Source organism: Chanos chanos, chromosome 3 (genome assembly GCF_902362185.1).
Source record: "Chanos chanos chromosome 3, fChaCha1.1, whole genome shotgun sequence".
NCBI classification, from domain to species: Eukaryota; Metazoa; Chordata; class Actinopteri; order Gonorynchiformes; family Chanidae; genus Chanos; species Chanos chanos.
Window position 1 is genome coordinate 29,306,789 of NC_044497.1, and position 141,414 is coordinate 29,448,202.

Consider the following 141,414-nt stretch of genomic DNA (forward strand, 5'->3'; position numbering starts at 1 on the left):
GGGACATACTAACTGACCGGGCCACACTCAATGGAAGTTTCAGACAGATGTTCCCTTCTAGAATTCTCTGCTGTTCACTTTGGGTATCTCATTTTCATCAAATAAAAGTTGTTCATTTTTCTTATGTCAAAATTGGAGCCATTCAACTATACGTTTAAAGATTCCTTTTAAAAGTTAATTGAATGTCTGAATGGGCACCAAAAAAGCACTTCACAAAATGATTGCGCAGTTATGACTAAAACTCAGCGTCTAAAAAGTAGCGGTGCTTCTAAGCTTTTCAAGTGAGATTTGAATGCGTAAACCAAAGCAATAAACATCTGTTATGTAGTCTTGTAATGCCACCTTGCCTGATTTTTATTAGACCTTTCAACCCCTTTACAATGGGTTAAGTGATAAACTGACATTTACAGCCGGCTTGCCAAGTTACACTGGGGCAGCACATTGAGAAACAGACCATGAAGCAATAACGGGGGAGTGGGAGAGGAGGGATTTTCTATTAACACTGACTTGGGACAGAAGAGGAGGGTTTGTTTTAAAGGACCATATCTCTCACCAAACACCCCCCCCACACACACACACATACAGACACAGACACATACACACACACACACAGTTATATCCCATGCACACACTTGTTCTGTTCCCATCCTCCACTTAAAAGGCAAAGACCAGTGGATCATGAGCGCCACCTGGTGGTAACATTGCACCCCATCGTGCCTAGGCCCCTAAACACATTAATCATGACCAAGGGAGTGTAAAATTCAATCGCCTCCTTCCATCCATTCCAAGTGTTGCAGTCTGAAGGCCGGCCTTGCACCCGCCAGAGAAAAAAAATAAAAAAAGAAAGAAAGAAAGAAGACTCTCCCTCCACTTCATCAGGACCCCTACTTCATAACAAATGGTGTGTCTCTCCAGTGGAGTTGTGCCATCAGAAACTCGCGTTCTCTCTATCCATTTAATTCCAGCGGCAGAGGAAGGGTCAGGGTGGGAGCAACCAGGCTGCATTGAAGCTCTCTGCCGTGGCTTCCCTCAGTCACGCTGTAAACTACCTTTTAGGAATTGTTTCTCAATAAGAAATGATCAGTCCATTTATCTGCGGCAGACGGGACTGTCTCCTCGCCCAGACCTCCAATATTTTTCGTTTGACCTGATCAGGGCAATAAACTAGACTGAGACACTTTCAATTTGTCACTGGCAGTGCAGGAGAGCTTCAACGACTGATTGCATCCTGGGTGCTACATCCCCACACACAAATGTAAAAATTCCTCCCTCTCTCCTCTCATCTCTCCACCACTCACATGATCAGTTTTTATTTCATTTTCACGACTGTTTAATCTTCCAAATAAACCCAGAATCTCTCACCTGAACGCGTTACAGAGCACTGGGGATGAACTATGTCAGAGGAGGGAAGGAATACCAGTTGTTAATGCTACTTTTGCAATATAAAAGTTTATTTTTCATTGTTTTTGACTGACTTAAAAAATTATTGAATACTTTTTTGAAAAAGGTACATAGGGTTAAAAGTATGAGAGCTTTCCTGGAAATACTCAAATTGCATTAGTCAGAGCTCTGGTGACAACTTCTAATGATTAACTTTACACATTTCCCTGCTGTTTTCCACCCACTTTATTAAAGAACATCAACATCTTTCTTTGGGTCTCTCTGCTTCACATCACAAAAGTACTTTTTCTGCACTACAATCAAATAGTTACATTCAGACAGCTAGAGAAAATTCATATTAAATGTATGTTTCACATTATTGATTGAATTGTGTTAAAATGTTGAAGGCAGATAAAAATAAAGATTCCAGCAGGCAACATCCTCTGTTAAACCCTTGAGTGCTTTTGGGGAGAGAAAAATTAACAAGATTGTTTTCTTTTAAAACATATATAAACTTTGAGCAGGACTAATTACACATCATGCATGACTTAACTCCTGTTCTAGAACCTTGTAAAAAGGAGTGTTAAACATTCTCTAGGCAAGAAAAACACGTAAAACATTTTTTAAAAGGCCTTGAAACATTGAACTCCACTCAAAACCGCTGTCTATATTGCAGTGTCATCAAAAAGACAACTATTAATCACTAATTGCTATGGTCGCCTGGCCTTGTCTTACATGAATGGTTAAAAAAAGAAAAAAGAAAAAAAAGCATGACCGGTGAAGTGAAACCACAAACAGGATTAGCAGATACAGCTTGTGACACCCACAAAGTGAAAACATCACCAATTATTCTTCTATCACTGCCTTTTGAGGTACAATGAGGCAGAAGTGGCTACTTTCTTATGCAACATTATACATAACACGTTACTGCATATTACTGATGTGTAGATGACACTCCAGAGGGTCAGAATTAAAAATGAATGCACTGCTTATTCTAAATGACTATTAACATTACAAAAGAATGATCGGCATTATGAGTAACTGCTACCCAGACTTGTAAGAGGACAGTGGGATCTAATCTGTAGACTTCACATGAGTGTCAAAAATGGTATGTGAGCCGCATGATACTGGGGCTCACTGGGGGTAATTGAAACTCAGACACGCTCTGCGCTGCAGAATCCTTTTTCTTTGTCCCGCGTCCCCCTCCCTGGGGAGTCATGAGGACATGCTTTTCCACCTCCACAGACCGATTGGGCGACTAAGCCAAGAAGTCAGCCATAGTTTTTCATGCTGCCAGCCTAGAGGAGTGTATTTACATTTCCTCATCATCATACTGAATGCAACACTTGGCATGTCCACCCCCAAAGAAGAGGACTCTGATCATGATGACAACCAAGACTTTTCAAAAAACATTTTGAGCATGTATTTTTAAGCATTTTGAGGATGTGGAGGGGGGGGAAAGGCGGTTGATGAAAAAATTAAGGAAAACGGCCCAAATTTGATGCTGAACAAATGGCTAATTACATAAAGTAATACACATTTTCACATGCAATGACATTAATACATAGGACAAATCAAGGCTGAAAATATCAGAAGCTCTCAACTGATATGTATTAACGTTGGTAAACACACCAACATTTTTGCTTTACTCATAATTATATCATTTATTCACCATTAAAAAAGTTTGAAGCTTACTAAAACAAACACCCTGTTGTGACTATTTCAGTGTCTGTGTAAGCACCAATGCTAACCCATTAGCTCCACACCTCATGATCCAGGACATGACAGTCATTCTGTTGAAAAACTCCAGGGCTTTGTGGTAGGTTGTAGCTCTTAGATAAAGTAAGTACGTTTAAGTCAGTGTCCTTGTTTTGTTACTTCTGTAATATTTTCAACATATATCATTTCCTCTAAAGTGTAAAAGTCCAAAGAGCTTGGACTTAATGAATTTTATGAAGATTTCTTGTTCTTGGGATACTAAATGACAAGATCAAAGTGTCCATCAGACTGTACAGTATTTTCACATAACAGCAAATTCTGAAGTGTGACACAGCTATGTAGCAACACTGACCTCTTATGGTGAGATTCTATTCCAATGAAACAATAATGTAATACTATATACGGATGCTTGCAAAAAAAGAAGGACACATCACAGTTGTCTTTGCACGGATGTTCAGCTTTATTTGTGGATACACCTGTGAGACTTAAGATAGTATGAGACTGATACCCCTAGTGCGTCACTGGGAGTATTCATAACTTTCCTGATTACATTTTTTTGGTGTGTACATATGTGTACGTATAGATGGCTATGTGTGTCTCCTGATTCATATGTAAACATACTACTGATTTTCAGTGTTTAAGAGTTTTATTCAACATGCAAGAATATTGCAATTTACTGTGTTTTCAACTAGTTTAACTGCACTAAAACTTTGTAATTTCGCTATGTCTACGCTACTGAAGGTTATGAAACTGGTACATAGGGAGAGTACAGTATAGTATACCATGCAGACATTTACCAATTAATTTAAAGAGTATCCTTACTGACATGAGAGATGGTTTGGTTCTAATGACCATGATTTTGTTGTTGTTTTTGCTTTTTTGCTTTTTTTGCCCCTCCTTTCAAAAGCTTGACTTCCAGAGTTTAGCTCTACCAGGGCCATGATGAAACACAGAACAAAGGAACAAAAACAAGCAAATGAATGGAATGCTATCATTTGAATACAGTTCATTTAAAGCAAAATACACATCTGCCACTTTTCCATGAGAAATGAGGTCAGTTTACTTAAACCACATGCCACTAACAAAGAAGACAAATAGCCGCTGGTTTCCCAATCAATCCCATAAAATGTCAGTGACTAATGGACAGAAGCAGAACTTTGAATTTTGAGGTTTCATGTGTGTTTAAATGCTCGTTTCAGGCACCAATACGAAAATGGCACTTCTTTATTTACCCAACTAACAGTATAACAATGTTTCTATTTGCACATTTCATACACTATGAAATGTCAAATATGTTTCAGGAATATTTGGCACAAAATGGTTAAAAAGGCCACTAATTTTGAACTACACAGTATCAGAGGAGTGAGGAAGTCCAAGAGGTCTTTAAAAAGAGATCAGTAACATCTAGGGACACACGTGACACGGTAAACTAGACCAGTACATTCTCTGTCAATCAACATCCCTGTCAATCACACTTCTCTTTCTCACAGATACATAAAAAAAAAAAATAATAATAATTATACAATTAAGTGATTCCTCAAGATTGTGCCATATTATCATATCTACCCTCTCCGAATACTGAGCCATGCAAAAACATAAAAAAGTGATTATTAAAAACAAAATCATAAAAAGAATGGAGCTTCCGACCACTGGGGATGACTTCTGACCATCCATTCCAGGACCAAAGCCTACTCTGTCTATTTACATGTGTATTTGTGTGTGTGTGTGTGTGTGTGTGTGTGTATCCTAAGATGAACATGAGGAAATAAATACATAATACATCTCTATATACAAAAGGATGAGGGTACACAGTGCTTACTTTAAGAGGAATTCAATCCTCTTTCAGGATTGCTGCTTACATTCATTCCACAGACTCTCTCTTTCGTGTGTGTGTGTGTGTGTGTGTGTGTGTGTGTGTGTGTGTGTGTGTGTGTTCCAAAGCTGCTTTAGAGTACAGGCACCACCAGTTTATTATCTGTTTCATGATGGTTAACACCGCAAGGGGCCAACATTCAGCAGCAGTTCAGAGCAAGCAGCTCAGAAGACCTTGGTTCTCTTGCTGCCCAGTGACCCATGCTAAGGGAAAAAGAGGTAGAAAACAGAGAGGTGAGGAAAAATAAAGAAAAAAAAATCATGCACAGTGATACTTACTAAGACACATAATGCCAAAAGAATCATTTGTGAACACAGACCCATCATTTGGTGGTGGTGTTTTTTGTTTTTTTGAAATAGAGATTTGCTCCTTTTCGCTCCATTCCTACCTTAGCCTGTTTGTAGAAATGTGGAGCAAGCTCCACAAGCCAGGCTGATTCCACTGCCGTCACATCACGCATGTAGTACTTTGAGGTCTGTACCACTTCATTAAAAACCACCCTACAAAGAAGGTCACAGAGCAACTGAGAGATTGTCCCTGCATTTCATGGTTAACCAGGTACAGTTTGTTGACATGTGACCAATGCAGTGAAGAAAAAAAGTTTGACCTTTGAGGAGAAGTTCACATACCATTTTGGGGGCTTCTCTCCATACAACACAGAGTTTGGATGAATGTGAAGCTCTCGATCATCCCTCAGAGTCCTACGACCACAAGACGGAAGAAAAATAAAGACATTTTCGCCGATATCTCGAAGGAAAAACTGCGCAAAAACATTGCAGCTTAAGTCTTAAATCTACACCCAGGTCTCGGAATATGCTGGAAAAAAAGAAAGCCAGCTCACCTGTAGGACCCAGAGTGGTGCAAGCGTGCAGCATTTGCAAAGAATCCAGACACGATACACTTGAGGATCACGTCTGGGTCACCTGAAAGGACAAAATGAGGTTTTAAGCTCCAACAGCACTCTCAATCTACCATACAGAGGTAGCCTAACCCAAACAGATTTTGGCCTACCCTCACTGGAGGTGCGGGGCACCTTGAACTTGTTCATGAGACGTCGTAGCTGCTCTCTGACAGTCACGGCACGCGTGAGACCTTTGTAGTTCAGGAAATGGTCCTGACACCACTGAGAACTTTTCTGGTGCTGGAAAAACAAACAAAATCCTTGAGCTAACAATCACTTTAAAAGACCAAGTCACGAATAAAAATCTGCTAAAAACAGCTATTACCTTGACGAAGGCTTCGTATACATTCAGCATGGTGAGATGGTCACCTTCAGCTACCGCAAACTTTCTGTGTTCTCTGGCCTGAGGTAGAAAAACGCAGACAGACATGGAGAATGAGTGAGAGAGTGAGAGGAAGAGCGAGAAAACTCAACCACATTGCCAAAGGGAAATAAGACAACAGTACCAGCTCTCAGGTTCTCTGCACAGAGTTGAGTGCACTAAACATTAAGGTAAGAAGCAGCAGGGTGAGAAGATTTCACGACCGCACAGTTACCGACATTGGTTTAACAATCATCCCTCTTCGCTCCTCAGTCTCACACATCAGTAAAAGAATTAGAGCATCATTCCCAGAACTCACAGCTGACTTCTTCTGACTGGGTGGCACCACAAAAATATTCTGGATCTGCATCATGGCTGCTATGGTGACAATCTCCTTCGAGCAGCCAAAGTTGCCCGACTCCAGAAGCATCTTAGAAAACATTGGGCTGAGGGGAAACTCAGCCATTCGCACACCCATAGGGTCAGTCAGACGTCCATATTGGTCCAAACCTAATCAAAGAAGATTAACAGATCAGCTCTGGAACAATCAGAGGAAGAGACTAATACCTCGATTCTGTCAAACCACAATAAAAAACACGGATGTTGATTCAACACTGTAATAATCTCACCTCCAAGAGCATAGAGAAGTTCCAAAGCCTGAACCATAGACTGGGCAGGTGGCGGCTACAAAACAAATGAGAAATACCTCTGTCAATAAACACACTGTTTCTCTCAAACAGGTTAAGACTTATTACTCAATTAATCAACTTTCTCGCTATGATACACTATTATCCAGCCATGGTTCCTACACTCACAGACAGAAAGCTGAATCGCAGCACGTTGTCGATACCCAGAGCTTTCAGCTGCAGGATGACAGGGGCCAGGCTGGTGCGCTGCATCTCAGGAATCGTGGAGGGAGGTAACTCCTCATAATCCTCCTCTGACGGGGGACAGAAAGAACCACAACAGTGGAGTTAACAGCAGCCTCCATCGTAGAATTAAGCAGACTGTGAAGTCACAATAGGAATCTATAGGAATGCGTCCCGTCTTTCACAGCAGTACCTGTGTAGAGACGGAAGCACTTTCCCGGGCGATTACGGCCAGCCCTGCCTGCTCTTTGAGAGGCCGACGCTTTGGATATTGGGGTGACAATCAGGGATTCGATCGCAGTGCGCGGGTTGTAAGCCCTCAGCTTGACAAACGCACAGTCGATGACAAACACAATACCATTTATGGTGATGGACGTCTCTGCAATATTAGTGGCAACCACCACCTGGGAAGGGGGGGGTATGAAAACATAACTTCAAAGACACAATACACACAAATCTCGCATGTGTAGTACTGGGAATTAAAATGAAAACAAAATGTTTGTAAAATATGGGATATACGCAAGAAGTATTATAGACAGACAAAAATGATACTACACAGTCCAGAAAAGTTCACCTTGCGAACAGTAGGGGGCATTCTTTCAAACACCTTCATTTGTTCAGTGTACGGCAGGCCGGAATACATGGGAAGGACTCGGAGGTGTTTCTTCATGCCGTAACGGGACAGCGTCCGCGCTTGTTCCTGCAGCATAGATACCACCTTCTCCACCTCTTCCTGTCCAAACAACATAGACACTTCAATAAAGTACATACGTGGCAGGTGAAAAATCGCTTCGAAAAATGGACGCACATGCACAAACACACACACCTGTCCAGTGAGAAATGCAAGCACATCTCCATCATCCTCTGTCTCATGAATCTTTAGCACAGTCTCCACAGTGGCTTTCACGTAGTCAGGGACTGGGCTACAAGCAAGAAAAAAGAACAGTGGTCTGGTTTCACTGGTTCAGCCTCAACAGCAGAACAGAACATATCAACATAACATTATGGACATGATTCACACAATTCTCTACACATAAAACCATATGAGACTGTATTGTGCAAAATACCGCTATTATAAGTTCAAAGTTCAAAGTTCAAGTTTATTTAGAGCCAAATATCGCTATTTAAAGTCTCAGCGGGCTATACATGCCCACAACAGACAAAACAGGACATTACCCCCTGACTTAATGCTCATAGCGGGCAAGAAAATACTCCCCAAAAACCCATTATGATGAATATTCACATTCTGTCATCAATATAAAATGTATCATCCATAACAGTATTAAATATAGTGTTTATTACCTGACTGTGTAAAAAATATCCACAGGGAAGGTGCGACCCTCCACTGTCAGAATTCCACATGTGTCCTTACTAGGATCTCCAGATTCATTCAGGTTGAAGAATTCTTGAAATTTCTAAGATAAAAATATTATATCAGAATTACTTATTACAACACCTTTCATTCCAAATACCGAGCTACAATTAAAGAAAATCTTGTTTCTGAGAACTATAATTAAGTTCATGTATTCAAGGCGGGAAAAAAAAGTTTTAAGCAATGATTAGATTTGAAATGAAAGTGCTGACTGTGCAATTTACTTGCTGAATGGAATACAACGGATACCAGTCCATTCAAAACACCATTCAGCTACAGTCCCTGAATGTACTGCCCTATCTTCCCTCATTAATCTCTTCTCATTTATCCCATTGTCTCGCTCTGACGCAGCACTTCTCCACATTTGTTTAAAGATTAGAATAACCTTAGCATCCAGAGTTGCAGAGGCCACAATCAGGCGAAGGTCTCTCCGCTTTTTCTGAATCTGGGAAAAGTAAAGGAGAAGAGTCAGAAAAGGATATAAGAGCAGAGGATGAGAAAAAACTTATCAAAACATCCATTACTGCTTTTGCTGAACCAAAACTTAGTCAATGACTTGTGAGGATAAACAAGACACTCTGAAGCAACAGTCACAGCTTTTCTTTTCCCACATACAGATAATGATGACAAAAGAAGGTCTAATAATGTCTACAAAGGTCTGATTTACAGCTATTTCAAAAGACATATTTCACCTTTTTCAGGAGGCCAATGGCAATATCCGTGTAGAGGGTTCTCTCATGCGCTTCATCCAACATCAGAACACTATAGAGGGAAAATAATGTAAAACACCTTCAGTCCTGTCCTCTTTACAAGCTTATCGCATGTTTAATGAACACCTGTGGTGCTTTCTATACTATTCTCTATTGCAATTGTCATGTGCTGTTTTATCGTGCTGTTGAGTCCTTTTAAAGGGACAGTTCCAGTGGAATGACAGTAGGACACATTACTGAATGAACTTTACCTGTACTTCTTCAAAAGTGGATCAGCCATCATCTCCCTCACCAGCATTCCATCTGTAAGGAACTGAAAAGGGGAAGGCAGAACAGATATGTATCAGTCACAGGAGAAACAGACAACTAAGATGTCAAATGTCAGATGAACATGACAAAACTGTGAGGACTAGCGTTTTTGTAGAGAAAAGACTGGCACAGGCATTGTTTGTTCACATGATGTGACAAAAGATAAATACTCGACCAGGGACAAGGCAACACAGAGGAGCGTAATGATTCACAGCGTACACAGCGTTTGAACCACCCCCGAAAAAGGAGGAGGAGGGCAGCTGTCTCCATTACCTTAATACGGGTGGCATGGGGGTCAGAGCAGTCGTCGAATCTGATTGTGTAGCCCACCTCATGCCCTAGCACTGCTCCCCGCTCCTCTGCTACACGATTGGCAACCTATGAACAAACATCCATACAGATCCATGTTTGATTCCTAGTCAGCTATAGGCAGTCCCACTATTGCTTTAAAATGAGAGACTGACAAAGAAAAAATGGGCTTTATTACCGAAATAGCTGCCACCCTTCGAGGCTGAGTCACCCCAATAACCTTTCCCTCTGCTGCCCATCCTGCCTCCAGCAAATACTGAGAGGGGAAAAAAAAACAGATGACACCTAAAGAAAAAAAGACCTTGAAAAATGCAAATATTTCCTCACAAATCCTCTTCCCCTCTCAGCTTCATATTGCAGGGCAAGCTTTCCAGAAATAAGCAAAAAATACTGGCTGACAGATCAGTCAAATTCAACCTGACTCAGGATTACTTGACTGAGGAGATCTGAAAAACTTTGAAGTGCAGCACTGACCTGAGGTATCTGTGTGCTTTTCCCACATCCCGTCTCTCCAACAATCACTACAGTCTGGTAGCTCTCCACCAAGTAAAGGATGTTGTTTCTGTGCTAAAACAACAACAGAATTGTCCACATAATGAATAAACATACTATTACTTAATTCAAGAGCACTACTGCAGAAAAGAACTCTCAACATTCAACTCTATAAAAGATGTAGGCGTGTTATTAAGAGAGTTAATATTAGCTCAATACGTCAAAAATACGCTAGGTCTTATGAATATTTTATGATCTGTACTTCGATAAGGAGAACCTTACTGAGAAGACAAATGTCCTAATCATCAAATATTCATAATTAATGTATTGGTTGAAGTGTTAGCTTGATAAAGGGGAAACGTTGTAAGATACCCTAAACACTGGCAGTTTCTGACGTTGCTTCTCAATGGACAGAGCCGTGTGCGGGTTATAAATGACCGGAGAGCCAGTAGTCTCTGTTGTCAGCTCTCGCTCCTCGGTAACCCCGGGAGCCTCCGACCCTGCATAAGCATAAATTATTGACAATTATTAAATTATACATTAGTTTCAGAGCGCGGATATAACGCGGCAAAATTAGCAAACACGAGTGCTTAAAATCTCAAAGTTGTAATACCATGTTTTCTGTGACTGCACTTCAGCTAGTAACAAATGACCGCCATGGTCGCTGAGGTCGTTTGCCTAACGTTAATTGAAACTGACCAGCCACCTCACGTCCACTGCCTTTGATTCATGACAAGGGCTGCAGCTTAATACACAGAATTTCCCATGACAGAAACTGCAAAATGATTCAAAGACTGTTTAATTAGTTTTACTAAAAGCAGGTGATCTAGCATGGGTTGCCAATACGCAAAGCGAGATGCTCAGGAGGCGAAAAGTCAATGACCACTGCAGAGGCGAAAACACAACGCAAGTTAAAATGAAATCGGAGAGGATATGTATAGCCCCTAGATTCTGCAGATATGTTCTACAGAACTGTTCACCACACCAAGTGAACAAGATGTGTACATATAAGGAATTCTGTTAATTATTCTGCCATTCATTCTTACCGGGTTTCCAAAATTTCATCGTGGAGTGGGGCGCCGCCATCTTGTACCATACGTCATAATATTTTCCAAAACTTTGTGAATGGACTACTATTTGTCCACAAGGGGGCACTGAGATTACATTTGACCTTCCACACCTCAAAGGGGGACCTCCTGAAGCGTTGGTCACGCCTAAATTCGCTTCCATCGCCAAACAAGAACTCTACACAGGTGCAAACAACTTTACTGAGATCTTAGTCCCCAGTCATCACTTGTCCCGTTCTCGCCGATTTCTGAGGTTGTGGTGCCATGCGAAACTTCAGGTGGCAACAAGAGCACAACAGAGCACATGCAACTTCCGGCCTCAATATTTCTCTTATTGTCCGCGGTCGTTAAAAGGTCAATACATTCTTGGTCAAAAGCTACTTGATTATAATCCGACGAATAATCTCTGAAATTACTGAAAACAAAAATGAATAGGTGATCTTGCTCATTTGGTCAACTCGCCTCGCTTAAGTAAAGCCAATTAATCCCTTCTTGAAAGCAGCCTGCCGAAAAGTCTAAAGACATTTTTCACATGAGCACCAGAACTGGCCTAAATAGACTACGTATTTGCATGTGCTATGTGCAGTGTAACTATTCTTTGGAAAATGGAGACAAAAATACTTTGTGGTGAAATAATTGTTTCTGACTATTTTTAATTTCGTTTAAATTAACAAATAAACAACACTGAAAATATTTGTAACCAGACTGTTACAACCCTTTATAACCAGAAAGGCTTCTTGTTGCAATTCTATGAAAAGTCACTTTGTTGTTAATGTTATCAGTCTGAACATCCAGCTCAGGATTACATAATACTGAAAAATACAAATATTTTAATATTTGGTGTCATTTAGACTAATAAAATTATTTATAAAAGGCGAGGTGAAAATAGACAGCTGAAGATAATTTGCTAAGAGTACTGCTTGAATGTTTTGAGTAAAGAGAAATCATATTGGCTGTTTCCCATTTATCGTCTGTATGTGTGAGAATAACCTTTTTCCTGATTTGAATCCAGATTAACAGGGAGCAAATCTATGAAAACAGTTTCTCTCTGGAACCACGTTTCAAGAACATACTCAAGGAAAAAACCCTCCACACTCTTGTACTTTTATGGTTGAATGACTACATTCAAACTGGCACAGTAATGTTTGTACTTGCCCTTATGTATCTTGAAAAACAAGTTGTTCTTTAAGATGTTTACCAAATATTTCTTGCAATTATTCTTAGAATAAACGATTTGACATTGAATTATTGTGTGCCTCCTTGAACACTGTTTTGTTTACTTATTTTTTTGTCAAAGGATATTTAAAGTTAGCACTCACAGTAATTTTATTTTAAATTACTGAAGCTCTTTAAAAAAAAAAAAAGTGTAAGTATATATGTAAGGGACACATCTGATATTTTTGATGTGGTAGATATGAAACCTAAATATTTTGGTGAAAACACTTGTGGCGTTCTTCTCACACAGAATTACTGAAGATTATGTGTCCATTTCCCACGCACAATTTGTAGATTATGCTTGGATAAGATCAGCAAATCTGTGCAGAACAGTGCAGAGTTCTATATGCCAAAAACAGGCCTAACAGCTAATGGAACACGTACGCAAAAGAACAATTTGTTCAGCTAGCAGAAAAAAAAAATTATTCATATAATAGATTACAGCATGTTTGCCTCTTCCATTGACCTATACTGTAAAGCCTTCAATGTCAGGGTACAAACACTTCCAAAAAACTCAGGTGAAAACATTCTGCTGATGTAGTGCTATATAAACCTCTTTATAACAAAGTCTGTATATACCATGAGACTGAATAACCAACTTTGGGCTTCTAACCAGCACCAATGTTATTTAGACCTGAGATGACAGTAGAGCAAACAGACAGGACATACTGTTTACTAGTAAGTGAACACAATACATGTTTTGGAAAATCTGGGGCAGACAAAGCCCATGTTTAATACGATTCCCAAAAGACTTCGACCCGAAAATACAGTCTCTCAAAAGCCTTATGTATACTTGGTACAGTAGGATCATAACAAGCTCTCCCACAAGTACATTTGCCTTCCATTGATACATTATAAAATACTGAGACGTACGTTACATCATAGGAGACAAAAGAGAAATACAAATAAATCATTGATACGTGGATGTGATAAAATGGAAATTGTACAGAATTTACAGTCCTTTTAAATTAACTAGTCATAACATGAAGTAAGACTATTTGATTTGAAAGCTAATTCTCAAAACAAAAACATGGTAAAATTAAAATAAGTTACATTTTCCTGATGGACATACTGTTATTTGTAAGAAAACAAAAAAAGACAGCAAAAGAGGAACACATTTACCATGGCAGTGCATTGAAAGAACTAGCTTAAAACTGACAAGGTTGTATTCGAAGCATCATACTCTTATCCTGCCAAGTGGGAACTTATCCTTGACATCTCAAGACCAGGCAGGACGCGGTATGTAGTTTCGAGCACAACCCGTGACCCAGAGATCTACACAGGTCAGTAAACCAAATGTACCCACGTACATGTATCATGTACTCTCTTTCAAGGATGCTTTGTGCTGCTGGTAACATCTCAAGTGCCTTGAAGTCCAAAGTTCCTTCCAGCCATTAGATTTTATGTCATTCGTATGTTCATCTTGCTCTTGCTCTTAAAATGGTAATTCCATCAGTCATAATGTAGTGCTGTGTAAAATATTATCCATACCACCTGCATTAAAAGGACAACACAACAATATTTAGTCATGTCTCTGTTTTTCTATGCAAATAAAGACTCAATGAGCACAAATCAAAACAATGACAGATAATCATCTTTGGTTAAATCCATTAAGCGCTGCCTTAAAACTCATGTTCCAAAAAAATTCAAAGCATTCAGATCATTAAAGTGCAGTGTCCAGAACCAAATAAGTTCAATTTTTAAAATGTGGAGACATTTACAAATGCACTATCACCACTTATTTTGTAGGTTTAATACCCTTTTTTCATGAAAGTTGCTTTCATGATTATCATTTTTACCATTATTAGTGCTAAACTACATGGGGTTTTTTTCTTTAACCTTAATCCAGGTTACATTTTTTTCTAGACAGCAAAGGTAGCACATTTCTGCTTTTGCATAAAAATCTGGTCACTACCACTTGGAGTACTTAATGGTTCCGTGTATGATACAGTTCATCCATCCATATAGTGACTCTATATGGATGGATAGATACACAGAGAGATGGCACTAGGGGTGGAAGGAAGAACATAAGTATTTTGTACCAGGAACAGTGTAAGGAAAAAGACAGTGTGAATATAAGTACCAAAAATAATGCAAAGGAAGTCATGAAGCCTTCTTTGGTGAGCTCCCATGTACCCCCATATTCTTCCTCATCCACCTGTTGGAAACTGCTGAAGTAGACATACAGGACACCTGCATTGATAATGCAGAATCTGGAGGAAAGAAATGCAATAGAAGCATTCTCAGAACAGACTGTAAAGGATGTTTGTGTCACGTATGCTTTTGTTTATGCCCATTGTCTCAAACCTTCAAAAAAAAAGTGGTTTCTTACATTGCTATTCCCAGGAATCCTTTCAATGGTGCTATGCCCCATATCACTCCAAGAACGACAGCAATGACTTGTCGAAACCAGTAGATAACATCTAAAAATTCATCCTGTGGAGAAATGAGAGTGAGCGTAACTACAATGGTGCAACGAAACACCTACTCGGATGTGTGACAGTATTTAACTGGCTTTTAAGCTGTTTACACAGATGCTTTGAAGCCGAGCTAAAGAATTAAATAGATTCATGAAGTCATTAAGCCGTGGTTCCCAACGTGGGGTAAACATTTATGATACATCATTGTAATTTAGTATTGAGTGTGGTTTGGAGAAAATCTGCGTGTGAGCTAGTTAAGTAAGGAATAAAGCACCTCAATTGTCCGGTGTGAAGATTAGATTTCATAGACTATTTCACGGTCTGTGGTTAACCTGTACTGAAGGACGCCTAAGATAACAAATCAGCGCATGTTTCATGAATCAGAATGGTGTCGCGGCAAGACAAAACGAATCATTATGTCTTACGTTAATCCTCACTCAAGACCATGTTTAAATCCTTCGACAGACCCAAAATCACATGATGCAAGTCTTCAAGCTAACCTAGCTAGCCACCATTATCCTGCTAACTTGGCATTGCAACTTAACTATGTAGCTAACCACTTAAACCCGGCAAAGATATCGAAGTGTTAGCAAGTCGAGAAAAGGCTGAACGTCAATATACTGACCACATAAATACAGATACATCTTTGATAATCTAGCATTAGCGTTATACTGCGTAGTTGTAACCAACCTTGTCTTCCCAGACAGATTTACTTTTGAACGCTTTGCTCCATGTGGATTGCTTCACACCACCATTGGAAAGATGATGAACTTCTTCCTTTCTTTTAGAGCTGTTAGTCATTATCTGTAACTACTACGGAGTACGGTTCGTCAGTCCAGATTATTTACCAGAAAAGCACTCGGCTATTCTAAGTGATTTTTATCCCGATCCTTGTGTTGGGCCGACACCACCAGATCTTAGAAAGATTTCTTTAAAAAATAAAGACACTGCTGACTCCTCAAATTGGTGTTAAACGGACTAGGACATGCGCATGCGTACATACAGTTTGACCCTGTCCTAGTGGCCAATTACCGAATGCGACGTCGCCACCGTAAAATGTGTTGAGCTCTCAAGAGTTGTTCAAAATTAGACAGCGCCATCTAAAGTTGGAGTAAATGCCCCGAAAGAAATAATGAAATCGAATGAATGAATGAATGAATGAATGAATGAATGAATCCATTCGTCCATTCCCCTGTTTCTTTTTTGCATGGTGTGATGCAAAACGATTTAGATTTACGGTATGTATTAATATCTCTAGAAACGTAACTTCTCTTGTCATAAAAGGTCTCTGAAGATTAAAACAGCAATTAAACAAATTCTTATATACAGCCATTATGGTTCATTTTTATGCTCTGGTGACTATGATTTACAGTGTAAAACCTGACCGCTGCCATAAACTGCACCTGAAATAGATTAAATTCCATGTTAATACTACAGTTGGTTTTATTCACTTTCTAATAGGTACGATGGTTTTATTCACTTTCTTGAAATTTTACTTACCATTTCAATTGTGTACAAACAAATAAAACCATGCCACAAACCTTTCTATGTAAATTCTGGCAAATGAAACAAAAGTTACTGACTCACAGCTCTTTTGCATAACTTAATATGTTGTCTATTATTACATTTTAAAACAGCATTTGTACCCACAGCATCACCTGTCCCTGCACCCTAAACTGTATAAAATGCTTCATATTCTTTCAAACGATGTATCTCTTAAGATATATCTTACGCCTATAGCACATCGCATACCACCTCACGTTGGTTATATGAGGAGTTGCTTTGAGCCATAAAGCATGGCCAAACGTGTGCTCTTCAAATTAACTTTTCCCCTCTGGCCGGTTCATGAGCTCATTCCGATCACTGGTTTGGTAGTCAGTGACGCTTTGGATCACGTGTCCCTGGCCTGGGTACGTACGTCGTAGTTTCTTTTCCCTTCTCTTACAGCCGAGATCGATTCGAAATAAACAAGAACTAGGGGCCTTTGTCGGTCCATGCCCTGGTGGCCGATATCACGTTTACTATGAACACCTAAGAGAGAGGTTCCACCCCCACTTCAGTTAGCTCTTTCAGAATCCTACATCTCTCGTTATTTATTTATTTTGTTTCACTGGTGCTAAGCGTACAGTTTCCTAACGTATTTTCTTTCTCATATATTTCTTGGACCAAGTGCTGGGTAAGTTCAGTTTCATGGTTTTACATATGAAACATTGTTTCCATGTAGTTACGACACAAAGTTGTAGTTACAAGCCAGCCTACGTTACCTTTTCTTTGCTACGCAGGGTAATATAGTTTACTGGCTACACGAAGTCGCTTGTGTAAAATGGCGACAGTAGGTGGGGGGCGCCGAGTCTAGTTTTGGGGTATAGTGTTTTCTTCTGTACCGAATAGGTAACTATTTTGCCAAGATGTTGGTAGCCATTGCCGTTGCTATCACTGGCTTTGGGCATGAAACTTGAGCGGTCGGACAGCACGCGCCAGGTTTGCCTCAAGCAATAATGTCGGGAATTCTCTATGTTTGTTAATGTCATAGTGAAGAGGTATCTTTAATTTCATCCGTATGTATTGTTTCAGTCTTATTACATACTCTAACGGTAGCTTCATTTATGAGGCTACAAATTTAAATGTTTATCGACAATGTTTGCTCCAGTCGTCTCCTCATGACGAATGGTTAAGTTACCAGTGATCATTGTTCTGGTGGAGTTTTTAAAATTGGATTCACTCATAAACTGGGCTCGTTTGCGTGATCAGAGCCCACCAGCCATGATAACCATGAGCGTAACGTTAAGCTACCATTAGTATAACATTATATAGAATATAATAGACTCTCCAGATATATGATAGTATGAATAAACAGTCAACAAATTAAGGAATGTCCAAATGTGCCAGTTGAGATTGTGTAACTGCTAAACTGTGACGAATGAGTTAATGAAGAGTCATTCTGTTTAGTCTGTTATTGTTGTACCTGTTTAAAAAAAAACCCCGGACAGTTCAAGACCCCTCAGATGACTTATCAATATGTTTTTTGTGTTAGATTGGGAGCATGTCACTGGGTGGAATCATCCCCATGTCTACCTCATAGTAGCTCCCTCTTAATTTAGTCCATCACTTGACACACCCCTCAGTATGGTATATGCAACACGCTAATGTTTTGTTTTGGTTTTTTTCCTGTACCGCCTACTTTAGTGATCATGATATATTAGAGTGTTGCCAGAAAGCATGCCTAAGTGCTGTGAAGTCATGCTGTAATGTAAATGTAAATGTGACCCATGGCATACCAGAGGTAGAAGACATTTAGAAAACTAGAGCTGAAGACTGTGAGTGCGCCTCTCCACAGCCAAAGCTACAAAGGTCACGGTCATCGCAGCAGAGGCTTGTTTGTATGAAAATAAAGAGATTAACATTGTTGAATGGTCAACCAGCCATACAATGTTTGTAAACCCACGGGTTGAGGTTGACCTGCCTTTTTAATATATGTGCTCTTGATAGTTTTATGTGCCAAAAGTTGTATTCTCAGGTACTGGTTGTTTTCTTGTCCTTGAAACATTACCTATTATTGAACTGGTTAGCAGAACAATGTACAACTATATTTTAAGTTATGAATTACTCACTTATTTCACCATTTGGCAAATCCATGTAGACGTCAGTCTAGTTATTTTCAGAACAAACCGTTATCAGTTAGGGAGTAATAATTCAGTTCATCAGTTAGAATTCCTAGTTAAGACATACAATATCATAAAGAGTCAGTTTTGAGTTATGTTGAAATGTGTATACCTTTTAATGTGGTCTTTGTCTTTTTATTCTTTTTTCTCCTGCCAGTAATGTTTTTCTCCACATCCTAGGTGCACTAGATGCAAAACTAAAGCAATGCCCAAACAAGACAGTGAAAGTTCCCTTGATGGCAGAATGAGCCAGCAGTCCTATGAAATGAGCAGGATGGGAGAAAGCTCCTTCATCCTGAACTAGCGTTTTTGGTCAGCAGGCGCTGGCATTGCAGTGCCTCGCTGGTTAAGAGGCTGTGATGTCAGCCATTTTAGGTTGGACAGCAGAGCGCGTGGTCTGCCGCCATTTTTTTTCCCTTTCCTTTTTTAACTGAGCCTTAACGCCTGAGGTGCTGGTCACAGAGAAATCGTAGCCTTTGCTCCTCTGCTGGAGACCAAATGCAACGCTTTACATGTTATTCCAAGTCTTAACGTAGGCCTATGTTCTGATATGGGAAGCTTTCATAAAGCAATGTTAAGAAACAAATTATGCAACCAAAATGAATCAGCACCCCTGGCACAAAGGCACGTAGGCCGCTCTTTCCCGTATTAACAACAACAACAACGAAAAAAAAAATAGAGGCTTTCGTTTTAGAGATGTGGTGCTCATAAAGTAAAATACTCTTAGAATTTTGGTAGATTAACTTTTATAAGTACCCAGACTTGGAACACTGTGTATCCTCGTTTCAGGTGAAGTAAAAACAGGCCTTTGCCTCAATTTAGGCAAACCAGATTGGTTCACCATTTGAAAATGGGGCAAGACAGTTGAGCTGTAGAAAGTAAATGAGACAGCGCGACTGTCATGTGCAATTCTTGTGTTGATGTATGTTGATGCCGATGACCACACCTAAGAGACACGGACACCGAATGAGGCACTGAAATAGGAGCAGGGCCAAGACTCTCCAGTCACATTTGTGTGTGGAAAAAACAAGCCTGCAAGAGCCAGAAACCTGACAGTGTGTGAGGTGACTACTGTGTGCGTATTTGTGTGTGTGTGTGTGTGTGTGTATGTGAGAAAGAGAGTCTGGGGGGTTGAGGGGGGCTGGTTGCCATGGGGATAGTAACACATCAGTGGCGTTGCCGACCTGTCTCCCAACAGACCGGGCCGAACTTGTTGAGAGGGAGAAAGAGAGAGTGGGGGAGGGGAGAGGCAGGCAGACTGTTGGAGGAATGAACAGACAGACTTTATAATGGTGAGACCAACTGGAGCAATTCAGTGTAAATCTTCTCAGGTGTAGGTTGGTAACATAAGAACTATGCTGAGAGAATGGCCCTTTTAATGTTTAGTCTCTAAATCTGGCCCATTCGTGGAGGGTATAGAAGCCGATAGGCACACTAGTGATATGGCTGAGAGACATACAAGACATGTGGCGTGGCTTATGTGTTCTCTGGCATGACAAAAATCACTCTATCTACCACTATCACTGCACCTCCATTGACAATGCCAAGTTTGCCAATGAAGCAATAAAAAAATGTTCTTTTTTTTGTAACTGTGTCTCCAGAGGATTGCTTTGCATGAACTATGTAAGCTGTCTAAAATGACTTAGAAACACAAGGGGTTCAAGGGGTTTTGCTGCAAGCTCTCTCTGTTTACTGCTGTAACTTGTTTGTTTTCTGACGTTGCAGTGAGGGGAACACTTAAGTTAATAATGATAGTTTATTTTAAATAAATTTTGCAGTCATCCAGTAATGCTTTGAAACTTGTTTTTGAGTCAGTAAAATGTGTGCATGTGACTCAAAATGGATGTAGATAAATACACAAGTCGATTTTTTTGCTGAGGACATATTTGGTTGCTTGTTTGAAGGACACATGTGTCTTTGGTTGTGTGGCGATTCACATGAGGTTAAAATGGCTGTAGTTCCAGCAACCCAGCCACAGTGCTTCTCAGGGAATTGGCTGATGTGTCAGAGCTTTGTGTAAAGGGGGGGGGGGGGGATTTATATGGAACACTCAGTGCATATGCCTGAGGCTAGTGTAATGTTATGATTGAAGATTTACATTGATTCATGTTTGCTTGAAGCTCATTCAAACCAGCTAAACACGAGCAACTGCAGTATGGCTCTCAGGTTGTCCATTGGCCGAACAGCTCACTTTGGAACATTCCAGAGGCTTCGAAGTGCGCCAGGGAGGAGGAGGGAGGGGGCTTGGATGGGGAGGGAAGGGAGGAGAAGGAGGGAGAGAATGACAGAGTGAAGGACTGTGCGATTGTTTGGGGGAGGTAGTGGGGTGGCAGAATAGGGATGTGTGGGTGTGTTTGGGTGGGGGGGTGGGGCATCTGGGCAGAAATTGCCATGCTGAAACACCTTATTGCAGTCTCTTCTCCACAACAGTTAACAGCACCCCCCCCCCCCTTACACACATATACACATGCACAATCTCACCCTCTCCCCAACCTACTCACCCATCCCCCACTTGCCTTCCTCTCACTCCCTCATTCCTCCTCCCTCAGGGTCTGACCCACGTGATGATGGTTGGCCCTGCCCACTCTGCAACTCCTTTGTGTTGGTCATGTGACACTCAAATCTTGGCAGGGTTGTGCCCCTTTATGCAGAACTGTGTGGCAGTAAGGCCCAACTTAAGGACTTTCCCATCCTCTGGGTATTGTAGTGGAAGGTATAGGGGAATAGTGGTGTGGTGTTTCCTATATTATGGCAAACTCTATCTTCTGTTAATATACCCTCCCACAGTCCTTCTGTTTGTTGAAGGGAAACAAACTGTGTTGCAAACAAATGTACTCGAGTGTAGACAACAATTTGGACTGGTCAGTGAATTCAAATAGACACGAATGTGGATGTGGCACTTGGTTGAGTTTTAAGATTCTGGTAGCATCTGCGCTGCTTGGATAAGGCTTTTCATCAGCGAAGCCTTAAGTAGGATACGGTTACAGCTGCAGTGGCTGTGCAGAATTAACTCTCCTCGGTGGTCATGGGAAATGCACCAAGGCGCTTTCTCCAGTGAGGATACCGTACACTGCCGAGATGTCTCCCACAGACTACACCGATTTATTGAATCACATCAGACCAGTTACATTGCAGTGCTTATTTTTGGAGGGAACTGTGCCGCCTGCAATGTAAGGAAGCTTGAAAAATTATCATTACTCAGAATGTCCAGTGGCACCATTGTCTTTTCTCCATTAGAATTAAGCTATACCAGAAAGAAAGGAAAAGCACCCATCCATGAAACTACTTGTTTGTACTATAAACAGGCATTACAAACTATCTGTAGGGGCCACCAAGGACATGAAGAGTGTAGCTAACTAATATTTAGAATAACTATAATTTATAGTGTGACAGATATATGCTTGTATGATTCGTGGTCTTCCATATGTAGTGTTTTATCACGTTCAAGGTTTTGTAGTCCTGCTAGGGCCATGTCCTCTCTAGAGAAAGGAGTCCTTTGGTTTAGTGTACTATGCACCTTTTTTGGTGGCAGAATAAGTGCATGTACATGGATTCTAGGATTACAGAATGAGATGGAGGTGACCTATATTTTCAACAGGACTGGCAGATGTGAGGGAGACATTTGGGGTGGTGAGGTGTGCTGCAATGACCTCTGTTGCTATTCAGTTAGGCTATTATTTAGGCTAGCTGTTGTTATGAAATTGTGAGCTCCTGTTTTCCTTGGTGTGTTGCTGCTGTGTGTTTGCTTTTTGTAGGGTCATTGCCGTGGAACAGCAGTGAAATGTCATGACACAGAGGAACAACAAGTAAAGAAGCTTTGGGGGATGTAGATCCTTTCACCTCCTCTTGTACCTTGAAGTATAAAGAGAAATACAAAAGACAAGAATGAGTGATTTTAGAATAGTATGATTATTCTTGATGGAGTTACTGTCTTTTTGAAAGGCAGTCACTAGTCTGTTTTGTAATTGCACAAGAAATGTGTGGAGGGAGAGTTTTAGAGAGTAAACAATGCCCGAAAACAGAGAATGAAAGGCTGTAAAGTGTCTTTGGGTACAAACATATGTGAAGGTAGGGTTTGTATTTTTTGCAATGAACTCAGTTTTAGTTTTGATGGTGAGTTCAGAAAAATTGATGGTCAAAACCCTAAAATTCACAATCAGCATGCCTTCCTTAAATTAGATCTTTAAGTGTCTATTTAGTATTTTTCAGTGTACTTTAGATATGTTATTAGAATATCTGCATGAAAAAGAAATTATTCCCAGGGAGTAGCTCAGAAGTTTACCATGCAGCTTTAATTTAAATGCTGGAAAAACAAACAGGGGTTACCTATATTTTCACCACTGTTAAAGTTAAAAAAAAATCATTGGCCTTTTTAAAATGTTTATTTCATTTCTCTCACAGGTTCAAAATCTGATGCCCTTAAAACACCTCCGATTTGGAAGAGGATCACTCTCGGCTGACTGATGGTTGTGTTCCTCTTTTCCATGGCCAGCCCCTAAGGTGAAGAACGCAGAACTTCAACCTGACTGCAAGTGTTTCAGGGAGCAGACGCTCATCAACAGCCATGGCTAGTAAGAGGAAGTCGACCATTCCTTGCATGATTCCTGTCAAGACCATGCATCTGCGGGATGATCTTGAACAGGACAGCCTGTCCTCCTCCTCTACCAAGGAGAGTGGATCTGGAAAGGGCGTTGTAGGTTTAGGGGAGTGTTCTAGGCATGATGCAAGTGATTCTCATAAAGATGGAGGCACTTATACTTGCAGGCCTTGTAATTTTGAAACTCAAGATCTGAACCTGTTCCTAGACCATGTCTACAGTGGGCATCCGGAATTTCGCTCAGATCCTAGCTTTCATTGTGTTGACTGTGGCGTAAGTGCGGCCAAGTTCGAGGGGCTTGCCCTGCACAATGCCCGTGTCCACCCCAGCACTGTTACAACCACATTGCAACTGAAGAAGAGGGACAGAAAGGTCACGGTGGAGCAAAGCCTGATTATGGGTCCTGGGGAAAGCTCCAGCTCCAAGGAGTCAGAGATTTCCATCACCAAGACTCCTATCATGAAAATGCTCAAGGGCAAGTCAGAACCCAAAAGGATTGTAGTTTCCCATCCTCCCACTGAGGAGGCAAGACTGGACCCTGCCCCTGGCAGCAAGCAAGTGGAGAAAAAAGACCCTCCTGCAGTGACAGTTACGCATGTGCCTACTATTGTACATAATGGGGCAGCAAGCAAAGTCACTCTTCCATCTGCTATACAGATAGTCAATGGTTCTGGAGCTTTGCCCATGCTGAAGACAGCCATCACTCAAGTGGTCTCTGTTGTTCAAAACAGGAGTATCCACCAGCAGACTGCCCCAATCCCAGTCTCCTCTTCCCCTTCCTCTTCATCCTCATCCTGCTCGTCATCCAGCTCTAAGAACCTACCCAAGGTTATGATTCCTCTTAGCAGCATCCCCACCTACAATGCATCCATGGACAACAGCAGCTTCCTGAAAACCTCCTTCAGTAAGTTTCCATACCCTACCAAAGCTGAGCTCTGCTATCTGACAGTGGTCACCAAGTATCCAGAGGAGCAGATTAAAATTTGGTTCACAGCACAGAGGCTTAAGCAGGGCATCAGCTGGTCGCCAGAGGAAATTGAGGATGCTCGTAGAAAGATGTTCAACACAATTATTCAAACAGCGCCACCTGCTGGTCAGCAGCAACAGCAACGTCCGACCCACCACAGCACCCCTCAGCAAACCATCACAGTTCTGCCAGCCTCCCTTGGCCACACTGGCATCCCCCACATCCTGCAAGGAAGCCTAGTTGGACAAGGAGGGGTTATTGTCACCCAGCCCATGATGGCTAATGGAATACAGGTCAGCAGTGCTCCTGTGGCCCTAGCTGTGACACCCAAGCCACAAGCAGTAGCTAAACCCATGATGCAGGCCAGGCCAGCTGCTGCCTTAGTTGCAGATAAAGGGATCAGCATGGTCGTGGGCACAGTGGGGAGCAGCAGCAGTGGAAACTACACCATCAGCAATAGCAGCAGTGGAAGCAGTAACAGCAGCAGTAGCAGCAGTACAAACAGTATTATTAGTAGTCATAGCACAAACAGCAATAGCAGTGTGAGTAGCATCAGCAGTCATACTAGTGTGATTAGCATGAGTGGAAGCAACAATGGCAAAATCAACAGCAGCAGCACCACCAACACCACCAACAACAGTAGTAAAATCAGTAATTCTAGCACTGCTAAAAGCAGTGCACCAAGCAACAGTAATGCTAAAACAACTTCTGACAGCAGGAGCAGCAACAACACTATCAAAAATAACAGTGAAAATAAAGGCACAACTGATATCAAGGAGGACAGTGATATTAACATGATTGACGAAACCAAGAGCAGCAAAAATGAATCCAGCACTACAACCAGCACCACCACTGCTACCACTACGTCTACTACTACAACTACCACAGATTGCACCAGCACTCGTAAAACTGATTCCTCATCACCAGCCCCAGCCGGTACATCCCACAGCTCTCGCACCCTCCCCAGCAACAGCTTCTTGGATCCCAGCTTTTATAAGAACAAGAAATCTCAAGAGCAGCTGGCTGCCTTGAAGCAGAGCTTTCTCACTTGTCAGTTTCCCAACCAAGAGGAGGTCAACCGCTTGACAAGTCTTACCGGTCTGTCTGTGCGTGAAGTACGCAAGTGGTTTAGTGACCGTCGTTACCATTTCCGCAACCTTAAGGGCTCACGGTCTAGCTCTGGAGGTCAGTGTTCAGCAGCCACTGCAACCACCTCCACCACTACCACATCAGCTGCTCCCATTGACCTCTCAGATAGCATGGTATCCGCAGAGAGCCCGAAAACTTCTCAGAAGGTGCCGCTCAGTCCCTCGCCACATCAGCAGACAACATCACCTACCACCCCTTCGCGACGCACATCTCATCCACCGTCCCCAACATCGCCCACCACCCCTGCACGACGTCCACCACGGCCACCTTCCCCTGATTTCACAGCTATACGGTACAAAGAGCGGGAGCCCCATCAAGTCCGGGCTCTTGAAGCTAGCTTTGCCCAGGACCCAGTCCCCTCTAGTGAGGAGGTGGACAGATTACGGGCCGAGACAAAGATGACAAGACGCGAAATACATGGTTGGTTCTCTGAGCGGCGAAAGAGGGTGGCAGCAGAAAAGAAGAAGGAGGAGGCAGAAAGGGCAGAGAAGGAGGAGGAAGAAGAGGATGAGAATGAAAGGGACAAGAGCAACATCGCAGTTAAGGAGGAGGTAGATGTGAAAAATGATACAGAAGATCCTGTACCTGAATCGTCATCACTGCAGGTCAAAGATGAGAAACAAAAGGAGGACATTTCAGGTGCAGAGCCAAAGGTAAACCCTATTAAGATCAATCTAAAGATGCTCAAAGTAACTGAATCGAATGGCAAGCCTGAAATGGAAGGCAGTCCACCACCTCAGACTGAGCCTCTAAAAGTGCCTCCCTCAGTCTCCCAAAAAACCACACCCGTTCCATCTCCGTCCCAAAAAGGAAAAAAGACAGCTGATCAGCTCCATCTGCTGAAGCAGGTCTTTGCACGAACACAGTGGCCCAGCAGCCCCCAGTACGATGAACTGAGTGCCAAAACTGGACTTCCTCGACCAGAAGTGGTGCGCTGGTTTGGAGACTGTCGCTATGTCCTCAAAAATGGCCTGCTCAAGTGGCTGGAGAGTTACCAGTCCATGGCAGATGAGGAGGACTTCCAGAAAGGGAATACCAGTGTGCTGAAGGAACATCTGGATGCTCATGGAAAAATGGATGAGAACCAAGTGACTGAGCTGGCACAGTCAAGTGGTTTAACCGAAGACCTGGTGAGGCGATGGTTCACTACCAAGGCTCCCGTGCTGTCAGGGGATGGAAAGATGGAGAATGAGGAGGCAATGGAAATCAAAGGATCACCAACAGCAGCCCCATCCAAAGGAGTGGATGCCATGGCATTAGTGCAGGAGGACCAAGGAGAAGTTAAGGAGGAGCAGATGGAACATTTGGTGGACAGTAACGTGTCAAAAGATCAGCCTTTAAAGAAGACCGCTGAAGTAATATCAACAAATGCTTATCAAGGTTAGTGTTTTCTTTTGTAGTAGTTCAAGATAAGCTAATAATGATGGCATATCAACATAAATCAAAACTACACTGATTGTTATCAGTAGTTTCGATTGATTGTAACTTTTGCAGCAACTTACCGTTCAGGCTCTTCAAGCCCTTGCTTTTTATGCAGCAGAAATATCATTCAAAAATTAAAAATGTAAACATTTAGAAAGAGGGGTAGAATTCTTTTGATGAGGGATATCACATTAGATATGTAAAATATCTACAATACAATAAAATGTCCCATTAATATGAAAAAGGTTTTGTGTTAGATTTAAGGGTGTCATATTCTAAAGTCACTATTGACCTATATTGATCTAAATATTTTTAATCAGTATTTTTAAGTTCTCAGCAAGCAACAGAACTTTATCCTGATTTTACAAATGAATGTCACGTGACTGAGTAGTATAGTGTAGATCAGTCATATCTAACAAAATAGGCATTTGTGCCATTCCTTCAAATCATCGATGTTCTTAACAAGCTGGAGGTTGGCTAGACATTCTTTATATTAATTTGAAATCTGGTCTATCTCTGTGACCACTGGTGTTTGCATTTTGTATTAAAACTTTTATGTTTGTATTAAATTACTTTTGTTTCTGGGAAATGCTTTGACACGCCTATTTGCCTTTTTTTTCTTAGATTTATACCCATGATATATGTGCACAGTTTTGTCTAAGACTTCCAAAATATTATATTCGGTAAATAAAATGACACGCTAGTGATTAACCACAAGTTACATCAAATTCAATGTGATTGTGCCATAGGATCTGATAGTGGAGGAGGAAGAAGGAAGCATGAGTGAACGAGTGTGTGATGGAGAGATGAAGCCTTGTGGGATGTACAATACAGGAGGCCTTTTATGGGAGTTTTTTTGTAATGACTGAATCTGATTGTAAGAGGAGCGCTGAAGATGGTCTCTATAACAACCAGGACTCCCATTTTTTTATACGTCAGTTATGAGAACCAACATCTCTTCCTTGGGAGGTCACTTTGTTTACTCCCCCCGCCTCCTTTGCACCCCTCTACCAGCCTGCTGTTTGGAGAGGAGGAGATGGCATTGTGGAGAGAAACAAGTTTTCGCTGGAGGAAACACCCCAGTGAGAATGGTGGGAGGCAAATTAGTTTTTAGGAAAACACTTGGACTGAACAGTTATTGACAGTTATGGATCCTCTGGCGGGAACTGTCGCTGTGTTGAAGCAGAGACTGTTTTTAGGAGACGTAGATTTGGGGTATGCAGCTCACAGAGGGCCCCCCCCCCCCTTTTTTTTTTCCATGTGACTGACAAAATGGCACCTAGGAGACATTTGTGTAATTCATAGTTTATGCATCAGTACTGCAGCACATTCATCATGGTTGTTTACTTGGATTTTTTTCCTAAGAAAAAGAAAATAAAATCATGACTGTAAAAGTGTAAAAAAAAAAAAAAAAAAAAAAAAATTCAACAAAAACAACTTTCACCAGTTCAAACATACCTAGGTCTGTTGTATAATTTTTACAGATGTTATTTGCAGAATAAAAAGAATTTTAATGTAAAATATGTATGTGATTCACTGCATTTTGGAAAAAAAAAAAAAAACAATCTGACAGTAGTTGAATAAGTACTTTATTTAATTCTCAGGCTTGAGTATGTTTCATATGAAAGGCAAAATTAAAATGTATACTTTCCCCCCATATAGCATAGGCACATTACAGAAAAGGCTTTGATTGTAAATAAGAGCATGGTAACAAAACTGATGTGTGAAACAAAGCATAAAAAAGCATACATGACCAACAGGGAATCTTTCATTTATGTGTATATATAAATAAATATGTATATAAACACAGAGGCACATGAAAGCAGATGCAGGATGACAGAGACAGATTTGCACAGCAGGATAGGCCTTCATTAACACTAGAGAGGGATCTGACACTATGGGGGGAAAAAAAAAGGATCAATGACATTAAGAGAAAATATTGTGTGGCTGAGGGGGACTGGCGATAGAAATTAACTCCCTTAGGAGAATGGCTGGCATTGCCTTTTTTTCCTCTCTCTCTCTCTCCTCTCCCCTGACTTTGCTCTTAATTTGTCTGCAGATTTCCTGTTCCTGTATCGTACTTGAGTAAATTTGAAGCACAATTCATTTAAATATATTATGAGGCATACAGTGCACAAAAGGAATGCTTCTCAATTCAACACAAGCCCAAGGCTGAAAGAAATGGTGGTCAATGCACGTACTGTATGAAGACGCACTGCTTTTTCGGTCTGTTCGATTCTTCCCTCACACATCTTGTACCAGTTCCAAACTATATGGCTTTAACAGTACATCTTTCCCTGCTAAAAATATTCTAACATGATGAGTTAGGCTTTTCTAATGTATAAGATTCACCCAGACAGGGAAGTGTAGTACACTGTACATTTAAAAATATCGCTGTTGAGTTAGCCTGTAAACATCTGGTGTTTCCTCCACACCCCTTCCTACAGTTCAGTCCCTGACCGTCTGTCACACGGAACCAAATGTTCTAACAGAGTGGGTCACCCCTGGAGAACTCTCTCTCCTAGCAACATGGAAAAAAAAAAAAAAAAAAGATTCCAAAAAGAACTGTGAAGCAACAACAGCACTGCAGAGTCACTTCCTGACTCCTCCCATAATCCCTTACCCGTCGCTTCCTGTGAAAACACACCTGGGTTTCAGTGTAAGAAGAGCCAGGTCATAAAGGGGGTCACAAAGCAGGATTTTTTTGTCAGTTAGCAGGATAACATTAAAACAAAAGGATAAAACTGCCCAATGGGACTTGAGGTAGGAATGCTCCTATTGGGCAGTCTGCTTTTGGCGTAATCTTGTCCAGATAACTAAGTAATCCTGCTTCCGTCAGGTGTCACTGGATATAAATGAGCCATCAATGAGAAACAGGTGCATCGTGCTGGCTTACAAGCACTCATACACAAAGCTTTTTCACCCATTTTAGATGTTCGGATCTAAGGCTGTTTGTTTTTTTAAAAAAATAATTCTACAGGAATTCCTGGATGACCTCTATGGGCCAAAATTTGGAACTGCACATCTGTTTCATTTGTCCACTAAAGAGTCCTTGGTTAAATACTGCACAAGCTGAGCAGAAATGTAGGTATTACAAAACTGCAGATGAGTATGACCCCCTGATCTACCTCTTCTCTACGTGTAAAATGTGAGGATGGCATCAAACAATGTAAGGAAGCTGAATAGACGAAAAAAGGTCCGAAATGGAACTGAAATTTCAAGAGAGAACGCTGAATAAAAACACCCTGGATCTGTCCAAACTTTGTCAATGCTTTAAGCTTAACCCACAAATAATAATTATAACTGGTCCTCTTTAACAATAAAACCCAGATGACAAGAACACTTGAAAATGAATGAAGGTATCATCTCTCTTGAGGTTCAACGCATCACATTCCTATTTTTTGGTCCCTCGTAGAGCAACACTGCCCATCTTTTCATTTAAAATTAGCTCAATACAAACCCCACCAAAGGTAATTTCATTGAGTAGATTCCCTAACCTATTCTTGGCTTATACAGACATCCAGCACAATCCATGGATTAAAAATGTTTAACTTAAAAAGGCCTGTGAAGCATTAAGAAAGAAAAAAAAATTCAGAAACAGAAAGAAAAGCAGAAACATCTGAAGAGCCACGTGTGAACAAAGTATCACTTCACAGGACCTATGGCTATTTAAAAAAAACAACAAAAAAACCTCCCAGTAGCCACAGACTTAAAAGAAAAATACTGATATTAATGATCATCATTACAATAATAGTGCTTTAAGGAGGTGCTTAACACATCAAAGAACGGTGAGATGAGATGATCGTGGTTCTGTTCCCTTGACAAAACCAGAAGGCAGTAAACAATATTTCAGAATGTTCATCACTTCTGCAGCTCTAAGACATTTCTGAAGAAACATCCTTCCTTGTTTTGCTCTTCCCACTAACCAAGTAAATTATTCAGTACAGTAAAATGCAACTATAATCATAGACTAGATTGCTTCTAGACTGAGCTGCGAGGGAAATGAAATACTGCGAACTGGTCCGAACCAGTTTGTTTCACAACCTGCGAGACTGAATCTCTAGCTTTTTTTCTGACCCACACTAATGAAACAGATGCACAACGAACACTATGCCAACTATTGCCCGACATCCAGGTCACTTGCCTAATGCGCAACACAAAACGGAATGACTTTTTTTTTTTTTCTTTTCCTTTCTTTACCTTGACAAAGTCAAAGGCGGTAAAAAGCCTCTACAATACAGCCTGCTTTTGCTTCTTCCTGAAGCCACAGTGTCCAACACAAACAGGCAGCGGCTTCTTCCTGAGGTCTTTCTTTCGGCTGTTCTGGTTTTCCCCTGACTAAAAAATACACAAGCGAGCACTGTAACAAACCAGACACTTAAAGTCCATCAACTTGGAATAAAAGACAGTGAGAAAGCGCAATAAAGAAAAAAAAAAAAAAAACACTAAAAAGGCAAGCCAAGCCCTCGTGTTAAACACATACATGAAAAAGAAATGGGGGAAAAAATCACATTATGAAAGTTTAAAATTGTGGTTTAAATAATAAAAATAATGATTTAAAAAAAAAAAAAGAAAGAAAGAAGCTCTTTGAGAGCACACCAGCTGGCACTGTTCTCTGGTAAACAGCTGAGCTGGAATAAATATATATTTATAAACTCCAGAGAGAAAGAAAAATAAAAACAAAACAAAACAAAATGAACCCTTAATCTGGAAACAGTTTCAAACTGATGCCAATAACACAGCCCTCTCCCCATCTTTAGCCACTGCCTTTTTTTTTTTTGTTTTCCTTACAAACTGCCGCACTTGTGTCTTGCACAACAAAATGCTCCCTCTCAGGCCATTCTTACTGATGGCAGTTGAGCTGTTTGTTTCTCTTTACTTTCCATGTACGATGGCTTCCCCTCCACCCACTCCCTCTTCCACTCACACAGTCTCTGGGGAGAGAGAGAGAGTGGAGGGAGAGCTGCCTGAAATGTAGGCCAAAGCGCTGGCGACGTTTCCATAGAAACTGGTTTCACAGCAGTCCATGACATCATCAGCACTGGCGGACCTTGGAACTGGCCTCGCGCCTGTCCGTCTACACTCTGTTCTCTCCACCCACCTTAGTCCTGCGCATCAGCCTGAAGGAGAAGGGCAAAACTCATCATTGCAATCAGTAAAATGAGAACAGATAACATTCATTACTCTTAAAGCTTATAGTCACTGGTCTATCTGGACTAAAATATCTTTTTGCAATCTCACTTTCAAACAAAAATCCTACTAGACCTCAGGGTCAGATCTTCAAAACACTATGGACAAGTGAAAACTTTGAATGAAGCCCAAACCGTAAATACACACAAACACACACACACACCCACACCCACCTTCTGTTCTGCGGGTCCACATGTTCCAGCAGGGCCTCCTGGGACACCCGGAAGTCATCGATGGGGGACTGGTAGCGTGACTCAAAGGAGCCCTCACGGCCTCTGTAGCCCATGGCTTGGCCGGGGGAGGACGGCAAGGGAGACATGGAGGAGGTAGAGGACACGGAGCCCGAGTCCCCTAAACGATCCCGTCCGACCTGCCCCGCCATTCCTACTGCACCGCTTGCATGAAACGGACCCAACATCTCCCCATTCTCAAGGTGCTGCTGAAGAGGAGGTGAGAGGGAAAGAAGTCAAAGAGAAATTATTGAAAGATGAATAATTACATCATGCCTCCAGGAGATTCAGTGCGATGTCAAAACCGCTCATGGTCACTGCACAAGAGGAGATAACTTACCCTGCCTCTTACAATGTCCATGTGCACGAGAAGAGAAGCAAGCTCCAGATCCTCATTGTAACTGTTCTTCAGAGGGACAGACCTGTAGCCTATGCAGAGCAAGAGAGATATCCATTCAGGAGAGAATGTACTGAACTTCCCTTCCGTTCACACAGTCATACACAAGGTGAACTACAATGATGTAGCTCTCCCCTCACAGATTTGATAAGCGGGCTACTCCTGGATTATTCAAACAAATAATAAGCTTTAAGAAGGAGCACTCCCCCTAAACATGCAGCGGTCAAAGCTAGGAGCCGTACCCGTTTTCAGACCAATGATGGGGAAAGTGGCTTGAGCGAGGAAATTCTGGTCACTGAACATGTCAATCTCATACACCACAAAGCGCAGGAAGGCGAACGCTGGATTACACACAGTGAAGCGGAAAGGTTTACGCGGCCACGTGGGGTTCAGACCATTATCCGCTGATGAAAGAGACGAAACAAAAAGAGAACAGAGTGAGGCAATGCTGATATCCTTAAGTGTCTGTTGTTTTTGAAAGTCTTTCCCTTTCCCTGAAAGCAGTCTGTACATCACAAAACATTTAAAATCAAATGCTGAGTCTAAATTGCCCTAATTTAGTGAGTTTTTTTTCCATCCTGAAGAATACATACACACACACTTCTCTTGTTTGTAAATCACTGACTGCAGCACAAACAAGCCTGCAAGGCTTCCTGTTTTGTTGGGCTGACCAGGAAAAAGACGATAAGGCTGATTAGTGGTGAACTTCAATTAATCTTGAATTCTCTTCACGTGGTGTACCTTTAACATCTTCAAACTCAAATGTTCTCTCATTTCTACAAAAACCCAACAGAATTTTTAACAGACTCTATGATCACATCTTATCAGCAAAGTCGATTCACACCAAAGTCTTTACTGAGTGACAAAGCAAACTAGCCCCAAATACAGCCTTGCCCCTTAAAAAGAAATATAAGAACTACTGAATCTTGTTGCCGGAGAAGATCTAGTCCATGACAGATAACCAAACTCACCTTCAGAGTCAGTTTTCTGCTTGCTGTTGTCATACTCTGCCCCACATACTTCGATCTCGATAAGCGGGCACACTATACCACGGCCGTGCTTGGGCAAGTGTCGAGCACCCAAAACCTTAAAACACAAAGGAAAAAGACATCATTTCTTTGAGACATGATTTCTTTTGAAATGATTTTATGGGAGGGATTCTCTTTCTGTACACCAATATACAAAGACTAACGGTGAAAGATAACTGTAAAAGAAAGACACAGGTCAAAGTCAGAGAGGAAACGTACCTCTATGTGGAGGGTGACTGGTTCGACCCCTCTCAGAGAATGCCGATCGAACGGATCAAAGTTGTCGTCTCTCATAATGGCTGGTTGTAGCACATAACCACTCCTCCCGTTTAGCATAAAGAGAGCCTGGTTCATCTGCATGGGTTTGTCTGGAGACAACAGAGAAGGATGGCGAGATTTTTAAGACTGAACCAAAGAGATGAACATAACGGACATGGGGTTCAAAGCAATTTAGGGGTGAACTTCAGAAAAGGAAGATTAAAGAGGGCTTCATTTGCCTCAACTCATCTAACTCATACCTGCCGTCTGGAAGTTGAGGGCCACTAACTGGCTGCCGCAAAGCCACATGGGTAAAGGGTCATAGTTGGAGGAGTCGAGACGTTGTCCTTTGGGATAAATACGAGACAGCTGGAGGCGGTTGTACTGAAGGAATTTCTTCCCTTTGATCCGGTTGACATATTTCTCAGCTTTGGTCTCAGGGAAGGAGGACATGTCCCGGAAACAGGCCCGATCCGTGCCGATCTCTACATGAACGATGAGCACACAGATAAGGATCATTCTCTGCATTAATCACATGCTCTTCCTTATGAGAACCTTAACACATTGCTGCCATACTGAAAGAAAGCACATGAAAAAGCAGTTGGAAGAGCTAGACGAGCTGATGTTCTTACTGTCTTCATCAAAAGGAACAGGCCGGCAGTAGACGACAAGGTCAGAAAGTTCCAAAGCGATCTTCTTCCTCCTCTCCATCATCTTCCCTTCTTCCAGCTAAAAGACCACCAGTAACTCAGTTAATGCAGTCATAAAGACTCAAACACAGAAAGAGACACAAACACAGAAAGAGAGTCGGGACGGACTGATTTGGATTTTTTGGGGCCAAAACCGACAGCTAATTTTTTGCCACTGGACATGGCGACCAAAAAAGACTGCCGACTTGCTTTCTGACTCCCTTTGTTTTCTGGTTGCCGCTGCTATATTTTTGGGCTCTTCTAAATGCTGTCTGTACTGATGGCTGGGAACGTGTAGGCTTTACGACTCCCTGCTTCAGATGTTCAGTATGTTCTGTCAAGTGCCTTGCTGATCTGGGAGCTTCCAGGTCATCTCCCCAGTGAGAGACAACAAAACTGGAACCTGAACCTGACTGTGAATTATTTTCATCTAGAAACACTGACAAATGGATGACATGTTGGCAGTGCTATCAGCGACAGTAAACGTACTTTGGAAATGAGTGGACAGGTAAGCTTTTCAGCAAGAAATCTTACCTGTCTGAAATCTAAACTCAGAGTCAACTTTTTCTCTTAGCTGAAAACAAATTCACTCTAATTTTTGGCATCACATCCATTCTAACTCTGACCAAATTAACTGTGCATAGGCCAATGTCCCACCTCGTATTTAAAATTAAAAATTAGCCAAATCTGATTGGTTCACCACTAAAAGAAAGCGGTCAAAACAGAAACAAACAACCAGTGGTGCACTCATACATTTAAATGTTTGTTTATAGTACACAAGATGTTTTGAGAATGTTATCCATCACTGGAGACAGGAGTGAACACTAACAGGTGCTCCATTCCAGCCCAACAATAACAAACCTTTGGTGCTGTGTGCACACAGTCATCCAGAACTCACCTTGGCCTCCGAGGTCATGGCTACCTCACGGATCTTGACAACCCAGTCTTTCAGCTCCTCCTGAGAGCTGGCAGCTATGTCCAGAACCTGGCCTGCACGGGCTGCAGGCAACAGGGAGAATACGTGCATTCTACTGCCTTTCCCGTCAGGTCTGACCACTGTAAAGGGAGACAAAAGTCAGAGGTCACTGGACAACAGGTCAATAATATGTAGTGGTAATGTCTTTGGGGGGGGGGGGGGGGGATTAAACGTCTTACGCTTTTCACAAAGCATCTGGATGTCTAAACTATGTTTTGCTAACAAGTAAAAATGGGATAATGTTGGAAAGCATTAATTTACTTTTTTTTTTTTCTTTTTTTTTTTTTTTTAGGGAGCGTGTTGACAGATGAAGATTATCATCTGTTCAGATGTAAGTCCAGGGTAACAGTAGGATATAGACTGAAAGAGAGAGAGAGAGAGAGAGAGAGAGAGAGAGAGAGAACTGTATGTGTATTGTGTACTAATATGTATCTAACAGATCAGAGAAAGAGAAAACTACCGTGTGAGCGAACACAGAAACATGACAGAGGGTCTCTAGAGGCAGCCTGAGGCAAGGTGACATTGTAAACCCAGAGGAGGGGGAGGGAATATGGCTAGGGGGCACTCACTAATCTGACAGGAAGACACGTCCACACTTCCTCTCAGGAGATCTCCCAGAGGGCTGTTCTCTGTCAGCTGCTGTGTGTGAGAGCAGAGGGCAAAGCACAGAGTGGTCAGCAAAGTGTCAACACAGAAAGAACAACAAACAGCTCAAATACGAGATGCACATCTATACACGTGAATACGCACTGACTTGATGATCGATACACTAACACGTGTTTAATGAAGCAGTAAGACTTTTATTTGCAGATACTCTTTATAAATCACTTCTAAACAACAGTGAGAGAAAGAGGAGAGAACTGGGTATGGGGAGGGTGCATGAGGGGAGACATGTCAGAGAGAGAGAGAGAGACAAAGAGAGAGAAACAGAGAAAGCGAAAGAGAGAGAATATGTGGTAGAGGTGTGGTCTCACAGATCTGTCTGGCTCCGCAGCAGTGGGGCTGACCTCCTCCACATAATTTGCAGGGAACCAGAGCTGCTTCTTTCCGCCATAGTCACCTTTCCACCTGAGAAAATATTCAGCATTCAAATTAAATTAGGTTTCAGAGTTTTCCTCTGAACACATACAAACACACACACACACACACACTGCTGGTCTCATCTCTTAAACATGGGAATCTGCTCTCACTGCCAAGTCCAAGCTCACGTCGTGAACTAAAAAAAGCTTGATTTAGTGGGATTCTTCCGATAAATGCACAATCAAAGCCTGGAAGACCTTCCCAGGCTAATCAGATCAGAAGAAAAAAAAAAAAAACTATTTTGATCAGGAGACCATAACCTCTTTAAACCGACATTCTAAAATGTTGAGGTCATCTGGAGGCCATTCAAAAGTTCTCAGTAATTTACACATCAGTTTCAGTACGTGCTAAAGGGTGGGGATTTTTTTCAGAGCAATGTCAGGAAGACCTTGCCAGGTACTGTTACACAGAAGAACAACTCTCCACCCTCACTACCTGTTTACTGCACACAAACTCACCAGCCTCCTTCCTGCTTATCCACGTTCTGAATGATCACGTTCTTAGCGAAGGACAGTTCATCGTCTCGCTGGGCTTTATACTCGTACATGGTTTTCACTGTGCACTGTTAAAGAAGACAAACAAATAAACTGTTACACACAGACAGGAAAACCAAGTCTTTTGGTCAAATACAGAGATGGATATATGCGACGGTACCTTAAATGTGGGCATCTGATTGGCTTCAACGTAGAAGCCTGGATTACGCCCCTCATACAGAGAACCATAATCTGGCTCCTGGGGGTAAGAGGAAGAGAGAACTTACACTCAGAACAAACATATTTACTCTATCATCTAATCAATGCCAACTCTGATGTTTCAATGGCGTTCTGCGTTTAACAGATGTGTAGAAAGAGGAGCGAGGAAGTTAATGGGGAACATTGGTGAATTTGTGCATTCTGAGAACTGGTTCACTCACAGCAGTGCCGATTTTCTCCAGTGTCTCTTCATTGATGGGATATCGCAGCCTCATCTTACGATACAGCGGGTGCTTTTCATAATAACTGATGAGGTCCACCAAGCTATCAAACTCTGAAGTGCCCAGAACTACCGTCTGCCCTTCCTGCTGCACACGACAGTGTTTGATTTTCCCTTCCGCCCTGAGAAAGGAAGAGAAAGGAAGAAGGAGAGGGAGACAGAGAGGAGGAAGAAAAGAAGGGGTGTATGTGTGTGTGTGTGCAAGGATGGTGTTGAGAGAGAAACACAAAAACACTAGACTCAGAGGTCAGAGTGCAACGATGACCAAAGTGTCAATGCTTAGATGTGAGGGCTTACCGGAAGGAGATAGCATAGGAGCTGAACTCTGCTCTCTTCCTTACAAGGAAAGCACCATCACGTGGTACCCTCATCAACATGTTCTCAGCTTGGCTACGGGACAGGTTGGCATGGTACCACCTAAAAATATATAACAAGACACAGCAACGTGCATGAAGGACGTGAAAACACCAGGTCTTGATGTGACATATTTGTATTCAGCATGAGGTCCATTTCATTCTTAAAACCAGTGGTCCTGTTTTAGCCCGCTCCATCCTGCAAGAGGGCTGTTTGCATTTTCATGCCAAGCTCATTGATTTTCAGAGGAGCGTGTTTAAAACTCACTCTTTGCTCTCGTGGGCGTTGGTTTGCGGCACAGGCTCAGTCAGCTTCATCTCGAACTCATTGCAACGGAGCGCCACCTGCTGGTAGTGGGTGATGAGGGCAAACAGCGTGTCGAACACCAAGTTGTCCGTCAGGTAGAACTTTGGACTACCGGCTTCTTGACGAGAGTGAATACGACAGTGTTGAACCCGCCCAGAACGCCTAGAAGACAGACGGGGTCAAAGAGACATCACATACAACATTAATAACACAGAGTTGCATAAACTCACTTTTATTTAAGGAATTTCACCAGTCAATTCAGACAGGTCTCTAGCACCACATCACTGATCCGCAATATGATATGACGCATACATGCAAATCCATAATCACCACTGCATCCATCGGTGCCAAATCCATAACATAACCACCAGTGGCCACATTATTGAATCAATATCAAATTCACTGCTACTATTGATTAAACGTGACAAAGGTCTCCAAAAAGCCATATCAAACTACAGAAAGCCCCAACAGCCCCAAATTTACTAAAAAAACAAACAAACAAATAAATAGCTGTTTCTTCATCTCCAAAAATACAGGGAAACTATAATTAACATTAAGTGGCTCCAGACATCCACGTATGGCTCAAGCTAAATGGTAACAATGTGTCTGTTTACCACTGTTCTTCTCAATGAGCAAGTGCAAGTAAAGCATGCCCTATCCCATTATTACTGGGCTCTTATACTGACAGGCCTCAACTATCAGTCATTTCTCTGTCAACACAGACAATCTCCAACAGATGCACCATCTTAGTGAGCAAGTACTTTTTGGCCTCTAATTTTGATCTAATACAATACATTTTACGCCTGAAAAAATGTATTGAAAACAGAGAACCTGAAAATCCATTTACACTAGTGACAGACAGTAGGTTTTGCAGTACACGGAAGGTTTTAGTCTGACCCTGATCTACTACACATGTACGAACAGTAATCAAGACCCTGACCAGTAAATCAGTTGTATTTAAGGACTACTGGAACTCACAGCAACCCCATAACAGTGGGCTAGGATTCCTTTAACTTGGACAACAGAACCCATTGGGAGATGATAACTTATCATGAAGAGATGAGTGAAGCAGGACTGTATTACCAGAAAGACAGTGTGTAATCTCCCACAAAAGTCTCGCTCTCACGGACAAGGAAAGAGCCATCTGGAGCCCCAGTCTCTAGGCAATACTCTGAGAGCAGCCTTTCAGCAATCTGACGCCCATCACGCCCGGCTCCCAGTTTTCCATGGAACCATTTCTCGGTCACGTGCTGGTCCATGCCATTACACACCTACAGGACGATGACAGGAAAAACATCAGCTCACATTTCACTGACTTTTTTTTTCTATTATTGAATGGATTGTATATGGACTACTGATTAATTACTGAGCAGATAAGCTCAGAATCACGGATACAAAAGCAACAAACTTTGAAATGCTGTTCATGCTAATGCCGTAACTTGTAAAAGAATCAAGCAGAAAAAGGTAAAAGACAGACACAAGAAAACACACCCATGTTCACCTTCACTGTAAGCTGCAATTACCATTATAGTGCTCAACTATATCAGGCCAGAGCATCCTCACCTCCCTGTGCTCCTCCTCATCTTCGTTGCCCTGGTTACTAGAAGTTTCCTCAGAGTAATAGATCTTGCTGCTGGTCAGGACAAAAAAGTGAGGGTACCACTCCTGTGGAGGGACAGTGTGGATGAAACAGAAGTTGATGTTCGTACAACATTTAAAAAAAAAAAAAAAGGATGTTGACTAAAATGTAGGGAGCATTAAAATATTAGTTAGTAAGATTCAAGATACTGGACAGCTAATTTAGACTAGAACTGCTTGCTAGCAGGCTGGTCCTCACATGATTAATGGGGTCTTCCAAAAAGAGAATGCCATTCTTGATGGAGTTGCTGATGTCATTCTCAGAATACGGGGTAGAGGTTGAAACCTCTTCATATGCACTTCCTTCTGCTAACTTCTTGTGCTGTTGAAGAAATCATTTTTGTAAGTCACACTACATTCAAAGTGTTCACTTCAAGGTACAATTCAACAACTTCACAATTGTTAATTCAACTGAATGTGTTCGTTTAGGTGAACAGAATTACATTACCAGTCAAAGTCAATGGGATGTGTCTGTAGTTTTAGACAAGAGAACTACATTACCCATCAGCCGCAAAATGTGAACTCTTTGACCTCTTACCTTGATGAGTATTTTCCTTTTGAGCTGATTGGGCGAGGGAAGACCATCAGCTGAAATGTCCACGGCTTTGGTCAGTAGCATCTCTCCGAAAACTTTCTTGAAGAAAGTGGCCATGTTTCTCTGCTGGACAATACTGCAGTGGTCTTCAATGGACAGTATGATGGGGTAACTGAGGTACACCACAACATGCATGAAAAGATCAAGAGCTATATCAGTCTCATATTACATTAACCAAAAAAATGAATTTATTACAAAGTTATTATAATCAGTTTAGTAGTTACTTATAGTAGTAGTTACTCACTGTAGTTACTTATTACAACACGGTCAAATACTATACAAGTGACCTGAAACTAGTAATATCATATGCTACAGTAATGAGGGCAGGACAGCGACACTCCATATGAATTAGGAGATCGAATTCTTTTTGTTTTAGTTTTGTTCTATGAACATTGTAATTTCTATCTTAAAATAGAACATACAATAGAGAGACAGCTACTTAAGACAACCTTCCTATTTTTAGGTAATAGAAATTAGAGTTAGCTTTTGTTTCGTTGCAAAGGAATGCACAAGAACAGGTGTGTTCAGGCATACATCAGTGTTTCCACTGTTCAGATTATTACTTATCTTTGTTCCTGATGGGTATGCACTTAATACGTGTTGACGGCGACAAAGAGACTCACTCAGATGTGACAAAAGCGTGCTCCTTGATGGTGTTTAACACGTCAGAGAACTTTATTTTGGTGGTGAGGGTGTGTCCATGGTAGATGACAGGCATTCCATCTGGCCCATCCCAGCAATCCACTGTAAAACAAACACACACAAGACTTGGGTGTGGGGAATACTGAAATGTGAGTTTCAAGACCAGTACGGGGTTGGAGGTTGAGATGGTAATGAAGTAGTGACATAGTGAGTAAGCAGAGCGGGAGGTTGTAGGTGTGTATTCCATGTGATCGTTCACTACAACTGATGCACCCCACAAGCACAAAACACGACCTCAAGGTTGCAAGCATAAACTTATAAATGTAACTGTAATCACTCTGGAGAAGAACATGAGCTAAATGAGCACATGAAGCGTAAATGTGAAATAATAAACTGGATGAAGAAAGTACAAACACACACACAAATACACACACACACACACACACAAAAGACACAACTGTTAAGAAGAAAACTAGGTCTAAAGCACATGTGGTATGCATGTTTACTCTGTGGTGAACCAAGTGGGTGTGTATGACGGTTCATGACAAAAAGGTATGACAGTTGCAGTTTTCCGCTCTGATAAGGTGCATATTTCAGAGTAAAAAGGACAGGAATAGTGACTGGAAATGACAGAGATGAAAGGCTGTGCCGGTTCACTCACCAGGTCTGGGGTATTGAAAAAAAAAAAAGACCAGGTAAGCACGTTTACTTTGTTTACCTCCAGACAGGACGGACAAGCTGAAGTGAAAAGGGCGAGAAACTCACGTTCAATACACCTGCAACCCATTCTCAGACAGCGGGCGTACGCCTCCAGTGATGACTCGCTGGAAAACTGGTCTCCCGTCAGGTAGCTAAAAATAGAGGCAGACGTCAGGGCTTCTGGCTTAGTGTGTTATACTACACCTATTCTATTTCTCTGTCTAACAGACAGACACACACACACAAACACAAACATACACAAGCGCACACACGTACATACACACACACACACACACACACACTCAGGCGAACACAGACAGACATGCCTTAAGGCTGAATTTGAAAAGAAAGGAACACAGGCTCTCATAAAACCACACACTAGAGAGCATAATAGTGACTACTTTTTTTTTTTTTTTTTTTAAACCTCTCTCATTGAAGGACTGGGGCAAACATTCATTGCATTCTTAACCCGGCCATTCAAACTTTATTACAGAAACAAACATTCTTAGTTTGAGGAGAAAAGAATGTAGCAAGCTAATAGCAGTTAACAGCTGCACACATATTGTATGATCGTGGAGCAATGGCCCCTAGCTCCAATGAGACAAAAGTTGTGATGAACAATCAGCATATGACTGTTCAAACCCAACAGTGCGTATCACAGGCTGACATGTACTAGCATATGCAAAAAAAAAAGGTTTCTCCTTGCCCAATAAAACTAAAGCTAGATCTAAATCACGTAATCTGTCAAACAAATTGCCTTCACAACCCAGTATTAACATACATATGTTTAAGTACTAGGGACTAGGAGAAGAGGAAACCTGATTGTGACGTTATGATGTAAGGTAAGTGTATTTAACACTTGTAAACCCAATCATGCCATATGTCACCGTGACAAATAAGTTCTCATTGGGTGTGTCTTTTCCTGTCACCCAAACATCTCCTGGGCATTGTACCATTCACTCCCTTTTTTCAACAATTATTTGGTCACCCCTCATTTGGACCACAAGTTTCTCCAGTCTCACAGATATGTGATTTGTGATTTCCCAGTGATGAGCAAATACACTACACACTTCCCTCCCTACCCAGGAGTAAAGAGTGATTCTAAACTTTAAAAAATAAATAATAATAAAAAAAATAAAACCACCAGTGCTTGTACGATTAAGTTGTGTGGCTTCTCGATGAGCCTCATTAACATCCCCAGTCTAGCTGGCTGTGCTTACGTATTGTGGGAGGAGGAGATCCAGTAATGGGACAACGGGTTGTTCATGTCCTCAGGTCGCACCTGATCAAACTGAGAGTCCCAAATGGTGTTCTCCTTAGAGAACAAGTAGGTAAGGAACTGCAGAGAGAAAGAGAGACAGAGAGAGAGAAGAGAGAAGATGAGGAAGGCCATCAGCTTCTCTCTTCCTGATGCATTCTTACAAGTCAACAACAGCAACTGAACATACATCAATTGTTTAAGCACTGAACACTCTAGATCTGATGCTCTAGGTGTTTGTGGGCACTCTTAAATATGCAACAAGTGTTTCCTAGACAAAAGACCTTCTGTGTTCCTGTGGCTGAAACTGAGAGTGAAGCTACAGAGAGCAAATATGGAGAGCTTGTCTTCAAAAGGACAAAAACCACTCTGAATTAAACCACACACAATCACTAACAACTAATTCTATGCCCCTATGTGAAAAATGTCGACTGTCATGGCACAAATAAAGTAGAGGTTTATCTAGAAGAAGAGGAAGGTCAGAATATGTTGACTCAAACCCAAGCTTTTTGAAAACAGAGCAGTTCATACATTACATATATGTAGTGACAGAAGGCAGAGGTGATGAGTGTCTGTAAACCTGAGAAATTCCCAATGAATTTAGGCCATTCACTTCAAAAGGATGTAGGAGGTTGGTAGATTTGTAATGCAAACACAAACGCACAACAGAACATTACAGGAGGATGGAGGATATGTTTCTTTGCTTGTTTGTTTGTTTTTGGTGTTTGACAAAAATGTGGGCAGGTTTAGGAAATGAAGTAGAGACAGCAGGCATCTTAAGAACCCCAACAAGAAATGCAGGAGTGACATTCACTAAGGAAAGAGTAAGAGGAGGCACCATTACTTCTGGACAAATCTGATCCATTCTATGACACAAATATTAACTCTGCATAGAGATACCTTTAACCTAGATTCACAGTTCCACTCAAAGTCGTTACTCATCTGGATACTTTTCCCTCAATCTGCCATGTCATTTTTTCTCAAGAAAGAGCTAAACAAGGACTGTATCTTTTGCTGTGAGACTGGCTAAAAACCCACACATCGTGCGGGAAATATACTCTGACTACTTTACTTGGGTAAATTTCCCCGTTTTGCATGTGACTGTGCGTGTGCGCATGTGTGCGTGTGCGCCTGCGCATGTGAGAGGTGTGAAGTGTGAACAGATAAAGATCTCACTTCATCTTGATGGAAATAAGGTTGTTCAATCTCTCTCAGTGGGTCCTTCAGGTAATGGAACATGAATTCTTGCACTTTGTTGTTGTCCGCTGCCCAGAGCTCCTAAGGACAAACACATAGGAAAAAAAAGGAAACATTTGTTGCTTGATCTTTGTACTGTTAATAAGCTAGTCCATATGCTCAACTATATCAGTACTGACAGAATGGTATGTCAATCAGCTACTCAAATGAGATGTTTAATGACGTAACGCTGAGCGCAAACAGTTTGCTTAAGATACGACTGTTCATATATTATTAATAATAAGTGCCTGAAATTTTCATCTGTGTTCTAATCATATCTTTGCCTTGTAATGCTGATGATATAAGGAAGAGCACAGTGCTTACTTTCTGACAGTCAAGAAGAAAGTTCTGGAAATCCTCCAGTGTAATCTTCTGCTCCGGTCTTTCGATGAACCTAACGATTACACAGAGCACTGTGTCACAATATGATTAAGACAATACGGTAAAGAAAAAGAGTTTCTGACATAACTTAACTGGAGACATGTTGTGACAGTCTGTGTAAACACATCTATAATGTACATAGATACAGGCTGCATATGAACATAGATGTGTGTCTATATATACTGTGGGTAGAGGGTTGGAGAGAGATAGAGAGACGTACCGCTGCAGGAATGGAATCTCCATCTACAGGGAAACAAACAAAAGAAAGGAAAAAAAAACAAAAAAAACAATATACTGTCAGGTAGGGAAAGATCCATGCCAACACATCCTTCCAAACATAGACACAGCAACTGGGATAATCCCGTACACAAACAATGGTTGCTAAAATAGCCAAGCTAACATCCATGAATCAACAAATCTTTAGAGCAACAATACAGCGCTTAGCTTTTAAACTAATATGCGTACACGCACGCACATTACGCACGCACACAGGTCAATACAGAGCACCAACAACTGTGACATAAATCTAGATAATTTATTTTCATTTGTAACAACCCCCCCCCCCCCCGACAAACGAGTGAATATCAACAAAGACAAACACACTCTGCGCTCACAGGATTGAGTTTAAGTGTTTAGTCACAGGGCACAGAGGTCATTCTTCCAGAGACTGGGCGTCAGCAGGGCCTAATGGCTTTTAGCTGAGAGATCCTGTGGCTTTTTAAACTGGTGAGTATTGATTTGGAGGCCATTTGAGAAGAAGACAGTCAGAGGGGGATTGGCTGGGCCTGAGTGGCTCTCATATAAAGAAATTCAGCTAAAGAAGGTTTCAGGGTTGTGGAAAAGGGGTTGAGATCCAGATCAAAAAAAAAGCACACTCACACACACAGACATACACCTATATTTTCTCAAAATTAAAGAGAGAGAGAGAGAGAGCGACAAGAACTCACTGATTTCTGAGCGTCAAACATGAGGCTGCGATACAGTTGTGCAAACTGGCTATATGAGACATCTCCATTTCTCAGCTCTCCATCCTATCGGGGAGACAGGAGACGTTAAAAACACGTCAGCAACATGAAAGAACCTTACTCATTCAAAGAATGAAATCATGTGATCCAAAGGAACTTCTCTTCTGAAAGAACCAGATAAGATATAACATGCGATAAACCGCAGTGGAATAATCTGCCAGAATGACATCTCAGTCCCATTCAACACAGTGAAGATTATCATTACTGTGTTCATTACTGAGAGTAATGCTAGAACTGTATTGATTACAAATTTTTCAGTTGTGTCAAGTAGGTGCAGGATAGAGGAGATGAGTAGTGTAAGTTTGAGTGTGTGTGTGTGTGTGTGTGTAGGGAGGGGGGTCTTATCAGACCGAGTGTGTTACCGGAAGCTTCTCTCGCAGGAACCGCATGTTGGGGACTCTGTAGTTAACCTGAACAAGCATGCTTTTCAAATCCTTGCAGGAAATCCTGAAATAAAATTAAAAAAAAAAAAAAAAAAAAAAGAAAACGTTTTTCAATGTGTTACAAAAACAAAATCATTGCAGTGCCTCTGGAAGGGGTCCATGCAGTGACATCAGCCTTAAAGCATGCTGAGGAAGTTGCTTTTGTGTTGATGAAAGACAATACAATTCAAACTCTCCCCTCGGCAACAATCTCAACGTTATGAAAGAGGGTGGTTTTTGTTTTTTTTCATATATTAAACTGGATTCTCCCCATGAGTTTCATTTGCAGCACAAATCAAATTCTTGGGGCAATTTTTTTTATTATGTAAAATAACCGAGACCATGGATCATACATGAGCGAACTACAGTATTAATAATAAGTCTTGTAAAAAAGCAGTTGAACTCAACTGCTTTGATGCTCACTGCAGCATGTACCGTACCAAAGCGTCACAGGCTTCCTGGTCTACTTAGATGCTACAGAGTAGTGGCAAAAATCGAACAGAGGCGATTTTTCACCAAACTAACGGCAGCATGAATCTCTAGCAAATGTTTCCATGCACTACTAGACTTTTCTCTACCTCTTTCTATTTGCTTGCCCCAATCACTTCTTCTCTTTCTTTCTTTCTCTTTTTTTTTTTTTTTGGTCTGTTTGCCCACTCCTTATATCTGCGCTCTGCAGAAACAAGGAGACCTCATTTTTTAAAGTCTGTTTCCTGTTGCAGGATGTATTTTTGCTCTCAGCTCCCTTGCTTAGCTTCACCAAGCAAAGCTTTACCATTCCTCTGTACTTATTGGCGTGACTCTGTTTCCAAATCACAGTTAGGCCTGAAATATGTGCACAGCACAGAGATAAAACAACTATTTTGCAATCATATAAGTGCTACTGCAAAACCACAAAGACATCCAGAGTGGAAATGCATGTAGAAGACCAATTAGATCAAATCACCAGGAAACACTGCTTTAGCTAACACTAGGTAGCTTGGTTAGCTTGCCAGCTCTTTCCTCTTTCCTCTCGTCTCTCTTTGTCTTTCACAGACAGTGGGAGAAGAGTTGGGTTTCTCCATGGTCCTCGTCCTAAGCACACCCTCAGGCTTAAGCCAAATACTTTTTAAACCTGTGCCAACTAACATGTGGTCCAAATATGCACATACTCCAAATACGCGGAGCGTGGACACAGACACCAGCTGAGATCTCTGCAATATTCCACATCAAGACACACAGCAATACCCTCCACAAGTATGAAAAACCCAGAGACTTTTCATTGCTCATTAAAGCTTTTCAGTGGCAGTGGTTGAACCACAAAGAAAGACAGCAACTGACTCATCTTTTTAGAGCTTTGAAAAGTACAATGTAATTCACATTCAAGTGACTTTTTTTTTTTTTTTGAGTCCATCTGCGTTGCTAGAGAACACATATCCTTTCTCATGACAACGTTAAGCCTGTATGAAGTATGCAATATAAACAGTCTGGAAGCAAAAATCAAATCTTCCATAAACAAGAATATAAACAAAGAAACTTTAAAAACAATATTCATGATGCAAAGCCCCCCCCCCCCGCCCCACCCCCCCAAAAGCATTCAACTTACTTGTCCTCTCTGTTACGATCCACTGCATAAAACTGTTTCCGTAGCCACCTGAAAGAAACAGAAACAGAAACAGCAATATCATATGAATTTCAAAAATTATAGTCCTCAATGTCAACAGAGTTTGTCTTCATATAGATCATAAGTGGGCACGGAGGTTACCAATTGTTAAACAAAGTCTATGAAAAATTAAAACAAAGTCACTCCTTGTCATCCCTCCACACGGTACAAAAACAATTCAAAACACATGCAATTGCCTTCGACAGCAGAAAAAAAGGAAGTCAAGGAATGTACCCTCACTGCTTTGCAAATATTAATCATTGAGGGCGGGAAACAAAAAAATATATATAATTCTTTGAATCTCAGACAGTTTACATAAACTAAATGAAAGTAAGAGGGCTGTCAGGAATGGAAAAGATTAAAAAAAAAAAAAGAAAGAAAGAAAGAAAGAAAGGTGGAGTGCGCCTAACCCTGACCTTCAGGGTCAGAGTCCTGACTGACCTCTCTATCTGCAGAGGAGTGGGAGACCTCAGCGTGTCCGTCACCAACCAGGTCAGTCCCTTCACCCACATGGTCATCTCTTCGTCCGACGTTGCTGAGATATAGGGTCAGAGGTCAAGCACTGAGCTTTTTTTTGTATATTTGGCAAATGCATAGACAGTGAATTTAAGTGATTCAAGTGAGTGTGAAGTTTGAAAGTGGTCACTTGGTCGTGCAGCGTAGAACCTACCTGCCAGGCTAAGCGATTTGAGGCGGAATTCGGTTCCATATAGAATGACAAAACAGTGGCTCTGTTCAGGTCGGGTCGCTGAATCCTCCACATAGCGCTCAAAGTCCCGAGACTTCTGGCCCGTACGGATCTCCTTTATCTCTCGGATATCAACTGCAGGAAAAAGAAATATGAACAAACACCCATGAGCAAGGATCTAGACCTTTGTGCTACAGAGACGAATTTTCAAACAAAAGTCTTTGGAGGAAAAAAAAGAAGATGAACTATGATTTCATTGTGCCAGCTGTGGAACCTTACGTTATAGCCACACAGAGGCTAATGTTTTTTCAAAATCATATATGACTTAGGCTCTCTGTGCCACGTAACTTTCTAGAGAAATCCACAATGTCCTGTGTTACAGTACTCTCTCTCTAAAAAAAAAAAAAAAAATGTTCCTTAACTTATCTACACAACCAAACAAAATGACAATCCACATTTAGAGCAAACACCACCTCAATGAAGCATCATATCTCATAACCTAATGTATACAACCACCATGTCCTTTTAAAAGTGAAATGAAATGAGATCTGCCCACATTAGTAGTTGGCTAATTTAAGAGAGATCGTCCGATAATCTGCACTGACACAGCACTAACACACACTCTACAGACCTCAATCCGTATTGATATTTTCAAGACTTTTTAAAGATTTAACATTTTGTTCCATTTTGAGTACACGTTGCGGGCACACTGACAGCAGAGATACAAAAGTGTATTTGAACATTATAGCACTGCCGTGCTGTGTCTGTGCTTATGCGTGTTTATGGTGTACCTTAGCATTATGCTAGCTTAGCTAGCCAGTTTAAGAGGCTACTCGGAGCAAGAGCACGCCGAACCGGGGTGTGGGTGTGTGTATGTGTGTGTTCCTGTCGAGGAAAGATAGGGAGGGATCTGGAGGTGTTAACAGCTCTCTGGCAGTCAGAGAAAAAGACTCACACTAGTTCTCATAGAAAGTATATCTCAGCATCCCTGGACGCAAGTTGTTCAGGGGAGTTTGTGTATGCAGCAGGACAAAGGGGTCCTGTGTAAGACGGGTTGGGTGAATCTCACACAAAGGAGCAGTTCAACACGTCTTGCACTCACTCACGCACACGCGCGCACACACACACACACACACACACACACACACACACACAGACCTGTCCAACTTTGTGATTGTGTGTGTATGCGTGTGGGTGTTTATTTGGTCCAAGTCTGGTCTCGCATGGCAAAAATGCTGCACTGTTGCATTGACTCCTCCTATCTGTTTTTGATACCACAAACTTTGTTGCTATGGGAGGCATAAAAACAGGGAGTTTTCTTTAGCGTGTGCAAAAATAAGAGGCAAATCTTTTCAACTTGACTTTGCTTCAGATGTAGTAATTAGCAGGTCATGAGCTTCACAAGCCATCAAAATAAAAAAAGGTGTGTATGTTTGTACACACCCTCGCATCAAGGCTAATTTGAAGTCATAGTTTCAGAGATTTAATTCAGAGTTGAGGGAAACATACAGTTTAGCAGTAGAAAGAGCTGTAACTGTACGAGTTTGTCTGAATGTGATGACACTGCAGGGGTGGTAAAAATGAAGATGTTAACACACATTCTCTCCCAAGTATGGTACCCCTCCCACTCCTGTTCCAAAGCACATTTCCTGCTCCACTCAGTCACCTACACTACAAAAGTGTCTTCAGTGCCGTGTCCGTGTCTGTGAGGTAACGGTGAGAAACAAGCACATCTATTTTCACAACACAACTAGTGACCGTTACAGAAAGTGTGCATAGTTGGGTCCATGCTGATACACCTTTTTTTGTTTGTTTGTTTTTACAAAAGAAAAAAAAATTAAGAGAGAAAGTTCTACCAGTAGCAGGATGCTACCCCCATCTGACAATGTGGTTAACGTTGACAGGAAATAAGAGTTTTTTCATCAGATAACTGAAGTCACCTGTGTGTGACTGTTTGTGAAAGAAATTAATTAAGTTGAAAAAAGGTAATTCCAAGTAAAGCTGTCCAACCATTACACTAGAATTGCAGAATTACACTAGAGCTACAGTATCGTAATGAAGACTGGGCATCTTTAATTTATTTAAGATATAGTTTGTTTGTTTGTTTGTTTTTTATGCTTTTTCTAGAGTCAGTAGGGGGAAAAAAAAACAGCAAAATCAGTGACATTTTGAGGTTACATGCATTAAAAGTCCATCAGAGTTTCCACAGGGGCGAGCATGTGTAGTCACCTAAAATCCGCCCCCCTTCACCACTTCTCCGATTCCACCCAACCCAGCTTGCCCGTAAATTTCACAAGTGTCAGCAATCGCATCAAAAACACAAAGACAAGATTAACCAATACAACTAACACAACCATGCCCAGTACCCTTTTTACCCCATTTCTCTCTCATACAAGCAGAGACCACTGCCTTTACTCTGGTCAGATCATTTCTATATATGGCCTCAGTAGAAATTTTAAACTCACTCTAAAACAGGCAGACATCTCCCAGTGAACACTGCCCCTTTCAAAACAGACACACAAATCCACTCTCAGCTTCAAGATTTAATCATTGGGATCATGCAAAAAGACACTGTTTTTTATTAGAACTTATTCTTAACAATCATATCTGTCATGTTCACAAATAGTTCTGAGGTAAAGTTGTGGTCCATCAGTAAGATGGTGGAGTACAGGACAGTGGTTTCTAAATTGCATGCTATAACAGGTAATTCTGACCAAAGACAATGGGTCATTGTTAGGGCCAAGTTCCTACTCACAAATAAGTGATGATACTGTGTTTAGAAAAGTATTAAATGATAGAAAGGACAACAGAAACATGGTCACATGTCAGCTAAAATAAAAGACTGAGGATGAAGAGTTCGCTGAGAGTTTAAAAACTTCATTAGTACCCTCTCCATGATCCTTAAGACTGGGCTGTTAGTTCACTCATTTCTCAATAGAAACAAACATTTCACTGGGTGTTAAAGGATGTGAAAGCCACTGTTTAGGAGGGGGAAAAAAAAACAAGTTTACTTTATGGGATATTGCCGCCAACTGTTTCCTCATTTGGATCGTTGTACACTTAGTCATTTTCAAGGTGGTAGGTGAATTTCTGTCCCTGTCTACTCCTCTAAAGGAAATTGTTTCATAGAGTGAAAAAAAAAATTGTAAGTGTGCTGTGCCAAGCAGTTATAATCAGAACTGCAGAAAGTTCCAGATATCAAACTCAGTTGTTCTGCAAAACGGTGCATTTACTGTGTTGATTCAGGACACTTTGTTTCTGCTTTAATATCCATTTTTCTGTGCCATTATCTATACTGCGTCGGATGTGATGAAGAGGTGCTTTTGGATATTGAAGCTTGGAGTTCAGTTAAAGAACAGTGATGTAAGGTGCCGCCCCATTTTAAAATGCTGTTTGTTTACTTTTGCATTTAATTCATCAACGTTGGGCAAAGTAATAATCTAAAAAAGGATTTCAGCTGCTGACGCAACGGTGCTCTCTTACACATCACTACACAGCAAGAACAAACATATTTGTTTATGGGTTTTTCCAAATGTGACGCCAAATGAAGTTGAACAAGTCTGCCTTTTAAGAGAAAATCTGAGTGAGACACAATGTCGATTCTAATGTGCCATATATTAGAGACCAAGACAAAAAAAAAAGATCATTTTCATATCCGTGCAAACTTTGCATCCGTGCATATGTTTTGTTTTGGGGTTTTTTTCTCAAAGGGAAATAAAACGAGAAAAGTAAACCAAAAACCCGCAGTCTGCAGGATGTAGACACAACAGCACAGCTGAAATGTTAGTGAGGTTCTGTCTGTCTTTCTGTTATACTTTCATTTTAACTGCCTTTAGAAGGAAAAAAACAGTTGGTCAATCAGCACCTATAGAAAATTAATTCACCCATGCTGGATTTTTTTGTTTGTTTGTTTGATTGTTGTTGTTTTTTTGTTTTTTTTACTGAAGCCCTTTAAAAAGGGCACATAATGACACCAGAGCAATGTCTGACTGGCTCAAACAAAATCCCTGTAAATCTTTAAGGAAAAAAATTAATTCAGATTTCCAGCAAAGTTTTGCTATCAAACTTGCTCCTTGGGACCAAGCTTATGAGGGCGCTATCATGACCTAATGTAATAACTGCATCATGGATTATCAAATATGGTAATGTGGATTATGTATGTGTATCGGGAGAATGTTGGGGGTTTCCGGAGATTACCGTGAGAAAAAAAAACAAACCTATCTTACACTGTATGCAGTTGCCTCCTTTAGAACAGAACTTTCAAGAAAATCTTTTTCTTGGAGCTTATTCATTCATCACATGATAAAGTGAAACTATTCTGAAAAGTGCAGAGCATAACATGATGATAGAAGAATTGAGAAGACAGAAGAATTGTTCCTTGCTTAGCAGCATTCTTTTAACAATGCTGCAAACTTACCTAAGGCAATCACAACACAAATACAGTAGGAGCAATACTGTTTCATAATCGCCACAGAATCTTTCATTACAAAAAAAAAAAAAAAAAGAACTTCTTATTTCTGTGCCTGACATACAGACAGGTGTCAATCAGTGTGAGAAGAAAGTTTATATGTGAACAGCAATCAGAGGTCTTCACTTGGGACTTTGTTTGTGCTTTATCACCTCATCGTTCCAAAAAATATGGCTTTATGTATCTGAAATGCACAGAGGGACACCCTAGAAAACTGCTTCAGTAAAGAGTGAGAGTTCTCTTCAGACTTTGAGAGAGTAGCCTCCACTAGGTGCTCCTAAACTGAGACTGCAGCAGAAGAGTGATCAATACATCCCTAAAGTAACATATGGTCCCATCCATAAGGCATCCCCTCTAATTCTGCGCTGATATGTTCCAACACAGAGAGCTCCTTAACAAATATATATTATTTTAAAAAAATCCTTCCACAGGTCTGACTATAACCTTTAATCAGGGCACAAACTGGTCCCAAATGGGTATCACTTGAAGATTAAGAAAGAGAAGTGAAAAGGGCACGTTTCTCTGACAGAATAATCCTTCTCTGGTTCATTACTATGGGATAATTACACTTTACAATTCTTCGGACTTCACCAAACGTCCTGAGCAAAGACTGTAGGCAGAGTGTAAGACAACTGCCCGACCACTCTGACCAGAGCAGCAGGAAACACAAGCCTGCAGAGTGTGGCCTGAAGTCTTCCTGCCACACAAACACACAACAGAAATTTGACCCAGTAAGACAGTGATAACACACAACCACACACGCAACTTCAACTAAGATCTAAGCCCAATACACTGATAAGTTTAACACCTTGAGGACATCTCAAAACAGAGAGGGATTGTACCAGAGCAAAACATTACCAAGATAACCTACAAACTCAGATTACAGCTTAATCTAAACCTAAAATATACAGCTCTTCTGGAAACACCTGATTAATGCCCGTAAATTTCATCTGTTCATTTCAAGGGCTCCCTCCTCTGGGAACTCAAGTGTGGTTTATAAATCACTGCTCTACGTATACAGACTGATCCTTTCTGACATTAGAAAGAGGAACAACATGATAACACTCACAGTTCAGTTTTCTGCCATGTTCTGAGGAAAAAATGTGTGTGTGTGGGTATATGTATGTATACATACATCATACACACACATATAGATACATACACACATACATATATGACTGAGAGAGTGTGGGAACTGAGTGTGAGGCCAAATCATATCTACCCCTTCCACCATGCCCCTGAACAATGTCAACTCAAATACCAGATTGTTCATTTGTAGAGGTCACTTGACATGAGATAAGCTCAAAATGAGTTTAAAATTACAGAGCGTATCTGTGTAAAGCAAATTTTAGTGCAGTTTTGAGGAGTATTATTCTGTGGCAACTCAGTAAGTTCTGCTGCTATTTCTGCATAACAAATAGTGAGATGGTAAAATCACAGGTGTGAGTGTAACATTTGACAAGCGTTGCTAACTAAGTACAAATCAAAACCAACCCTTCTTTGTACTCACGCAGACGTCGGTGACACAAATTAAGGAGGGGATAGAACAAGCGGCTTTCAAAACACACTCAAAACATTGGGTGGAGGTTTGCATCGTTATATTTGTTCTCAAAAAAAAAGAAAAAAAGAAATTACAAGAAAAACGTAAATGCTTGTTGACAAGTGGTACAAACCAGTGTCTGATGAATGATAAGTAGTAACATCATTACTACAACCAAGACAGCGTGACACAGCAGAAATACTGAACTATCAGTACAGTCAAGGACTTACTGAATGCCCTGCATCATTGTGGTAAATGTTGGCCAAATATTTTAACTTGACTCTAAAATATTCCGTTCACAATGAAATGTATCATCTACACTGCCTCGAGCTCAATCAACCACCGGGACTTCTGTAAAGTCAACAATCAACGCAACCCATTACGACACTTTGATAGAATCAGTTAAGACAGCCCATTATGATACCTATAAAATTGTGCATCAAAATCACTTTTAGTCCCTTTGAGAACTCTGGAATATCTGTCTCTGGTCTCAGCCATAACTCGGTCTTTCAAAACCAACAGGACAGAGTACATGTCCATTTGTCTGGCATTTATTTTTATAACGTGGAAGGCTATATCACGTATCCACGAACTTTACATTATTAATGATGTCACAATTTATGTCAAAGCAGTTTAATACCGATGTGGCAGTTGTCTCTCACTCCTGCCAGTCGGAGATATGAACAAGCACAATTGCAAAATGGCCCGATATTCACAATCACTCCTAGATTTCCCGTAAAATGTGTTGTCATTCCCGAGAATTATCGAATCACCATTCGCCGACATCACCTAACTCGCGCGTCTAACGTCTTCTATTAGATAACATACATGATAAACATATCGAAACCCGCTATAGGTTATGAAGCTACCTAGAAAAAAAAAACACCATTCTGGCGCTTTCCCTGCACCTCTGCTGCATCCGGAGCAGAGTGCAGCTGTGTGCATGGCATCCTCCCGCGCGGCCGTGAGGTTGAGGCTCAGTGTTTGATATAACCCAGCAGTATAGTAAGGCCTCACACTGCTGACACAGGCTTCGTAGTCGCGCAAATGCAACTTTTTTACCAAAAAAAAAGAAAAGAAAGGGGAAAAAAGGAAAACTACTTATGGTCTATTCAGATGAGACAGTATAAAATTAAACCACAGGTCTGTTTTCATCCTATCTCGGTCGATTTCAAGGTTTCTGAGTTTGTGTGAATCCCTTTTTTACTCCCCCCAAAAGGGCCAAATTAGTAAATCAAAAGGATGCTACTACTATGGCCATGCACGATCACAAGGCCAACTTCTTATCAATGTGACACTCCATTTAGGCTGTAACAGTAAAAGCCTTTCTTCATATGAAAAAAATGCGTATATTGTTTCATGCTTCTACGAGTAAACAATCCAGTTCACACTCCTTGGTGAGATGTTCAGTTTGAAATTCTCAGTCTGGACACCGGTTTACCATGATGTTAACGCAAATTACAAGCATGTAAAGCCATTAGAAACACTCTTCACAGTGAACAAGACTACTGAACCAACTACCTCGTCTTTCAAACGAGCACTGTGATAGACGGATTCTAAGGTGTTTAAATTAAATTAAATTACACTACAGAATTTCCTCCAGTTAAATCCATACATCGGTAGCCAACTGTTTATCTACTTGGGTCATTCTGCTTATGTGGTTTTGATAAAGTGAGTTCATACTTACTTTCTCCCTCTATTTTATCCGTTCCTCTAGTCCAGATGATCTGCCTTGTCTCAAGCTTCACTTGAAATGTCCTTCTCTCTGGCCGTTGCGACTTTTTGGAATAAAACAGTGTCAATACAGTCCCTAGCTCCAGATCACGGTTAAGATTGTTCATCTCTGTGTCGGTAAGTGTCCATGGAACTGGTCCATTGGAAAAGAAGCCAGGAGTTGCAGCCATGGTCACTTCCCTTGTTTGTTGTCCTTTTCCTTTTAGAACAATTTACAGCCTCCTGGGCCTGACGAGAACACCTAAGAAAATAGTAGGACTTTGAAACAACCTCACGCGTACGACAAAATAACAACAATAACCAACCATAATATTGTTGATACCTTCTCGGGACCCAAAATGAAGAAGCTATTAAGTCATTTGTTTAAAAACAATGCATTTCTTTATCCATCGACCGTTTAAGAAAACACTAAACACTAAAACAGAACACCTTAACCGAGTCTATGTTTAAGAACATTTGTAACACGGTTAAAGTTTAACGCCTTATTACTACAGCTTATGATAAGTTATGACAAATGCTAAGGTAGCTTCGGCTGTCAGAGAGCACAGAGTGACATAAGGTGACATTTCACACGAAGATATTACTGAGCAATCCGATGGTTTTATCTGCGATCTGTTGTAGTCTGCATTTAAGCAGATTACACTGATATGAGCTCTCTCTCTAGCTAGGCCAACAGCTAATAGGAATTTGTTTCCTATCCAAGTAAGCTGCCTAATAAACTTTCTTTCCTCGACTTGCTTTTGTGCCTTTTGTCGGAACGACCATTACATGCCAAAAATAAGAAAGAAAACGTTTTAAGCACAAAAAATTCACAGGGTTGAATCAAACAGTTACGTGCAACATTTTTCAACAGGCGAAGGCACAATGAGCTGAGGGAAGAAGTATGGCTGATCAGGTATCCCATAGTATTTTCTCGTCTTTCTTATTCCATTTGCCTTACCGTCTCAAAATATAATTGGCACGTTTGGACACAACAAAAGCAGAACACGTAATATCGCCGCAATCTCGGCCCCGCACATCTCTGGACCAACTTCGGATGTCCTCGTGTTTCCCCTTTTCGGTAATTATATCATCTTGCTGCGGAGATTATGCGTTTCAGTCCGAGGAGAAGTCTTGTGGTTTTTCACTTGGCGTCCTGCTGTAGCAATCCTCCATCGAGTTAGCCATATGCAAGTTAGTACCTCTCAGACGGCAGCCGCGGCCCTTCCCCCATCCGACCCCTTCTGTACAACAAAGCATAGACGAGAGCGGCCTCTTAAAGCCACAGCTCTGACTTTCCAACCGTTACCAGCTTTGTATTATTTTATTACTGCAACCGGGAAGATAGTACTTCTTTTATGCAAGACTATTAAGACGCGTGTGGGTGATATTCACGTTGCCCGGCCCACTTGAAATGGAGGGTTGGGTGTCTCTCAATAATAAGACCAAATATGCGATTCTTTCTGGCAATTCATGTCAAGAATACTATATACCAGTTTACATGTGTAATTTAACAGGACTATACTTAGCCAAAGAAGGGTCTGGATTGGTGCCTGACCTAGTGGGGCCTACATTCCGGATCTCTGAGAACATGTTGTAGTCCATTATATTGAACAGTATGGTTTTCATTACAGAACAAATAGTGTGTCGCAGATCAGAGATAACGTGACAGTAAGGCCGGATTTACACTTGGGTTCTAAAAAAACAAATACTGTAATATTACTTCTAAGTAATAAGCATCAGACACTGATCTCAATCATAAGTCACCGTCACCGATAAAATGTCAGTCGTTCTTATTCAAGACACTGACACAATGCCATCTTTCAAAGACATCGTTTCCTTTGCAATCATGTTACGAGCCGCACCAATTTCTCATGACAGGTCAAACCACAGCCACGGGTAACTGTCACCACTTGTGTATGATTTAAGACACAGGATCGCGTAACAGAGACACTGTGGTACTGAGACTCTTAAAGCATTTTGCACAACACTACTGGGTTCCATTCAAACTATTTCGGAGTCATGGGTGCTATATTTAGATCAGCTCGCCAACAGGTAAATGCATATAAATGTTTGTCATGCTGCTGCAGAGACAGGAAAATTAATTTCAGTCTACTGTCTATGTTTCTTTACATAACTCCAACAATTAATGCATTCATTGTAATACACATTTATAAAATTGCGATCAGTTGTCATTGATAATTCAGCTCTCTTGTAGCTGAATTATGCAAAGAGAAGCACAAACACAAAACAGAACTGCTCTCAGGTTTGAAATGTAAAAGCGCTCTGTATTGTTAGACAAGAGCCCTCCTCTGGACCAAAGAGGTACATGATATTTTCACACCTGAAAAGCATGTACCTTACCGCTAAATTCACAATACACTATCTAGATAAAGGACTGTCCTCTGGGTTGGGTCCTTTCACACTGCTCTGAATTATAATAATGTATGTGTACTATGGACATAATGTAGCCAACTCTTCACAAAAACTGTATTACTCTTATTTAAGCAAGTCTGGCACTGTCACTAGTGAGTGGGTGCTGAGGTAACTGTTGGGCAGTGAAAAATAGCCCACCACAACTCATATGTGTGAATTTGACTAGGTAGAAAATTGTTATAACTTAGTGCTATGTCAATATTTCACAACGAACGGCAAAATGCAAAGTCAAACAAATAAATGAGACAAATAAATTACTTTGAAACAATTAAATCAAGTCTAACCTCCTCATCTAGCATTATATACTACTCTGAAACCAAATGAAACAACCAAAAGAACAATGCTAAGTATATACATCTATATCTATCCATCTATCTATTTATGTATGTGTATATATATATATATATATATATATATATATATATAAACAGGGTTGATTTTTTATCACAATTCTATGTCCTAAAAGTAGCAGCAATAGATCCATATACCCTACCTAATGCATAGACTCTCCTGTTTCATCACTGAGTAGTATAAAGTTTCTTTGCAGCCACTTGGAACAGCTGCTGCATCTCCCTGCCACAGCCAGCCATTCATTTAGCCTTGTTTACCAACTGCCCCATTTCACTACTGCACACTGGACACAATATTACCCTTCATGATTTAGGGTCAACAATCTCCCACCAGCCAACACACTGGGCAAAATGTCTAAAATATGAGACAAAGCATAACCATTATATTAACGTCAAACACGTCTAAAAGCTTTAATAGGAAGCTGTCCAATGAACAACTGGAAAAGAAGGAGTAAAAAAAAAAAGTTGTGGGGTTCTTTATTTTTATTACCATTATTACTTTTTTTTAATAACCTACAGTGGCAAAAAAGGCAAAACAAAATGATAAGTGCTAAGGCTTGAGGTCGATAGAATGGTAAAAAGGTTAGCTTTAGCTTTCTACAGTAACGCTCTACCTAAAAACTATAAACGAATGCAGAGCTTTCTCAGGAGTTTTCACATTAAAAAAGACAGTTTTAAAAGACATTGCTTTTTCTATTTTTCCATTACAGCATTGTAGAGCGGTAAAGAATCACGTTCTCAAGGAGTGGTAGAGTTCATAAATATTTTTCCTCTTTTTTTTTTTTTTGGCAAAATCATATCCCTCACATGTTTATTATTTTATCACTGCAGAAATAAACTGATTTTCACACAAAACTTCTCAATATTCAGTCTCTTCTTCAAGTACGATGGGGGGGGGGGTCTCACTGTAGAAAATGTCATTAAACACAAGCATTAAATTAAAACAGAATTTTAAAAAAACTCTAAGAACTAAGCATAAAAAATTAAATCACAATGTTGTCAAAGTTACATACTTTCTTCATAAAAGAAGACATTTCTTCACATGTGCACTAAAAATGCTGAAATTTACATCCCTGATAGAAACCGTAAAACAAAACAAAAAATGAAAGAAAAAAAGACAAAGAAAAAACAGAATGCAAGGAAATTCACATTCATTTCCATTGACACAGCTTTTAACACCTCATTCTACAGTTGTCCCACTCATGTGACCCACTGATTGAAATCCACTAAGTCTTATGTGTTAGCTACAAATGAACATTTTCACATCACAAACACTCTTCCAAACACATGGCTCTCACATCATTCATTCACAAGGCCTGTGGGTGCAGTCCTTAAGGAATTATTTGATTACTAATATACTCTATTAAAATATAGAATTCATCAATAAATCTGACAGATAAAATTCGACAGAGGGACAAAAGCTCAGACACACAACAATGCTGTAAAACTTAAGCTGCTTTGTCTCAGAGGTGTTTTTTTTTTTTTTTTTAATCTAAAAAGTAGCATTAAAACTCAAAGCTCAAAAGTCAAAGAGTGATCTGGTTCTCAGTGGACAAACGGGCTGCCACTGAAATATTAGGCAGGGCCCTCTATTTGGAGGGAAACTGCTGTCAATCATTTAGTATTGTCCTCTGTTTTTCTTTGCTCAGATTTATACCCCAGCCCCCTCTCTTTCTCATACCACCTCCTCCTTTTCCCAGACACACCCATCCTCTGCTTAATAAGTTGCACACATGGTGGATTCATTACTGCTAAAAATTCATATTACTTAATTTAGCAAAAAAAAAAAAAAATAAATTGTATGACTATTAAAAACAAAGTTCTTTAAAACTCAAAGTCCTCGTCTGCCATATCGATGGCCCAGGCAAACTTCTCCCGTTGTGTTTTGTTGTAGATTTTCTCAATGGGAATACCCCACTTTTTTGACCTGGAAAGAGAAGGGGAAAAAAGAGAGAGAGAATATAGATTTGTTGGGATCTGGAAGTGTCTAGCTTGTTACACGTAGAAAAACATAAACATCACAACAACCACCACCACCACCATAAACACTGGGTGAAAGTTGTGAAATGATCCCATGCTTTCCAAAACAAAGGTCTTCCCTCTGAGAGGCAGGGTTCTGCTACGCTGGTTGGCGTAGTTCCTGCTGCCTTTGTGTCATGGCAGGGGCTTTCCTGAAATAGTATGTGTGAGGTGGGGTGCTGAGGGGAGAACAGAAGGTGAACCCTGTCTCTGTTCACAGACCTAAGCCTTAGAAGCTTCAGGCTCAGAGACCCCCCCCCCCCCCCCCCCATTCCTGTACATTATGTGGAGGGGAAAACTGGCGGGCTAGGATACTCTCTGGTACACAAACAAACCCCATTGTTCCTGCTCACATGTTTTTCCTCTCTTCTCCCCCCTCCCCCCCATGCTTTCTTGCAGCTGTGATGACCAGTGCCACACAACATGTTTACCACAATGGAATAAGTCTTTCAGTCTTCTGAGTTCTCCCTCTGTAATTATTGCTGTCACTTAAATGAAGTGAACAGGTGATTCAACGATCAGTCATTAACAACACAGTCATGCCAAAACATTTCATAACAACATAAGGCATGTGAGTGTGTCACAAATCGTGTGCACAGCTATCATCAATCCTATGGTCCATGTAGTCTCTTAGCAGTTTAGTTAACTCGAACTTCGCCACTCTACACAAATAAGGCAGGTTAAAAGCCTCCAGGGGCGTGACAAGCAGGAGCTACAAGGTTCAGTATGCTATCGTTTGCCAGAGGACATGATCATAGGAATCAGTCTGGTACTGGGAATGTAAACTTTCCAAGGAGAATGTGACTACATTACTACTGTATTTACTACACTCCCTTGTCTGAACCTTGATGAAACAAATAACTTCGAGAAAATACTATGCAAAGTTTATTCCACTCTTTCCAAAAGACTCATTCTTTGATCAATAAAAGCACCCCCTTCTCTATCTATTCACCACATCCTAATTACACCAAAAGTTAATTTTTTATATGGCCTTTCTTGATCTATAAAAACAGTAACATTTCTGCAAACCTACCATGGTCAGCATACATGTTACACTATAAATATTGTTGGCAATATATAAATGTAATCATTAAACCAGTCTCTACCTAAATAGATTACAACTACACATTCAATCTTAGCTGTTCCACTGAGCATGGCTATTGATAAAATCAGAAATGACCCTGTTCCATGGTAACTACCACTTTAATGGTAAGTCATTCCTAATCCTGTCAAGCCACTGTGCTTTAGTCTTATCCTAATATTACTGACGTAGATTGTCTTTGATTTCAGCTCGTTCAAAACTGCCGTCTCTGTCTTACCAGGCTACTGAGATACGGGGGTCCAGGTAATTGAGTTTGGAAGTGCCCAGAGCGATCTGCTTGTTCTCCTCACGGTCAGTGGCTTGGACCTCCAGTTTCATCAGCTGCTCCTCTATTCTCTGCACAGCCTTCTTCTTGGTCTCCACAGCCCTTAAACAGTAACAGAGAATCAGTGATACTGGATCTGAACCACAGCTGATTAACAATGTCTGGCCAGTTTAAAAAAGAAAACAATTATTATTGGAGGTGTGTGGATACTGTTGATGCAGTGATGAAGAATAAAAAGGCCATTTAGCATGCATACGACAACCCCCACCGTCCAGGACAGGGTGTTTGAGCACCCTGAATAAGACTGTTACTGTTTGCTTACTTCTTGCTTTTCTCATCGTGAGATGCCTTGGCGTCTGCTTTGGCTCCTTTCAACTCTTTTTTGGCTGCAGACAGCTGTTTCTTCTTTGCATCTATCTGAAATGAAGATGTCAAGCAAATGACAATAAGTTTATGTAAATATCTATGATAAAAGACAAAGGCAAATCCTGGTAGTGTGTGCACTAAGCCTTAAAGGGGCCAAGCAAGAAAAGGAGTTCTTACTTTGGTTTGCAGGTTCTGCATCGACTTCTCAAAAGTCTTTGGTGGGGCCCTCTGGTGGTTACAAAGAACAGCAACAGCTCTGTTAGCTCTGTTATAGGACAGGATCTTGGCTGGAACGTTATCATCAGCTGCGGATACAAAAACACACGGACACAGTGCACACATAGGTCACTGAAGGGTAAGATATTTTGAGAGGAGCACAATTCAACTGAAAACACAACTAAGAAAAAAAGGACTCATTTCATATTCCAGACATAAACAAACAAAAGACTATACAAGTCACAGCACCCAGGAGATTAGTTACAGAAACTTGTCTGGCAACTTTTTGTCAGAGTTTTTTGGGGTTTTTTTTTTGCTAACTTCAGAGGACAGAGAGGTAGGACTGAGAGTGACATAAGCCAAGAGAGAGTTGATGAAGAGAGAGAGAGAGTTGATGAAGAGAAAGGGCTGATGAGAGAGAGTTGATGAAGAGACAGAGGGTTGATGAGAGAGAGAGAGAGTTGATGAAGAGAGAGGGCTGATGAGAGAGAGAGAGTCGATGAAGAGAGAGAGAGAGTCGATGAAGAGAGAGAGAGAGTTGATAAAGAGAGGGTCACTCACGACTGGTGAGTTCTTTGAGCTGTTGCTGTAGGGTGATGGAAGCGTTGTATGTTCGAAACACCTTAGCTGTCAGTCCATCCATCAGCTCCTGCAGATACTTATTCAGAATGGTGGTCTGGACAAGAGGACAGACAAAGTCAGCCACACACATACACGTATCATTGAACTTCACTAAGTAAATAGGTATGTTTGGAGGTCCTCACTCACATTGAGTCTGTCAAAGAGGTCATCCTCAGGCTGTTTATTCTCTAGAAAGAGCTGGAGATTTTTGAAGACCTAATAAAAAGACAACAATTAACATTAAACCCAACAGTGCATCAAAAAGTGAAAGAACAACATTGCTGTTGGTTTAATAATACAGAACTGGATTGAGTGTGCTTTTCTGATATAAACCATTTTCACATTCATAAAACCCAGCTGAAAATCCAGACTTTCATGGCCTTTTGTAGTCAGTTCAGTTCAAATCTAGTTTTTCCACTCAGTCACACTAACACTTGGTTAAAGGCAGCAATATCCATAGCCTGCCCAGACAGTGGAGTCCTCTCCCATCCCATTCAAAGGATGATGTCAAACGAGAAAGTGCTGTTTATTCATTTATGAGGCTCTGTGTGCGTGTGGCGTCACACGTGTGTGTGTGTGTGACAATAGGGACTGAATCCTTGTGCCTTAAGTTACTGAGAGTTTGTGATTCTGTGCCAGGAATAGCAGGAAGCAGACCTCCCCCAAGGCAAAGCTGGCGGAAAGCCTTAAGGGCCTGGATCACCTGTATGAGCAAACATCCTCCTGCTGTCTTTCTCCCTGGATCACTCTCACACACACACACACACATACTGAAACTGCATAATCCACGCTTTCCTTCAAGTACAATTACAACATTAATCACATCTCTCCACACAGTCAACAAAGACAAAATCAAGATAGCTTTGCCAATCTCTTGTACCCTTTTTTCAACAGGAATCTTATTGTAGTAACGAATTGAGTCTTTTCCCAGGAAGTCAAACTCCACCACGTAGTCCTGGCCATCCAGCTCAGGGTAAAGTCTGATGTGCTCCACACGCAAAGAGCAACATCCCACTGTGTCTGCTGTCTCCCCTTCCTCCTTTTCATTACCAGCTCTCAGAGCCAGCTGCAGAGAGAGAGAGAGAGAGAGAGAGGGGGGGGGGGGGTCAGTCTACACAAACAGCTGCATGTGTCCCAAAAAAGGAAGAAGGACTACTTTATAATTACAGGACTATTAATGTAGTCTAAATATTAATACTAAATAATGAACTGATGGCACTTCAATTTAAACAAAGAAGTGACAGTAAAAACCTAGCACGGGACATGGGAAAACCAAGTCTCTTTATATGAACAATGTTTCATATGAACAATGACATTCCTTAATTTTATGGGACTAAGATTACTGTTGAATTGATCGATATTTTTTCTGGAGGCATAAATATTAGCACTTGGAGCATGAGCTAAGTTTTATGTTCGATTCAAATGTGGTAAGGTTCTTCTTACAAGATCATGCCAGGTGAGCCTGTACCTTTCACCCTTATAACTAGACTGAATGGCTGTAACAGCTTGTGATGGCTAAAAAGGTAATAAAGCCTTGTAGGAAGGTCAGAGAGTGGCTCAGATATGAGACCAAAGAGAGGAGCAATGGTTAACGTTACCTTGTCAATGAAATAGAGCGCTACAGCCCTCTGTCTGATTCTCATCTCTTTAGACTTCCAGTCATCACGGTACTGAGCCCGTATACGGTCCACACACTTCTTCAGCCTCCGTGCTGTCTCATACTTCTGCCAGTCTTTCTCTCCCTGTACAAAAAACACCACAAGTTTCGATACAAAATCTAACCCAACAAAACAACATCTGACCGACACTGCTTCGTGTTGTTTTTTTTTGGTTTGTTTTTTTTTATAAAACTGATTCAATGCATCTTCAAACAGAACAGCTCCTCAAAGCTATCAGAGGCAGATTTGGGTTAAAACAAAACTAAAACTACAAGTAACATCACCTAAGCATGTGCTTCATCAGTAGCCTCAGTATTACATAGCAATGTTTTTGCTGTTGTTGTTGATTAAACATGGATGTTCAAAGGTCATATAGACAGACCCCCCCAGAGCAGTAATAAACATGACATCTATAGACACTGAACACGCAGAGATAATGAAGCTGGCCTCAGCACCTTAATCCTAGAGCTGGGGTTGAGCATGATGTACTTGATGGAGCCCTGGATGTTCTCAGTCCAGGAGGCCAGCCACGTCACTTTGTTGTCATGGCGAACCTCCTTCCACCTGGTCCCTGGAGGAGGTGTGGGATGTTTCGAATCTCTGAGGAAAAGAAATGAAGCCAAATAAATAAGACTATGATGATGCGAGAGAAGAACAGTAAGAGCGACAGCAAGCACAAGCACTTGTGAGCTGTAGGATATAGCAAGACATGTCTTCACTAAAAAAAAAAAAAAAAAACAACCAAAAATTAAATAATTAAATAAAACAAAACTGTAAGAAAACAGTCAGAGCAAAATAAACTGACTGCTTCTGTATATCATTAAGAACTAACTGGCAGAAGAGCGGTATTCAACAGTTTACAACTTTAAGTCTCTCTCTAGATGAAAAGCCAGAAAAACGTCAGCTCTCTGGGTCATCTTCTTGTTTACGTACTACAGAACCAGACTGAGCCAGTGGCGACAACACACACAGGAAGCAGGCCTCTGACACACTGTCTGTGTGTGTCCATGCTCAAGATGGTAGTAAGGGGTAAACAAGTCATCTGTGTGAGCTAGGCCACCATACACACACACACACACACACACACACACACATACCTATTGCACAAGTCTAAGACTGGGCAGGCCACTGTGTAATAATGGAAAAGAGCGAGCTAAAAATACACACAACAATGTCAAGCGTCCAGTGCTGCTGTTGCAGATGAAGGAGATAAGGATAAGAAAGAGACAGGGACAAGAGGACAACAGTAATGCTGAGCAGGGGACGGACTACCAAACGCCACCATCTGACAGGAAGTGCACAAGGACAAACCCTGGACAAAAACGCAGTGGAAGAGGTGAGAGACATGTTGACGAACACCATCCAGATGTGCCGTCTGTACTTGCCAGACATGAACCGTATTAAATTGTTATTCATCAACAGAGCAAAGATTTTGCCAAAACGCAGACTGACATTCACTCCCAAAAGCTTCCAAGAGTTCATACTCTCTCTTTCTCTCACGAGTACACGAAGACAAAGCATTGGAACGCGTTCAAGATGAAACAAAATGACGTTAGCACCTGACATTTAACAGAAACATCCTGCTTCCAGCAGAGCACTGCTGTATAACTGTCTCCTGTGTTATAGTAAGAATCTGAGCAGACAGGCACTTGAGAACAACAGGGCCCTCTTGTGGTACATATTTGTAAATTCATACAAACACCAGGTTCTGTTGTAAAAGTCTGTTTCAAGTCACATTACAAATGCCAGCTTTCACAAAAGAACTTTTCACACCTGTGGTCAGAGACACTCAGACGACTCAGCGTGTGTACCGTCACCCCCGAAAATATTCACATACTTACCGCACTTACGGCTAAAAGTACAGCCATGGATCTGTGACGTCCATTTCATTTTCTCCCTGCGTCTGATCATTCATTTTTACAGATGTTCCTTATCTGCCCCAGCCCATGTTTTCTACACTTCACCTAATGAGAGTTTCCCCATAGTCCTTCACTGACTGTAGTGAAGGTTCCAACTCATTTGTCATTTACCTTTTCTTTACCTCCAGATATGACCAGAAAAAAAAATCCTGGTTCACACCTGAAGCAGTTTCTCTTTGACCAATGACATCTGACCACTGTGAACTTTTAGCCCATACACCACATGCCACAAACAAAAACATGAAATGTCGTCCTAAGCCTCAACATGCCAAGACAAAAAAAAAAAAGAAAAAAAAAATATCCACAATCCTTATCCTTATCACAACAGTGCCTGAAAACATTAACCTTTTATTTTCTTGGCCATTTTTGTTACCCAGCTCTAGAACACCTATTTGTTGCTAACCACTAGGAAGAATCTAATGATAGCAAAGGAGATGCAAATACAATTTACTCATTAGACTTGAAGCTAAATTGTACATTTTGTCTGGGTTAAAAGTAGTAAGTTGCAAGAAATTATCAATTGACCAACTGGGAAAAAAAAGGATTTTAGGAAAGGAAAGATTCAAAGACCAAAATTAAATCAATCACTGGTAAAATTCCAGAGCACCTCTGTTGCCTCTTTTCACCAAACTCATCACCTTTTTTCTGGCTCCGTGTTTGTATTGGAAAAAATTTAGCACCACATCATCAGACTGTTTGGTCTCCAAATCTCCTATTTTTTTTTCCAGCTCTACACAGCAAAACAGGCAAAACAGGCAAAGAGCTGAGGGTCCCAATGGCTTTATCCACTCACACGCTGTTTCCAGAAGACAATTCACTCATTGTAGCCTACATCATGTGCTTCGTCACTGATTATTACTTAAATCCTCTCCTTGCTCTCCAATCCTTAATCTTCACTGAAATGATCTCCACTTAACCTTCATTAAGTTGCTGTAGTTGACACTCTTGGTCACTCCTGACATTTTCCACTGTCCCTTATTAAGACCAGCGGCTGCCTCCTATGCCTTGCTCACTCCAGCACCTGAAAATCAAACCTTCACTCACTTGCTGCAGTTGATGATGACGTCCTCGGGGCGAATGCGGCGTTTCAACATGCCCATCTTGGGGTGGTCTCCTCGACCACGGAACAACCCCGGAGGCTCGATCCGGAAATTTCCAATCCTCTCCTTATGGTTGTCCATTACACAGTAACCATACTCCTGCAGAATTCGCTCATTTTCCTCTTTAATTTTCTGTAAACACAGAACACACACACATACACACACATACTCGCTTGATTCCAGCAACGTCACCTTACTGTAGACTGATACTTTGCTAAATTGCTGGTGACGAATCTGTGACCATCTACATCTTGCCTTTGGTGACACAAACACACTATTATTCTCTGTCTGTTTATTTGTATTTAATTAATTAGTTATGAGTGTTTTCACCTGTTTTTCTTCTTTTGTCATTTGTTTCCTGGCCTCAGACTGAGTTTTAAAGTACTCGTGCATCTCTCTGAAGTCACACCTGTTAAGGTCAGTGATCTTTGACTTTTCCTCTGGGGTCATTTCCTGTGAGATAGTTAGAAGACACAAACACCATTCTATTACATGTCATTTCCAAAATCATAAACCACATCAAACATTTACCTTACTACACACAAAGACATTTTAATTTTTTTACCGATAGTTCATTGACAGCATTGACACTGAACAGCACTCACTGCTGGAATTAAAAGCAGATTTAAACTCTCAGATCGAATGGAGCTCAGAGACCGGTAGAAGTCCTCTGTCCTTCCTTACCTTTCTCCAGTCCTTAAAGAAGTTCTTTCGGAATATGTCCTTGGTTGTGTATTCATGGTCAAGCATTTTGGCAAAAAAGGTGGCCACCTCCTCAGCTGGAGGGCTCAGCTTGACGAATTTCCCTGCAAGTAAGATGGAGGGCCTTTATCAGGTCACAGTGCTTCACTAGATACAGCTACTGATCTGACCACTCTGTTCACAGAGACAGACCACAAATCTGACACCAGCATGAGTGTGGACATGTACTTCAGTCACCAACAGAAAAACAGTTCTGCACTCAGGAATAGGGGCGGGCAATATTTCGAATACACTCGATGTATCGCAGCTTGTTCTACGCACAATGTAGAAAATGACTGTATGGAGTACAAATAGTCACGCAATTTTTTTAAGCTGCCGGCATGAGACTCACTTTGGCATTTTGCTTCTCTGGACCTCTCCAATGGCTCGCTCCCTCTCACAGACACAAGAAGAAGAAAACTCACATACATACGTCACACACAGTCACCCAGGAGAGTGGTCTGGATGGGCGGGCAAGTGTGTGTAACGTACATAGGTGAGACATGTGTTTTTGCATCTAGAGGGAACAGCAAAAGAGCCTGGAGAGAGTGAAAGAAGTGAAGCACCAAAGCGAGTTTATACATGCTGAGTCCGGAAACAGTATATATATATATATATATATCTCTCCTGTATCGTGATATAGCCTTAAACTATCACGATATTATTTCTAGGCCATATCGCCCAGCCCTACTCAGGATTAAGGTCAAATCATGAAAGAATTCATCAATTCCACATCACACAAAGAACTGAAATAGATAACATCGACAAGGAAATAAAATAAGGATTAAATTGGAATTGTGGGGTGTTAAAGTGAATTCCTTGACATTCAGTGTAATTCCATTTTCTGCCCAGTGGAAACAGATCCCAGATTTTGAACAAAATTTTACAGTTTTGTGTAGTGCTTGGGAGACTGCTTTTTGCTGCTGAAATACATTTGAATGAAGTTCCCAGGAAGCCACCTCTAAAATGCCAACAAAAAATGTACATAAACACAACACATTCTCTATTAATTAGAAGACACAGTAACCTGGAATAAAATCTTTCACAATTGAGTTTGATAGATTCTAACTTATTGCTCAACATTAACTGCAAATCATGTTTCATAATTTCCAGTTCCAATAACCACAATACTATTCAGTCACAGACCACAAACAATTCAACCCTTTCTTGGCAATGGAACTTGTGAAAACAGAACTTCATCACGCTGAATTTTGTTTCTTGTATTTCAAATTCAATTTCCATTACCACATCCTCAATACTGATGTCAATCCAACCCCATTACAAGATTAAAAGACATGTACATTCATGAGAGCTGAGTCAATGTTTTCAAAACTACAAACCTGGAGACGTTCACACATTACTCACCATCATAGTAAAATCTGACATGGCTAGGAAGAGGCTCATACGGCGGGGCAAACACAGGACCTTTGTGTTCCAGAAACTTCCATTTGGAGCCATCAGTGTATCTCTCCTCTTCCCACCTTAAAATCAGGGAAGAACAGAGATGGAGGGTCAGAAAAAGTAAGGAAGTAAGTAAGAGGTAAAGGTTAGGGGAGAAAAGTCAAAAACAGGGAAATCAATAAAGTCAATATGGAGATGACATATTCTACACTGCTCAGTATCCCAGACTTCAGCATCACTTCTAATATCTTACCATTTCCACTTCTCCTCTTGCTCTTTTTTGGACTTCTTTTTCCCTCCACCTGTTTCCTCTTTTGTCTTCATCTGATCTTTTGTCTTCTTTTTTGGTTTTGGGTCCTGCAAGAACCAGGGAAGAACATAAAAACAAGAGACAACATCTAGAAGGAAAAGTTTGGGAAGCACTAAGTAGGAAGAGAGAAACAAAGGCAAGCCTTATATACCTCATAATCTTCATAGTCTTCATAGTCATCATCTTCTTTTTTCCTTTTTTTCACCTTTTTCTCATTTTCAGTCTTAATTTTTTTAGGCTTATATTCAGACCTGGAAGTAAAAAAAAATCAGATTTTTTGTATTAAGGCTCAGTTATTATTTTTCTTACCAGGGGATCACACTACGGAGAACACTCAGATTGATTGGAGGCTGGAGGACTGGCTATTCTATCCCCTGTCCCATCCAATTAATGTGCCCAAGGCCAAGTCCCATCTTCTCTCAATGCCTGACCCACAGGGATGGAATGAATTCCTGACATCGGGCCCAACTGTCCAGACATTACCTGCACTTCAATGCATCCAAAAAACTTTTTTTTCCCCCCCGAATGACACCTTGATTAGAATTCAGCATATTGTGGAATCTGCAGTTTACTTCTAAAAATGTTCTTGTTTCTGTATTCCCCATATTTCACTGTATATTAGCTTAGTCATGTTTATCATTCTTTGGCAAGTTTATTATTCTTTCTGCACTTCTACTGTATGTGTCTACTGTAGAGCCCTGTAGAGATTCTTTGCCTTTGCACCTATCATTAGCAGTACATTTTTCTTGCAGCCCCTGTCACGGCCACATCCTTCTGAATGTTATTGTAATGGCCGTTGTCATGATTGTAATACACTTTCTCACCAGATATGAATATCTGCTATATCTATACATGTACATGTTCCCCACTTTTCCCCTATTCATTCAGTCATGTTTTTCTAAAAATAGATTTAACAAGAGAATGCATGTATGTATGGGTGTGTGTGCATATATATATATATATATACACATATATATATATGCACACACACACACGTTTATAAAAACATTTATATATATATATATACACATATACAAATATAAATGTATGATAAATTAGGAGGACAGACATGAGGAGAAGTCACTCACTCATCAACATCTCGTTCTCTCTTCAGTGATTTCTCGTACTTGGGGGAGTGGTAGTAGCCATTGTCATCAGACTCTGCTTTAATCTGAGGAGGACTGAGGAATAACATCAGAAGCTTTTGTCACTATCTCTTTGTATCTGAGAGGTGAAAAAGTGACAATACAACTATAACTTGTACACCTGCACACCATGATATGAGATCAGTAAAGATGACACCAGTGGTCAGTAATGAATATTTAAGACACTGATCTATGATAATTATTTATAATCATGTTATTACTTTAAAGTCAAACAATTCTTTCCGCTGGAGTGGCAATACAATTTCATAATTTTAATAAGCAGCGGAATAGTGGTTATAACTGGGAAAATGCTTTGAAACAATAAACCAACCAGACCAAGCTTTGCAAGAACCCTTTACAACCAGGGTTTCTCCTGTGAAACTAAACTGATGAAGTTACTCAAAGGGAAACTCAATCTTGTTTTTAACACGTTTCCATAAATCCAGAATCCTTTCCTTCAGCCATAATCATCTGTATATCCCTTATAACATCTGAATAGTAAAAATACAGACAGCAGAAAGCTTTAAAAAGAGTTATTTATGAAATTACCTCTTGCAACAGTCTATAGTGACATCTTCAAAATACTAAAAAGATACATCCAGTCCTAATCTAACAGGGTAAAAAGGAAGAAAACTGTACCTTGCAAATCCGTTCTCTTTCTCCTTCCTATGTTTGCCATCAGCACCATGTGACTTGTTCTAGAAAAAAAAAACAAAAAAACAAGAGCTTGGAGTCAGAAATCAAAGAAGCATTTATCATTATTAGATCTCATAAAATAGAACACGCTATAGGACCACATTATTGTCCTGCTCTGAGTCAGAGCTCTGGTGACTGCTTGATTTATCATTTATAATAGGTACATATTTATACAATTGTCCAAAATGTTCAATTTTTTTAATATCTCTGCTGCACAAAAAAAACAAACCTTTTCTTCTCTCCTCTTTTCCTTATCTTTGTGTCTGTCCAAATTGCCATCTTTGTGCTTCACCCTCTCTTTCTCTTTATCTCTGTGTTTCTTCTCTGAGGAGTCTCTGTATTCACTGGGGGAAAAAAGTGCCAGTTACATGATGGTTTTAGTATAGCCTAGGAGATTTGAAGAATCTGACATTTTTGGCCATGTTCAGCTCTAACAATCGGTTCTAGTGAGTGACGCCGCACTCTGTAACGGTCAGAGTGCAGTCTTAATACAGAGATTTACATGCCCTGGTCTGGACACCATGATGATGGCCACACAAGAGCGAATGGTGTATTAAAGGGATAAATCTATAATTGGTTAGAAGTCCGGGGACTTGGTGGACGGTCCACTACATAGACTGTTGCTTGGATAATAGACAGCTGAGACAGAGAAAGGGTGTAAGCTACTTATGAGGTTCCAAGCCATGTGGCAATTCTCCTCCTGTCAATCAATACATAACTGTCAGTCTTACTGCTGGGAAAAGAGGACACTTTCTCACAGAAGGAGAAGGAGGAGAGTGACAATGGAAGAGAAAGTGAAAGATGGACTTGTACTTGATCACACTAGCCATACAGGGAGTAAATGTCTAAAAAAGATAAATAAAAGGAAAGGGAACAGAAAGATTCTAGGGTGCATACCTGTTACTGTGCTTATGTTTCTCTCGCTCTTTGTCTTTCTTATGGTCTTTGTGCTTGTGTTCTTTGTCTTTATGTTTGTCCTTGTGTTTGTGAGAATCTGCAGTAAAACAAAAAAAGAGATGTTTCAGACAGATTTCATTCAACAGTATCAATTAAAAATCTGTTGTAATCTGAGGATTATTCACTATTTTACTCCACATGCACAGAAGTGGAACACTGACACAGCAAAACGAGTCGCCATTTTAACGTTTCCGGTTTTGCGTTTCACCTTAAAATTATCGTTCCCGAGCCGGCTAGAACCAAATGAAATACCGGTTAATAACGGTCCATGAAGGGCTGTGTGACATGACAATATGTATCTTTCGGACGGTATAAAAATGTCTATTTAAAGATATTTTACTCTATAGTCTCTGTCTTCAATGTCACAAAACATTACAAAAACGCACTGCATCACTAACTAGGAGCGTTGTAGTCCAATATGTCCTCACCCACTGCGCCCTCCCAGTCATGAGAAACTAATTTTAACGCCGCGGTTAACTAGCTTGCAAACAGGCTATGCGGGGCACATTATGTTTAGTCTAACTGGAGATAGCTATTCCAACATTAGTTCTCTTTACATGGTAGCCTACCTATCAAACACTGATTAAATTGATGTCTAAGACCCACATTTTATAAGGTGCACTGCATAATATTAACCTCCTCTGGTTGCAAATGGGAAGACTACACCTCATCTCACTCTCACGCTATATCACCGCCTGCCGCCGGGAAATTTATGTCCGCTATACGAAGACGTGAGTGACGTTCGGAGGAAGACAGCAAGTAAACTCCGTACCAAAGTTATTCCGAGCAGAAAATATATTAATTTGTTTTAATAAATAAAAGTACAAAAAAAAACCTTATTAACCGGTTAGTATTATTTCGAATAAATGTTTCTGTTCCGGAACATTAAAAATATTAAGTTTCTGGTTTCGTTTTTGTTCCTAGCGAAATATCGATTGTTTCTGGTTTTCGTTTTCGTTCCTTGAACAAGTTCAGGGCCTTGATCTCACGACGGTTTGGTGATGTTTTGGGGGTTCAGTTTTACAGATCTCATCATTACTTTTATGATCATTATTACTGTTATTGTTATTTAAGTAACGGGCATAACAGATGACATCACAAAGTGATACATATGAGATACATTCAGAGGCATATGGGATGAAAGGGAAACATGTATAAAGACTAAAGCTTCAAGATTGTTTTCTCTGCAGTGTGAGAATAACGCGTTCTCCAAATACACACCTCATTAGGACATTTGAGTGCCACATGGGCCAGATACGTGAACTAGTTGTCTTTTCATATAAACACTTTCAGCCTGAATAGATTCCATTGTCAAACTCTTCTCAACCTACTTAAGAGGATTTCAGATGTAAATCCCAGGAGGTGAAAGCCAAGTGCTGTGATTAACATGATCATCTGTCTTTAAAAGACCCACGTACAGCTCTCAGTAATAACAATACATAAATGCACAGTGGAGGGATATCATGATACCAGAATTTTGCTAGTCGGTGTCAATGCCCGTCAAAGTCCACCATTTTCCAAACCTGACTCAATACCACAGCCAAAGCAGAATTTCCATTTTTTGTGAACTTTATTTAAAAACTTTGGTATGAACATTAAGAGAAAGAACAGTGGCATGTAGTCTTCCGGTTTTTAATAGCTAACAGAAAAAAACAGCTTTACAGAATCTCCGTCGCTATTCCAATAAACAATATTATGCGCCCATTAAGCAATATGGGCCTAATATTAAAGATACATTTGTGATAAACTATGAAAGATACAAGTAGTAACGCGAAAAGAAGTTGTTGCATATATCCAGTGCTTAAGTAAACTAGTACCAACTAGATGCTTATTACTGACAATATATGGTGTAATACAATCAACTTTACTTGCACAACTTCCCAATTACAACACCCAAACAGTGCCGTGACAATGTGAGAAATTAACAAGCAAATCAAAACATGAACACTCACATCCTGACACAATACGGATTTCAAATTTTAGGAGTGCCACGAAATGTCCAGCTGTGACTTAAATATTTTTATACATAAACAGCGAGTGGAAGAGGTAGGACACTCAAAATGTACTGCCAAGGTGTCAGACCATTAGGCCTACTGTCCTAATTATCTACCTATTCATTAGCCCTATTGTCCTAATTATCGACTATCGCTACCGTTATATTTGTTGACACTAGACTGAAAAACAGTGATGCTACAACGTGCTACAGTCCAGTAACCCCGTACGGTCATTTAGCATCTAGCCGAATCAAACGTTGTACGTCACTTTTTCTTTAATGAGTGCCATACATTGCTACCGGTACATCATCTCTGTGCTTCATTTTCCAGCGTTTTTTTTCTCACTTGTCAGTGGACGTTTTTGAAGTTCTTCCTCCGCAGTCAGTCAGTCAAACATTAGTGCGGCGCGATTTTCACTTGGTACGATCGATACTGTAGAACAACTAGTACCAGTTCAGAAACTTTGCCAACGACTTGATACAAATCGGTTTTTGTAATATTCCAACAGTGGACAAAAGACCCCAGAACATTATTCAACCAATAATATTACCTTCATTGACGTCTTCTCCCAGTGCAGTCATAGATAAGACCAGTTATCAGTCCACTACCCTACATGATCGGAACCAGTATCAAGCAACAGCCAACGAGAGTTTGCTATCAAACTTAAGAGGTACAATGCTTCATTTTACTGTGTAAAATGCACTCATCTAAAAAAAAAAAAAAGAATCACAGGTGTTGAGTAAGCAAATTATTGTTAAACAAGTAAATTGAACAAGGGGAGTAGAAGTGTTTAAACCTAAGGAACAAGCTCTGGAATCTCTTTAGTATAAAACAGCTTTGTGGTCAAATATAACTTCTTAATCAGCCATTTACTGTGCACCTAATATGCATAAGTAGCCCCTTCTGTTATGGGAAAAATTATTTGTTGATCATTTTTGAACATGTTAGTGCTCAAGTCTTCCCTGTGAAAGAAGAGGAAGCAAAATTCTTTGCCACCTGCATGCTGTCTGTGGCACAGTGCACTCTTTTCAAAACAGAAGTGTGTTTTGAGAAATAGTCCACTATTTCAACTGTATAAACAGACTACACTACTGCAGACTACTGCTTTAAAAATGTTAAAACTGCAATATAACAGATATTATTCACTTTTTTTTTATTATTCACCTCAATACCGTATTCATACTAAATTATGAATACACTGCCTGGTGTGTGAATAGCAAATAAAAGCTAGTATCTTTCAAATACAGGTTAGAAGGATTATTTTAAAGGACTAAAAGCAAGAAATGTATCTTTCAATAGAAGCTATGTTACAACCCTAGAGCAACATGAGAGAGGGCCACAAAAAAGAAACTAACTGACAGCCTCACTTCTATATACATTTTCTTTTTATTTATGTGTCTGTCAACAATTTCTTCACCATCCACAGTGTTTTCTCCAAACATCTCTTGAAACTCTCCTTCCATCTCCATTGTTGTAACTGTTTGTCGTCTATCTAATACTGAATGCACAATTCTCAAAGTGGAAACCAACCTTCAGAATTTCAGACTAAGTGACAGGCGGTATGTTTTGAATACAAAGCATTTGCAACTGTAATTTTCACAGAGGGAGCCTTTGTTTTTTTCCTTATCAGTCTACAACATGTGAGGGTGAAAACTCTTTAACTCCTGACCTGCTTTGATACAGAGTCTAACACAGCTGAGGGAGCCAGCCAGGAACTATGGTGGTTTAGCCCACAACTCTATAACAAGAGCCTAAGTGCAAATGCCGGCATATGGAAGACTGGCAAGGTTCACATGGTGTTAGGTCACTGTGTGAACACAACTCAGTGATGCTACTTGGATTTATCCAAAAACCTGAGTGAGAATTTTACATCACCAAACAGGAAATGCACTCAGTCAAATCTGTAACCAAACTTGTAACCAAGGTATCAGTACTGTTTGTAGTGCAAAGATGTACACTGTGGAGAAATCTGCAAATCATGCTTAGATGTGAAATGTGCATACTGTCTGTAGTAAAAAGTAACATTAACATTTTACTGTCTGAGAAGAATACAAAAGAAGTTCATTCTCACAAACATTGTGAAAAAGTAAATGAGTTGATATTATACAGCTTTTCAATAAGAAATTTAAATGGGCATGTTTATCAATATGCAGAATAACTGGAAACGTGAAGGTTGGGGTATTTTATAACTGAAGTACTGTATAACAATGTGTGATGTCACGTTTGAGTCGTACAATAAATATCTGTCACAACGTTACAATGGGGAAAAAACTTGAACTGTTACAAAATTGAGGCAAAATACATACGGTAAGTAACATAGTGCCTCTACTATGGAACCTAAATTAGTTATATCTTTAAAAGGCCACCAACGGACTGAACCATATATGTGTACGCACAGCTTAAGAGAGACATTACATCCCCGCTACAGCCTCCATATCGGAGCACACCGCACTAGTAGTTGTCAGCTCCCAAGCGCTACTGAGGCAGAGAAAAAGAAAATGGCGCAGAGACTAAGTCCTCAACCCCCATTTCGCTACTTTCAGCCCTGAAATATTACCTATTACCGTTGAAATTCTCACAGTCCTGGGGCCACTTCATAAAAACGATGTACAGGTCTATCGGAAATTCAACTCAGAATTCAGTATTTGTTGTCGGAAGGTCAATTAATCTGCACTCGTTTTGAACAATAGACGGTTAGGACTGAAGGAGAAGGGACTTAGTCTCTGGGACGCCATTTCTGTCCTCAAAAACTAACAGACTCGTCTGCCTTGGGAGTGGAGCGTACATATAATAGCACTACGCTTTAGTTTCAACTGATACTTACCATTGACTCGAGTAGAAGAGTCCATCTGCAAATGAAATGATGATTTATAAAAGTCATAAATGTGCAACAGTCCAAAGTTTAAAAGCCGAGAAAATGCAAGCAAAATGAAACTTGAAGTTAGGGGGGGAAATGTTAAGAAATTTAGCACATAAAGTTACAATGATATTGAGAGAAGAGCTGTTTGCGGTTAAAGATAACAATGAAATAATATCTTCACTAAGTAATTTTTCGACTAAATAATGTAATAAAGCTGTTTGAACCACAGAAATTCAAGCCTTATCACCAATACAACTACAGATAACTCTAAAACAGTGCATAAATAAATATACCCAAAACTGGTACCTCATAATTTCTATATCCATGATCCCCACTCATTGTCTGACGGTTTGATAAAGAGAAATATGTACGAAACGTCTCAGAGAAAGATGCCGGTAGGACTATGATGGCAGAATGGAGGCTCAGGCAGTTGAGTATCAGGCTAAGTCCTATTTTTCCTTAACTGCGCATGCTCTACTTAGTTTGAATAAGAGGGATGCACACGATGAAGATCAGATCACCCGTTATGAAAATTACACGTTTGAAAATACAGTTGTAGTATGTTGTGTTTATCGTTGTTGTCAATAATCTAATTTTACCTTAAAGAAGAGGGATGTGCATCACGATTTGCTCTGTTGAGCTGTTCGGTTCGTAATAAAGCGTATTGAGCATAAACGCTACTAATCGCCTTCTTGAAGCCTGCGTTCAAAAACTGACACATCTTATCAGGAATGGGCTGCCAAATATACTTCAGTTGGATACCTACAAAAAGACTGAAACCAAAAGGTACTGATGGACAAGAACTTAGTACATCGTTTTTGCCTGAGCGAATGTTACATCGGAACACTAGAGAATTTTTCACTTGTTTGGTTTATTCAAAACATTTATTTCAGTTACATCTGGGTGTAAATGTAGAGGGGAAATTCACAGAACATATTTACTTTGGAAGTCTCCCTCAGTAATGGGTGTTGTTTTGATGGATATGATCTGGCCGTGTCCCTGAAGAGCATCTCTGCCCAGTAACTGAGCACAGTACACATAATTGGAACTACGTGAGTCTTATCAAACACAGCAGTTTTTCATACTATTTTCAGCCTTGTGGACCTCAAACAACACTCAGAAGAGGAAAAGGCGATAATTAATAGTAACAGGACTGTTCCACATATTTATGTTCAGTATATTTATTTAATTGTTCTCTTTAAAATTATTTAAAAAAAAAAAGGTGAAAGAATACAACAGTGAAAAACAACACCAGCATTACATATAACTTGATATCACATGCTTGTAAATGACATTTTCATCTCATGTTCCTTAACCACAGTTTTACCTGAAGTGGTTCAATCCCAACAATAAATATTCACCATTATAATGGAATGATATGAGAAAAGGCCCATAGATGTGAGCAGGGGCTTAAAAGCCCATTTTATGTATTTGCAAAAAAAAGACAGTAGGAAGAAAATGTCAGATAAAGAAAAATCAGGTTGGTGTGGCTATGGTGAAAGGGACTGATCAAATCTCCCAAGGACCTGTGTTGGGGCACAGTGAAAACACAGAGTCACATGCCTCCTGCAGTAGGCTCTGGCATACCACACAGACATCCTGACTGTGCCAGCCTCTCATGGCCAAAGTATGAAGGGGACTTGAGGTGGACAATCGTGATTCCAGCACAAGAGGAACCCTGTGGAAAAAAATAGTAGTGGAATTTTGACAGATGAGGATGCTTCTTTGGAAAAAAACTGGCATCAGTCATCAGAATCTAGCATAAAAAAAAATGTGAATGAATGTTAAGAGTTTTGCAGCTGCAAACCGTGCTTTGTGTAACCCATCATGCAATTTGGGGAAAAAAAAAGTGCATTTTTTCAACACTTACTGGGAGCAGTCCCAGGACCAGCGCTCTTTCCAGAAATTGTTCTTGCCTTTTTCATCAGTTTGCAACACAATTTTCTTGAAGAAGCTTATAGGGAGGTTTAGACACCACTTGAATGGCATTCGCATCTGTATTTTCATAAAAAAAACAAAAGTAAAAATGGCAGTGACAGTACACAAAAATGAGGACCAAAAATGTCCACATAATCTGTCCCATAAAGAGCAGTATTTCAGTGAGAAAAGATATGTTACCTCAACACAGCACTCTGGACACAGAACCCTGGACAGAGATAACAAAAAAAGTTTACTTGTAAAATGTAACTTGATCTACCTCCACAAGTTTTCTTCAGAACTGGGAAACTTACCCATTACACAGAGAACAGTAGTTATGCCAGGTGAAAAAAGGGCTCCTATTGGAGCAACAAGAACACACCTAACAGGATAAGAGAGAGATTTTGGTTTGTTGGAAAACCACCAAAAGACCCATGTGACCCACAAAAAAAGACCAATGTAACTGAAAAGTGTGCCTGCTCACCCTCCAATTTCTGTATCTCTCACAAGACATCGCTGACATTCCCCTTGCTTTTGTTTGGTTCACAGAAATGACATCAGCAATTGTCATGGGAACTTGCACTGCATCACAGCTTTTTTCCTTTAAGTAAGGACATTTACCTACAGATGACAAAATAGACAGTCTAACAGTTAAACACTGGCAGTCTAACAACCAAAACACACCAGTTTACAGAGATCCTGGGTGCCAGCAACGGATCTTGTACGCCGTTTCCCTCTGGATACACCAAGGTTTGGATCCAGAGGTGTTGAAAACATAACTGGGGAGAACTTCATATCCTGGTCCACTGTAAAATGCAGATGGATTCAGTGAGTCAAATATGGCATACCTGGGCTTACAGTACTAAATGTTTGAGTTATCCTAGCTGAGTTATGTCTGTACCTGTAAAGCTGCTGTCTTGCTCAGGTATGGAGACTTCACAGCTTCCTTCCTGTATAATGACATTACTTACTTCATTAAACAAATAATTTTGCTCATTGTCCCAGTTCTGCATTATTTCAGTTGCAACAAGGTATTGTTGTGGCCATTTTAAAGAGTCCCTACCTCAGACAGTACCTCTTCAATGTTCAGAGGGGATTCCTCATTAATGACCATGAGACAGTTTAGAGATGAGCCACCATTCTCTGTGGACAGCCAAAAGACAGACTATTTATTAAACCTCAGTGTTGGGAATTTAATCAACTGCAGTGCCATGTTGTTGCACCAATGTGGTCCCTCTAAAATGTTGCTTAAAACTATTGTCAGGTCAAGTACACGTAGAAGTCAAAAAAGAACATTGGAAGAGGACGTTCTCGTACCTTTGGATGCAGGACTGGTCTTACACGATGAAAGACGTTTCAGTTGGCCAGATGTGCGAATTTCCTGCATGAGTAATTCATGCAGACTGGGCTCTTCTTTGGGCTTCAGTTTCAGTTTCCGGCGTGAAACCTAGGTAAGCAAAGAATGACCGACAATACAGATTTTTCATTTCATTGCATTTCATTTCATTGTGTTCACATCCCCCCAAAAGCCCCCGTTCGAGAAGCACAACACTTGCTGGCTGAGCAACTTTCCTCCATGGAAAACTCTCAGCTGAACTCAGTTCTTGTCATGGGAGATTTCAACTCGTGTAATCTCTCACATGAACTGCCGAGCTACAAACAGCTGGTGACATTCTCCACGTGTGACGGTAATAGACCGGACCACTTTTAACCCACCCTCAAACATGCATACTGCTCCATCCCCTGCACACCCCTTGGACATTCAGATCACTGCATAATACAGATGGTCCCTACACACAGACAGCAACTGAAGAGGGCTAAACCATCCAGGGGGGTATTCCAGAAAGCGGGTTTAGTGAAACTCTGAGTTAACTAACTGAGTTAAGTAGTAAACCTCCTAAATGAAGATCCCAATGGCTTCATTCTCCTAGCAAAACAAAACCATACGGCTCTTCTATTAGGAGGTTTACTACTTACTCTGAGTTAACTAACTCGAAGTTTTCACTAAACCTGCTTTCTGGAATACCCCCCAGGGCTACAGTAAGGAGATAGATTCCAGAAGCAACAGACATGCCTCAGGACTGCATGGAGTCTACTGAATGGGAGTCTTTGAGAGGCCCTTAGGACGACAACAACAACTCATTTGCTGACTCTGTATGTTCATATATCAACTTCTGTGAGCAGGTCTGCCTTCCAACCAAAACCATCATATGGTAGAGTAACCACAAGCCCTGGTTCACCAGCTTAGAGAACTCAGAGGTCAAAAGAGAACAGCTTAGAGAACTCAGGGCTCAAAAGAACAGGCATGCAGGGAAGGTGATATGGATACATTCAGGCTGCCTAGACAGAACCTCAAGAAGGCCATCAAATCTACCAAGGAGGAGTACAAAGCCAGGTTGGAGCCCTGCAATCAACCCATCCCCTGGACTTGCTGACAAACTCAACACATTTTGCACTAGATTTGAGAGCTTCCCCTCACACACACACACACACACACACTGATGGCCCATCGTCTGGGCCACCCCCATTACCTCAGGACCATCAGCCTACCCTCACCCCCTCTCAGGAATAATATCCAGAGCCATTAGATGTGGAAGCCTGCCTCCTCCTCCTTTCTCCCTCACCTTTACAGACAATGATGTCCATAAGCTCTTCGCTCGGCTGAATTCAAGGAAAGCCCAAGGACCTGATGGTGTCTGCCCAGCCACACTGAGGTACTGTGCCACCCAGCTCTCACCAGTGTTCTCTCACATTTTCAATCAGTCCATCTCTGAGTGCCGTGTGCCACCCTGTTACAAAGCAGCCACCATCCTCCCAGTTCCAAAGAACAACAGAATTACGTGCCTGAATGACTACAGAATGTTGCTCTGACATCCGTTGTCATGAAGTGCTTCAAACGACTCATCCTGTCCTTCCTCAAACCAATCACAGACCCCCCTCTGGACCCTCTACAGTTCGCCTACAGAGCCAACTGCTCCATGGACGATGCTGTAAACCTCAGCCTCCATCACATACTACAGCACCTTGACACGCCCAGCACCTATGTCAGGGCTTTGTTTGTGGGCTTTAGTTCAGCCTTCAATACTGTTCTCCCCAAATGTCTGCATACCAAGCTGCTACAGAGCGGGGTACCTGCAGCTATCTGCAAGTGGATTACAGGCTTCCTGACCAACAGGAAGCAACAGGTGCGGCTTGGGCACCCACCTGTCTGCCACCCACCCCATCAACACTGGAGCTCCACAAGGCGGTGTTCTCTCCCCATATCTGTACTCTCTGTACATCAATGACCGCACCTCCTGCCACCCCTCCATCAAGCTGATCAAGTTTGCTGATGACACTACTGTCCTAGGCCTCATCAAGGATGATGAGTTGGCCTACAGGAACACTGTCAGCATGGCGCACAGAAAACAACCTGGAGCTCAGTGTCAAGTGTCAAGACGGTGGAGATGGTCATGGACTTCTGGAGACACCCACCTTCACATTCCCCACTACTCAACAACGTAGCCATAAGGGTGGTGGAGTGTGTTAAGTTTCTGGGTACCACCATTGCCAGCGACCTGAAATGGGAGATACACTCATCTCATGTCATCAAGAGAGCTCACCAGAGGATGTTCCTCAGACCACTACGGAAGATGAACATCTCCTCGAAAGTCTGCACCCAGCTCTACAGAGCCTTAATCGAGGGTATCCTCACCTCTTCCATCACTGTGTGGTACCCTGCAAACTCTGCCCACGCTAACCACAGACTGGAATGCATCATGCAAATAGCCAGCTGGCTCACAGGCCAGGAACAGGTGCCTTTGAGTGTTCTGCATGATGCCAGAGCCAGGAAGCAGGCTAGTAGTATAGTGGGGGATCCATCACCCCCGGCTCACCGCCTCATCAGAAAACTTCCATCCGGTCACAGATTCAGGACCACTAGAAATCTGAACATTTTTTTGCCTAAGGCCATTACTCTCCTCAACAACTCATCCCAGCTCCCACCTCATCCCCCAATTGCCCAGCATCATCGCTGATGCCCACTCTCCACATACACACATGCATGCACACACATGCACTTCACACACATCATATGGGACGAAGCAACCCTCTACTGTGGACCCAACCATTCTGCTGGACTGTGAAATATATAGCGTAATGTAGCATACATTATTACTTGACTTCTATAGATATTGTTGCACTTAACTGGTATATTACTCTTATTTATGGTTATTTTCTTTATTTTGTTTCTCCTTTACTCTCACTTTTACTTAATCCTAGTTTGCTCTTCTATGTCTTATTCTGCTATCTTTTTGTTTCATTGTGCTGCATCACCAAGTCAAACTCCTGTGTACATTGTACATTTGGCAAATAAAGTGATTGATTCTGATTTCATTCAGACTGCTTGCAGTAAATGACCACATCAACATTGCAGAAGTCAACATTGCATTGAGTTTCTTCTAACAAGGTCCTGGAAGTTAAGGGCCCTGCTGCTCTTTACCCTCAACTCACTGCATCGTTTTGGTTTGACATAGGAAATGAGTGTGTACACTCTCCAGCCAATCTGAGGTATTTGTGTGATATGTAAACCAGCAGTTCATATCACGATTAAAGGCTTAAAGGGTAATCTCTATAAGACAAAGTTTCAAAAAAAGCAATCCTGATGGCCATGAAATGCCACCCATGCTTCATTTAACTAAGCTGTTTTTTAACATTGTTGAAAATCTCACCGGTTGCAGTTTTGGTCGCGAGCGGATGAATTCTAAAAGAGCTTCGTGTGGGTCAATTCTTCGGCGATCGTTGCCTGCTCTCTATAAGAAAAGTTCAAACAAAAATTATTGGTCTTTAACAGGAGAAATGCTGCATATTAAAATATGCCAGAACACAAAGTAAATAAATCTGAAATCACTTCTAGGAACTGAAGGAACAGAGAAACCCCCAGACTGACCTGGACTTTACGGAGTGTGTAATGTCCTAGCCGAATATCTTGTAGCAGCTGGTTAAACGGATGGAGCTTTACTGGCAAAGGGAACTTCACACTCAGATTTTCTGGACGATTTCTGCTTGGCCTGAGAACTACACCCTGACTCAGCTCCTCTACCACATGTTTCCATGTAAAAACCTGATATCATCGAAACCAGCATGTTTGATGCAATTACAGTCTATGTATTCACTGTTCCTGTTTAATGTTATCGTTAACACATTGGTTACCCAGTTTGTCGTCACATGTGCCAACAATCTTGTCTCTGATTCCACAATTAATTTCTCCAAAGTCTGCAAGGATCACACACACACACATTTGATGAACAACTGATCCCTGACCAAACTGAGAACGTTAAATGAGGACGTGTTCCCCACCTCCCTGGTACTCCTAATGTTCTGCAGGTAACGGCACAGCTCAATAGTCTCTGAGAACAGTGTGGAACACACACCCCTGTAGTGGTGGGATGCCTGAGCTGGGTCATACAGACGATCCTCACAAATCTATTAGATACCAAATAATCCAATATGAAAATGTTTTTGACAGACAGAATTATCAGACTGTATCTGTACAGATATGCGTAAATTGTACTGTAGCTTTAAAAAGAACATCAACTCAGTTCCTTAAATGTGTTAGATATTCACACACACTGAAATGTGTGCTTGAACGACATTTTCTGACCATCTTATCCAAATTTTAGCTGTGTACCTGGATGACTTCAGAGATGCTGTATATGGGTTGAAAGGAATCATTGCCTGGGCTGACATTCACTCTCGTCATCTGGCACACTAAAAGCTCCAGGCTCTCATTCAGTTCTCTCTCAACATTGGTTTCAAGACCCCAATCCAGACAGGAGTAAATAAGACGTCCCAGATAGTCGACTGTCTGATTTTAAACAAATAAACAACATAGATGTGTCTGCCTATTGTTTGTGGAGACAACTCAGATGTATTGCATTCACCTTCAGAAATTCCTTCACTCACACATTCTGATGTGTAATGTAAAAGTATTTTCAAGTGGGTAAAAATAACCTCACCTTGTCTTCTGCTTCAAACACATAGTGGTCATCTTGAAGGATGGAGACAGATATTTCAGATGACAATTTCATCAATGTATATTAAAAGAATGAGAAGACCACAAATATTTAGGTTTCATACCAATATCACTGCTGTGTATCATGAGAGAAACACTGCCATCATTTGAAAACATTATGCCATTGGCTCCAGGAAGCTTGAGCAAATGCCGTGATCCACACTGTACCGCTGTATCATGTTTGATACTCTGCTCTATGAGACAGCACAACTGATAGCAGAGAGCCCATGCTTGTTCTTCGCTCACAGGTTGATTCTGTAACTCTAGGATTTCCCTCAAAGAGAGGTGACAAGAGTTCAGGGAACAAATGGACATTTTCATTCAATAATACTCTAAATCACACTTGAGGAGACCACAAATCTGTCCTTTTAAGAGTGAGTTTGAAAAGTTTTGGACTTGCTCTACAGTCCTCAAACTAGTTCTAATTATTTAGAGAATACTATGCATTGAAATCAACTCTTTCCCTCGAACAAACATCCAAAAGCGATGTATTGAAAGAACTAATAGTTGTCCTTTCCCCAACAGAAAGCCATTACCCTCACTTAATTAGTCCAATTGCCAACACCTGTGAAATAACCAACACACCTAGAAACCTATTGCTGAGGGCTCTTGTTTTCCGCAGCTATGGGTTTTTTTTTGGGGTTTTTTTGGCGGAGAGCTGCCGCCCAAATGGCAAACAAAATACCTGGATGTCTTACACATTGTTTACTTCTGAATAAAAGGAACTCCTTCATTTTAACTGAACATCAAACATCAAGCTTCAATTGATAGTGACTAGCGGGTGTGGACAGCTGCTTCCTTGGGAGACTAAAACATATATTAAATCCATGACTTATTTTACTATGAAATGTACTGTCTTAGAATGCTCTCCTTTATTCACAACATATTATTTTAAATATAAACACACATTATATATTATACGTGCCACTTTACTTTCCATGCATAATGCTAGATGTGTCACTTAAATCAGGAAGGAAAAAATTACAGTAACTAAACATAACCTATGGCTGTATTATATTTACTGAATAAACACAAATTTATGAGAATCAGTCATTTAAGAACATACAGTTATAAGACTGCTGAAGAAAACCAAAGAAGTAAAAAATTTCATTCAACAACATCATTAAACAATAGAGACATGATTTTTTTTTTATTATCAGGCATCATTACACAATTAATCCAGCACTGAGTAAAAAACATCACACATACACATGATTCTAAATAAGACTGCATTATGAAGGGGGAGACAAAACAATATCATAATTTCTTTTTAAAGCAAGAATCTGTACATGGTTACTCTCTCTACAAACAACATTATTCAGGAGAAACAGCAGATAAAACAGTTTACATAAGAGACAAATAATAAATGTACAATTCACAGGTGTTAATTTTCATGGTCATTTAGACTTCCTTCTCTTTGGCTGGGTAGGACTAGCTCCAGTGTTTGATTCTGTAAACACGGGAGAGAAGAGAGAACATAAGACAACAATCAAAGATAAATGTTATTTTCTGCATGTTTGCTTGGTTGCCTACTATTTCCTAGAGAGATTTCCAAGCAGGTTGGATGCAGTCAAAAGTGAAGACCGTCCCATATCAGGCAGTCTCAATATTTGATAGGACTTACGCCATGTATTTAAGTTATCTGGTTAACAGTTTTCCTGCCTCCTCTGCCACTCTGATGGCTCTGTGCTACAGATACTCTTCCAACCCAGATATAAATTAATCATGTTTACAGTAGCACAAACAGTTGTCTATTTTGCAGTGAATGACTAAACATTAGTTTAATTCCTCAATAAGTCGCTAAGCTCTTTGTCACAGGAGGCAGAATCTGGAAGATGCAACTGAAGCTTGGTAGGGTAGATTACGAGACCATAGCAGGCGTTTTACATAATGGAATCCCAGCCATGGCCCTAAGGTCAATGAAGCGAGCTCAGGACCAAAAGGTCACCCATTCGATCCCCAGGACTGGCAAGAAAAATGTGGGTGGGTGGGTTGAATGAACAGCGCTTTCCCCTGCCTAAATACAGCTGAAGTGCCCTTGAGCATGGCACCTAAACCCCGACTGCTCCCCGGGCGCTGTGGCTATGTGGCTGCCCACTGCTCTGGGTGTGTCTGCTAACTGCTCACTAATCTCAGTGTGTGTGTGTGTGTGTGTGTGTGTGTTCACTGCTCCGGATGGGTCAAATTGCAGAGTCTTAATTTCCCCTCAGGGATTAATAAAGTATCTAAAATGAAAAATTAAATTAAGATTGAAGTGATACATTCCAGTATGGACGTTTTGGACATGATGTATCAATGTGGCACAGCTGTGCGGCGATAAAAGAGAATAGACCTGATTACCTGCTCCTTTCCCGGCATTGGAGGAAGCCGATCCAGGTCTGGCTGCCCTTTTCCTCTGCCCGTTGTCTGATGTTTCTTCTTCTGTCTCCTTCTCTGCCCGTGAGCTCCGTCGGCTGGGGCCCTTAGCCTTCTCAGCAGTGGCCCTGGTATCCCTAAAAAAAACAAAAACAAAACAAACAAACAAAAAAAAAAAAAAAACAGGAATAGGGGTGGGGTGCAGGTGAGGGATAAAGAGCACAAAACATAGTGATGAACACATGGTAGAACAGCCAAAAGTAATGGTTTAGAATGCATTTAACGCAAATGTGGTATATAACCCACGTTCCTCTAGGTCTGTATCCCCATTTACATTGGTACAACTGGTATTTTAAAGATTCCTTGTTTGCTGTTTTTCCTCATCTACCACAGATAACGTCCGTCCTCTTCCTGACGCTATTTGAAAAACGGCTTCCTTGCCCCATGCACAAACCCGTGCAGAGGACCTACATGTCTGGTACATACATACCTTGGGACTAAGTTGACGGGCGTCTTTCTTTTCTTTACCAATCTGTTATAGAAGTGGAAAAACAGCGGTAAACTGCTGTGATGCTGAACAACAATATTTTTCCGAAACTGAGTTGAGATCTGGTCAAAATTGCTCCAATGATTTTCACTGCACCACTGTTAGTAATTCCCAAGAAATCAGCCCAAAGAACTCAGCCGATCATATTTGATATTCTAGTTGGTGTTAAAAAAAAAAAAAAAAATCAGCTCTTCAGATGCAATATTACACAACTGACCTGACAGCAGTAAGATTATGAGGTCTGAAAACCAATTTCTTAAAATGAGGATGACATAATTTATCTTCAAGGAATTCAAGGGTGCAAGTTACAGAAAAAGGCAGCAAACATAAAAATGTGATCAAAAGCAACGTGAATTCATGATTGCAGTGCACAAACATCAAGAAGACAATGAATTCAAAAGATGGAACTGGTCATTTTTGTTTTTCTTGTCAACTGAATTTGTTTTCGTCTTACCCCTGCTCTGCCACAGAGGGAGCTTCATCTCCTGGAAAATACAGAGAGATGGATTTAATATCCCTTTCAATGTGATATAGAGCATTTCAAACGAATTAACTCATTTATGGAGATTTTTAAAAAAGAGTGCACATGCAACTGACCATTTGCAAAATAAGACCTGCTTCCCTGAGTTATTGTTGACTTGTCTTTTCTTCATATAATCCACAGCAAGGCCATAAAATTAACTTTAAAATGTTAATATCAATTACCTGACATGTTAGCATTAAATAATACATCAAATAACACAAAACCTCATTCTTTAGCCTCAGAACTTGTCAATGTTTCTATCTCATGGATCATCATGTAACTACGTATGTAACATATACATTATCCATGCAACCAAAACAACATAACATACCAGAGGGTTAACTTTGCACTGCTTTGCAACACAATTTACAAATGTAGTGTAATGCTTGTTAATCCAACTAACAAATTAGCAGTGTCTATTTGACTAAATGGCTAACTTGATTGTTTTTGTTACTCTGTGATGATTTTAACTGGTTTGTGAGTCAATTACATGGTTTGTCAACTAACTTAAATAGTCCAATGTACATTAGATAAGCTTGCTCTAATTGTACTACTGACAATATGATGATTATCAAACAGATCAGAAAATTACCCTGAACAAACGCAGGATGTTATCTCTGTTTATGTGGTTACCCAAGTCTTACCCAAAACAGACAGTTCCATTTTTACACAAAAATCATGTTTGCTAGATGCTCTACATAACATGTGACACTATTGCCAAACCTCCACATTTCAGCTTTAAGGTATTATTTATTACACATGGCATATCCTACATGGTGGCCCTCTCCTCACAGAGCACAGCTTGACAAAACAACTGGTGCCTAAAAATGGTAGCCAAATATTGATGGATTGCATGGATCATTATGTCAGTCATTATTTTACAAATGGTCAGAAACCAGTTCAGACTGCCTCTAACAAACATCTGCATAAAGGAAACTGTGAAACAAAGCCATATGTAGGCATACTACATTATTTTGTGGAAGTCTATAGGAGTTCTTTACCAGTTTTCTCACTTGATGGATGCTCTTCCTGTACAGCTTCAGGTTGAGCTACATGGCCAGAGAGATGATACAGCAGGAGAGGAGCAGGAGAAGTGATAAGGAAGAACATTCACTCAAACATTTGAAAGAGACATATTACATTGCAAAACTCTGATATATGAAAACTATGATATCTAGAAAATTACCTGGGAGGCTCTGCCCATCCAACACAGTTGCTCCAGCTTCGGCAGCATCTGGCTGGCCACTATCAATTGTCACAGGAGACTGTTGCCCCCCAGCTGGTAAGGGTTGGGATGACACAGCCTGAGGGTTATCAGGAGGATTGGGGACTACTGGGACAGGAGCAGAGACAGCAAGTGATTCCGCAGGGGAACTAGAGGGAGAAGAACTGGTAATGGGACTAGGGAGAGGAACAGCAGTGGTACTGGTAGTAGGAGCAGAGGGGTTAGGGGTGGGAATGTGTGTGGTGGTTGGTGCTGGGCTAAGCACAGTCACAGGGACCGAGACCGCAGGAGGAGATGCTATGGAACCAGACGGAGGTTTCATGGGAGCAGCAGGTTGTGCTGAGGAAACCGTTTCTGTTAGAACCGCAAGGGGAGAAACATATGGTTGCATGCTCCCTGTAGTTTGGCCCGGTTGTGCACTGGCCTCTTGTTGTATCTGTTGGTCATCCCTGCATTGAGGGGATGTTGATACAGGAGTTTTGCTCACAACAGCTTGACAAGTGTTGCTCTTGGCTGAAGCTGCCGATGGGGACAAAGGACTTCTCCTTGCACTGGCTGTGGCCCCTGGGCTGGTGCAAGCAGGTGGAGAAGCCAGGGGCTGCTGGAAAGGTGACGAGGAACAGGGGGATGAATTTGGATGGGGTGAAGGCTGAGACAAGGGTGCTGCAGGGCTGGATTTTGGAGCAGATGAGATCTCAGATGAGCTGTCCTGTTTGGGGGTCCCAGGACTTGGCTGTTGGGCAGGTGGTAACTTGCTCACAGGGGGAGCATGGCTGCTTGTAGGCACTTGTACCTGGATCTGTCCAATGACAGCGCGACCAGGCTGACTGCCGGCTACACTCACAGAAACGGAATGTGTTGTCACAGGTGCTGATACTAATGCAGTAGCTGGTGTTGTGGATGTTGGGGCTGGAGTGAGATGAATATTTGCAGAAACTTGAATGGGCCCAACAACAGTGACAGGCTGGGAGACCACATTAGTGCTTGAGGGGACAGAGGCAGCAGGGACTTGGAATATTGGGTTGATAAAAACAGGAGTCGTGATGAATTGTGGGGTGCGTGATTGTGTGGGAGTCTGCTGACGAGCATCAGGAGGTCTTATGTTTTTACTGGGGACAGCAAGCACAGTAGAAACTATGCCTGGTGGCACAGCAGGAGCACTGCTAGCAGCAGAGCTAATGGGGTTAGAGGTGACAAAGACAGTTATCTGGTTAGGTGGAGTAGCTGCTGATGAGGTAGGCCTCTGTAAGACTGTTGACATGTTTGTAATGGGTTTAGGGGTGGGATTTAAATTTGAACCAGCAGCAGAGTTGGGAGTAACATTTGCACTGGAGCTGGGAAGAAGAACTGGGCTGGGACTAACACTTAAAGTAACACTGGGGGTTTGTAGGCTTGTGCTACTGATAGGGTTGAGATTGGAGCTGGACATCAATGAGACCTTCTGTTTCTGTTCAAAGTCAGCAGCAGATGAAGAAGTTCCACCATCAGTAGTTACAGGTATGTTAGTGTTCTGCTCAGTGTCTTGCTCTGTCTGAGAATAAGAACTATCTTTTTGCACCACATCTTTTTGCACTGTGTCTCCACTAAGTGCTTGGGCTGCAGACTGGGATGACTTCATAGACAGTGAAGGAGAACCTGTGTTATCCAGGAGCTGATTGAGAGATGTTGGTGCATCTCTAAAAGCTGGCGAGACCTCAGAGCCAAGCTCTTGTTGTGCTGTCTGAGGAAGAAGTTTTTCCTCTGCAGTTGGCTGCTCTACTGCACTTTTGGGTTCTGGACCTCTGGGCTCCTGAGGAACCCGTGGGCTTGAAATTCTCGGAGCAGCCTGATCTCTTGGTGACTGGAGAGACTGGTGCAGTTCTGGCAATGCTGTCTGCCCTTCTTTTATTGTATCTGAGCTACTGTGGAGACTGTGGAGAGGGGACTGAATCTGCTGTACATCCTGAGTGCCAGCTGGTGACATGGATGCACTGGGACTTGGGAGTACAGAAGTTGGACTAACCATCATGGACTGTGAAGTGACTATTTGCTGCTGGTGCTGTGGAGACGTGAGTGAATTCTTGGCTGCTTTTTGCCTGCCTGGGCTTGGGGTTGCAGCTTTCCTATTTGAGGCAGGACTTGATCGCCGGCTATTACTCGGACTAGCTCTTTTGGCTTGCCCGGTCCCGGACTGTTTGTCTTGTTTTCCTCCTACATTTGAAGCACCACTTGAGGAAAAAGACTGCTGGCCATTGTTAGTAGCAGCACTATTAGTGTTATTATTGTTAGAGATTGATGATAGGCTTGGTGGAGCTTGACCAATGGCTTTCAAAGTGGTCGGATTAAGTCCCTGTTGATCAAAACCTCGATTGAGGTTAGACTGCCTAGGTGGTAGAGGAATGTTTATTTTCGGTGGGAAAAGGCCAGCTATCGAGGCATTCAACCTCTCAGGAGAGAGATTAATTTCAGAGGGTTCAGTGCTGGGTGGACGGTTGGTTGGGGTTAGTGGATGGTGGTATGGTCTGGGACTTGCCCGGTTGGGTGTCTTAGGGCGGGAACTCTGGGAAGTACTAGGAACGCCAGGAAAGTGGAGACTATGTGAACCTGCTATTGAACTTGCTTGCTGTGGCTGTTGCTGGGGACTGGCCCCTGGGTGTGGGGGCATTGATCCGGATTTCATTAGGTGGGTATTGGGACCCTGGTTAACAACCATCTGTTGCATCCCATTCCCTGTCTGAAGGCCTACATCATGAGGGACTCTGTCCTGCAAGTTGTGAGTTCCTGATGCATCTTCAGAGACTATTCCAGAGGTACCTTGTCCTGTCTCTGGATGGGGCATCCTCCTTGCTGCCCCAGCAAGCTGTGGGTTAACCATAAGTGGCATTCCCCTAGCTTTATCTGGAGAGGGTGGAACACCACCATGTCCTTGTAGATTAATCATCACAGGCATGTTGCCCTGTTGAGAGACTGGCATTCTCTGAGCTGAATCAGAAGGATTAAGAAGACCCCTTGGGTGACTACCTTGTTGAAGTGGCATTCGATTCTTAGCTTGATCTTGCTGCATCTTAAGCATCATCATCATCTGTTGCTGCTGTTGCTGCTGTTGTTGTTGTTGTTGCTGCTGCTGCTGCTGTTGTTGTTGTTGTTGTTGTTGTTGTTGCTGCTGCTGCTGTTGTTGTTGTTGTTGTTGCTGCTGCTGCTGCTGCTGCTGTTGTTGTGGCGGCTGCTGGAGCTGTAGCTGATGTTGATGGATTTGAGGTTGGCTTTGCTGCTGTCCTGGGGGCATTGCTCCTGTTTGGACAGGGGGAACTGGCATACTCTGCAGTTGCATCTGTTGCATTTGCTGTTGTTGCATTTGTTGCTGTTGCATTTGCTGCTGCTGCTGCTGTTGTAACTGCTGCTGTTGCATTTGATGCATCTGCTGCTGCTGCTGCTGCTGCTGTTGCTGTTGTTGTTGTTGGGGCATGAACTGAATCGGCATTTGCTGCAAGACCCTTTGGTCTCCAGGCTGACCTGGGAAGCCTATGATAAAAACATACTGTGTTTAACTTTAAAGTGGAAATCAAAGTTGGGCATTTTGCAACTTCGAATAGCTCTGTAAAAGTTAATGAAACCGCAGATTTGCCATCTCTTTCTTACCTGATGGCCTGTTAGTAAAATCTGAGAGTTTAGAGTTGGAGGGGTCAGCGCCAACGCCTTGATCACCTCCTAGCCCTTGCATCTCGACATCCTCCATTCCATGTGCAGCGGAATCCATGCTACTATGAAAATAACAAAATTATGTTTCTTATGTTCACAGTGAAAGCTAGAGAGGGTCCGTGTACCATAACCATTATGTACAATTGAACAAATTCAGCTCTCCTTACCCAAGGTTGTCCACTGATTGCTGTCCTTCACCTGCTTTGGGTTTCTTCTTTCGAGGGGGTTTCCTCTTTTTAGGCTTGGTCTGATTAGGAGCAGTGCCACCTGCCCCCTGTTTCCCACCTGGACCAAACTGACTGGCAGAAATGTCACTCTGGAGAAGGTTAACTAGTAAGGGACTAGTTAGTGTTACATCTTTGTTCACTGGGAATCCAGCCTGGCCACAGGGTCCTCCCATGGGCATTTGCCCCCCAAATTGAGGATTGAAGGGCATGCCATGGCCAGGAAAGTGACCACTGCCCACCTGCATGTGTTGAGGGCCTCCCATCATTCCTTGTTGCTGCTGTTGGTTCTGCATGTCTGAAAGCATCTGTTGTTGGCTGATGTCACCAGTGTTTCCACCACCATCTCCCAACTGATGTGGATGCTGTTGACTAGCCTGCTGTTGCTGTAGCTGCTGCATTACTTGTTGCTGCTGCTGTTGTTTCTGCTGAAGTTGCTGCTGCTGTTGGAGCTGCTGCTGGACCAAATGGTGGCCTCCTTGAAGTCGCATCTGTTGTCCATGGAGACCTATGGTCTGGTTGGGATTACCATTCATCGGTATTTGTTGGGTTTGCTGCTGCATCATTTGCTGATGTTGCTGTAGCTGCTGTTGTTGTAACTGCTGCTGCTGTGGCTGTTGGTGTTGAAGCTGAAGTTGCTGCTGCTGCAACTGTTGTTGCTGTAGCTGCTGTTGTTGCTGTAGCTGAGCCATTTGTTGTTGCTGTTGTTGTTGTTGTTGCTGCTGCTGTTGGTGTTGCTGCTGAGCAATCTGCTGCTGTTGACCCATCTGAGACTGGAACTGAGCCAGATTTCCTGGCACGTTAGGTGATGGACCTCGCATCATCTGCCCCTGCATGACTCCTGGCTGTCCTTTGTTGCCAAAAGCTTGCTTGCTAGCTTGCATCTGATTAGCTACCATCTGCTCCATCATGGAATTTTGCTGCTGTGGCTGCTGCTGCTGTTGTTGTTGCTGCTGTTGTTGTTGCTGTTGTTGTTGTTGCTGTTGTTGTTGTTGCTGTTGCTGCTGCTGCTGCTGCTGTTGTTGTTGTTGCTGTTGTTGTTGTTGCTGTTGCAAAAGTAAAGCCTGGTGCCCCTGGTTCCCACTAAGCTGTCCTTGGCCTTGGACCATCCCTTGGCTCTGCGGTGGCATCATCTGCTTAGGAGGTGTCATTCCTCGCTGCCCTGGGTTAATCGGTCTGGAGAGGATGGTCTGTCCACCAGATTGTCCCTGCATCATCTGTCCTTGGGAAGAAACCACAGACTGGGACTGGTGCTGTGATTGTATGCTCATCATTTGGCTCTGGAGGCCTTGCTGAGGCTGTCCTATACTGCCTCCTGAGGTAGTACCTGGGGGCTGGCTCACCATACCATTGTGGTGGCCCAACACACCACCTTGGAGAGAGTTGGGCTGCATGTGGTTTGGAGTTGAGACAGAGGGCTGAGCACCTGAAACGATTTTCTAGTTTTAGTGTTGACTCACATTCTTGTCACTTATGCAGCCAAAGCCAAAAAAGAAACACAAGACAGAGAGTCAATAATAAACAGTCTATCACCAATCGTTAATCAAGGAACATACCTGCAAGCGCCATACTCTGACTGCTCTGCAGCTGGGATGTATTACTCACAGAGGGTCCTGGTCCAGTTGCTGTTACCTGACCTTGTACAAAGTTCTGGTTACCTGGAACGTTTGGGAAGCCCACAGGCATTCGTTTGGGCATACCTGGATTCCAGACAAAAAAACAAACAAACAAAAAAACAGTAACGTGCTGTTACTTTAGTATTCACTGCTTTTCTCTCAATCATTTATTAAAACATGTAACATGATGAAAACAAACAGTGTATTTCTGTTTATCAATTTGCTAGCATACCTCCCATTCCACTTTGAGGAACCTGTCCATGTTGGGGCATACCAATAAAACCAGGTTGCATATTACCCTGTTGACCTAACACTGCCCTGCCAGGAGAGCCCATGCCCTGTGGGAAGCCTTGTGGGGTTGTAGGACGAGGACCTAGCTGCCCTTGACCCTGTCCCATCATGGGAGGAGTACCAGGAGACCCCTGCTGGAAGGGGGAAGATGAGGACCCAGGAGATTTAGCAGAGAGGCTGCCCTGTGGAGCTGATGAGGGAGGTGGAGGAGGAGGTACCCGTGGTCCAGCCACACCTTGTGCTCCCTGGGGGCCTTTAGGCTGTGGAGCTGCAAACTGATTTGCCCCAGGTTGTTGCTGTTGCTGTAACTGTTGCTGTGCCATGGCATTGAAAACCTGCCCAGCCTGCTGGCTTCCATAAGGGTAAGGGGGAGGAGGATGGTTTGGTGTTTGCACAGAAGCCAAGGAGGGAGGACGTGGTCCCATTTGAGCCTGCGGTGGTGGTTTCCTCCAACCAGGACCCATGGGTCCTTGGACTGGAGGAGGCTGAAGAACCTGGCTCCAACCAGCAGATACTGGCATCTGGCCAGTGGGATTGAAGGGGCCCCGAGCTCCACTTAGCTGTGTCAATTGGGCATGCTGCTGTTGGTGTTGTTGCTGCTGCTGAAGCTGCTGTAGCGTGGATGGGTTTAGCTGTCGGTTGCCTTGCAAGTGATGCCCCTGAGGTGCCATGGGATTGGTAGCACCATGTGGTCCCTGTGGGTGCTGTAGCTGCTGCTGTTGCTGTTGCATAGCTAGCCCTGACAGCATGGGATCCATAGTGTCTGAAAACAAAAGTGGTTGAATATGGCACAACAGAAGGTCATTCACTTATAATTCAGACTTTCCTAAGATTTCCATCCTGTGCAGAGAACAATTTCTGAAAGACAGCTTATGCTGTGAAGTTACTAAAACTAAAATTTTCTTTCAAATAGGATTTCCCTCACCTGTCTGTGAAGGAGGCCTTGGAGCCCTTGGGTGCATCTGCACACCGCCTCCGGGCACCATTCCCTGTGCTGCCATACCAGGCCCTGGGGGCACCACTGAAACCGAAGGGTTACTCATACGCATTCCTCCTAGAAGAATTTTTGAGTATTTTGTGAGTGAAATATGGTTGATAGTCACATGTATCTGACTGACATGGAAACATTTTAAAATAATTTACAAGTTTTCTAAATAGCCTCTGAACAAAAGAAGCTTTTATCACTTATTGTCAAGCCTAAAAAGAGTGAAGAACCTGACAGTATCTGAAACTAAGTGCTATACTAACTGCTGCTTGATTCCCCCAGCTTCCCAAAACCTCCGAATTATATTTTATCTATATTTGACTTTCAAAACTCACCTTGAAAGACTAGCTGAGTGAAGATTTCAGTGTTTATGAAAACTGCAAAACTTAGGTAACTTTTTATCTTTGAGTGAGATTGGAATACTGACTCAAGTTTTTTTCCCCCCACCTCAACGTCTTCAATCTACTACACTTGCATGTAAAAAGACAGCTTCACAACTTTCAACATCATGTTCCTCGTAAAAACAACTCCTTGTTGGGTATTCGATGTATTGAGCTGAGTTTCAACATGCTACCACGAGTGAGAAACATTTGGAGTTTGCTAAAAGAAGACTCTAAATACACAATATTCTGACATTGAGCCCAAATATGTATATATAACTAGTTTCTATAACTAGTCCTAGTTTTGAGTTTTCTTTATCTGCTTCCAATAGCCAATGTACTTTACTTGAAAATGTAAAGTTATTACCTTTTTTATTTGACATATTGTGATCATTCATACTGTTATACAACTTGGAGTTTATGTAGGTCGATTTTCAAAAACATGAAATAAACCGAGTTTCCTAAATCTCAAGACATTAGTTTCTTCATGCAAAGCATCATTTATGATGAAAACAAAAACAAAAAAAGCCATCATATTCCCAACAGAGAACTATGCTTTTGAATTTCAAGATATACTGCTATACCTGGGCCAGGCTGCATTGGAAATCCATCCATCCTCATCTGCCCAGGGGCCCCAATGGGCCCATTCACTCGGACCTCTTGACCTCTGCTCTGCCCCAAAGCAACATTAATGGGACCTTCACCTGAGAACAAAAATATACAGTGAGAGGCTCTTTTTTCCAATGTGATGCAAAAGCCAATGGGTTGTAAGTACACTGTACATCAACATCATCACTTTAATTAACATCTCAGGTAACTGAGGCAGGCAAAAGCATTACAGCTGAGCTGTGCTCCTATACCTTCAATTTGAACAGAGAGGATTCCCAGGTCCCGTAATTGCTGCTGGTTGTTTTGAGCCAAGAGGCGGAGTCTTTCTGCAGCCTCCCGAGGGATATTGAAGGTGACTCGCACACTGTTCCACGGCTCCACATGCTGAGGCTGAAGCTTTTCAGAGCCTTTTTGAAACAATGTGTAATGAACACAGAGTTCACATTGGGCAAAAAGAAATGAGTGACAAAAGAGCATGACAAGAAACAAGAAAAGAACAACAAACGATGTAATGAAAGTTGTTATATTTAGGCTATTATACACTTTGCTTTAAAAATGCATTTAACAGTACTGACAACAAAGAGATTTCATAGTGGTGGCTACAACTGAAAATCTGCACAAAACATTGCATTCGTTTTTACTGATGATAAACCAGCCACAATCAATTTAACACCAGATTTTATGACATCGTTAATTATTAAACCTTGCACTTACCCAATAACAGCATGCTTGGCATTCTATTCAAGATGTTATCAAGCTTCTCTTGAAAATCCTCATCATCTATGTTTCCCTGGAAGGCGACAAAAATAGTGGAGTTTCCATCCTCTGGTGGATTTGAGGGTTGAGTTGGGATGCTGTTGTCAAGATTACTGCAGCCATCGTCACCATCTTCCACTCCAGAATCCTGCTCAGCGCTGGAATCCATCTCTGGAGATTCTGTGCACCAAGTGAGCTCACAGAGGCCATGATGGTGTGCCATGGCCCTAGACAGAAAGAGCTGTGTGGTCTCAAAACTTCTTTCCCTGCGATACCGAGAGGTCCTTGTTAAAGTAGAATACAACACCCGCTTTTATGGTAAGGCAAAAGTGCACATGGATATGGTCGGTCACCACATCGGCTCTAAATCTTGTTGTTTAACTCCTATTAAAGCAACTGTTGTTTTTGCAGGCACGATCATTAGGGTCCATGTCAATTAAATGCAAACTGGCACATGGAAATTACTCTTTTTTTTCCTCCAGTAAATGAGCTTGATATGCTGATATGCAATAGTTACTGAACCTACAACCTATATTTTAGGAACTAGGTGTCCAGTTGGACCCCGCATCATTGAATTGTGTACGAAATGAAAAAAATCATTACTCTGGGTTTACAACTGTTAAAACGTTATAGTCCGTCTTTGTCATCCCGATAACTGCAACAATCACAGTCACATTGTATCTTTGAGTCGCTCTCCTGCCTCATCCTTAACATTAACAGTGAAAATGATGAAGGCGATGTCTGCTAGTCAGAAAAGAAAAATCACGATTTTTACACTGAAAGCACAAAACCAGGGTCTCTACGATAATGCTTTGGAGCGTTAAAAGAAACTGCAACAATGAAGCTGTCAAAGAACTGAAGAAATGCACTGGCTTGTTTTCATACAAATGTATTCATTTGCGAAGAGAAGAAAACGAGGTAGTCAACGATATTTAAACTATTGTCAAACGAATAACGCAGTAATCATTCTTGGCCTAGGGAAATCGACTTAATTTGAAGACCTTGAATTCATAGCTAGCGAGCTGGCAGGATGTCCTGGCGATTGCCAAATACTGGTAGTTTAGTTGGAAAAATATACCACTGCATTGTATTGTGAAAAATGTTAAAACCAACTATTTTATTAGTACACGTCAGCGTGGCCACTATAAAATGCCTGGTGGGTTAGTGATTATGACAACGATCTGTACGGTTGAGTTGCTAGGTTAATTTAGCCACCTAGCATAAACGTCAACTAGCTTATCGTACTTTACCGGTTATTATACGCTAACCTAAGCTAGCCATAAACGTAATGTAAAATAACTGGCCATATGTTGTTCCCCATTTCAAAATGCATTTGATTCGTTTGCTCGCCTATAAATTACGTTACACGAATAACATGGACATTTGTTAGTGAAAGTACATTCCCAAATCTTACCTGCTCCATTTAACAACGTATCCGACTTTAAATTTAGCACCAATGTATCGGCTAACTTGCGCTAGCAACACAAATGCTAGTGCACCGGAGGACCACTCAATCTGGCGAGATTTTTTTCTTTTCCTCTTTCAATACTTTTGTATTCTCTAAACCGTCAGTGCGCTCTCTCTGTGTTCGTGAATTATCTTGAATCGCCGTAAGCCCATTTGGCTTTATTGTACTGCGCTTTACCAACGCAACAAACTTTGCGTACTTTACAACCTACGAAACGTTCTCTTTTCCTTTACGCCAGCTACGTAATGCTAATTTGACCAAATAAAAAAGAATAGGATTGGTTGTAGCCTGCGCAATTGACGAGCAACGCTCTATGCGATTGGTCAAAATGATATCCAAAGACTTAAAATCAATATTTTAAAAATATCTGCATACAGCAGTGCGAGAATGAATATCCATTGACAAGTGTGTACTCAAATATACGACAATGTTAAATACAGTTGTGACACAGTTAACTAAACTTTTGAAATTTGTTAATTTGACCGGAGATGGACCAAAGATAAATATATATGACACTTGGTAAGCACCGCCCAACCTTGCAATTATGGTCCGATTTACAAACGTAACTATGTCTCTAACGACAGTGTTATAATTTCTTATGACTAAACAATAGGTTTCATTGATATCCGTAGGTTGCATTTTAGTAGACATTTTATGTTTTTTAAAAGCAATTTAAATCAAATTGTTTTACTGACCTGTACTACATAACTTGGCTGGCCCTCAGTTTATCTCCTGTGCTTAAATTGCTATTAAACTAATGCATATTCTTCTATTCCAGACAGTCTGAATAATTTGTAAAAATGTGAAAGTGTTCAGTCTAAAGTCTTTTACTGGCCTGTCATCAGAAATCAGTGAAAAAAACCCCAGCAACAGTAGAGATATACATTTATCACTTGAAACATATTTATTTGAGTCCTTGCACAATTTTTGTTTGCCTTTTCCCCCCTCTTTTACTCATTCAATAAAAAAAAAAATCATAAAAACATTGTCAAATACAAAGCAGACGTTACAGGTGCAAACAATTCTGTTACAGTGCAATAGTACAAACTTCATTTCAACTGAATGACCAATGGAAGCTGCACTGGAGAGAAGGAACCATCAATTATGTATACAAACAAGGTCAGAGTGCTAAAGGTCATGTTATACTCAAACCATATCTTCATTCAAACATAGTAAGTTTTATTTCTAATGACATTTAATAGTGTGCAAAGGAAATTCATCACTTGACCATTCTGAAAATGTAAACTGCTTTAGGCATTTCAGCGTTGAAAATGGACCGCACAATCAAAAACCACAATAATCATCTGCTCTTTTGAACTTTATGCTAAAACAATGAGGGAACTAAAATAAGACATGAGATCTACCACAGCTACATATCACAGGTAAAACAAGAGTGTGAAAAATATTACGGTAAAAGAAGGAGCGCCTTGGTTTGTCTGCAAAGATCTTTGAGCAAATAGTAGATGTTGCCACAAAAATGGGGTCAGAGAAAAGGTTTAGTTCATCATTGCATACAAAAATAAACACAACACAAAAAATTCCTTCATTTGTGTTATATAACTTTGAAGCGTCATAAAAGCCATACATTCCAAAAAAAAAGTCATTCCCATTTTCTAAAACAGTCTGCCTTACAATGATAGCCATTTCCTTTATCATTCACCCTTAACATTGCAGCACACTGGACCATACAAGTTTATCAATAATTAGCAATTCACAACTTAAATGAGACGTAGCTTGTATATAGTCACCAACTCCTGAGTGTTAACAAGAATAAAGAAACAACTTTTCTAGTACGTATTTTGTTCCATCTTTTGTTCTGAAATGACACAATTAGGCAAGGTTTGCAGCCTAGATAATATGTAACTAACCTGCATCTAGGCGTGAGCATGCCATTTGTTAGTGTATGAGACATTGTGTGAGTGTGTTTTGTGAGTGTGTGTCAGTTTTAGAAACTGGTGAAGGTGGAAAAAGGTTTTGTCCCTTTCCACCAAGGTGAAGTACTGCCAGCATTTTAGGTCTTTAAATGTATTTACAGTTCACAGTCTGACACTAAATATGACAACAAATGCATGCTGGCAAGTACATGGCGTGTGAATGGAAGAGATTAGTCCGAATTTTTGGTTCACCAATCTGTGATCAGACATACCTCAAAACCTCTCTGTGCCTCCCTGTAAACTCTGTACAACCCCATACAGTTCAAATATCCACATCTGAACCAAGCGCACACCAGGGGCAGGGGTGGTTGTCGGCTAGGGTACAGACATTGACATAGTCAAAGCGGAGGCATCTGCACTACGAGGGTCCTTCACACCTATTATCAGGTCATTGGTCCTTCTGGTGCCTTCCACCAATGATAGGATATCTATTCTATGTACCTCATGGCCTTTCTGTAGCAGCATCTCGACATCTTCCTCCAGAAACTCAGCTGAGGAAACAGAAAAGGGCAAACCGGGGGTTAATGTAAGGGTTACAGACACGTAAAAAGAACAAAACTCAAAGATAAACAGTAATTATATTGACTAAGAAGAGAGGACTGGAAACAAGAGGTCTATATTTCTACAGAAATCTGTGAAGGGCGTACTGAAAAGAGAGGAGAAACCTTGAATCTGTTGAGTTTAATAGGAAAAAAAAATACTTACAGTCCACCAGGAGTGTGTTAGTCTGCAAGACAGGGTGGAGTCTGCCATATGTCAAACTATCACTCAGGTTTTTGCGAGAGGACAAGACATTGACTAAAACCTGTAAAAGATTTTTTTCAGGGAAAATTTTGACTTAAATAATCCAACATATAAAGTAATCAGCAAGATTTAAACAGTGTCTTACTACTGTTTGTGAAGGGATTGGCTATGCAAGCACAGAACGGCACATTACTACGTTTCAGTTCTTAGATGCTTAGGTCTGTGTCATCTAACATATCTTATTTACTTAAAATTTTGAAAGATATGTTATCCTCAAGTTATTTGTGAGGCTCAGTAAGTTAAATAACATACATTATCCAATTTGCATAGCTCAATACATTCATTTACCAAAGTCCCTTTAGTACATAACTGATTTCTTTACTTGGTCAGATTAGAACCATTATGTGCTAATACTGGAACATATGTGGCATAGTTGATAACTCAGTGGTAATAAAAAGCACTGAGACACTACCTGAGTGATACCGCTAAGAGCTCTGTCACTATTTGAAGAACCAAGGGCAACGTAAGTGCCACACAGGCCCAAGGATGGTCTCACTGCTGTAGGCATTAGGAAAGAAAGTGGCCTCTTCCCAGGTTGGACACTGTTGTGCTGGAAGTGAAATAAAAGATGCAAAATAAGGCTCGCATACAGACAGACGCGTCATCCCTTAACAGAACACCATTGTTACTGATGCTATACTCACTACAGGAGAGGGTATTATTGGACAATGATGTCACTTATAAATGGTCAAATTGCCTTGTTTAATCATTAAACACAACAGAGCAATCAAGATGAAATATGTACATTGTGATGTTAAAGGCAATTTGAATAAGTACTGAAAAATGACCAAAACATGTGGAATTGACTTTTCATGCCGACATTTTCCATAATAAAAGCTGAAAGTGTAAAGAGTCATAAACATATTGATGGTCTGTGTTTTGTCATTGTCACTAAAGCAGGATGTAACAGACAAATAAAGGACAGGGCAGTTCTCATTGACAGCCGTAGTAGTACCGGATTGGGTGGGGTGGGCGCTTGGGTTTTGTTTGGCCAGGAGAAGTCAAGCATCTGGCTGTTTAAGAGGATTCCAGAGGGGGTAACAATCCTGCTTCCAAATGGACGGTTAAGAGAGCTGAGAAGGGTAAAACAAGTTCATTATTACTTGAACATTCCATGAGATTTATGCCAGGAAACAAAAAGTGCAAAACTTTTGTTTTGTTGGGGCTAAACATTACATTTAATTCAAGATCATGTAGTGGCCAACCACCAAGCTGCACATCACATAGACATGTCTAGATATTTCCATAGTTTTGCTCCAAAACATACTGGCAAAATTCTATTTAAATATCTAAATGTTTTACAGCGTTGGCTCTTTTGGCTCATTTTTGACAGCCTACCTCATAACAGATACGATGAAGTCATCTGGTCCCATGACCATGACTTGACTGGCCACTGCTCCTTCCTCCAGTGCGTATGCAGAGGCATAGTATCCCGCAGGCGAGGCGTGAGAGTCGTTGATCATTTGGCGATATGAGGCAGCCTGGGACTTACTGAAACACAAAGTCAGCAATTGATTAAAACCGATGAACAGATACTAATGGTATGGGAAAAAATGGCCAAAAGTTTCTGCTCTACACTGAGGTATTTACCTGAGCATCTGTGTCAATGCTTCAGAGAGCGATGGGTCATACATGGGATCTCCTAATCCACTGGCTAAAGCCAAAGCAATTTTCAGACTCTATCACAAAACCAATGAAGAAAAAAAAAACATGATCGCTTTATATTATTAACCTTAGCTTTAGAACCTGAAATTAAGGCAACATTCTCCAAAATTTGAACTTATATGGTTAACCTCTATGAATTTATTTTGCTTTACCAAATAAACATCACATTTCATACAATACTTTCATCTTTGTTCCATGGCTTCATTAAGATCCACGAGTGAGAGAAATTATACCTCAGCGATGGAGTGGAAGGTGCTATTCCTTTGCACCTGGCTGGTGATGTTGAAGCCCTCTAGGATGTTCAGTGCTGTGATGAGAGCAGCTCCGGCATGAGGAGGGGGTGCTGCCATGACTTGATGCCCTGTGATGGATAAGCTTGTCATATTAAATACTATATTACCAAGGATCACAAAAGTACAACTGATTTATAATTACAAGGGACAACTCTGAATAAAAGGGCCATGAATTGCAGAATGCTTAATATGAAAGCTACAACATGTGAACAAGTTGAACATTACAGACTTTGTCATTTTTTGCAAAGTTATAATACATGAACAGAGTTACAACAAGCTTGACTCAGCAGCATGTAGTAATTGTTCCATTAATATTATATTCATTCACATCACTTTTATCTGTTTGACAGTGAATCTCTGCTGTCCTGTAACAGTAACCAGTACTTACCCTGATAGAGGCTTTGCACTGGCTCTTGCAAAACTGTACTGTAGTTACTAAAATCTTCATCAGTGAGCACACCTCCACTGGCTTGGACCTGTTCAGAAGTACATTATTAGTACAGAAGTATCTATACCATAGGAGTTGCACACAGTATGTTTAACTAACTACTGGCAAATTTACTATTGTCATACACCACCTGTATGTACAAATACACTAATTATTTGCAGGTAACAAAACTTCTTTCGCAATCTAAACCTCATGCAAACATGGCCTATGGAAAAATCTACAGTACCACAGAGGCCATTTCCTGTGACAGGTTGCCACTGTAGAACTCAGAAACTCCATTAGCAGCAATTCTGTCCAAAATGGCCGCAAGATCAAGACGATGAGTGAACAAGCCTGACAGTGGAGCCTGGCCGTCTGGTAGGAACAGCTCTCGAAATGCCTCCGAAACATTCTGGTCCTTCACTTTGTTCAGTGCATCCGCTGAAAAAGTGAGAGCAAAGTCATTGTATGTGTTATGAGAACGCAGAGTAGTGAAAGCAAAACAGTAAAATGAATAGTGTTGTGCTGGTTTGCATGAGAATGAATACTCCTGATGCAGAATGGGAAACAGGTTTGGTGCGCACCCAGGTCGTGAGTCACATTGAATCCATTTCTAGCAACATCTGCTGCCATGGTAACAACTTCTTTCCAAGGCATTCTGAAAAACAGAACAGTAGTATCAGAGGAAAATCTTCTGGGAGACACAACCATTTACCAGTGTGAAATCAAGCATTTATATTTTCCACTCTGGCGATTAAAAAACACACCACACCTTTTCAGTATTTAGTTCATCAACATTCTTCTGAATAAAGGCAATTACGTGAGTACTTGAAACTACCATCATTGCACAAACAACTGTTATAATGCCAAAGTAACTGGTGCAAAATGACTTTGAAATGAACTCTGCTCCACTCCAGAAAATAGGAAATTTAGATTTGCATTGCATCTGTTTTTAGGACAGGCAGCCTCTGGAGGGGAGGCAGGAGGGTGTGATTCTCACTTTACCTTCCATAAAGCTGATGAGCCTGGTGTAATCCACTAACCATCCCTGGAACACCCACCAACAGGCCTGGCTGCAAGAATACACCAATACAGCATTGACAGACTCACTATTTGGCAGAATTCCATAATTCTGTACAGCATTTACCATATTCAGTGCTTTTTTGATCCAAGATTATTCTACAAAATTCTGTTACATCCCAGTATGGAGTATTTCAAATTATCATTTGAGTATCTAATACTTGTTTAAATGAATTGTTTGCCCAGGCTAGGCTAAAATATGAATATTCAAGGTGTGAGAATTAATTCTTGAATAGGGGTGGGTGATATGGTCAAAAATAATAACATGATTCTTTCAGGCTTTTTGGCCACTGAAATACTTTTCAAAATATTTGTCCCTGCACGTTTTATGGGCTAAAAGCTCGCCGCTTCTTCTCTGTGAGTTTTATGATTCTCTGTTGGTGACAATAGCTGATACAGGATTAAGAAACAAGAGATTGAACTGCCATATGTCAATAATATAATCTAAGAAGAAATGAACGTGAGAAAACATGCACAAATCTACACAAAACGGCCACGGAAATTACACTTATTACCTGTGTTTGCAGCATAAATTCAGTGAGATCACGACAGATCACTCCAATGGTATTTTGGGAGAGAACGATGATGATACTAAACTGATATCTAAAACTGGAGCGATCGTAGACGTATAACGAATTGAACTAAATTGAAATTAAATAACCTTGATGCTTTTCGTTATTATTCTTTAAAACAACTTATCACTTTGATAAAGAAAAAAGCGATGACTCTGAACTGCCTTCTCCGTCAGGGTTGTTGATGCTATTGTGTGACACTTTAATTTAGTGCAGCTGACGCTGCATATTTTTGTGTCTTACAGTTTTATTTCATGGCGAAGACGTAGCAAAACCATTTTTTTTGTTGTTTACATTTTGTCAGCATTTATCGTTTTACTGTCTGTATAGGTATTAAATTTCCAATGGGCAGCGCATGTCACCTATTTTTCGGAACTTTCTTCTTTCCAAAAATGTCTGATCATTATCACAAACAATAATAATTCGACAAGCTGTTGCTAGTTAATTCTCTTTCAGTATGCGGTAAAGAAAACTGCACCAAATCTTTACTAGTGTGTCATCTCTCGATGTAATATGTCACATCTTCCTTGCTAAATTTACTCCGAAATGAGGGAGGGTTTCTGACAATTTCTGGAATGAGACCGTCTCTCCTACCTTCTGCTCAAGACTAAACTGCAACATCTCTTCATGGATGGCAGCTGGTGCTGTTTCACGAAAGTCAATGACTCGACTCTCATTTTTACGTATGTCATGCACAAGCATCACTCCGCCCCTGTGAAGACAGAAAAAAAAGGTATTTTATCCTAACAAAACATTCCCATGTATTCCTATAATATTACTATATTATTCCTGTATTATTCCACATATTCCTATAATAAGTGATCTATTGATGGCTCTTGTGTAAACAGCCCACTCTATTTTGCAAGGCTCCTCAGCAGTCTATAGCTATGCTGTGTCTCTATCAAACAAAACGGTTTAATGATTTTAAGTATGCATTTTATCTGCGCTGACAACAGACTTCTTACCTACCCGCCAATGCCTGAAGAATGAGGGTGAATGATTCCAAGACAAAGGGCAGCTACAATGGCAGCATCCACACTGGAGCCCTGTTTTCCCAACACCTCAAACCCAAGAGATGTGCAGTGAGCCACATCTGTTACTACCGCACCCTGGTTAAAAATCTGCAGCAAAAAGCATGACGAAAGAGAAAGAACAAACTGTGAGGCTAACGAAAGAGAGGGAAAACAGACTTGAAACATGTATTAAATGCAGAAATCTAAAGGTGCCAGACTGGAGAACTTGGGATCTCATCCATACAAAACAAAGCTTGCTTCAAAGCGTCTTCAAATGGATGTACTGCATGCTATTACTGGTGGAACAGAAAAAACAATTGACTACATTTCTAAGCTGTTTTGCTCTCGTTTCCTTGAGAATGACACCTGAGGGTCTCCAAAGTAGATCTGCATTATGAGGGCCACGGTGACTCCTGTGGCAAAGGTCAGACAGGCTGTGATGATGACTGTGAGACCGTCCCTCTGGCAGCTGCAGTCATCAGCCAGCGGGTCACGGTGGGTCTCTCTAAGGGGTGATATGTCATGGCTGGCCAGGTCAGAAGCAGAGGAGGGTAACCTCTGCAGTCGTGCCGATTTCAAGAACAGGTCAGGGTCTAAAAACAGGGTGAGGTAAAAAAAAAAAAATAAAAAGGATAGAGGGACAATTAGTGTCCAAGTAGTGGACAGCAGGTGTAATAATGTAGTTTGACTAGGTAGAAACAAAAATGAGATGAAAAAAAAACCAAAACATGGGTGTTCTAGGCATATACTGACTGATTTCATTCTCTGCACCACCTGTGCAGTGGTCCCCTAACCAGTCTCTTATCTTGTAAAGAGGTACATTCAGACAGTTGCAAGACTGAAATATAATAGAACCTTTAAAAACATGTTCCTGTGGTAATCTTATTTATACAGTACTTCTGAATCAGTGCTCAGGACCTAAGAACATCTTGAAAGGACCGTGTGTGTTATTTAAAACATCTTGAAAGGACCACATGTGTGTGAAATTAGAACTCCCGAGACAAAATTTGGCCTCATCCCTTTCTAAAAGATCTCCACTTGTGTGTATATCTCATGCACAAGTTAACTCTACTTTGAGATGAATGCCTCAAATCAACCAAACCACATAACACCTATCTAACCCACACAAACCTCTTTCTTGTGGCATAACAACTTACTATATCACCGTTATAAATGGAGTGACACTATGCCTTTAAGTAAAAAAGAAATGTGCATCTGTTCCCCACTACTGTAAGAAAACAATTAATGTGTTTAATAGCTGATGCATTGTAATTTAGTGAGTACTGCTGTGTACCAACCAAACTGTTTGACTTTCAAGTTTATGCTGTGACTTCAGATCATTTTGATATATAAACAAGGTCAAACCCTTTGTCGTTTCGTCATTATAAAGTGACATTACCTGTGTCTTGCTCGCTAAGGAAATTATCATCATCCTTGCGCGACTTCAGAGTATTCTCTGCAGAAAGTACATCGTCCTCAGGAAGCCGGGGGAAGCTGGTGATGCTCATGTAATCCACCGGTGAGTAGGCACTACCCAACGTCGTCTCCTGGCTCGCATCCTTATCCACCATAGTGCCCGTCGAATATCCGGCCACGGCATCGGCAGTGGGCGTATACATGGTCAATGAACCTCCGTTCCGATCGATTTAGCAGAATATGGGCACAAAAATACCCCTTGGGTAGCATCAACAAAGAGAACCCTAAATGGCTATTTTAATATATTCTCGTCCAAATCACTGTCAACAAACTGCATTACTTGAAATGACGGTTGGCGTTACAACGTCATCGATTTAGTTCCACCAGGCTCGTAACCTGACATCGTCTTGACACATTTCAGATCCGTTCTGTGACCTGAAAATAAGAGAAAGATTACTTAAACGTATTAATTGCATCTCCCTGCCCCATTTTTACGAGTCAATGGTCCAAACATAAACGATTTTTCATTTAGGGTTCGTGCTCCTACCCGAAATAAAATGGGCAATGATTTACAGGTTACACCCACCATTGATGTAGGAGAGCAGATTTAATTAGCTGGCTACATCAGTGGTAGTCGAACAGACTCATACTGAACACCGGCCTCTCCCCAACCTGGACAGAATCTAACGCAAGCTAAATTCGCTTAAACAGATCAGTATTGGTCACGTTTCCACGCACATGATGGTGTGCAGCTAAATTGTTCTGACGAACATGGAGCTGCAACATTAAATTGACACCGTCATGACGCATCTATAGGCTCTGTACAACAACTTGTATCGACTGCCTTGTATAATTTGTAGTTTCCAAAATACAGAGACTCGAGACGAAAACCTAATAGCAGGACAAATCGCTTCGAACCTTCACTCACTGTCTGCTGTGAAGGCGCTCAGATCGTCGATGGATCCTAAATATCATAGGCTGCAGAGGAAAAATACTAAAGATCAGCTGACATCATTACTGAAACGCCACTAACTTAAAGATACAGGTCTCGCGGCACCTTGCATCCAGAGCCTGTTTCTCTGCGACCTTCTCACGACTAAAAGATTATTAAAGTCTCTTATTGAGTGTCCTTATCATTGTCTGGCAACACGCTAGGACGAAGGTAAAGAAAATAATATTAATAGAGCTTTAAAGAGAACGGAAGCAGTGCGATTGGGCTCACCTGTTAAACCACAAACGAACAGAGTGCGTTCGGCTTAGACATTTGATCTCGTGGAATCTACTGCACCTTTCGTTTAGTTGTCAGAAAATATCCTGAGGTGGCAGAGCAAGTTTTGCTATAGAAATGTCCACGTGATTTTAGAATCAGCTCAAATTTCTATTGTCAGTCACTAAGCAGTAGTATTTGACACACCTTTAAATAGCTCTGTACTTCTTGTTTGCAAAATGATCAAAATGCATCCCCCCCTGTTAACCTGCCACGCCCCTATATACTCTACTGTCAGTGACCATTGGGCCACCCCCCCATTAGAAAATAACAAATCACCTACTACATGATACCATATCCATTCAGTTCAATTTACTTATGGTGCTTTTTATAGTGGACATTGTCTCAAAGCAGCTTTAAAGGACACCTGGCCTGAGGTCAGTGATCAAGCCCAAGGTGAAAGTGGCACAGAGAAATTCCTTTAGCTTAAATAACCTTGAGAAGAACCTTTTAAGACTTCAGAGGGTGAACTCATCCTCCTCTGCTTGGGAGCAGAATAGTTAGTATACTGAATGTCACCAAATCTATTAGAAATGACAGAATATCTAGAGGGCATGAGATGCAATGTTTTAATTCAGTTCTGCTAAGTGACTTGGCTTATCAAGTCATGTCCTAGCATATAAATAATGACACAAAGAGATTCAGGCTTTATCCTGAGTGTTTATTGTTTTGTCTTGTTTTTTTTTTGTTTGTTTGCTTGTTTCTTTCTTTTTTTCTGGTACCTGCATTTCTGAATGGATGCTGGAACCCCATCCTGGTCTTTTGCATAGGTCTCTACTACTCATGGACAAATGTCCATTTTGGGGATGGAAAAGTCAGTACATCACAAAAAACCATGCAGAAAAGTGAAAGGCACAATCACCATAGATATCAGATACACCAATCATTTTTTATATATTTATATGTATTTTTTTTGGTGGAGGTGTACTTGTGGAGGAGATACCAACAATAAGGTAAACCCCTATATTTCAGAAGCTGCCTTAGTTTCAGGGCACAAAGCAAATGGATAAACAAGTTCCCTCTTTGACAGTCCACCCCCTTGTTTTTGACAATACACTAAGTGAATTACTGTTCCTAATAACAATATGGGGAAAATACACGCATTTATAAATATGTTTTTCTGTTTGTTTGTTTTCTTTTTCTGTTTCCCGTCTTTATATATTTTAAATTAAGACCCCTCTTCCCTGACCCTTTTGTGTCACATCACACTTACAACTCACTCTTATGCTAAGCCCACATTCCCCAGAAGCTTAGTAAATACCATTCTAACCCCACACATCTCAAAGGCATACACCAAAAAAAAAAAACCCCAGCAAGGAACAACATGGTGGCCTGAGGCCAAGGTTAATGTAAGAAGAACAAAAAAAAAGAAAATAGACCAGTTAATGATGTAACAGTGGTGGATCCCCTGAGTGGGTGACAAATGCACATGATTGGATGTCATTAAATTTCCATAACAACTGACCCCTGCTCTTTCTCAATACCTGCCCCTGTACCCTGAAATCATTTCCATCGCATTAGTTAAAAGTGCTACCACAGAGGCACTGTAAACAGGAGGAATTCCGAAACCCTCCAAGGGATACAAGGTTACAGACTACAGAGAAGTAAAGTAAATTGTCAGATTATTACAAACCACAGAGATCCACCACTGACATTCACACACTGCATCTCCTAAAACTAAAATACAGAGATCGATCTGGGATTAACAGAGATACAATCACTTTCAAAGGAAAAAAAAACAAAGAAAAAATCCATATAAATATATTAGAATCCATTATTATATTTATATATTGATTTCTATTAATTTTAGCTGTTCTCTATATATATATATATAATATATATGTAATTAAGAATTTTGGAGATGTATGATTGAAAATAGACTTGGAAACCCTGGTTTCTGATTAAACAAGGAGAATGATAATTTAAACTTTTAAGATTTAAACATGTTGCATGCAGGTGTCATTTTAAAAACAAACCTCTAAAAGTTAAATCTTACCCTCAAGTTCTTTCCCCTCAGCTGATATACAGACATTCTTTTGTATCTCCCTGATCTCCATTGAGAGCAATATTTAATTAACAATGTGTGAGGTCACTTCATGCCATACCCAGTAGGGGGAAGTGTGTACAAAGGATCTCAAGTGACTCACAGGACATAGCTTTTTTTTTTTTTTTTTTTTTTTTTTGCAGTTGGAGAAAAAAAATTCTCTGAGCAGTAAATGATGACAGTACGAGTGCGCAGAACATTGACATTACACTATGAGGAGCTGTGCATTATTTACATCTAAGTGAAAACTTATTTTAAATAGTTGTAATTATTTTTTTTTCTCTTTTTATTCAAGTCGTGCATGTCTGCTTACCCTTCTCATTCAAAACACCTTACTGTTTAATTAGAAACAAACTAGCAAAAACAGCACTCTGCACACAGCTAAAACCTTGATTCACAAAAAAAAGTAAGACAGTGCAAACTTACATCCAAGTCTCAAAAATGTACAAATCTTAGTATATATTCATATACTTCAGCACCATAGTTCATCTAATCATTAATGAATATACATGTAAGCTAGATCACAACATAGATGACACTGTTACGTACATTTTGCTGTGCTAACAAAATAACACTGAGAGAGTTGGAGGAGAGAAGATCTCAGGGTTGACTTGCATGGGCGGTGGCAGTTGGGAGGGGAGAGATGGGAGGGCTGTTATTCCCTCTCTCAACCCTTCTACAAAAACACTTACCCTGCAAACACCATAGCACAATAAGATTGGCTTTAGCACACATTTACACACAGAAGTTTTCTGTGAGGTTGTCACTCATATTTTGAATAGAAATGATGACTGTAAAATAATAACGATGTCGAGAAACATGGTACAGTGACAGACTGCTGTTGTTGCTTTATAATGAACGACAGTGGATATGGAGGCAGGTAAACTTTGCTTGCTCTCTCCCTCTCTCCCCCTCTCCGGACTGGTATTTGGGCCACAAAAGTCACATTAATTCAGATGTACTCAGCTGAACTCCAGATATCGATCAATATTCTCTCGTGTTACTATCAGTGTCTTACTAATAAAAGGCTTTCCATGGGGAATGCATGTTGACTGGTATTAATGGGATAAACAGAATAGGAGTCAAAGGTCTCCTTGGATCTACTGTAGCAGCAAATGATCCAAGGTAAAACAAAACGTAATAAAGAGTCACTCTCTATACTGTCACACACTTTCTGAAACCAACCATACCTGGTAACCCATAGCAACGTCCATATGTTTCTTAAATGTATCAGTAATATACTGTCTCAGATATATCAACGACCCTAGATGATTGATTTGTTAAGACATTCATTAACGATACATGATATAACATTTGTACATTGAAAACAAGAACTAAACTTTAATGTGTGAATCTCACCATGCTAGACTTTTACGTGGCACATTCTTGTCAGAAGACAGATCTTATGCTTTGTGTTACAGATAAGCACAACAATCAATTTCTGCCTAGTCACTGTGACCACTGCTTAACTGTTTGTCTTCATGAAATGGTATGAAACATAGGGACTGGTTGCTCAGAGGGTTACACTATATACTTAACTTTTTCCCCTCTGAATCTCCGACAAGTCTTTCTCTCAGCAAACCCTGGAGGACCTCTTTAACCTGTTTTATTCTTGCCCTCACCTTCCTCTACTTGCTTTTTTTCTATCCATTGTGTTGCTAAAATGGACCTTGGCCATGTCACTGGAGCTTAGATAACATTTCTTTGTTCCTCAGTTACCAGGCCTATGTGATGTATCCTTCCAGAACCTGGGGAACAAGTGACATGACGCATCCCACAACACATTTTCACAGTATTCCCCTCAGTTTTTCAAATTAAAATAAAAAGAGGAAACATTAAACCCCTCTTTTCCAAAACAAACATGAAAGCAAATAAAGGAAATGAGAATTCACCAGAGACTCCTATAACTGTCAAGTAATATTACACTCCATAATGACTAATCTTCCTGCCCATATGACAGAGCACAGAGATGAGCATATCCCCACGGAAAGCCTCGCTGGCTTGAATTCTTGACTTTTAATTCCACCTCAACATGCAAATTAGTTTTGGAATTGAGAAAAGAAAGGTCACAGAGAGGGCTTAACAAGAGTAAAACGGTGATAGCTAGTGGGTTCTGTAATACAGCCAGGAGCAAGAATGAGAGAGAAAGACCTTATCAAAAAACAAAACAAAAAAACAGTTGAAGAACTCTAGCCAAAACAAGTGACATGTTTTGTACTTAATGGATTTTTCCAACTAGCACAAATAAATTTTAAAACTTTATGGACAGGTAAAGAGAAGAAGGAAACTAGAAGCACTAAAGCCAAAAAAAAAGACTTGTTGAAAAATACAGACGTGTAGGTGATGGGATATCTAAATATTTTGTAGTATAGGGTGAAGTGTAATAATGCCCATGGTGTTGACGGCAGCCTCTCCTAGCACCTCAGTGGCAGAAGCTGCGCTGGCACGGCTGGTGCAGGAAGGAGTTGCGGGCATGGGCCACATGCCGAGGGACCTGCTCTCGGACACGGTTCTGGCGCTGAATGCGTTTACGGCCCAGGTTGCGACGCTCAGCGCGGGCTTTGGCCCGTTGGACGCGGGACACTTGAGTAACTTTGACCAAGGCTCCTGCCTGAGAGGCTGCTCCTCGAGCAATGCGTGGAGGCAGAGTGCTCCTGACCACAGGGGGCGCTGCTGAGTCAGACATCTTACTGTGAAATTGAAAGAAAAAACAACAAAGATTAAAATGAGGAGAAACCAGGCACAAGAATGTGAGAGATTTAGGATAACAGAAATTAGAGATAACTATGAAAAGAGATAGTAGTGAAAACAGAGATACCAGCATAGCAACCTACCTCACGCTGCCAGCCAGACTGGCCACACTCTCCTCCACCATGGACAGGTTGCCGGGGGAGACGTAGACAGACATGCTTGGGTGTTCGATGAGCAGGTCCTCCATGGGGCTGGTCTCGGCTGTGGCGCCTTCTGCAGTGAAACAGGGGGGAGGGGTGATAAACCAGCTCTCGTCCATGCTGCAGCGCTCCAGCCCACCGCTGCTGCAGTCACTCCGGGAGCCCGGGGACACAGGGACAGAGCCCCTAGGGCAGTGGGTGGGGCTGGAACGCACATGCACACCTACTGACTCAGAAAGAGAAGGAGGGGTTGGGCGAAGGGAAGGGCAGGAGGACGGGGAGGGAGGAAATGCCGCTTGTGCCCTGCCCCCTCTAGTCCTGCGGCTTTTGCATGGTGGTGGGGTGGGGACACAGGTCTGAGAGGGTGTGTATGTCTTATGTTCTGACTCCACCCTCTGACACTCACTGTGGGGAAGGGACTGTGCTATTGAGGGCACCTCTACCCCATCCTCTCCTAACATCACACAATCACCATTCCCTGGCACACAGCAGTAGTAAAGAGGAGGAATTATCAGGGTAAAAGAGTAACGGAGAGGAGGAAAAAGGGGGCAAGTGGGATAATAGTGAATGAAGCCATGCATGTATGGGGTTGCAGTAAAGGATGAGGACACATAAACCAGTGTGAGAAGATTTAAGTCAAATTAGGGGAGATGGGAGAGGGTAAAGAAACAACACAAAACATAGAAATAGAAATACCGCCATTAGTTCCTTTGAACCTCAGTACGTTGCAATCACCCAAATCAATATCATTGAATGTTCTGTGAACATTTTTGGTGTGTCTTTATGACTCTTAATTTGGAGAGGATTGGCATGTAAGGCATACACACTGTACACTCAACACAACAACATTGATACACACCTGTAGTCACACATACCCCCCATATATCCTGCTTCTAAATACAAAAACCTTCCACCCAACCCAAAATGCCTCCAACAGTGTTTCAATTCTGTACACTTCCTACACTGGACTTCCGACACTGACAAAACCCAGACCCCTGAATCCACACGGCCAAGACACTCACCAGGGAGATTGACCAGGAGCCATCCCTCCTCGTCAGCTTCAGTCACACAGGGCTTGGGTCCCTTCAGTTCAGCTGATGCTTCCTCCTCTTCTCCAAAGAAGAAGCTGCTTAGTCGTTGGAACATAGTTACGCTGGAGGGTGAAGTCAAGGGTCACAGAGCAGATCTGAAGACTTGTTTCTGTGGGAGAGCTGCCTTCGAATTTTACTTTAAAAGCCTGAAAAATGTGTTTAACTCTCCAGCTATCTAAGATTTATTTGTGTTGTTGCTCTTGATTTTTGTTGACCTGACAGGTCGGGAGTTGTGAGCACGGTGTATTGGCCTTTTTCTTCAAGCCCTTGTTTCCAAGGAAATCTCAGATGAGTCCACGGGCTCTGGGAGTGCAATTTTAAGGTTTTTCTTGGTATTGATACAAAGGCCTGTTTGAGACAAAAAGAAAAAAGGAGAGAGGGAAGTGTCACTTAGAGTATATATATATATTTTTTTATCTTTGTTTTTGTTGTTGTTGTTGCATATTTGTTACAGATAGAAACCGAACTTCTTTGTATAAACTGAATAATTTTTTACAGAATATCTTGACAAAAATAATGCATAATTTCTGGTTCTGTGCAATATGCACAACACAATATTTGCATGCTAAATTTGCATGAGCTTTCCCACTGTGAAAAAAGAAGTCATGACTTATTATGAAAAAGAAATACTGTCAGTCCTGTTCTTAGATGGTGCAGTTCCAAGGCTAATTTGACTAGATCTGTCTAATCAGTGTGCTTTTTTCATCATCAGTGATTCCTCAGGCTAAAAAGTAACTGAGAATAGAGCAATTCTAAAGAATGAACAATAACTTGTTCCACAGAGAATTTCTAATCTTATCTTACCTCAGCTCATATAGTCTATACATGCCCCTGTCACTACGATACTAATGAGGAGCGCTATCAGACTAGACAAACAGGAGCTCCAAAAATATAGCAGTGAAGTGAAGTCCTGCATATCTGCACAAAGGGTCAGACTCAGATAACTATGCCTATTGTTAACAGCCCATCTGTTGACCAAGAGCTGAGCAGAGGTGGGAGGCAGCTAATAGCCATAACTGAAGTCACATAGTCTCAATCCTCAAGAAAAAAAAAAAAAAAAAAAAAAGGTCAGTGGAGGAGTCTGCTCAAGAACAATACCTCCAGACACCGCCCACCCCACTTTTAAAAAAAAAGAAGGACCAATCAGAGGAGGCGCTGCCCTACGACAGAGGGTTTCTCTTTCTCCAAAGGTCCAGGTGGCTGACCCAGGCAGGCAGTATGTTAGCCAAAGAAAATGCAAATAAATAATGCAATCACACAGACTCCAGCACGGACACACAAATTGGCAACGATACGCAATTAAAATAAACATTACCCAGCCCAAAGCATAGATATTATCCTGAACATGCTGTGTTAAGATATATCATAAAATATTGATAAACAGCAGTTACAATGAAACTGACACAGTGTAAGATAGAAGCAGATGATGTATGCTCTCTCTTTACATGAGCACCAGAGTATCATGAGTAGAGCCCCCTTAAGAAGCAGAAAAATAATTATACTTAATGATTAGTGCACTTTGAACATTAACAGTACAACTGCATGGGTTTGTTTAGGAATAGAGTCATATTTTGTGCTCTGTAGTAAGTGATGATTAACTGGCAATTACCCATGCAGATACATAAGTAATAAAAGATATTAATATGTAGTTAGTGGTATTGATGGACTGGTTTGATGCTAGAAATGAGGTAATGTAGAGATGATATTTTCTAATGTAGCCTGTAACCATCCACTGTTTAGTCAGTTTTTAAGATTTTAAGTTCTTTGAAGTGAAATGTCCTGGAATGTCTCCTCTATGGGAACACCTTGAAATTGTCTACCACAGGGGTTAAACAAATAAAAGTATCCATGACAACAGACAATCCTTTTCTCATGCCAGTGGCTAGAAAACAGTTTGTTTATCATGTGATAGTATTCCCCCAGTGGAACAAAGCCTTCTTTTGTCTCAGAAGAGTGCTGCTCCCATATAAACTCTTCATTGACCTTCACAGGTCAGGGCCAACAGTTACATCCAAAGAATGAGTGTTAAATGCCAAAACTTGAAAGCAAATTGACCTCTGCAATTTCATTTCATCATTTTAATTACGCTGATGGTAGTGCTCATACATTCATTGTGAGCTCTTAAGTTTCAAAGAGAGATTGTCAGTGATGCGAAACCAAGAAAAGGAGAGACATGTAAACTCAAATGTTAGATTGTTGAAGGATAAATAACTTAGGCAAGCCTACATACAGTAAAGCAGAGCTATATCCTTCTTTTGAAATGTCTATCAAATTTATCTCACTCTTTCAACTTCTGCTTTGTTACCTACCCACCCACCCACCCACACATACACACACACACACACACACACACACACACACACACACACACACACACACAAATACTCTCAGAGTCAGTGCAAAACAAAAACACATACACTCCTGTGGACACTGAATTGAGCCGCACCGGAAAGCACAACAGCTGTAAAGAGCGGAAACAGAAATGGACAAGGAAGTCAGAAATTCGGCCCGATTAAAAAAAAGAACTGTAAATATCAGCCAAGTCTAATCAATTCAAATTATTAAATGTGGGAGGAGATTGAAATAGGCGGTGGGTGGACCTTTGGAACAAAACAGATTTTGTATGCGCTTGTGACGATAACCACTGACGTAACTGCTGTTGTTGGTAGACCCGCCTACCGGAGTCTAGTGGACGGGAGGAAAAACGACAAAGAGAAAAACAGGACGCCTAGACAAGAATACTATACAATTTTAAAACATAAAGGTTCGAACAGACCTGATCAACGATCAAGTACCAGTTTTAAAACAAGAATAGTTAACACGGCAAATATTAGTGTTCCTTATGTAATAAATGACCGTGCCTGAAACCGACGAAAAATACTGCAGCTCGTTGGTACCAAATTGAGCGATTGGCCAAATAGCGTTTGAAATACATGAGAACGAAAAATGCCTTCAGAATTAGAGGCTGACGTTGGCAGAGCACACGGATAATAACTGCTGTGCCTCTGAAAAGCAGCGGGTTACCTTGAATTAATCGAGCTGAACGTCCATTGGCAGTGCAAAGGGTCAGAGCAATGACAGTTCGGATCAACGGTATTACCGTTGACCTGATCATGCATCCATGCTCATAAACATAAAGAATGCAAAATAATTTACAACCAGTCAACGAACAGAATATCTTTACTGTTATCGGGAACATATAGCGACCATAGATACCTTCTACTTCTATAAACAAAACATGAATTCGATGGATATCCCTGCTCATAACGACTCAGTCAAGTTCCCAATCCTCCCATTTGCCAGACATTGTATTATTAAGTCAGCGAAGTATTATAGTCTATTTTACCCTGCTAAAATGTGTAGGGTAAGGATATAGAGGAGAACCGAATGGCACTCCACTGCAATGACGAAACCAGGATAATAATGATGACCTATAAAAGGAATGTCGATGCGTAATAATCGTCAACTTAATGAAATACTGCTCGACAAAGCCATTTATGGTTCTTTAGAGGTGATCTCCAGCAAACAGCAATTCTTCCTCTTGTATAACGTCTACTTGCCGGAAAGGTAGCTAGAACCGGAGGCGCAAAGAATCAGTTTCATCAGCTATACACTTTGTTGATATAACCTGCCGTATCACAGATCTCTAGCACGGTTTTCATCGAGTTACACAAAGACACAGTTCAGTAGGTTTGATGTCTTACCTGCCTTTGCAAAATGTTTCAAGTTGTAAACGTGATGAACAAACACAGTAAAAACGTCAATAAATCTTAAAGCATAGCTTTAGGTACCCTTTATATGAGGTAGTTATTGCACAAAATTAGAAAATAAAAAAGGCTTTCTTCTTAGAAGAAGTGCTCCATGTAAAATTTAAAATTACACGATGTTTTAGATCGCGATAACTGCAGTTTCTACTGTTTTTTCTTCCTGCAGATATTTTCTGGTGTTATTGCTGCGCCCAGCTGATCCTTGGATCAGAATATAGAACGTACAAAACAGCTGATTGTGAGATCACAACAGTCGTAGTCACGCCTTTCCACGCCCACCTCATTATTCAAAACCAATCAGAATCTTACACAAGCTCTAAACCGAGCCTTAAGAACAGAGTGGGGGGTAGGGAGGACAGTATGAACCTGTTCGGTGAAAAGTGTTACGTCAAACATCACAACAAACTTAGACGTTGATTTCTATCAATCATCAAAGATTCATTGGTATGTCTAACATTCTTGTCAAAAATATCACAAACACAAACATTTTTGCATCACAATGCCTGCCTGTACAGTCTAAAAAAATCTTTTGTTGTCCCCTGGAGCACTGAAACTTAAGTTAGAACACATTGGCCTCCCTAACACATTTGAAGCCTTTATTCAAGTACATGTTTAAATTCACAATGATACTATGTTTCCTGATGAAAATGACTTCTCTGTAATGTGATATGAATTAAGACCTTGGGAAGCCCTGGTTTGGAATCTGTTGATTAATCTTTTGTCCCAGTCAGCAAAGCAAAACAAACCAAACAGCAGCCCAATACTAATACATAATACATGTAGTAACATAACTGTAAATGAAAAAATATCATAAAAGAAGAATAAAAAGTGCAATTCTCATAAAACAGCTCAGCTCAGTATTTTCATATTTATTATATCTTGCATGAGTACAATATAACTCTAGTTTGATCTCCAAGGTATCTTTCTGGATTGTGAAAGTCCAGACTCTAATCAGATGTGAACAAGAAAAGTTATTTAAAAACTGCTAAGGTTAAATATGTTGTGTCTCTTTAAACTGTTTGTAAATATTGCCTGTCCCCTCCCCCTCCACATTTCTGTGTGGCATTTTTCAAAATGGAGGAGTTTAGATCGCCACTAAGGTCAGAATGGTCCAATCAGATAAGTCTGGCTTGAATGCAGCATTTCAGCAGCCAATGAGATTTTGAAGCAGCTTAAAGCCCTTGGTGGTCCAGTTTAGCCCCTTATCAGACCATCATGTTCTGGAGTTGCTATTCTGAAAACACACAATTGGTTGTGCAAGTGCATTTAAGAGTTTTTATAAGTATATATAATTTCATGTGAGTTCATGTTGTGAGTGGAAAATATTCATCTGGAATTGCTGTTGGGGAAGGCATGACATTGGAGTGATACAGTCATACACTGCATGACACTTGTTAATGACCATAATTAAAACTGTGTCATAAAGTACGAATGCAAAAGTGTAATTTGGGAGAGTACAAGGTGAGAGCCGTTGCAAGGACTCTTTGGTTAATCATTAAATTTTGCTGTGCAGTTAAGAGTTCATGAAGGTGTGAGCACAGGTGGCTCTTGGTGAAGAAAATTTCTCACTTCTAGTATAGATGGTTGTACGTGGTCATTTTTCCACTGACTGCTTCACAGAATGTTCACTGTCACAAACACCTGGATGAGCCTAGTGGGAAACCCAGCCTCCCCATCTCTATCCCGTGTTAACCTGCCATCCTCCTGTATACTTTATGGAGTAGTGTCAGTGACCACTGAGCCATCTCCACTGTTGGCCTTTGGCCATACCTCCCTTAAAAAATAACAAATCGCCTACTGGTTAAAGCTAATTACCGGCTCCATGGTCAAATCTAGCTTTAGGTCGATAGTGAGTGAGTGTAAATCATCAGTTAACTGTGTTGAAGCCATTGCGTTGCTTTATGGTAAATGTAGCACATAAAGATAATCATCACAAGTTGATTTTATTGCTTATCACACATACAGTTCATTTTCACCTTGAAAAATAATATAATGTGCCAAGTGTCAGTTTCAATTTCAGGTAATGTACTTTAAGAAACCATTCAGCTGACAGATGGGATATCTCCAAAAAAAAACTTGTTTTCATGACCTTCAAATATTAATGTCTGTGTGACTTATTTGTCAGTGGGAGTGTATAGGAGTGTTTCTATGTCTCTGTCTGTTTTCAGTCTGTTTTCAACACAGCGCGACAAGCCCTACTAAACAGGTTGTCATCCGTATCGACAGCTGGGGCACGCCCTCGTCTTCCCTTAGAATGTTACATCATAATGCAAATACACCTGACAGCACGACGACTGAGCCTGATGTTAGTGGAATGTGATACGAGGATGTAAGCCAATGGCAAATGCTGAAACCTATACTGTTACCAGGTGCCACACAATACTTGTCTCTCATGTCTGTCTTCCCATTCCCTGACTGACCTAGGTGGTCGTGTAAACATTAAAACTTGACTGAAGCCTTTGAAGCTGTAATTTTCTCACATAACTCCCATGTCACACAAAAATGCACAAGGTGCATCCAATCTCATCTTTCCATACTTTCCAAACTTTACATACTACAAAACTTATTTAACAACCAATTAGCAGCCCATTGACAAAATTGGTTTATGACACTTGATTAGGAAAACAAGTATGAAAAAAAAGAAATTATTTGTAAAGGCCATAAAAGTGTACAGCTATTTGGTTGGACCTGTTTTTTTGTTTTTTTTTTACCTAAAATATTTGTTTTATTTTGTGACTTCTCCTACTCCAGCAGGCTGAGAGAAATGCCTAAGAGTATGTAGGCATGTACCTGGGAAGAAAAGGGGGGGGGGGGGGGGGGGGGGGAGTGGTGGAAAGTAGGGGAAAGGTCACGTGTTACGCTGGGATTGTTATCAGCAGTTTGAGCACAGCTGATTTGTGCAGTCACGCATGATCTCTGTTTTCTTTGACCTCAGGAGGAGGAACCAAGAGACGATTCCTGCAGGGAATGCTGGTCCTTGTAGTACAAAACCATAAAGCTGGTCTCTGGTCAGACACAGATTAAATGAGACTCTTTGAGGTCATTCAGGTTTACATAGTAGTTTGCTCTATCACGAATGAAAACATTTCTTGTTTATCACAATCCGTGATGTAAAGGTCTGATAAAATGTAACTAAAATATAAAAGGGAAGAAGATATTGAAATTGACACACGATCAAATGGCACACATGTCTGACCTTTATCCTGCCCTTGGTTTGACATCACACCTAAAATCCTTCCTGATCTTTTCTGGCTTTCTCAATAAACAAAGATTAAAAATAGATTTATCAGTGGACACACTTGTACCAATCTCAAACATTTCCAGATGTTTCATGATTCATGTAGTGACGAGGAACTTTTTGGCACTAATTGATAACATAATAAATTCAAGCCAGTAAAGGAACAGGATTGTTTTTCTGTGTTATTTTTCACACCTTCACACACACACTCTTGGGGAGAGGCCATTGTTTCTTTCTTTTGATGCAAAGCTCTTGTTTTTAATTGTCCCATATGAGGACATCTAGTATGTAAGGACATCTAGTTACTCATCTGCTGTTCTCATTTTTTTTCTCTCAGTGGTTTGGTCTGTGTGGTTAGCTCTTGCATTTATTTGTTTACTTTTACATCTGACCTTCAGAGCTGTGGGTCCTCTCTCTCTCTCTCCCTCTCTCTCTCTCTCTGCACTTTAATGTGTTCTGTTATGATAAGAGGCAATAGTTAGAGCACACAAGTCTGCAAACCGTGACTGCCCCTCTCTCACTTTATCATCCGGTTCCAGATGAATGTCTGAAAAGGAATATGTTGCAAAGACACCCTCTATTTCCAGTGATGCGAGGATTACTCATCACTCCAAGAAAATGCACGTTATTGCCCCAGTGGAAAATACAGAAAATAAAGCCATATTTTTTATAATACCTTTAATTGTATTTACGTTTATGGAGATAATTGTTGTTGTCATTTGGTTCTTTTACACTTATAGAAACACCACACTATGTAAAAGGCCATTTAATTGGTAGCTTTTGCTGATTAAAAACGAACAAACAAGGAAACACTGTTTTTAGTGTAAGTGGTCGATTTCAAATTGAAGACCATGTGTAGTTGGTGTGAAAGGAACTATCCCAAGAGCTCCCGGGTCCCGGATCATCTAAGCGATACTTTAACAAGACTTTCTTCGGCTTTTTCTCCATCCCTTTTAAGGCCTGTCATTTCCTGCCATAAGTCTGCCCAACTGAAGAGACGGGCACAGACAGCCTGTGTGACCCTCTTGTTCATGGAAAAAATACACGATGTATAGCAATGGGAGAGAGGAGAGATAGACGGGACCCACAGGCTTGTGATTCATTAAAATGAGGAAAGGAGCAAGGGAGTCTGAAAAAATACCTATATGCAAATCAAACAATGTAACAAACATCACCATCCTAGCATAAAAGGGCATCAGCCTACATTAAGGATAGATGGTAAAGGCCAGAGGACAGAACAAACTCATAAAGAATGAAAAGGGGGGAAAAAACAAGGGAAGGTAAGAAGAAAGAAATGAATTTCTATGATCCATTTGTCTCTGTCAGTACCCTCTCTCTGTTTTGACAGTTCATTTGTACTACTACGTAGGGTTGCTTGCTTTACAGCCTGTTCCTCCAGCACTCAGGTGATCCAGCTAAACATTTTGTGGCTGTCCCAACAAGGCCAACAGAAGCGGTGGCAGCAGGGTGTCCTTGGCAGAGTCACAGTGTGCTCTGAAAGTGAGGGACAAGCTGTGTTCACTGGGGATAAGACTCAATTGGACTGGCCTTCAGCTGTACACTTCCACAAGGGAATATTATGAAACCTCAGAAGTGGGCTATTTTAATCCCCTGGTGGATTAACATATCTCAGCTGATGCAAAAGTATTGCTCTCTCTCTCTCTCTCTCTCTCTCCTTTCCTGAGGGAGAAAAAGATCAGAACTGAAACTGTGGGAAGATAAAATTTTAAGGTTTTGACGCAGTATCCCGGCAGCAAAACAAAACACTGGCTTGCGTATAAACTTGGCCCTTAAATAACGGTTTGTTTTCTTGTTTTATTTTCAGCCTTTTGTTTCATATAGTTTTATTTAATATTTTGTCTTATTATAAAAGCTAAGAGATAACAGGTTACTATAAATAAAAAAATAAACTACTAAAACAATATTACTAAGTACCTTTACTTATGTTTAACAAAATCCCAAAACCACAGTTTGGCCTATGTCTTGAGATGTTGGGAGCACACAGATGATTGAATTTAAACACACACACACACACATACACACACACACACACACACACACACACACACACACACACACACACACAAATACACACAGACACACACACACACAAATACACACACACACACACACATACACACTAGTGAAGTAAGTAAGTTCACGGGTCACGGTTATACCACGGCACGGGGTGAACCTAAACCTCCGATTACATAACCTCTCTCTGCCCAATCCTGAAATATCTCTACCCATCCATCATCTCCTCTTACTCCTTGTACTGCACACAGCCTCCCTGCCATGGGTTCAGTGAACATGCTGATTCAGGATTCATCGTGCCCCCCATTCAACACAGAAAGTGAGCTCAAGTTAGAACTATGGCAGAGGCTCAAGAATAGTCGCAGGTTTTGTGTTTACAAGCTTTGGGAGGTGTTCTCTTTATATGCCAAGGGGCAATGAGAAGTTTTGGCAAGGTTAGAGGCCAGCGTCATGTTCAGGATTCCGTCTCCCACATCCATTCCTGAAGACTGTTTGCCAGAACTTTTTTTTTGTGTGTGTGTGTGTTTGGTGCCAGCATACTAAACTGTTCACTTTGTCATTTACTGACTGAATGGGTTTTGTTATTTCTGGTTTAGCATAAAAATGTTTTGTGGATCTGTGGGTCTAGAGTTGACAAACATGTCGTTTCACCAGTGACATACCCAAAAGGAGAATGGACATACTTAGAATTTCTGTCTTTGCTAAAATTATCAGTGACCCACTTTTAAAGACAGTTTTTAAAAATTCCTTAACGTTTCAAATGGTGCTTCTTGGCCTGAGAATTGAGATATTGGCCCGGCCACCCCAGGCTGCAATTCTAGCTCTATTTACCAGACCTTTCCCATCTCCACAGCTGAATCAGGTATAAATACAGATAAGAGAGAGGCCAGAGTCTCTGAAGCATTGAGGGTTATAGGGCACTTCAGTCATTCAAACTGATCTTACATTTTGTTATTGGCTGATGCAATAGTTTCAGCACGTTGCACAGAATGCTAGTATCAGTCTTGTGAGCTGGAAGACTTTACACCATTTCAACCAGTCATTTCCTGCACTTCTCAGCAGCAGGTCTAAAGCCAAACAGAACCAAAGTGCATAATCATAGCATGATCTGTAAAGACCAAACGTAGAAAACTATGTAAGCAAATGAATCTATTTGTACCAAATGTTATACTATGAGGAATTTAATTAGTACTAATGGTTGACTGATTTTACATCTTTTTTTTTCTTTTTTTTTTAAATATTTATAAAAGTAATAACTTGCTCTTTATCAACATTATCTGCAGGAATCAGCCATATCAGAGTCCTCTGAACTACAAACAGGCAGTAGTTTCAACAGAAGTGGTTTCAACAGAGGTGGTTTTATTAACAAAGCATACTTCTGTGTTCTCTAATAGGACAACGAGCCAAACCTAAAAGGAGTGGAGATGCCAGAGGAAGAGGGTGTGACCATATGATTTTTGGAAACAAAAAGAGGATGTCTTTCGCTTTTGAGGCCCATCCCATGCCATGTATTCACAGAATATTTGTGACCTTTCCAAAGACAAGAGCAGGGCAAACAGTCTCGCTGGCATTCCTGCCATGCCTCAGATACAAACATGTAGCTCATGTTGCCATGCTTTTGATCTACGGATAGATAAAATGTACCTCAGACATTAAAGAGAGGGCATTGCCAGGTAGCATAACTGAGGGCCTTGATGTAATTGTTTAAGCTGTGTGAAACCCCATCTGAATGTTTCTGTTGTTATCGTTCGTGCTGCAGAGGAGAATATACTTTCTCATTAGTTTGGTCCTTTGAAATAAACTTGTTGGTTCAAACTCTTGTAACATACAGCTTTGTGTCTGGTTTGGTTAATTTCTGAGTTCAGATGGTTGTACAAAGCTTCTCCATACTTTTATACATAGATCAACATTAATCGAGATTAAGATGCAACCAAAGATTGCAACAGGCCTTGAGTGCAAGCAATCTGGGTACCGATACAAAACAATACCACAATATTTGAATTTGATTTAATGCTTCCTCAATCCATAAGGATCTGACCACCCATGCAGAGTCCCTCATTTTACTATGAGTGCGTTGTTTCAGTTTCTCGATACATTGTTGGTGCTCAGGACTGGTTTTAAAACAAGATGTCTTGCATATTTGTATCAAATCTGTCTGACACACATTTCGGGGCAGCTATGTTTTTGAGAGCTACAGGTCAAACCTACAGAATGCTACAGAAACTGATATGTTGTTCTGATGCCACCTAGTGGTGTACTTAACACATACTCGACATATAACTTGCCAGTAGGTGGTGTTATACGGTAGGAGTGCACGACAAAGAGCCATAAGAAATTCAGTAGAAACAGAGTGTTTTGTTTAATCTTGTCTTAAAGCCTGTAGGTGATAATGGAGACATATAAAATGGTGTAAAGCCCTGTGAATGCGTTGAACATAACTTTATAAGTACATGTCCTTCAAAAGTACTTTGCTAGGATACAGAAAATTTGTAGTACTGTTATGAGTCTGAACAGTCTAAGTGACTATAAACAAACATATGATGAGTGGTCAATCTGAGTGTAGAATGAGGCCACAAAGCACTGTTGGCCATTTATAAGTTTATCACTTTATTCAAACAGACTGCATCAAAATTTAATGTACGTCACTATCATGTAAGAATTTTTTATTAAAGTACTGCAAACAAACAAATGCACAAACAAATTGTTAGCAAATAATTTCATGTATTGTGATACAATCTAATGTTCTGATCAGTGCTAAGAATTGTTGAAATGAGAGATATCTAATTTACTCAAAATGCCATAGCACAGTGACCTAACAGAATTTAAAATTCGTAAAAATAATAGAACAACATTTTTGACCCATCCTTTGCTCATAATATCAGACAGAAGTACAAGTATATCAAAGGCAAATACTCCACAAACATTGTTTGTCTTCTGAGCTCTTTATTACTGTCAGAAAACAATAAAATTATGTGTGATATGACATCGTATAACTCACTATAAACACAGAATGACAATACACAGTAAAAGAAAAATGTCACACAGGACTTTCAAACAGATAAAAAGTAAGGAAATATTTTGTTAAATTCGTTTGTAAAGTGTTACCTCGGTGTTTGTTATACAAAAATATTTCTACAAATAATGTGCCCCAGTGCCATCAGTCTTGGTGGTATTTTCTGTTTGATAAGAGGCAATGGTCAGCTCTGGTCTCTCTGGTCTGACCATGCTCTTGCTCACAGTTGCACAGTGCTCTGTGCGATACTCTTCCATACCAGCAGGTGGCCTGTGCCTTCTCCTCAGACCCCTACCAAACAGCAGCTCCCTGGTCGCGTAGCCGAATCGGCGATCGCAGACACTGTAAACAGCCACGTTCCAGCAGCTGCTGCAGGTGAGGATCCAGAAAGCGTAGAAAGAGAATTCACACCATTCATGCCCTGATACACTGCCCATCACAAACACTGCCACGGGCAGGAAGGAGGCACAGAAAAACACTGTGATGATGATGATAGTTTTTGCCGCCCTGATGTCAGAAAAGGACGGCCCTCCAGAGACATGGGGGGTCAGGTCTAAGGCTTGTGATCGAGCCTGACAAAAGCGCCGGACAGCTGAGAAGGTCACCCCGTTAACGATACATGTTCCGGTTAGCAGGGAGAGGTCAAAAACTGGGAAAATCAGCATGATATTGGCTCCTCCACTGAAACTATGTTGCTGGTGCTGCTGCCCTGTTGGACTGAGGGCATAAGTGCACATCTTGCTACAGGCGCTGTACTCCAGTGTAATGTCTGGGGAAAGGAGCAGGGGTGTGACAGCCAGGAAGAAACAGACTAGCCATGTTAGGATTATAAGGCCCAGTGTCCTCCCCTTGGTCACAACGACGTTCTTGTGTAAAGGTTTGAGCACTGTGATGCTCCTCTCCACAGATAAGAGGAAGATGGTGGTGACAGACACCAATGTGCACGCGGCAAAAATGGTTCCCATAATGAAACAGGGTTTGAAGCTTTCTCTTTTTGTTGACAGGCGACCAGGGGTGGAACTTGAGCCAAAATCCTCATCTCCTGTTGTCAGTAGCCTTCCAATTTCAGTATATACTGAATACGGTACAACAAGGACACCCACAGCTAGGTCTGCAAAAGCTAAAGATGCTTTCAGGTACCCTTGTGAAGTATAGAACCGGCGAGACCCCAGAAACACAATAAGGCTCATCATGTTTCCAAAGGTTATAGCAATAGCCAACAAAAGCATGAAGGAGATTCTTAGCACCTGATGTTGCTGAAATGTTATGAAAGAGCTCTGATTTCTCTCCATGGTAACTTTTTTATCGAGCAAGGTGTGTTCAGCTGCACTCTAAAAGTATAGATTCCTTTTGGCTTCCTTCAACAAATGTTTCCTCTTTTTGATTTGTCTGGTAACCTGTAAGCAATGATGAATTTCTGCATATTATGAAGAATAAATTTCTTTTTGCTCAGGTTTATATTATTGAAAAACTGATGAAACTGATGAATTGTGTAATGCTGATGAAACTGACGAAGTGTGTGATATTACAGTTTGTCAATAAACATAATATTAAACATAAATGGTGATATTTGATTGCATATTTAATATCCAAAAATTAACTCAACACGTGACAAAGCTGTAATTTTCATAAAAGTTACATTTCAATGTTAACATCAAACTCTACATACCTGCAAACCTTCATGCTTTGACTGCTTCTGTTCCCTTAATTCATTTAAACTCATTTTTCTTGCACACAAACATGCACCCAGTATGGGGATTTTTGTTGGTGTGCTGTTTCTCTCAGATACAGTGAAGTTTCAGTCCAGGGTCAGGCAAATCTAGTATTGAAATATCACTTGCTTGCAGCATTCACCAACTGTATACAAGAACATTTTTAATGTAAAAATGAAACAGTATTTTTGTCATCAAAGTCATCATTTTTTTAATGCAATCTGATTAAAAGTAATAATGTTCAAAAACAGAAAAAATTTAAATATCCTCTGAAAACCATCACATTCCATATTGTAACAATTGTTGGTACAGCTCTGTTTCATCAGAGCAGACTAACCTGTCAAGTCTGCTAGGAACCCAGAAGATCCATGTCACCAACAGACAGTTTCATTCTCATCTCCCAAACAAGCTCTTTCTAGGGTGACTGTGGCTTCAGCACATCTGGGCATGAGGGTTCAAAGCAGGCAGCGCTCAAGGTGTGGGCTTTTTGAAGTGTCCCTGTTGAAAGAAAAGATGTAAGAGTGAAATGAGGGTAAACATAAAGACACACACATGCACACACATGCACACACACACACACATCACTCAACCCCTTACCTCTAGCCACAGAACACTCGGCTGTTGTCATGGCAGCCGACCCACTTACTGAAGCATTGATCTTTTGTCTTGCATCTCTTATGTCTGAATTTCCAGTTCAATATGTTGTCATAAGTGTTTGCATAATCAAAGCCACTTACAATGGTTAGCATTATTCTAAATGTATTTAAATAGAGTCAGTTGGTAAAACAAAATGCCAAAAATGATAATGAGCACAGAGCATTCCCTTCACATCCAGGGGGAGAGTTTTGAGTGGGGTACACCGCAACAGTGGGCTATTGTGCTACCACAGTTCATCTGCCATTTATAATGTTATAACATTTCTTTAAATATTCCGATGTGTTTATTTTTCTTTCATTACTATCTTTGTTTTAAAAGATAGTGATAAATTATAATTGAAGCGATAACATTGGAGGCAATATGTGGATTCACACTGACTTTCTCAACTTCTCAAATTTGACCTGGTATCTGCTTAATATCCACCTTCTTTTGAACGCCTCATGTATGACTAGTAAAGTGAGTAATAAACATGTGTTATGAACTGCTAAATAACCTGTAACCTGTCTGTAGAGACTGAATTAATTTCAAACGATAATAACATGACAAAGAGGACAGAAGACCTACTGTTTGTTTTTGTTTTAGAGTATGTTGTTGCTTGTGTCACTGTGTGGCAGGAGGGATTCCTGATACTCAGGTCATTAAGGCCTCAGAGGTCATTAAAGTGAAATTCCTGGGCTCACTGGGTGAGGGGGAAAAGTGTTTCGCCATATGCTTAGACTTAAATTCCAAAAGGACTCTGCAATTGGCATGCTTACAGTACCTTATCTCACTCCTGCTGAGTCAGTCAGGTGAGATCTGAGTCTACCCCCCCCCCCTTCAGCAAACAGGGTCTAGTTTGAAAAAGAAAAAAACAACTAATGAATTGCCTCTTGTGTAACTAAAAAAGGCTCTTCCACACTAAAAAGACTTGCTGTAGTTAATCTACTGCTGTTTACAGGACAGTATAACTTGGATGAAACACATGAATGTTTGCCACTTCACTGTGGGTGAAAAAGGGGTGTTAACGATAATTGCATTTCATCATGCAAAACATCTCTTGGCCTAAAACCTTGTTTGACAAAGATGAGGTATATCCCTAATACATGCTCTACTATTGTTTCAGTTATAGGATAAGAAAAAAGTATTTTGTAAATAACGCTGGAAAAGTTAAACTGTGTTAGAGTTAGTCATTGCTAAATGTAAAATGGACTGTGTAAATTTACCACAACAACATACAGATAAATTGTCCCAAACCCTATTAAACATCCGAGATGTTGAAGATAACCTTACAGCATGGGCTCATTCTAAAGTGAGTGGGGAAAGTTTATGGGGTCGTAAGTTATGCTGATCTGTGACAGAATCACCTCTTCAGACGACCAACATCAATCACCTATTCACGCACCGTGAATCAAATCAGATGCAAAGTGCCCCCCGTGGTGAAAGGCCTGGGATTCGTCTAGAGGAAATGACACGATGGAACTCAAATATACAGTTATATACAGCACTACACGGCATCTCATTATCTGCATAGTTCAGCGTTTTACACAGTACATTTATGTTGTTTACGACATTGTTACTACTTTGAAAGTACATGGTCACACTCCAATGGTAGTTAAACAAGTGTCAAATATATGAGTGTAGCATCATAACTGTGTCTACATATATAGTCAGAGTGTGATGTTGGCACCACATACAGTAGTTGTGCAAGTTTCAGTGATCACACACAAGGTTTGAGAAGCATGTTTTATGGAGTTACGCATGTGGATAGAAGCTTTATTTTAAGTCTAAGATACGTGTGGATGGGTACAATCAAACTTTAAGCCTACTTCAATCTCTCACTGAAACAAACAGGAAACCATATTAATTTCCCTACCTGGTTACAGAAAGGCTTTAGCTCTTCAGTGTCAAATCTTTGAAAATGTAATGACCTGACATGTAAGATTGGAAAGCACTACAGAATGAGTTTCTCACCTGATGACCTTAAGCTTGTGTAAAACCTATGATTGATTCCTCTGTTTGTAGTGAAACACATTTCATTCTTACTCACTTCACATACCGATAGATCAGTTGACAGATTTATTTTTTTTCAAAGTGCAACATGAAGATCAAACTGATACTATCATTCTGCGATCTGTGTGAGTTACTACACTTTCAGTGATTAAAGACTTTGAACATTCGTAAAACAATTTTCCAATCATACAAAAAAACCTTACACATGAAAGCAAAACAAATACGTACAATTTTCCTATACAACAGTTCTATTTGAGAAATGTAAAGACCATTTAGCTCTTTGGCTAAATAGGGGGTTTTCATGACTATTGTACATGAGGACCTTGTCTCCCTTTGGGCAACACAAGGGGAACATCTGTTCCTAACTGAGAACATTTTTACGGTTTACGTCCTTCTCTGTGCTCGTGTCATAAGGTCACTGCTCTGCCTGGTCAGAAAACACAACCTGTGGCTGTTTTCTAATATGCAGTGACAGGCATAAAAATTCTGCAAATTACACAAAGTTGAAAGCCACCCTTGACACTTCTGTCTCTCTGTATGACACAGCTTATGTGTGAATGTAAAGTACTATTTAAAACCATCCATTTGATCACTGCAATGTGGTGGCAAACGAGGCAAATTAACTTGAACTCATGTTCCCATATGAGCCACTTACCTACAATAGCACAGCTTTGAGAACGACAGAATAAAGTAGAGAGAGCCTATCCATGCAAACAACAAACACAGTTCTCAATCTTAACTCTGAAACACACCAAATGTAAAACGATTTTGATCACAGACTTGTACGACGTTCATCACTTTACTGTCAACTCTACTGCACAGTACGAATGTTGGAACTGCACAAACTTTCCGCGTTGATGTTGAATCAAATTTGAAATAATATATTTGATAACGAAAATAGATGCAAGAGATACACTTTGTCAGCAGAGATGGTGTCATGTTGAATGTGTCTGGTATTTTTCAGTTACGTCTCTGTTATTTGTAATGGCTTTTACAGCAGCCTTGCTCGTTTGACCCCAGTCTCCGCGGCGTCGCCGTGAACGCATGAACGACGTGTGAACCCTCCAACATAGCGAGACATTCCAGGGCTCTGGAACAATAGCGCCTATAGACAGGTGAAGGCCTACGTCCCTCATCCCTTCATCCAGCAGAGATTGGCATTTCGTCCTTTTGCACTTGTACATAACTGAATGGGAGCACTTAACGCCATGACATTCCTATATGATTGGCATATCGACTGGCACAAAAACGAGCTAGTGCCCATGAAAAACATTTCGTGATGACTTGGTGTATTAACACCCAAAAGGTGGCCGCGATGGTGATGACTTGTGTTATTCATGTATCCTGAGGCATTACCCCAGGTCGCTGGATTCATGGGCCTAAAAACACTTGAGAATTCAGGACGCAGGGTTTACAACGCAATATTGTCCATGTGAGCCCAGTTAATTTTCACCCCTTTCCTACTGCGCACACATGCGGGAGAACAGCACTTCTTTTCATACAGGTCTAGCGAATTCCCGCAGCGTCCCAACTCGGAATACATGAATTGAGAGCGAGCTTCTTTGTGTGGGGAATGGAGTAAAGACTAGGGGCTTGCTCTGAACACGTCTGTAAACCCTCTCTTTTGTGGAAGTTGAAATGCTTCTTTGTGCTAAGTTATATCCGATCTATTCAAAGCATAAAGAGCAGCAGTTTTGTCGCATTAAGTTAAAAATAAATAAACTCGAAGAATTACCCCACTTTGCAGCGCATGAAGTTGAATTATATTCAGATACACAATTCTGAAAAGGCTAATCAATAAAAGTAATTATTTTTTACTGCCATGTTGGGCCCAGTCCCCCCTTTTATTTATTTTGTCGAACACCTATGTATACATTCAAAATGAAATCATATACACAACTTTTCTCCCCCACATAGCAGTGTCCCATATAAATGTATTAACGAAACCTAAAGGTCCATCAGAAGAAGTTATGGGGTCGACAAAGGACATGTCCACGAAATATTCCATGCATATAACTTTGTCAAAATGACAGCTTTACTAAATGACTGATTTCATGTACACCAATAAACTTACAGCATCCACCCTCTTTGCATTTTGTACTTTAGAATGGAAATACCACGGCTACAGACGACACGTGTTACAGGCTCATCGCTTAATTAACAGTCTTACAATCGTCTGTTTTGCTGACAAAACGACATTTTTGGATAGGTAAGATTCTTAGTGTACTAATTTAGATTTAACAGAACTCTTCATTTCCAGCTAAGTAATTTGCATCATTGCATGTAGGGTGCATTTAAGGTGACAGACAACCATTTGGATTCCGCTTTCGCAGAATATGCACTCATCACCGTTAGCACACGGCAATGGTCTCAATGCGCGCGACACCCATAGATCGCTCATCTGGGCACCTGCAGGCGCGACCCCAATGATGGGGTGTGTTCTTGGGCGGAGACATGTCTTAACACCACAACCCCTTTTCAACCCTGTGATGGTATATGAAGGGGCGTAGTTGGGTTGAATGGTCGTACTTCATCGGTGAGACCTGTCGGGGTTGTGTCCACTTAGAATACAGAAGAACTTGGACAGTTCAACACAGTTTGAGTTTTTTTTCTCTCTGCAAACATCTTTTCGACTGTTGTCCTTCCACCACAGCTCTTTCGAAGTTCAGGTCTGCGTCAAATTCCTGGGCTGAGATTTAGTTTGCTCCGCAGCCCGCTTTGAATTCGCTCCGTGCCTTAGAATAACGGCTTCGAGATCTCAAAATGCCGCGGTCATTCCTGGTCAAGAAATATTTCAGCAACAAGAAACCAAACTATAGTGAACTGGAGAGCCATACTGGTAAGTTGTCCTCCTGGCACAGCTACATATGTTTATGTGTATGGGTGTGTGTGTGTGAGTATATGTGTGTTTACACACACACATATGGTCTATAAGGAAAATAAACTGTTTAACAGTGTAGTGTAACCTACAGAGTAAATGTGATATTACCTCCTTGCAATGCAGACATAAATTTTGTTTAGGAAAACTTGAAAAACTTCGTTTCAGCTGGTAATGTGCACGTGACAATCGCTATATATGCACCTGTGCTTAAAGTCCGTAATTCCGCTTGAAATTGTACGATACTACGATTTTTCGTCGGATTCATTGCTTAATCAAGCGTTAAAGTAAGAGTCACCTAGTTGTTGCCCATATCCAAATCCAACGACAATAAGGATTTAGAGTTGGACCCATTAAAACAGTCTAAATGTCTCTCCTCGAGACCGTAAAAAAAAGTGGAAATCTCACTTAAATTGCATCCTCATGCGCCTTATTTTGTCGTTGGAACATCATCCCGTGCTGTGTTTTGGCGACTCAGTGTCAATAAGTGGCGGAAATTGCTCTTAATAGTTTCATAGTTTGTGCTCAAACCGCGCTGCCAACAGAGACAATCGCTAATCTTATTTGAGTTTGCGCCAGCTGCTCCAAATTGTTTGAGAGGTGTATCAGTTAGGCAACCGTAGACCAACGCTAAGCTCCCTGAGACCACTTTATTTTGAGGTGGGAGGCAGTGGAGCCATGGGCCCCCCGATGAACTGGTAAATGCAGTAATTAAATAACCCTGCACTGACTGGTCCTCTCTGTGTTTGAGTGGGCATTTGACTGTAACATGACACAAATAATCAAAATAACTTAACAATGTTAGTAAATTAAGATTTAATGAAGGGCCACCTGACTTTGTTGACTTTGTTGACTATGCTGTCCTGCAGGCCCTCTGTCAGCTGTTGTTCCAGATGGATTCCCATTGGCTGAACTACCCACCAAAGAAGATGGCTCTATTAACAGCTACCCAACTGGACTTGTGTGGAACACGGGAGCCTTGCCTATCTCCTACACCCCTGTGTCTCCCACTCTACCTATTCCCTCTGGGCCCCTTGACCTCAGCTCCCAGTCCAGCAGCAGCGGAGAGGAAGATGAAGGACGCACGTCTGACCCCCCCAGCCCAGAGCCAGCAGATCGATTCCAGTGCGCCCACTGTGGTAAGACCTGCAGTAGCCCGGCTGCCCTCTCCCGTCACCAGCTCACCCACTGCGGAGGCTCTGAGACAGTCGTTGCCCCTGTCAACCCTTCCACTCGAGCTGCTTTCCACTGTAAGCACTGTCCCAAAGAGTACAACAGCCTGGGGGCTTTGAAGATGCACATTCGTTCGCACACACTCCCCTGTGTCTGCACCACCTGCGGCAAGGCCTTCTCCAGACCCTGGTTGCTGCGTGGCCATATCCGCACACACACTGGTGAGTGACCGTTCCCACTCCACCCATGAACTACTGAAATACTACATGATTTCTTTACTAATTTGCAAGGTTTTGATTTATGCTCGCATATCTTTGTACTGAACCCCAAAGTTGTATAATATGTATTTAATACTCAGTAGTATTGAACTGGTTTTATATGCTGAAGTTGATGCTGAATGAAAATGACTCTTAAATAGTCCACTGATTGCTGGGACTCAAATGATCTTTTTTTCCTTTCTCTCAGGTGAACGTCCCTTCTCATGTCCTCACTGCAATCGAGCATTTGCAGACCGCTCAAACCTTCGTGCCCACCTGCAGACCCATTCAGAAGTGAAGAAGTATCAGTGTGGTACCTGCTCTCGCACCTTCAGCCGCATGTCCCTGTTACACAAACACAGCGTCTCTGGCTGCTGCCCCTCTACCTAGAGCAGAGAACAGCGAGAGCTGGATTGTTTCCTCTTACACGCTTAACGACGTGTCACTCTACCCGGAGACTGATTTTTGTTTTTTATCCACTACCGCGCGTACTGACCAGATGGAAGACCTCACTCTGTGAGGTAGAAGGACAACGTATGCTTTGAGTGGGTCTTGCATATGAAAGTTTCTTAAGTGCCTTTTTTCCTGCTCATTATGTGCAAGCCAAAGGACAGATTGTTTTTATACCAGTCTGACTGAATGTACAGATTTTACATTTGATAAAGGTGTGGTATAATTGCATCCACACAGTGCTTTTTATTCCTGTCCCGTAAAGCCTTTGTTGAGGGACCGCTGTGCCGTGTTGGGCAGCCATGATGGGAGCAGGGGGCAGCTGGGCATTCACTTAATTCCCAGGATGCCCTTCGGTGCCGGCTGGTCCGGGACTGTGATTGCGCGGCAGCTGCTGGTGAGAGTTTGTGTGTTAGTGGTTTGTGTGAGTGAGTGAGGGGGTGGGGGGTGGGGGGCGGAGTTCATCTCTCACCACACTCCACACACTTGCATGTGGATGTATTGGGACAGCTGTCCCAAGGCAAGGCTGTGGAGGCGGGCCGTCGACAGACACGTTAGCCCTGACCTCTTCCACAACCCCTTCTCTCTCTCTCTCTCTCACTGCTCACTTGCTCCCTATCCCATTAACCCAAAAACAAGAGTGGGAACAGGATGACAATGGCAAGTTATCCAATTAGGAGGATGTTTGCTCTGTATGAATTAATGTTCACACCAATTCATTTCATATTTTGTGTAATTCAAATCCTCCCGGTTGGTGCCATAACATTGCTCACTGAGGCACATTTTGTTGAGGTCCAAGAATCCAGTCTGTACTACATTATGTTTAAAAGTACAGTTAGACCTCTTATCTAAACAATGGTGTACTATATCTCTCTCACTGAGATTGAACAGGTTGACATACAATTCAATATGTTTTAGTATTGGTTTACAAACCAAACATGGGTGTCATAGCCATTTGCATCTGTTCTATGTCTTAAAGGCTTCAATGTTACTTTTTGTCTTCCAGTTTTAACATGAGATTTGACATACTTTTTTGAGATATGCAACTTTTTTTTAGCTTGCAGTGATATTTGACCCTCAACTTGTTTTGTTCACTCTAAATCAGAGTCTGTATATGTTTTCTACAGCAGGATTTATGAAACCACTTGTAGATGTGCCTTTTTATACACTTTTATTTATACAGTGGAACCATTGCAAAAAATTCTATGCAGTCTTTTCTTGGCGATCACATTTTTTGGTCTTTTTTTTATCTCCACCCTTTTTGTACAGTAAACTGATGATTTTTTTTCAATAAACTAATTTATGTTTGTTTAAAGAAGAAAGTCTGGTATTCTTGTTATACGACTAAAGGCTGGTATGATGATGATGGTGGAACATGAGAGGTTTTGTTTTTGGGATGTGTGATTGATAAGGTGTAATATGCAGGGGCAGGCTGGGACAGGTAGGTTCATGGACAGAGGTGCTGAGTGATGGGTGGAACACCTGCTCACACCTGCCTGGTTCTCAGCACTTGCTAATGCTAGCATCACGATGACACAAAGGCATGTGTTTTAGATAAAATAGAAACTGCAGGTGAGAGAGAGAGAGAGAGAGAAAAGGAAAGAGAAATCACCACACAAGCCAGTGCATCCAGCCACATGGATACATTAAGAAATCAGATTAAATGTGGGAAAATCCACAGAGTTCTGCTACAGACCTGGCCCAAGCTATAGGGGTTTTCCTGGAAGGGGCCTAGTTTCTTCCCTTCTCCCACTGAAAAGACACGGTGAATCTGCAATGCCCTTGTGACCCACACATTGACGCCAGCCAGTCTTGCTAAAGTAACGATGTACTTCCTTCTCTGGTTTGAGGCATGGGGCGCTGGGATTTGTGGGGGTTTGGTGGGGGTTGGGGGCTGCGGGGAGTCGGCAGCCTTCAAGGACAGAGCCAGAGAGACTGAAGTAGTTTCATTTACCATGTAATCTAAATAACAAACCCTGGAATTGACGTCTGTATGTGTGTGTGTGTGTGTGTGTGTGTGTGTGTGTGTGTGTGTGCAGAGCGAGGAAGTAGCATACTTTCCTCTCCTATGACTGATGTTCAGGTTAAAGCTTGGAGAGTTTGGGCATTCTGGTTTGATGTGGTTGGCTTCCACTGTAGACAGTGAGTCAGACAATGAAGAGACAGACAAGTCCTGAGGTTGGATGGAGGGGGCTGTGTGGGGAGAGAGGAGAGGGGAGGGGGGGTGTTAGGGGCAAACTCTCCACGCTCCCCTCTGGTCTTGGTGTTATGTTCGGCAACAGCAGAAGGGTGCGTGGGTGGCTCATGGGAAGGTGAGGGATGATGTCAGGATCCGTGCCTCTGTTGAAAATTACACGTTTTCACTTCTCGTGATTCCCGGACCAAACTGTGCCCGAGGAGCACCAAGCTGGCATACTTTACCTGTGCTGGATGAGTTACACTGTCAGTAATTGATGGCTCTAAAGTCCAGAGTAGGTTCTTTTTTGTCCTGTCTTCTCTTGTTTGCCGCATAAGGGTGGGTGGCGGGTGGTATGGTCATCACTTCTTAGGTGCTGTCGGCAAGGGGTATTGTGTGTCTGTCACTAATGGCTTTGGAATGTCACATTAGTCAAGGCCCATATGCGTTATGCTCACAAAAACACACACGCACATGCACACACACACATAGACGCACCAACATTTAGACTGATCTCAAAGCCACACGCTACCTCCTACACTCAGACTAAACCAGAAATATGCAACCCCT

The 141,414-nt window shown here is 41.1% G+C and overlaps 11 protein-coding genes across 14 annotated transcripts; 2 read left to right on the forward strand and 9 right to left on the reverse strand.

The window, feature by feature from the left end:
* Window positions 1-5,097: 5,097 nt before the first annotated feature.
* Window positions 5,098-11,381, reverse strand: dhx35 (DEAH-box helicase 35). Its single transcript, XM_030768935.1, has 21 exons — window positions 11,342-11,381; window positions 10,668-10,795; window positions 10,278-10,370; window positions 9,982-10,059; window positions 9,768-9,872; window positions 9,437-9,498; window positions 9,168-9,237; window positions 8,861-8,920; window positions 8,406-8,518; window positions 7,930-8,026; window positions 7,678-7,836; window positions 7,297-7,507; window positions 7,050-7,174; window positions 6,864-6,918; window positions 6,554-6,744; window positions 6,199-6,276; window positions 5,984-6,113; window positions 5,814-5,895; window positions 5,602-5,673; window positions 5,361-5,472; window positions 5,098-5,175 (listed from the first exon to the last, which is right to left on the reverse strand). Exons 1-21 carry the CDS (start codon window positions 11,379-11,381, stop codon window positions 5,137-5,139), a joined length of 2,100 nt encoding a protein of 699 aa, XP_030624795.1. The 3' UTR covers window positions 5,098-5,136.
* A 1,888-nt stretch (window positions 11,382-13,269) lies between these two features.
* Window positions 13,270-15,964, reverse strand: rab5if (RAB5 interacting factor). Its single transcript, XM_030768955.1, has 4 exons — window positions 15,688-15,964; window positions 14,910-15,013; window positions 14,661-14,790; window positions 13,270-14,071 (listed from the first exon to the last, which is right to left on the reverse strand). The coding sequence occupies exons 1-4, from the start codon at window positions 15,796-15,798 to the stop codon at window positions 14,030-14,032; spliced, it is 387 nt and encodes a 128-aa protein (XP_030624815.1). The 5' UTR covers window positions 15,799-15,964; the 3' UTR covers window positions 13,270-14,029.
* A 1,174-nt stretch (window positions 15,965-17,138) lies between these two features.
* Window positions 17,139-28,027, forward strand: zhx3b (zinc fingers and homeoboxes 3b). The gene is made up of 3 exons (XM_030769408.1): window positions 17,139-17,173; window positions 23,061-26,752; window positions 27,544-28,027. Exons 2-3 carry the CDS (start codon window positions 23,224-23,226, stop codon window positions 27,579-27,581), a joined length of 3,567 nt encoding a protein of 1,188 aa, XP_030625268.1. The 5' UTR covers window positions 17,139-17,173; window positions 23,061-23,223; the 3' UTR covers window positions 27,582-28,027.
* A 3,462-nt stretch (window positions 28,028-31,489) lies between these two features.
* plcg1 (phospholipase C, gamma 1) lies at window positions 31,490-57,388 on the reverse strand. The gene is made up of 33 exons (XM_030768144.1): window positions 57,183-57,388; window positions 56,196-56,483; window positions 48,483-48,635; window positions 48,254-48,347; window positions 47,756-47,803; window positions 46,111-46,195; window positions 45,671-45,754; window positions 44,944-44,966; window positions 44,667-44,736; window positions 44,283-44,384; window positions 43,069-43,187; window positions 41,915-42,000; window positions 41,131-41,251; window positions 40,451-40,619; window positions 40,112-40,234; window positions 39,838-39,939; window positions 39,358-39,545; window positions 38,236-38,436; window positions 37,912-38,031; window positions 37,556-37,736; window positions 37,297-37,374; window positions 37,101-37,204; window positions 36,537-36,630; window positions 36,132-36,201; window positions 35,485-35,642; window positions 34,530-34,626; window positions 34,158-34,382; window positions 33,859-34,007; window positions 33,583-33,697; window positions 32,854-33,015; window positions 32,555-32,643; window positions 32,158-32,423; window positions 31,490-31,914 (listed from the first exon to the last, which is right to left on the reverse strand). The coding sequence occupies exons 2-33, from the start codon at window positions 56,410-56,412 to the stop codon at window positions 31,872-31,874; spliced, it is 3,936 nt and encodes a 1,311-aa protein (XP_030624004.1). The 5' UTR covers window positions 56,413-56,483; window positions 57,183-57,388; the 3' UTR covers window positions 31,490-31,871.
* Window positions 57,389-60,831: 3,443 nt separating this feature from the next.
* Window positions 60,832-78,765, reverse strand: top1b (DNA topoisomerase Ib). Of its 2 annotated transcripts, none has more exons than XM_030768246.1 (21): window positions 78,684-78,765; window positions 78,342-78,366; window positions 73,464-73,560; window positions 72,796-72,910; window positions 72,510-72,562; window positions 71,814-71,906; window positions 70,877-70,976; window positions 70,669-70,772; window positions 70,380-70,495; window positions 68,958-69,079; window positions 68,604-68,726; window positions 68,218-68,405; window positions 65,710-65,854; window positions 65,195-65,338; window positions 64,477-64,662; window positions 63,744-63,812; window positions 63,537-63,651; window positions 62,937-63,064; window positions 62,716-62,810; window positions 62,346-62,495; window positions 60,832-60,934 (listed from the first exon to the last, which is right to left on the reverse strand). In XM_030768246.1, exons 1-21 carry the CDS (start codon window positions 78,714-78,716, stop codon window positions 60,832-60,834), a joined length of 2,304 nt encoding a protein of 767 aa, XP_030624106.1. In that variant the 5' UTR covers window positions 78,717-78,765. The 2 variants fall into 2 exon arrangements, with proteins under 2 accessions (XP_030624106.1, XP_030624105.1); XM_030768245.1 differs by having other exon boundaries at window positions 72,510-72,568.
* Window positions 78,766-79,886: 1,121 nt separating this feature from the next.
* LOC115806854 (protein spire homolog 1) lies at window positions 79,887-86,661 on the reverse strand. The gene is made up of 12 exons (XM_030767715.1): window positions 86,515-86,661; window positions 85,963-86,139; window positions 85,632-85,757; window positions 85,485-85,547; window positions 85,222-85,395; window positions 85,004-85,084; window positions 81,612-81,741; window positions 80,779-80,915; window positions 80,609-80,676; window positions 80,496-80,523; window positions 80,248-80,372; window positions 79,887-80,055 (listed from the first exon to the last, which is right to left on the reverse strand). Exons 1-12 carry the CDS (start codon window positions 86,659-86,661, stop codon window positions 79,887-79,889), a joined length of 1,425 nt encoding a protein of 474 aa, XP_030623575.1.
* An 897-nt stretch (window positions 86,662-87,558) lies between these two features.
* Window positions 87,559-101,020, reverse strand: ncoa6 (nuclear receptor coactivator 6). The gene is made up of 15 exons (XM_030768940.1): window positions 100,950-101,020; window positions 99,494-99,801; window positions 99,031-99,186; window positions 98,755-98,874; window positions 97,731-97,859; window positions 96,747-97,568; window positions 96,455-96,598; window positions 94,842-96,324; window positions 94,615-94,736; window positions 90,958-94,497; window positions 90,773-90,820; window positions 89,703-89,733; window positions 89,192-89,233; window positions 88,687-88,838; window positions 87,559-87,796 (listed from the first exon to the last, which is right to left on the reverse strand). Exons 2-15 carry the CDS (start codon window positions 99,756-99,758, stop codon window positions 87,744-87,746), a joined length of 7,107 nt encoding a protein of 2,368 aa, XP_030624800.1. The 5' UTR covers window positions 99,759-99,801; window positions 100,950-101,020; the 3' UTR covers window positions 87,559-87,743.
* Window positions 101,021-103,252: 2,232 nt separating this feature from the next.
* On the reverse strand, window positions 103,253-110,410 carry ggt7 (gamma-glutamyltransferase 7). Its single transcript, XM_030769997.1, has 15 exons — window positions 110,191-110,410; window positions 109,158-109,384; window positions 108,748-108,899; window positions 108,373-108,490; window positions 107,132-107,199; window positions 106,711-106,784; window positions 106,374-106,567; window positions 106,088-106,175; window positions 105,640-105,767; window positions 105,332-105,420; window positions 105,080-105,232; window positions 104,697-104,814; window positions 104,154-104,291; window positions 103,643-103,742; window positions 103,253-103,428 (listed from the first exon to the last, which is right to left on the reverse strand). Exons 1-15 carry the CDS (start codon window positions 110,408-110,410, stop codon window positions 103,253-103,255), a joined length of 2,043 nt encoding a protein of 680 aa, XP_030625857.1.
* Window positions 110,411-113,336: 2,926 nt separating this feature from the next.
* On the reverse strand, window positions 113,337-121,463 carry tp53inp2b (tumor protein p53 inducible nuclear protein 2b). Of its 3 annotated transcripts, none has more exons than XM_030767421.1 (4): window positions 121,205-121,463; window positions 117,432-117,848; window positions 116,353-116,482; window positions 113,337-116,208 (listed from the first exon to the last, which is right to left on the reverse strand). In XM_030767421.1, exons 2-4 carry the CDS (start codon window positions 117,553-117,555, stop codon window positions 115,941-115,943), a joined length of 522 nt encoding a protein of 173 aa, XP_030623281.1. In that variant the 5' UTR covers window positions 117,556-117,848; window positions 121,205-121,463; the 3' UTR covers window positions 113,337-115,940. The 3 variants fall into 3 exon arrangements, with proteins under 3 accessions (XP_030623281.1, XP_030623279.1, XP_030623278.1); XM_030767419.1 differs by having other exon boundaries at window positions 116,353-116,863; XM_030767418.1 differs by having other exon boundaries at window positions 116,353-116,887.
* An 8,208-nt stretch (window positions 121,464-129,671) lies between these two features.
* On the reverse strand, window positions 129,672-130,844 carry LOC115806855 (adenosine receptor A3-like). The gene has a single exon (XM_030767717.1). The coding sequence runs from the start codon at window positions 130,842-130,844 to the stop codon at window positions 129,672-129,674; it is 1,173 nt and encodes a 390-aa protein (XP_030623577.1).
* A 5,829-nt stretch (window positions 130,845-136,673) lies between these two features.
* Window positions 136,674-138,608, forward strand: snai1b (snail family zinc finger 1b). Its single transcript, XM_030769865.1, has 4 exons — window positions 136,674-136,749; window positions 137,670-137,913; window positions 137,944-138,182; window positions 138,427-138,608. Exons 1-4 carry the CDS (start codon window positions 136,674-136,676, stop codon window positions 138,606-138,608), a joined length of 741 nt encoding a protein of 246 aa, XP_030625725.1.
* The last annotated feature ends 2,806 nt before the right edge of the window (window positions 138,609-141,414 follow it).

Excerpts from the sequence above, each read along its gene's own strand:
- rab5if (XM_030768955.1), bottom strand. The coding sequence starts at position 15,798 with ATGACTAACAGCTCTAAAAGAAAGGAAGAAGTTCATCATCTTTCCAAT. Across the intron at positions 15,014-15,687 it reads AATCTGTCTGGGAAGACAAG|GATGAATTTTTAGATGTTAT; the intron begins GTTGGTTACAAC and ends ATTTCTCCACAG. Across the intron at positions 14,791-14,909 it reads GGATTCCTGGGAATAGCAAT|ATTCTGCATTATCAATGCAG; the intron begins GTAAGAAACCAC and ends TCTTTCCTCCAG.
- top1b (XM_030768245.1), bottom strand. The coding sequence starts at position 78,716 with ATGAGTGGGGATCATGGATATAGAAATTATGAG. Across the intron at positions 69,080-70,379 it reads TGTCAGATTTTACTATGATG|GGAAATTCGTCAAGCTGAGC; the intron begins GTGAGTAATGTG and ends TCTTACTTGCAG. Across the intron at positions 60,935-62,345 it reads CCCCGTATCTCAGTAGCCTG|GTCAAAAAAGTGGGGTATTC; the intron begins GTAAGACAGAGA and ends TTCTCTTTCCAG.
- plcg1 (XM_030768144.1), bottom strand. The coding sequence starts at position 56,412 with ATGGCTGCAACTCCTGGCTTCTTTTCCAATGGACCAGTTCCATGGACA. Across the intron at positions 44,385-44,666 it reads TTCTTCTTGACTGTCAGAAA|GAGCTCTGGGCAGCGGACAA; the intron begins GTAAGCACTGTG and ends GTTTGTCCTTAG. Across the intron at positions 40,620-41,130 it reads CACGCTTTTGTCACATCTGA|TTACCCCATCATACTGTCCA; the intron begins GTGAGTCTCTTT and ends GGTGTACCTCAG.
- snai1b (XM_030769865.1), top strand. The coding sequence starts at position 136,674 with ATGCCGCGGTCATTCCTGGTCAAGAAATATTTCAGCAACAAGAAACCA. Across the intron at positions 136,750-137,669 it reads TGAACTGGAGAGCCATACTG|CTGTTGTTCCAGATGGATTC; the intron begins GTAAGTTGTCCT and ends GCCCTCTGTCAG. Across the intron at positions 138,183-138,426 it reads CCATATCCGCACACACACTG|GTGAACGTCCCTTCTCATGT; the intron begins GTGAGTGACCGT and ends CCTTTCTCTCAG.
- LOC115806854 (XM_030767715.1), bottom strand. The coding sequence starts at position 86,661 with ATGTCCATTTGTTCCCTGAACTCTTGTCACCTCTCTTTGAGGGAAATC. Across the intron at positions 85,396-85,484 it reads CACATGTGACGACAAACTGG|GTTTTTACATGGAAACATGT; the intron begins GTAACCAATGTG and ends CGATGATATCAG. Across the intron at positions 85,085-85,221 it reads ACACACTCCGTAAAGTCCAG|AGAGCAGGCAACGATCGCCG; the intron begins GTCAGTCTGGGG and ends CTTTTCTTATAG.
- dhx35 (XM_030768935.1), bottom strand. The coding sequence starts at position 11,381 with ATGGCGGCGCCCCACTCCACGATGAAATTTTGGAAACCCG. Across the intron at positions 7,175-7,296 it reads GTGCTTCCGTCTCTACACAG|AGGAGGATTATGAGGAGTTA; the intron begins GTACTGCTGTGA and ends GTCCCCCGTCAG. Across the intron at positions 6,919-7,049 it reads TGCGATTCAGCTTTCTGTCT|CCGCCACCTGCCCAGTCTAT; the intron begins GTGAGTGTAGGA and ends TTTGTTTTGTAG.
- ggt7 (XM_030769997.1), bottom strand. The coding sequence starts at position 110,410 with ATGTATACGCCCACTGCCGATGCCGTGGCCGGATATTCGACGGGCACT. Across the intron at positions 107,200-108,372 it reads AGTTTAGTCTTGAGCAGAAG|CCAGGCCTGTTGGTGGGTGT; the intron begins GTAGGAGAGACG and ends GTATTCTTGCAG. Across the intron at positions 106,176-106,373 it reads CACAGGAAATGGCCTCTGTG|GTCCAAGCCAGTGGAGGTGT; the intron begins GTACTGTAGATT and ends ACTTCTGAACAG.
- LOC115806855 (XM_030767717.1), bottom strand. The coding sequence starts at position 130,844 with ATGGAGAGAAATCAGAGCTCTTTCATAACATTTCAGCAACATCAGGTG.
- zhx3b (XM_030769408.1), top strand. The coding sequence starts at position 23,224 with ATGGCTAGTAAGAGGAAGTCGACCATTCCTTGCATGATTCCTGTCAAG. Across the intron at positions 26,753-27,543 it reads ATCAACAAATGCTTATCAAG|GATCTGATAGTGGAGGAGGA; the intron begins GTTAGTGTTTTC and ends ATTGTGCCATAG.
- tp53inp2b (XM_030767418.1), bottom strand. The coding sequence starts at position 117,555 with ATGTTCCAACGACTAAGCAGCTTCTTCTTTGGAGAAGAGGAGGAAGCA. Across the intron at positions 116,888-117,431 it reads GCTCCTGGTCAATCTCCCTG|GGAATGGTGATTGTGTGATG; the intron begins GTGAGTGTCTTG and ends GCTGTGTGCCAG. Across the intron at positions 116,209-116,352 it reads AGTCTGGCTGGCAGCGTGAG|TAAGATGTCTGACTCAGCAG; the intron begins GTAGGTTGCTAT and ends TCAATTTCACAG.
- ncoa6 (XM_030768940.1), bottom strand. The coding sequence starts at position 99,758 with ATGGCACACCATCATGGCCTCTGTGAGCTCACTTGGTGCACAGAATCT. Across the intron at positions 96,599-96,746 it reads TCCTCAAAGTGGAATGGGAG|GTATGCCCAAACGAATGCCT; the intron begins GTATGCTAGCAA and ends TCTGGAATCCAG. Across the intron at positions 94,737-94,841 it reads CAATCAGTGGACAACCTTGG|TAGCATGGATTCCGCTGCAC; the intron begins GTAAGGAGAGCT and ends TTATTTTCATAG.